The sequence below is a fragment of the Chiloscyllium punctatum genome, chromosome 9 (assembly GCF_047496795.1).
Source record: "Chiloscyllium punctatum isolate Juve2018m chromosome 9, sChiPun1.3, whole genome shotgun sequence".
Classification (NCBI taxonomy): domain Eukaryota; kingdom Metazoa; phylum Chordata; class Chondrichthyes; order Orectolobiformes; family Hemiscylliidae; genus Chiloscyllium; species Chiloscyllium punctatum.
In genome coordinates, this window is record NC_092747.1 from 47,532,783 (window position 1) to 47,676,961 (window position 144,179).

General features: G+C 40.6%; 1 protein-coding gene across 2 annotated transcripts; it reads left to right on the forward strand.

Moving 5' to 3' along the window:
* The first annotated feature begins 6,331 nt into the window (after positions 1-6,331).
* arhgap20 (Rho GTPase activating protein 20) lies at positions 6,332-111,543 on the forward strand. Of its 2 annotated transcripts, XM_072577445.1 has the most exons (15): positions 6,332-6,722; positions 15,264-15,349; positions 55,174-55,344; positions 63,758-63,907; positions 64,621-64,662; positions 65,951-66,035; positions 66,434-66,511; positions 67,565-67,631; positions 76,072-76,260; positions 82,738-82,916; positions 91,891-92,052; positions 95,676-95,785; positions 99,400-99,589; positions 102,741-102,858; positions 104,286-111,543. In XM_072577445.1, the coding sequence occupies exons 1-15, from the start codon at positions 6,627-6,629 to the stop codon at positions 106,088-106,090; spliced, it is 3,528 nt and encodes a 1,175-aa protein (XP_072433546.1). In that variant the 5' UTR covers positions 6,332-6,626; the 3' UTR covers positions 106,091-111,543. The 2 variants fall into 2 exon arrangements, with proteins under 2 accessions (XP_072433546.1, XP_072433547.1); XM_072577446.1 differs by lacking the exon at positions 15,264-15,349 and having other exon boundaries at positions 6,615-6,722.
* The last annotated feature ends 32,636 nt before the right edge of the window (positions 111,544-144,179 follow it).

Here is a 144,179-nt window from a genome sequence, read left to right on the forward strand (position 1 = left end):
TGAGAAGGGAGCATATCAGGCATGCCTCTGTCATCCATGCTGCTTAATGCAGCGAAAGAGAAAATAATAAGACCATAAGACCTTAAGACAATAAGACATAGGAGTGGATGCAAGGCCATTTAGCCCATTGAGTTCACTCTGTCATTTAATTATGGCTGATGGGTGTTTCAATTCCACTTACCCACACTCTCCCCATAGCCCTTAATTCCTTGCGAGATCAAGAATTTATCTGCCTTGAATTCACCCAATGTCCCAGCGTCCAATGTGCTCTGTGCTACTACACAGGCCCACCAATCTCTGGCTGAAGAAATATCTCCTCATTTCCATTCTAAATTGACCCCCTCTAATTTTAAGGCTGTGCCCATGGTCTCCCTGCCTAACAGAAACAACTACCCAGCTTCCACCCTTTCTAAGCCATGCATTATCCTGTAAGTTTCTATTAGATTTACCCTCAACCTTTTTTAGATTACATTACATTACAGTGTGGAAACAGGCCCTTCGGCCCAACAAGTCCACACCGATCCGCCGAAGCGCAACCCACCCATACCCCTACATTTACCCCTTACTTAACACTACGGGCAATTTAGCATGGCCAATTCACCTGACCTGCACATCTTCTAAACTCTAATGAATACAATCCCAGGATCCTCAGCCGATCATCATATGTTAGACCAACCATTCCAGGGATCAACCATGTGAATCTCCGCTGGACACGTTACAGTGCCAGTATGTTCTTTCTGAGGTGTGGGGCCCAATATTGGACACAGTATTCTAAAGGGGCCGAACTAGAGCTTTATAAAGTCTCAGAAGCACATGGCTGCTTTTATATTTGAATCCTCTTGAGATAAATGACAACATTACATTTGCTTTCTTAATCACGGACTCAACCTTTAGAGAATCCTGGACTAGCACTCCCAGATCTCTTTGTACTTTGGTTTTATGAATTTTCTCACCATTTTAAAAATAGTCCACGCCTTTATTCTTTTTCCCAAAGTGCAAGACCTCGCACTTGCTCATGTTGAATTTCATCAGTGATTTCTTGGACCACTCAGCTAAACTTTCTAAATCTTTCTGCAGCCTCCCCACCTCCTCAGTACTACCTGTCTGTCTGTCTAACTTCGTATCATCGGTGAATTTTGCCAGAATGCCCCAGTCCCTTCATCCAGGTCATTAATATATAAAGTGAACAGCTGTGGCCCAAACACTGAACCCTGCGGGACCCCACTTGTCACCAGCTGCCATTCCAAAAAAGAACCCTTTCTCCCAACTCTATGCCTTTTGTCAGACAGCCAATCCCCAATCCATGCCAGTAGCTCACCTCGAACACCATAGGCCCTCACTTTACTCAGCAGTCTCCTGTGAGGCACCTTATCAAAGGCCTTTTGGAAGTCTAGATAGATAACATCCACTGGGTTTCCCTGGTCTAACCTACTTGTTACCTCTTCAAAGAATTCTAACAGGTTTGTCAGGTGATGACCTCCCCTTACTAAATCCATGCTGACTTGTTCTAATCTGACCCTGCACTTCCAAGAATTTAGAAAACTCATCCTCAATGATGGATTCTAGAATTTTACCTACAACTGAGGTTAGGCTAATTAGCCTATAATTCCACCTTTTGGCTCTGCTTCACTAGGCTCTGCTTCCAGTTGACTTTCATCAGTTCCTCTCTCATGCCCCTGTAATTACCTTTATTTAACTGTAACACCATTATATCTGATTTTGCTTTCTCTCTTTCAAACTGCAGACTGAACTCCACCATATCATGATCACTGCCTCCTAAGTGTTCCCTTACTTTAAGATCTTTTATTAAGTCTGGCTCATTACATAGACCCAAGTCCAGAATTGCCTGCTCCCTTGTTGGCTCCATCGTAAGTTGTTCCAAAGCTTTTGTCTTGATCCTTTCTTGAACAAGGGAGTTACAACAGTGTTTTTCCAATCATCTAGGATTTTCCCTGATGCCAGTGATTTTTGAAAGATCACAGTCAGCACCTCGGCTATTTTCTCAGCCACCTCTCTCAGAACTCTAGGATGTTGTCCATCAGGGCCAGGAGATTTATCATTTATCAAAGTACTTAGTAAGTTCTTCAGCAATTTCCTTATCTCCCAGCACTAGCTTTCCATCATCAATGTGGAGAGGCCCAATCTCTACTTTTGCCTGTCGTTTGTTTCTTATGTATTGAAAGAAACTTTTACTATCATTTCTAATATTACTGGCTAGCTTACCTTCATATTTGACCCTCTCCTTCCGTATTTCTCTCTCTGCTTTCCTCTGTTTGTTTTTGTGGTCTTCCCAATCTTCTGATTTCCCAGTGCTCTTGGACACTTTATAGGCCCTCTTTTTCTTTGATACATTTCATGACTTCCTTTGTCAGCTATGACTGTCTAACCCCCTCCCAGATAATCTTTCTTTTCTTTGGGATGAACCTCTGTACTGCGTCCTCAATTGCACCCAGAAATTCCTGCCATTGTTGCTCTACTTTCTTCCCCACTAGGCTCTGCTTCCAGTCAACTTTCATCAGTTCCTCTCTCATGCCACTGTAATTACCTTTATTCTTAACTAACAAGGCAACCCCACCCCCTCTGCCCATCTCCCTGTCTTTTCAATAAGTTGTAAATCCTTGAATGTTTTACTGCCAGTCCTGAACCCCCTGCAACCACATCTCTGTGAAATCATGATGGTGCAGAGAAAGTTCCCAGATAGATGTGGCTGCATCAAAGGAGATCAGAGGAAATGGAATCTCAGGCAAGCAGATGACACCACACTCCATCCAGAACAAAGGAATAGCTAGAGACAATGGAAGGCTTGGTCAAAAGTCAGCCCTTTGAACTGAACATAAATGAGGCAAATATAAATGTTTATGCAGAAGCATGGAGATAGGGATTTTTATTGCAAAAATTTGAGTATCTTGTTTTAGTGATAAACATTAAAATGACACTGAATAAAACAATCCCAGCTACCTTATGAACAAGAGGAAGTGTGACCAGTTACTTAAGTAGCAGCTGGAAGTACAAAAGCATCAACATGAAACTGAAAAAAACTGTCTAGGACTAAGACGAGTGTAAATTTTTGCTTTTTATTTAAGTGTGAGTTGCACTTGAAGGCTGAGGGTGAGATTTGGAAATGTGGGTATGATGGAGGATGCTTAGAATCCACTAGATAGACAAATGAAAACTTTAGGCCAAAAGAAAAGTTCAGAAATCAGAAGGGTTGCTAGTCGCAGTTAGAAACAGTAAAGTAACCAAATACAGATATTGGAAACAGCTCTAATGAAGTGTCATCCAGGTTCGAAACGTTAGCTTGCTCTTTCTCCATGGATGCTGCATGACCCGCTGTGATCTTCAGCATTATATTTTTCAGTATTGGAAACAAAGACGTGACATCCTTGACCAGGCAACAATTTAAGAAAAAATTGAGGGTGTAGACAGGAGTGAGAAGGAATAAAATGGATAGGGAGATAATATTTAGCAGTGAAATGAGAGAGTTTGAAAAAAACCCAGAGAAGAAGCAAGATGATGTCAATGTCCCTCCAAGGTTATGGTGACAATAAATAAATGATTAAATAAATACAATTTGTAATGTGCACTTCACATCAAGTAATGCTTGCCTCCAAAAGGGCTGTGTTACAACTATGAAACGTAAAAGCAAGTTTTGTAGAATGGCAATTGCGTCATGCTTCTGTCTAACATGTGTTTTATTTTTGTGTTTTAGCAGTTTACAATTGGTATGAGTCGTTGCCATCTCCCACACCACTTCAATCAGTAAATCATGGTTTAGTCAAGGAAGAGGTCATAGCAAAATATAACATAAAACTGTGTAAATCAAATACCAGTTACACACAATTGTCTCAAATGGATAGACATTTTTCCTCCCAGCTTATGTCTATGCTGGCAGCTTGCTTATTTCTGATCCATTGGAAATCTTTCTCATACTGGGTCCTAAAGAACTCCCTAAATGAAACCGGACTGAAATTAGCCATAGTGCAGAAACTGACATTTGTTTTGAAAATTATAGTTATAAATATATCAAAAATTTATATGTGAATAAAGCTTAACACAGTTTTCCTGAAAATAAATTAAGTCAGGACCCTTACTGTGAATTGGGAAACAATATAAATAAAGATATTAAGTGACAACTTGAATATTTAAAGAACTCTGTCAAAATATTGAGAGATTAAAAATAAGTGGACATGCAGGGATATGATACAGGGCAATATCAATTCATTTTGAAGGAAGGTAAAAAGTAAATACTAAGGTGAACAGTTTTCGAGAGAACATTGTATGATATGGTGCAAGAGTGGATTGGACATAGGGAGGGCTACTGACAGGAATGTTGGCATTGCTACAAGCCAAGGTATAAGGAAAGTTGAGGAGTGAAGTGATAGAGATACTTATAAGTTAAAATAGTGTACTGGGAATGTGAGATGATGATAAGCAGACAGGTATCGTTGGGGATAGGAATTTAATGGGAGGATATGATGCAAGTGATAGTGTGTTAAAACATTGACAAAGATGGTACTCAGGAATTTGGAGAAAAAAAAAGATGAGTTAAGTTTGAAGGCAATGAAGTTGCAGCAGCAATGATAATGAGACCAGGGAAGTTGGAGGCGGAAATCAGTGGACTTTGGTGGTGGGTAAAATACAGGGTTTGAGAAATATCTCAGGATTAAATCAGAATATTGATATTGTATGCAGTTAGGTTTGCAAAGACTGGTTCCCAGAGCAAGGAGAGGTGATTAAAGGTAACGCACAGAGATTCTGGTAGCATTTGCGGACCTTCAGCTAAAGGGAGTTATTGCTCAATCCAGGACCAAGGTGTCAATGAGTTAGGATGGTGCACAGGGGAAAGATTTAGATGCTTGGCTATGTATAAAAGCTGGCCCTGTGGCTATGAATGATGTTTGCAAGGAACAGCATATCAATGAGGAGAGTGAGGGCAAGAATGTTACCTGTGGATACAACTGAGGGGCCCATGAAAGATGAGAGCAGAAGGTGTTGCAATAGGTTTGCTGATTCCATTGAGATGGTTAAGTGTGGAATCAGGCTAGGGCAGTCAAGGAAGTGGCTGATGGAAGAGAGAGTGCAGAATGCCTGAGTGGCTAACTGTATTGAATTCTGTAAAACATAAATACAAATAGGGATTAATAAAGTTCTGCTGTCACACCAATAATTGATGTCTTGGTTGCTTTGACCAGGGCAAGCTACGAATAGAGTTGAATGGGTGTCAAGAGGGATTTATGATATAAAGGTGCAGTGGGTGCATCCATGCATCTGAGTCAGAATCTTTATGTTCAATTTCCATTCCAGGACTTCATAACATGGCCAAACAGGCTGTTTGTCAATTTATTAATCCTTCAAATACATACCTATGGCAGGCAGTTAAGAGCATGAGAGATTCCTAGTCAGCCGTGAAATTGGAGTCACTACCATCACTACCCATAACAATCAGCGTCCACATGCATCCATTGTGAACTTCTTGAGGACCTGGAAGGCTGGTGTGGATCAGACTAGTGCCAACAACATGGAGTTTGATCAATGTTCCAACTGGGATGGATTCAGGACCCATTTCTTTGCCTTACCTATCATGGAGGTCACAGCTCTGTGGGTTGCACCTGTCTTTGAGCAGAGAACAGAGGGAGGAGTTATAAGATAGGTGGACAGGATACTGGGAGCAACTGAAATGTTTAAATATTTCACTGATGAATGAAAACTTGGGGATTTGACAGTATATGGAAAAGGTGGAAAGATTATTGTTGGACTTTTTCAGGAGGGGTTAATCACAGCAATTTTGAAGGCTGGAGGATGAAAATTAATCTGATTCTTCTTATTTTTAATGACTCGAGCACATTTGAAAACAAAAACAGACATTGCAGCAAAGACTCAACAGGTCTAGCAGTTTCTGTGGAGAGAAAACAGTTAATGTTTGGAGTCCAGTGACTCTTCTTTACAACTTCTATAAACCCATTTTTCCAAATTCTGCAACTTGATTCTCAGAATTTTATTTCAATCCTCACGACAATCCATTTATTAGTGAATTGATTTCTCGACACTGGAAATCAGGGAGGGAAAAGAATGCATTATGTGTAAAGCTATGTTCAGTTTTTAATCAGACAGGAGTTTATTCTGGCTGTCAATAAGATACAAAAAGGAAGCAGAGAGGAGTAACCGTGTTTGTGGTAGCCAGTTCATTTCTGTGCTCGGTTTACAGGAGAGCCGGGTTGCTGAATAAAGAGTTAGGACAGGCAGGACCTGTAGAGAGCGCCTACCCAGATTTATAATACGCGCAAATTTCCAACTGATGTTTGCATTCAGCAAAGTATGTAACCCGTAGGTCTTTAAGACCCAGAGCCTGACACAGGAGAAGAGTAGTATCCATGGTAAAGCAATGACGCTGGCTTTAACTAAGCTTATTTAATAACAAGATCGTCAGATAGCCAGCAATTCGGAGCTACTGCTGAGACCATTAGCTTCCTGTGTGTGTGTGTGGGTGAGAGAGAGAGACTCCTTTTCACTCGAATGAAGTCCCGTTAGCTACAACACCCAGAATCTCAGCTCCTAGTCTGGTGAATAGTTGTCTTGTCCCTGTAATGAATTCAGGCGGCAACTAAGGAATTATACACTGTCAAACGATGTCACCTCAACAGGATAACATTGGTCAGAGCCGTTCTTCTTCGTTGACGGGGGAATCTCGAATATCGGGCTGTGGAGGAACAGAAGAGAAGAAGGTAGTTAGGAATTTTAATCACTCAGTGGATCGGTCTGCTTTTTGCAAAGCAACCCATTGAGGATGGGAGGCACGGTGCAGATTACTTTAGTGGAGTACTTGTTGTTGGTATGCGATTGTTCCTGTGTAGGTTTTGTTTATACCAAACAAAATGAGACTTCTCCAGCTGTTTCTTTGCAGCAGTGTTCACGAGGTAAACATGTTCCACTCACACGATTTCGGTTGGAATTAGGAAAAGGGCGCAGCATGATGAAGACGATTCTAAAACAAAGCTGTTGTTTTGTCAGTCCTTGCTGTAAACAGCAATTACACAAACGCCAATTAACGTTTAGACGCGAAAGAAAATACTCATCATGTTGAACTTTTCTGGCATGTCAGTCAAGATCGTAAACACACAGTTTCAATGTGACGCGATGAAAAGGCAATATTTTGACAAATTCTGTGTCTCCTGTGTTAGGCGGCATGGCGACACACACAAAAAAGTCAACCAATTGAAGAGAAGAAACAGTCCAGCACCTGGATTGTATATTCTTGGGAGAATGGGTGAGAAAATGGATCATCGTAATCCAAAACACTTCTGTAAACAATGATAATTGGATTGTTCCAGCACTAATGGAGCCTATCTGGGTAATTTGGCCTCGGGTAGGGTGGGCCAAACCGTTCAGTTCAAAGACCAGTGTCCTATGGATCTGTTTGAATGTCAGCTATAAATGTGCGGGGAAACGCAGCTTTACAGTTTCTGAATGGCTGACTGCCTAAGGTGGTGATCAGAGACACCCTTTTTAATAACGACATTTGTTCTGATTCATCATGAGAGGATTTTGAAGGCTGTGGCTGAGACTGTCAAAGCGCGAGACTCCATGGTAACAAACTTGTTAAAAAAAGGTTCTTTTGTTTGAGGTTGGTTTTGACATTAGGTGCTGGAGGGAGAGAAAAGGCTTTGGAGTTTTGTATCTAATTTTATATAATTACAATAATTCATCGTTTTTGCCTCTTAGCTAAGGAACAGTATCTGAACTATCCAGTCAGCCAAAATGAAGTGATTAAGGATTTTATTTGACCCCTGAACTCATTATCTTTGCTCAGATATCCAGCAAATGAAATATGGGATGCAAAATTGTACACAGAATTGGTGATGCACAGCTTAAGAAAAATACGTGAGGAACCAAATATGTAGCAGTTTGTATTGCTGAGAGAAGTGTGTGTGTATGTGTGTCTGTGAATATATACCTGACTGTTTTGGATGTCAGGAATTCTCTCTGTATGCCTTCTAGAGGGTGGCTATTCACGTGATAAGTGTAACGTGTTATTATAAACATTGGGAAAATAGCCACAAAATATTGTAATCTTTCATTTAAAAGAAAATAATATCACGTAATGTAGTAAAACAATGAAAAGAGCTAGCTCAGGAGCACTGATCATGCCACCATGATTTAGAGAAGGGTAAATTGAAGGGTTGGAGGTTGATTGCAAACGGAGCTGGCAGAGACTGAAAAGTGTGAGCAATGCATTGCTGGGATGTTTAGCATTGTTTAACCTCCCTTTGGGCTAGTTTGTCAATATTTGCTCCTGAAACAGTTTCTAAAATAGCCATATTGAAAATAAAATATTTCTAAACATTTAAGGTTTTATATTCTTATGAACACAAATATTCTCCTTTATGGAATTATGTATAATTATACCATGGATAACTTTAGCCCAATAATTCTGTTTTGATGTATATCTGCAATATGACCAATAGTGCTAATTCCATGTATTTGCTTTGTTCACTATCTAACCGGTTATTAAATATTGACATGCTGTCTCCCTCAATCACTATCTCTGGTAGTACATTCCAAAGTCTAACAACCTTCTAGAAAATAAGATCGCTTCTATTATCTATTCTAAATTTAAATTTGTTCATCTTACCTCGGGCCCCTTGATTCTAAGTCAGTCAATTGTAGGAAAGAGCATATTTCAATCTGTTGTGTTCCATAATATCTCTATCAAATAACTTTTTAATTTGCTCTGTACTCTTTTTTTGTATTCACTCATGGGGTGTGAGTGCTGCTGGCTGGGCCAGCATCTGTTACCTATTCCTAGTTAGCCTTAAGAAGGTGGTGGTAAACTGTCTCCTTGAACTGTTGCAACCACATGTTGTACGTAAATCCACAATGGAGGAATTTTGACCGAACAATAATGAAGGAATCACGATATATTTCCGAATCAGGATGTTGAGTGGCTGGGAGGGAAACTTGCAGGTGAGGATGTTCCCATGTATTTGCTACTCTTCTCCTTCTAAACAGAGCCATAGAGTCATAGACTCATGAGTCATAGAAATGTACAGCACGGAAACAGACCCTTTGGTGCAACTCATCCATGCTGACCAGATATCCCAACCAATCTAGTCCCACCTGCCAGCACCTGGCCCCTATCCCTCCAAACCCTTCCTATTCATACACCCATCCAGATGCCTTTTAAGTGTCGCAATTGTACTAGCCTCCACCACTTCCTCTGGCAGCCTATTCCACACACACACCACCCTTTGCGTGAAAAAGTTGCCCGTTAGATCTCTTTTATATCTTTCCCCTCTCACCCTAAACCTGTGCCCTCTAGTTCTGGACTCCCCCACCTCAGGGAAAAGACCTTGTCTATTTAGCCTATCCATGCCCCTCATGATTTTATAAACCTCTATAAGGTCACCCCTCAGCTTCCGACGCTCCAGGGAAAACAGCCGCAGCCTATTCAACTAGGCGGAAGTGGGTATTGTAAATGCTGGAGATTAGAGTCAAAATTAGAGTGGTGCTGGAAAAGCCAAACAGGTCAGGCAGCATCTGAAGAGCAGGAATACTCATGAAGGGCTTTTGCCCAAAACGTTGATTTTCCTGACCTGCTGTGCTTTCCAGCACCACTCTAATCTTGACACTAGTCTATTCAACCTCTCCCTCTAGCTCAAATCCTCCAACCCTGTGGTCATGGTTGTGAATTTGGAAGGAGCTGTCTCAGGATCTTTGCCAAATTCACAATTATATTTCCTTATACCAGATACCATCCTGCTGTAATATTCCTCACACTAGATACCATTCTGTGTTGCGTTGTTTTTATAATCTCAACATGTGGAGATGAACTGTGGAGATGAAAACTACATGATATACTCCAATTGTACCTTAGTGTGATTTCGTATTTACTGTTATATCTTGCTTTTATAATTCAATTCAATTTGTCTGATCCCATTATTCCTTATTGATTACATCATACACTTGAGAGGTTGTTTTTACTCCCTTTTTAACCTGAAATTTAAATCCTGTTGGTCTTCCTCCTCCCCAACTTTTAACCATTTTACAGAAATGCAGCGTCTCACATGTATTAATATTAAATTCCATCTGCATTTCCTTTGTGCATCATACTATTTAGCAGTAACTCATTGCATTTTCAATTGAATTTTAGAATTATTTATATCAATAGTTCAGTATCATCTGGAAAACTAACCTTCAACCCACATTATTGATGTACACTGTGAACAGAAGCAATCCAAGAACAGAACTCTGTTGAATATGCTTACTCACTGGCAACCATTCTGAGAAACTCCCCTTAATTATACTCTTTTCTTCTCCCTTGCAAACCAGTTTTTAATCCAATTTGCTGCCCTTCTATTAATTTTATATTCCTTAATCTTCTCCAGTAGTTTCCTGAGTATTAATATAGATCAGAAGGTAAAACAAATCTTCTGAAGTGAGGGGACTGAAATGACCTGCTGGCTGTATGGCTGTTCAGTTTTTCTTTATGGTCCATAGAACACTTCCTACCAAATTTTAAATGAAATTTTCTGCAGAATAGTTATTTCTATATTAGTGTTCTTTTCTTTATTCCCTTCCCCACTCCCATTGGAGCCACAACCATACATACACAGACACACACGCCTGTGGCTTTTAGAGTGAACAAGCAGCTAACAACAGTAATATTGTTTTCATTATCAGATGACTCTCAAACAGTGCATACTTGACTTTCTCTTGCTGTCTCTTAAACAGTATCCCAGTGTAAGGGAAGGCAGATAAGATCAGGGTCTGAGTGAAATCATTCCAGATTTAGGGTAAAATACTAAGGTATAAGGAACTAAAGAGTGAGATTAACTAACAATGGAATATGGATCAGACATGATCTAATTGAATTGATGAGCAGGCTTCCAAAGCAAAAGCTCTTTTCCTTTGGTCTAATAGCAGGAAACACATTGTATGTACATGAAGGTAGTGCAGGATTGCTCAGTAAATAGAACCTTCTGTCAAACCATTACAACTAAAAATATGTTCTAGGCTCAAAGTAACTTGTACTTATTGGGCAAAGTCAATTTTTGCAGTTATTTCATGGATTTTTTTTCTTATTTCATTAATATATGGTGGTGGTGTTTCAAAGAAAGTGTTTTTCATAGGTAACAGCATCTGTTTTATATATTCACAGTAATATAAGGAAACAGCAAATAATAGAAAACTGTATAATTTTGAAAAGTAGAGAGAATGTCCAAGCATTCCTCACAGCAAGTGGAGCATGTTTCTGTGTAATAAACAACATGCAACATTTCAAGGAAAGCTGAAAAAATTTCCTTCAAAGAATGGAATATCTGAATGTTAAAAATATTCGATGATCAATTAGTATAAGGAGCAATCAGGATCAGGTGAAGCAAACTACTAAAAATCTACAGTGTTATTAATGGCTGCCAGCCAATATGGCACTTAAAAAGCATAGTGTTTTCAGGTATTTTTTTCCTGAGCAGAAGGAATGCAATTAGTTCAGGAATATTCTGTGCATTGACTGTGGATTGTTTAGAGGCTGATGTTTTCCTTCAGTGCTTTAAGAATGTAAACAGTGTCGAATCGAAAAGGAGGAATCCTTAGCTCCCACAATATGTGGGCGGCACGGTGGCACAGTGGTTAGCACTGCTGCCTCACAGCGCCTGAGACCCGGGTTCAATTCCCGCCTCAGGCGACTGACTGTGTGGAATTTGCACGTTCTCCCCGTGTCTGCGTGGGTTTCCTCCGGGTGCTCCGGTTTCCTCCCACAGTCCAAAGATGTGCAGGCCAGGTGAATTGGCCATGCTAAATTGCCCATAGTGTTAGGTAAGGGGTAAATGTAGATGTAGGGGTATGGGTGGGTTACGCTTCAGCGGGGCGGTGTGGACTTGTTGGGCCGAAGGGCCTGTTTCCACACTATAAGTAATCTAATCTAATCTAATATCCAAAATGAGTTTCACCTCTATGATGTGAAACAAGAAAGTCTATGGACTTGTGCAATTTAACAGCATATAATTAAAATTTATAAAATGTTTTGCTGTTAAAATAATCTAGTATGATCACACATTGTTTTGCCAAAATTATTTTCTAGTCTCTGCTGCTTTTCTCTAGAAAAATTAAACCTGTTATACATTGTGAACATTAGAATCAGAAGTAAATCATTTTGCTCCTCAAGTCTGCTCTACCATTCAATGAGATAGTGCCAGACTTGTTTCTGATTGAATTCCACATTTCCATCTAGCCCAACATCCTTTCATCCCCCTGCCTGAAAAGAAACTATCTACCTCTGTCTTAATGACTGCACCTCCACCGCCTTCTGAGGCAAAGAGTTCCAAAATTGCTCAACCATCTGAGAGGAAAACAAAATCCCTTCCTTTGTGGTACTTAAAGGATAACCCTAATTTGAAACAATGCTCCTAGTTCTGGAATGACCTACAAGAAGAAACATTAAGACCATTCGGCATCTTATATGCTTCAATTCAGTTATCCCTCACTCTTCTAAACTCTAGTGGAAACAACTTTAACTGTTAATTGTAATTATTACCTGCTTAAGTTGCAATAGGGCAATTTGCATCAACAAAAATCAGGACAAAATGAATATGTCACACAAAATATACTAGGAGTCCTAGGTACTGGCTGAAACTTTTGTGATCTGAGCATAGTGATCATGCCAGAAGCACTTCCTTACCATATCAAGTTTATTACATTAATGCACACAATAGAAGCAGAAATTTACATTACAGAAGAAGAACATTTATCTTACTGTTACTGTTAGCACATTGCATGATGGCAATAATAGTTTACGTCAATATTAAACTAAATCAATTTGAGAATATCAACATTTATTGTATATAATATTTTTTGAGTAAAGTTCTCTCTGAAGGTTTTCTCACCTGTGGATTGAAAGCAGCTATCAACGCAATTCAGCAATGCCCGTTATTCTGACTCTCGATGATACTGCAATTTCTGGTATTGGATTAGTAATTTTTCACTCTTTTTCTTTAAAAAGGTGGTTTAGTTAGAGATAAACATTTGCAGCTTTGTATCTGACTCATAACTGAGCAGTAGATATTCACTTATTTTAATTCCAATCTTTTAAAATGATAAATAGTCTAAACTTGTGTGTAGAAGTCGGTATGTTTCTTTAACTATTCTGTGGGTCCTTGTGTGGTTGATGAGCCTGATCCTGGAGCTGCATTTCTGACCACACTTTTGGCAGGTGTTTCTGGGAGTGGAAGTGGTCCTTGGCCTTTAGATTGTTGGCATTCCTTTCTCTGGTTCCTTTTCCGTACATCCTCTTGCCAACATGTGTATTATTGAATAATTGCATTCCTTCTCACTGGTGTTTCTTCAGAGTGATGATCTCCCATGCATTAACATTTACGTAACATTTCTTGAGGGAAGTTTCCAAGGAGTCTTTGAAAAGTACCCTTTGTTCTCCTCTCATTTGAGTGCCTTCCTTGAGCTAGTTGAAGAGGGTTTGCTTTGGTAGTTGGAACGCGGACATCCTAGCAGACTGAACTTTATTGCAGCAGCAATATTGAAAAGTCTTTCGACATACACTGGACTTATGAAGAAATGATGCCAGAGGACTTATGTTGGCTTGAGGATAGAATATTCCAACCATTTTTCAATGCAAGTATAAATTATTTGTAAAATGCTCCATGACCCACTTTAGTATGAAAGACTTTAATGTTAACTATTACCTTACTTTCGCATTTTTCTATTTTTCTATGAAGTACCGCTTAACCTTTTAACTCTCGTTTCTCTTACTGCTCTGTACCGATTTTTTTTGCTCCCTGGTACCTAAAATGGTGCCAATTGTGGTGATGTTATACACTTTTCACTGTACTTGAGTACACGTGACATTAAAATTTAGAATCTGAATTTAGTTAACAGTCTCCATAAGGTTAATTCTAACGTTTGAACTGAGATCAGTGTTGACAGCAATATGATAGAAACCTTGCTAAAATCAATTAACACATTTAAAGGAGGGATTTATACATTCTTAATTGAATTTCTTTTTAAGGTTATTCATTCAATAGTATGCTTCTGACAGATTCAGGTAGAAAATACAATTGAGCATCAAAGGATCACAAAAGGTTCAGAGGGGAGGTGTAAAACAATATTAGAGAAGTAAGCATATGAGAAAAGAGCTGTTAGTTGCTGGATTTGCTCAATATTTAGCCCAATCAGTATGGTGGCATTGCCACACAACATAATGGAAGGTATCCTCAATGTGAAGAGAGGACTTGGTCTCCATGAATACTGTATAGTGGTCACTGCTGCCAATGCTGTCATGCACAGATGCATCTGTTCAAGGTAGACTTGAGAGTATGTTTTTTCCATCTTGTTGGTCCCCTTCCCACCTGCCACAGACCCAGTCAAGCAGCTACATCCTTTAGGAATCGACCAATCAGTAGCAGTGCTAATGAGCCAGTCTTAGTGTTGGACAATGAAGACCCCACCCAGAGTATGTTCTTTACGCTTCCACCAATGCTTCCTCCAAATGCTGTTCAACATGGGAAAACTGATTGATCAGATGAAGTGAATGGTGGGTGTTAATCGGGAGGAGGTATTCTTGCTTGTGTTTGACCTGAAACTGAAGCTTTGTGGAGTCTGGATTCCTTCCCAAATGTAAAACATTGTTTTGCTGCCTTTCATGGCTATGCCCTGTCCCACTAACAGTATAGAGTTAGGGCTGGTTATTGTGGTGTCTGGGCCATATTCATTCTCTCAGGATGATGCTTTTTATCAGACTTTGTAATGATTAAATATAATTGAGTAGCAGAGGGTGGTTAATCACATTGGATCTAGAGTTGCATTGGGGCCAGACCAAGTGAGCTTGGCAGCTTTCCCTTTGCCAAAGGACATTAGTGAACCAAATATGTTTTTACAACAATCAACAATGTTTTCACTAGGTTTTAATTCCAGATGTATTAAGTTACTTCAAGTCTCTGAATCTGCCATCATGGAATTCAAACGCATGTCCCCAGCACTTTAGACTGAGTCTCTGGATTGCTAATCCAGTGACAATACCACCACCTCCCATCAATATTCTTCAGCTTGCATCAAACTTTCAGAACTTGCTACTCTGACTTTGTTACACTGAGTTACTGGTGTTTATAACAAAGCCCACGAACTGCTATCCTGCTATCGTTTGAATTGTTAATGCTGATTAGTTTATGAACTTTGAATTTCCTAGTACAAATATAACTAAGGATAAAAAAATTAAAGCAGATAACTGTATCTTTGTTTCTTTTTTCTCTTTAATGCAGATAATGAAAAATCTAGCCCAGAGACGACAGTCAGCACCTTCTTTGGTGATTAGCAAAGCCCTTAGCAAGTCCAGATCACTGTCCAGGTAAATCGAATCGCTTTCTGCACACATACCCTAGCATGTTATAAGTTTCTTATTCATCTCCCTGTATCATCTCCTGAGTGAGCCAATTAATTGAACTCTTGTTCCCAGGTAGGCTGATTATTTGATAATGGGTTATTTGAAAGTGAGAGTGAATTTCATTTTTCGATTGAACTTCCATAAAGGAACTTGGATAAGTAACTAAAGTAGAAAATGAGGGAATTGAGAACTAGCTGTATTGTTATTTGAAACAAATGGTACTGCCTTATTGGACAGAATGGTCTCCTTTGTAGTATTTTATGATTATTCGGCTTTTTCTCTTTAGCTTTTTTGATGAAACTGTGACCTTTCCAAGTAGGGAAGCACTTGACAGAATATACACTTTTAAGTATTGTGTCTGCATTAATATAATTCATTAAGCTGTTGGACTGCTAGCATAAGTCTGCATTGAAGTAATAACTCACTTAGATAAGCATATATTTTCACCTTTTGAGATGCAATATCTGACAACATGAAGGTGAGGCCACTGACAAAGTCTCAACAATCTATGCAGTAAGAAATTAAACCTCATTTAATCATCAGTACAATTTGAGTCTGTTTGATAAGAAAAATGTGGAGAGGAAAATATTATGTACAAACTTGGAATGTATGAAGTTATCATTACTAGAACACGTAAAACAATTAAGTATTTTATGGCTTTGTCCTGTCTGTGAAGCCATTGATTTTGATCTGATTCTTAACTTCTAAATAGAGAATAACCATGTCACCCTTCCAGTTCTATGAGGAGCTTGTCAGCCCTATTAGGGGAATTGCTCAGTCATAGAGTCATACAGCACAGGAACAGACCCTTCAGTCCAACACATCCAAACTAAACTAGCCCCACTTGCCTGCATTTGGCCTATATCCCTCTAAATCTTTCCTGTCTTTTAAATGTTGAAAATGTATCTACATCTACCACTTCCTTTGGCAATTCATTCCACATATGAACCACTCTCTGTGTGCAAAGGTGCCCCTCAGGGTCTCTTTTAAATCTTCTTCCTCTCATCTTTAAAATAGGTCTCCTAGTTTAAACTCCCCCACCCTAGGGAAAAGATCTTCACTATTCATATTATCTATAGCCCTCATGATTTTATAAACCTTTATAAGGTTACCTCTCAACCTCCTCTGCTCCAATGAAAAACGTCCCAGGTTATCCAGCCTAGCCTTATAACCCAGACTCTCTAAGCCCTCATTGATTTAAGCAAGGGATTTGACCACATGAGCAGAGCCTGTCTATTTAAGCTGCTGGAGAAAATTACCTAACTTCTAAAGCTGTTCAATGTGATCTCCCCTTTCGATGACAACATTATCCATAAGGTCAGCTATAACGGGACAACACTGAAAATCTTTGAGATCTGCAGTGAGCTCAACCAGGGCTGCGATCTGGCACTGACAATCTTTGTCACATTCTTCTTCTTGCTGCTGATGTATGTCTTTAGATCATTTTACAGAAGCTATCTACCTACATAACATAACTGAGGAAAGCTGCTCAGCCTTGCTTCTCCAAGATTAAGACAAAGATGCACCAAGTTCCCAACAAAGAGTTGCTCAAAATTGATACTGTACACTAACATTCCATTTTGAGGTACACCTGCCATCACAATTCTGGATCTAGACATTTGTTAGCCTGGAGCTTCAAAAATATACTACTTCTCTGGTGATTGTAATTTTCCAGAGTTCCTCCTCTGAGGGATTTATAGTTCAAAGTTTGGGAGAAGATTTGTAGCTCGGGTGCTAGTTGTTGTGGTTCTGTTCGCCGAGCTGGGAATTTGTCTTTCAGACATTTCGTCCCCTGTCTAGGTGACATCCTCAGTGCTTGGGAGCCTCCTGTGAAGCGCTTCTGTGCTGTTTCCTCCGGCATTTATAGTGGCCTGTCTCTGCCGCTTCCAGTTGTCAGTTCCAGCTGTCCGCTGTAGTGGCTGGTATATTGGGTCCAGGTCGATGTGTTTGTTGATAGAGTCTGTGGATGAGTCTGTGGACTCTATCACAGACTCATCCACAGACTCTGTCAACAAACACATCGACCTGGACCCAATATACCGGCCACTACAGCGGACAGCTCGAACTGACAACCGGAAGTGGCAGAGACAGGCCACTATAAATGCCGGAGGAAACAGCACAGAAGCGCTTCACAGGAGGCTCCCAAGCACTGAGGATGTCACCTAGACAGGGGACGAAACGTTTGCAAGACAAATTCCCAACTCGGCGAACAGAACCACAACAAGGATTTATAGCTGCTTCTGAGATTTATATCCTCCTACACTGTTGCAAAACACCAAGTTAATTAATCTATTTCCTTATTTTCCATTGTTGATTCACCATTTTCAGTTTTTACAAGATCAACACACACTTTGACTATTGTTTAAATATTTGTAGATACTCTTGCCATCTTTTTTTTTGTATTTTTGGCTAGCTTTTTCTTTTTTTTTAGTTGTTTCCTTTTTAATAATATTTTTGGCCATTCTTTGCTTTTTTTATACATTCTATCCAATCTTCTAGGAAGTCAGTTAGCTCAGCTTGTTAGACAGTTGGCTTGCAGTGTAGAATGACACCAACAGCATGTGTTGAATTTCTCCTCTGGCTGAGTTTACCATAAAGGACTCTCCCCAACCTCCCCACTAACCTGTGGCATGGTGACCTTTGGGTTAATCGACCAGCAGTCATCTCTCTCAAATGAGAGAACAGTCCTTTAGTCCAGTAGGACTATGGCAACTTTGCGTGTCCAATCTCCTTCTGACCTGGCACCTGTCTTTGGACAACCACATGATTTTTCTTTTCATTTGACAATATCTTTCTTGTTTCTAGTTAACCACATAATGTGTCCAATTTTATAATCATTGGAATGTATTGTTGTGTTTTATGAAATATCCCCTGATGTTGGCAGGATATTGAGTAGCTTAAAGGAACAGGGATGTTATGGTAATTATTCACAGATCCCTGAAGTTGGAACAGCATGTGAATAAGATAGTTGAGAAGGCATATGGGATGCTTGCTTCCATTTGTCATGGCATAGAGTATAAGAACAAAGAGGTAATGTTGGAACATTATTCAGAGCGTTGGTCTCGCCACAGATAGAGTACTGTGTGCAGTTCTGGTCACCTCACTATAGGAAAAACGTGATAAAACTAGAAGGGATGCAAAGGAGGTTCATCAAGATGTTACCTCGGATGTAGAAATTGAGTCCTATAAGAAGAGACTAGATAGGTTTGAATTGTTTTCTTTAGTGCAGAGAAGTCTTAGGATGAGGGTGGGAAGATGAGGGGAGACATGATTGAGGTGTATAAGATCATGATGGGTATGGACAGAGTGAATAGAAAGCAGTTGTTTCCCTTGGTTGAGGAGTCAATCACAAGAGGACGTAGCTTTAGGGTAAGGGGCAGGAAATTAAAGGGGATTTGGGAAAAAGCTTTTTAATTTAGCGGATGGTGGGAATCTGGAATGCACTGCCTTGGAATGTAGTGGAGGCTGGAAACCTTATAACATTTTAAAAATATTTGGATGGGCATTTCAAATATCAGAACATCCAAGGATATGGGACAAGTGCAGGAAGTCAGGATTACTGCATTTTTATTGGTAGTTATGTCAATAGGCTGAAGGGCCATTTCTGCACTGTGTGAATCTATATCTGCCATGGCATCTCTATTGATGTATCGTTGACCCTAATTTGATGATTCACTTTAGCCAGTTTTATCGGCGTCCTTAGTCCCATAATTAAATTTACGAAAATAGTCTTAGACCCATTCCTCTCCCTCAAAGTGAATGTAAAATTCAGTCATATGAGCACTGCTAAGATTACATTCACTGTAAGATCATTCATTAATTCAGTCACATTGCACAATACCAGGTTTAGTAGAGCCAGTTCTCTGGTCAGCTCCACAACATGCTGTTTTAAGAAATTATCTGAAAACATTCTACAAAATCCTCACCTAAACCATTTTTGCCCTTTTGACTTTCCATTCAATATATGTAAATTAAATCTCCTGCAATTATCACAATGCCTTTCTGAAATGTATCATTTTATCCTCCTTTATGCTCCTATATACCATGTGGTTACTGTTAGGGGGTCTGTGCACCACTGTCAAATAATTTCTGTCTTTATACCCCTTTATTCTACTCAAACTGTTTCTGAATCTTGGTTTCCTAACTGAGGTCATTGCTCTTATTACTAACTACCAAAGCCATGTCTTCACCTTTTCCTAGTTTCTGGTTATTCATGATGTACCGAAACCTTCAAGATTCATATCCCAATCCATATCATTCTGTAATTATATCTCTGTAATAGCTCCTAGATTGTACTTATTCAATTTTATTTGTGCTCTCAGTTCATCTATTTTGTTTTGCATGTTGTGTACCTAAAATACAGTGCTTTTAGATTTATCCTTTTACTTTTCTGTAAATTCTAATCTTACCTGTTGGTTAACTTTTAGATTTGTACCCACTGCCCCTTTCTATCACCGTTTATTATCTCCCAACTTCTCCTTTGGATTTGACACTACTATTTAGATTCCCAAAGAAGGAAGTTTTCCTACTGTTTTCCAAAATCCAATCACTTGTCTCCACTATTTAGTTTGAAATCTCCTCTACTTCTCTAGTTACATGGTTGGCTCTAATACCAACACAGTCAGGTGTAGATTGTATCATTGGAATAGAACTCACTGTCCCCAAAAGCGCTGCCAGTTCCCTATGCAACAGAGCTCTCTTCTCCTAAACCAGTCTTTGAGCCATGCATTTATCACTGTAATCCTACTTGCCTTTGCCAATTTGCGCAAGCAATAACACAGAAATTATGACCTTTTTGAAGTTCTGCTTCTTAATTTCGAGCCTAGCTTCTCATACTGACTATGCAGAGCCTGCTTCTTTGTCCCATTACACATTGTCAGGAGGTGGCTCAGGTTGTGGGACACAGGCTTCTGAGGGAGGTTCAAGACCCTGAGCCAAAGTGAAATTCCATCTGAGCAGGGCTACATGTAGATGGGATTCCACTGCACACCTGAGCACCCTCCACTGGACATCGGTTCTAAGCTATGCTGTTTTCAGGTAATGGATTAGTGGTGCTGGAAGAGCACAGCAGTTCAGGCAGCATCCAACAAGCAGCTCGTTGGATGCTGCCTGAACTGCTGTGCTCTTCCAGCACCACTAATCCAGTATTTGGTTTTCAGCATCTGCAGTCATTGTTTTTACCTTGTTTTCAGGTGATGGCTAATTTTATGTGGCTTATCTGGTTCATTTAATGAGGGTCCACTTTCAACTATTTCTTAATTAAGCCTAACTGCTCATTTGACCTAAGAGGCAACATTTTCATGCAGAGGATGATGCGCGTATGGAATAAACTGCCAGAGGAAGTGGTGGGGGCTGGTACAATTGCAGAATTTAAATGACATCTGGATGGATATATAAATAGGAAGGCTTTAGAGGGATATGGGCCAAGTGCTAGCAAATGGGACTAGATTGATTTAGGATATCTGGTCAGCATGGACAAGTTGGACCGAAGAGTCTGTTTCCGTGCTGTACATCTTTGACTCTATGACAACTGGAGGCCTTGCTAAAACATTGCTGAAAGCTGACAATTATTTAACTTAAACTGTCAATTACAAACCAAACGTATAAAAAATGTACAAAAAAAGTCGACCTTCCTACCCAACAACAGCTCAGTAAGAATGAGCAGAATATATTTATGAAGTAAACTATTTAAGCCAAGTACAGAATTGCATTTTATTTTATCCTTCCAATTTTGTTATTTTGTTGTCTCCTTTTAATAAAGAGGGACAAGATGACTTTGCGTTTATTAACTATTCTATAGTCAGTGGTTAGGACATAATTCTGGACAGCAAGACTGGCATTCGAATATGTAATTTAATTTCTGTGTAACCGCTTTCGATAACACATGCTTTTCAGTAATTCGATTCAAACGTGAGCTTGTTTTAGTTGGAATTCTTGAATGTGCGGTTGCAACACAAAAGCTTGTTAAGTCTGCTGTTGAACTTTAGGGTGAGGTTCTATCAATTTGATAGTTGGCTGGCTCAGATGTACTCACATTTCCAAGAAACAGTATTTGAGAACAGATTTTTGTCATGCCTTTCTTTGATAATTAGGCAGCACTTTCAGGGCCTGAAATGTGCTTTGATATGATATCATTTTGGTATGTATGTGGCGGAGATGTTGTTTATGTCACTCAAAGCTTGATTCTGAGTATTCACCAGAGGCCGATTGTAGATATAGAAACTAAAAATTGGGCAGAGCAATACTTTAAGGGATATAAAACAGCTCATGGCTATCTTTATTGATCACTACCATCTACATTTAACTTGGAAAAAGAGGTAGGATACATATAATTGTGCAGTTAGTCAGTGACTAACAGTACAGACTTGTGCTTATAACTGTTGTTGGGTTTCAGTAATTTATTTTATGCTGCATTAGACAGATTCTTGATCATTTGGAGAATGAAAGAGCTGTGTGAAAAATGCAGGAAAGTGGACATGAAGAATGTTGGATCAGCCATGACCCTATTGAATGGAAGAGCAGGCTATAGTGGTTGAGCGATCTACTCCTGTTCCTATTTCTTATAGTCTAATGGTGCTTGAATGTATAACTCTTAAGGGACCAGGGCGATGTAACTGACTATGATTCCTGAGCCCACTGTTAAATCAACTGTAGAGCAACATTGTGAGGTGTGTGGATTTACTGAGTTTAGGTGATATACCTATTAGCATTCTTCCATCAAGGTTTTATTTTTGCTGCTTTTGTCAATGCAGCAAAATGTCACAATCCAGATCCTGCAAACATGGCCAAAATTACAATTCGTTATATATTGCTCAACATCAGTCCCAAATAGATATAAGCAAGTAACAGGATGGACAATGTAGGCATTGTGTAACGATGTCAAAAGTTAACTCCCATGAAGAACCAGAAAAACATGACTGTTGAAGTACTCTATGGTATCTAAGATATTTTAAATATCTTGAACTTGCAAAAAGCCGCGATATAAATGAAAGTTCTTTCTTTAACTGGGGTAAATGCTAAAGAATGAGTTTTTAGATTAGATTCCCTACAGCGTGGAAACAGGGCGTTTGGCCCAAAAGGTCCACACCGACCCTCCAAAGAGTAACCCACCCAGACCCATTTCCCTCTGACTAATGCACCTAACACTATGGGCAATTCACCTGACCTGCACATGTTTGGCTGTGGGAAGAAACCAGCACACCTGGAGGAAACCCACGCAGACACGGGGAATATGTGCAAAATCCACAGAGCCAGCCATCCAAGGCTAGAATCAAACCTGAGACCTTGGTGCTGTGAGGCAGCAGTGCTAACCACTGAACCATCGTGTCACCCTTGCTTGAGCCCCAATAGTTTTTGGCATTTTCTTGCAGGACCATAATAAAATTGAGTTTCACGTCCATTATCGTGCACTACTGTAGTTAACTGAATGAAACAGCATTGATCCTAACTTCTACAGGGTTAAAGACAGGAATCTTGGCAATGTGGAGGAACAGTGAAATCTTGGGAACCAGGTACATTGATCCCTCAAAATTCTCACCCAAGTTGATAGGGTTGTTAAGAAGGCACATGGTGTTTTGGCTTTCATTAACATGGGGATTGAGTTTAAGAGCTGTGAGGTTTTGCTGCAGCTCTATAAAACCCTGGTTAAACAACACTTGGAATATCGCTTCCAGTTCTGGTCAGCTCATTATAGGAAGGATGTAGATGCTTTAGAGAGGGTGCAGAGGAAATTTACCAGGATACTGCCTGGATTGGAGAACTTGTCTAATCAAGAAAGGTTGAGTGAGCTAGGGTTTTCACACTGGACAGAAAAGGAAGAGAGGTGACTTGATAAAGGTATACAAGGTAATGAGAGGCATAGATGGAGTAGCCAGAGACTTCCCCAGGGCAGAAATGGCTGTCACGAGGGGTCATAATTGTAAGGTGATTGGAAGAAGGTGTAGGGGAGATGTCAGATGTAAGTTCTTTACACAGAGATGTGTGGAATGCACTGCTAGCGGTGGTAGTAGAGTCAGAGACATTAAGGACATTTAAGCGACTGCTGGACAAGCACATGTAAGGCAGTAAATTGTGTGTGTACATGTTCAGCACAACATCGTAGGCTGAAAGGCCTGTTCTGTGCTGTACTGGTCTATATTCTATGTTCTTTAGCTATGAAACAAATTACTATATTGTTATCATTCAATACAGCATCAGAGATCCAACATAGTTAATGGTATGTTGTGCAAGTATATTTAAAGTAGTTACCATTATTATATAGAGGTCCTGAACTTTGTGCAAAATAATCTGCAAGAATAAGATAAGAGCTGAGAGGAATATCTAGCCAGAAAGGATGAACTGGCTGAGTATCATTTTTTTATTGAGCAGTGGAGTGAGATAACCTAATATTGTCGAGGTCTTTAAAATTGCTAAAAGTTTTGATAACATCTACACAGAAATAACTAGCTAGGAGAAGCAAGCAGGTATATGAGAAAGAAAAGAACTGATGATTGATTTGATTTATTATCAAGTATACCCAACTGCAGTGAAAAGATTAGATTACATTACTTACAGTGTGGAAACAGGCCCTTCAGCCCATCAAGTCCACACTGACCCAGACCCATTCCCCTACATTTACCCCTTAACCTAACATTACAGGCAATTTAGCATGTCCAATTCACCTAATCTGCACATTTTTGGACTGTGGGGGGAAACCCACACGGACACGGGGAGAATGTCCAAACTCCACACAGTCAGTCACCTGAGGCGGGAATTGAAGCCAGGTCTCTGGCGCTGTGAGGCAGCAGTGCTGACCATTGTGCTGCCCACGGTTTGTTTGCGAGCAGTACAAGCAGATCATAGTAAGCAAGGATATACAAATCGTAGGGTGAAAAGAACTTGGTCAGAGTGAGGAATACAAATTACACTGCACAAGATGTACATGAAGCAAGATCAACATTAATAAGACCAACATTATTTGAAGTTAGAGAGTCACTCTAATCAAGGCAGGGAGGAAGCTGTTCTTGAACCTATTAGTGCGTATGCTTATGATTAGTAGTAAAGTTATGGGGAGAAACAAGAGGAGGTTCAAGTGAATCAAAAATGTTGGAATGGACCATACAAACTGAATGGGTGTTTCTGGGTTAATTCTATTAATTTTATGTGTTAGAAAAAAAAATCTCTTACTGATGCTTTCGTTTTGCCATAATGAGCTGGGTTTAATGGAAGCTATAAGGATCCTGCCAGCCAGTTTCAGAGCAGGAAAGAGCCCAATATTTTTTTTAAGAGAATCTATGGAATTAAGTGCTACTAGGGCACTTAAGGAGAGCAGTGGGTCTTTCCCAGGATCAAGGATCTGGGGTGGTTTGCAGAAGCCTTGCCCATTGAGAGCTGACTGTCAGTCTGAGGCCAGACATAGCTAAGTGTGATGGGAGAGAAGTTGCAGGGGAAGGATGAGGTTTGCAACAAAGATAGGTGAGCTTTTCAGCAGTCCTCCACTCTTCCAATGCCAGGTCATCCTCAGCACTTGCCTTCCCACCTATTTTTCTGTCATCTGGATGTAGGCTTGCTCGCTGAGCTGGAAGGTTCATTTCCAGCCGTTTTGTCACCCTACTAGGTAACATCTTCAGTGGGCCTCAGGCAAAGCAGTGTACATGATTCCTGCTTTCTATTTATATGTTTGGGTTTCTTTGGGTGGTGATGTCATTTCCTGTGGTGATGTCATTTCCTGTTCTTTTTCTCAGGGGGTGGTGGATGGGGTCTAACTCGATGTTTTTGTTGATAGAGTTCTGGTTGGAATGCCATGCTTCTAGGAATTCTCATGCATGTCTCTGTTTGGCTTGTCCTAAGATGGATGTGTTGTCCCAGTTGAAGTCGTGGCCTTCCTTACCTGTATGTAAGGATAGTAGTGAAAGAGGGTCATGTCATTTTGTGGCTAGTTGGAGTTTATGTATCCTGGTGGCTAATTTACTGCCTGTTTGTCCAATGTAGTGTTTGTTACAGTTCTTGCACAGTATTTGTAAATGACATTAGTTTTGCTTGTCTTTATAGGGTCTTTCAAGTTCATTAGCTGCTGTTTTAGTGTGTTGGTGGGTTTGTGGGCTACCATGATGCCAAAGGGTCTAAGTAGTCTGGCAGTCATTTCTGAGATGTCTTTGATGTAGGGGAGAGTGGCTAGGGTTTCTGGACGTGCTTTGTCAGCTTGTTTGGATTTGTTGCTGAGAAATCGGCAGATTGTGTTCATTAGGTACCCACTCTTTTTGAATACATGGTACAGATGATTTTCATCTGCTTTGTGCAGTTTCTCTGTGCTGCAGTGTGTATTGGCTCATTGAAATAATGTTCTGATGCAGCTTTGTTTGTGGATGTTGGGATGATTGCTTCTGTAGTTCAATATTTGGTCCGTATGTGTCGTTTTCCTGTAGACACTAGTTTGAAGTTGCCATTGGGCTGTTCGCTCTACAGTGACATCTAGGAACGGCAGTTTGTTATTGTTTTCTTCCTCTTTAGTGAATTTTCTGTCATCTGTCACTTGGCCATTGTGCATTCAGTTTCCTCATTGAAGTCATTAATATATATATTGTAAATAGTGCCCACAGCATTGATCCCTGTAGCGCTCCACGCTATACAGGTTCCCATCCTGAAAAAGGAAGCACTGTCTTCTATTAGTTAGTCAATCATTTATCCATGCTAATATATGAGCTCCAATACTATGGGCCCTTATTTTACTAAGTAGCGTAATGTATGGTACCTTGTCAAATGCCTTCTGAAAATCCAAATATATGAAATCCACCGCTTCCCCTTTATCTATCCTGCTTGTTACTTCCTCAAAGAATTTTAATAAGTTATTCAGGCATGATTTCCCCTTTGTGAGGTCAGGCTAAACCTGTTTGATCATATTATCATTTCTAAATGCTCTGCTGTTACATTCTTTAAAATAGATTCTAACATTTTAACAATTACATATGTCAGGTTAACTGGTCTACAGTTATGTGATAATTATTTCCTTTCCTCTTTATTACACTGGTGGTTTTCTGTGAATTTTCTAGAAATACGGATTCTTCAAAGATTACAACCAGTGGATACACTATCTCTGTAGCTCCCTATTTTAAGGAGGATTCTTCCCATCAGGTCCGGAGAACTTATCAGTCTTTGGCCTATTAGTTTCCCCGGTATGTTTTCTATAGTGATGCATATTGCATTTATTTCCTCTCTCCCTCTTATTGCTTGACTATCTGTGATATTTATCATTTCCAGAAATTATTAATCGGAAAACCAATTTTTAAATTATTGAGTCACACTTTTGGCAAGAATTATATACAGAATATCTTTGCTCAAGTTATAAAAATGAGAACTATCACCATCTAAATTCCAGAAACAATAGTTCCCCACCTAGTACTTTTAGGAATGTCCATGACCTTCAATAGGAATTAAGCATTATTTTTCTAATAGTTTTTGACAGGGATTAGGTTACAAGTTTTGGTTGGGAAATGCTATTTTTCCTTTTCCTCCCCCTTGTCATTACTGTCCCAGGCTTGTGATTTATCTGAGTTTATCCATTTCTGCTTCATCTGCACTGTTCCTCGGGATGGCTCATTTTGAATGCTTTCTTTGTTCAGAGAAAATGCATGACTTTGTTTGGGAAACAGCAGCAGAAGGTTTAGCTGGATCCACTCCCAGCTGTTTTGCTTAATACTAATAATAACAATAAACGTCTGTCAACTGAGGGTATCCATCGAAACCTGACAGCATAGTTTAAAACTCAGATTGCTGCTGAGGATTCTATAGCAGGCATGGGCACGGTGGCTCAGTTGTTAGCACTGCTGCCTCACAGCACCAGGGACCCGGGTTTGATTCCAGCCTCTGGCTACTGTCTGTGTGGAGTTTGCCCATTCTCCCTGTGTCTGTGTGCGTTTCCTCTGGGTTCCTCTCACAGTCCAAAGATGTGCAGATTAGATGAACTGGCCATACTAAATTGGCAATAGTGTTCAGGGATGTGTAGGTTAGGTGCATTGGTTGGGATAAATATAGGGTTAGGGAATGAGTCTGGGTGGGTTGCTCTTTGGAGGGTTGGTGTGGACTTGTTGGGCTGAAAGGACTGTTTCCACACTGTAGGGATTCTATGAACAACTTATTTTAAATCTAATTTTATTGGCTCTTAATGTTCTCTTTGAGTGACTACTTGGACTGTGATTATTTGCAGATTTTTACACATCTGCCAATATTGTATTAAGTGAAACAATAGAGACTGAATGAAGCACTTATAGAGTCATAGAGTCATACAGGATGGAAACAGACCCTTCAGCCCCGCTAATCCATATTGACCATAATCCCAAACTGAACTAGTCTCACTTTCCTGCTCCTGGCCTATATCCCTCCAAACCTTTCCTATTCACGTACTTATCCAAATGTCTTTTAAACATTGTAATTGTACCTGTATCCATTACTTCATTCCAAAAGTGAACCACCCTCTGTGTAAAATATTTGCCCCTCATGTCTTCTTAGAATCTCTCTCCTCTCACCTAAAAATGTGCGCCCTAGTCTTGAAATCCCCCATACTATGGAAAAGACAACTATCTTTAACTCTATCTATACTCCAGAGAAAAAAAATCCCTGCGTATCCAGCTCTTCTTTATAACTCAAATCTTCCATTCTCTGCAACATCCTGGTAAATTTCTTCTGAACCCTTTCTAGCTTAATGATATCCTTCTTATACTTTTTTTTACATTTTCCTTAACCTTTCACTGAAATGTTAAGTAACTTATTTGAAAGTTAGTGTTTTGTTAGTTTGAGGAAATTTATGTGAAAGTAACGTGCATAATTACCCTTTCACTCCTGCATTTATTGACTCTCAATATCACAGTCATACTGCTACTGTTGCCTTCCAATTATGTTTATCATGCTTGTGTCTAAACTGAGTGCTAATTGATCATTTATCCATAATGAGCTTGGTCTCGCACATGGCCACAATGTGCAGATCATAGTGTGGTTCATTCTAGGATTTTAAAAAGTTGCTATCGCATAACCAATAACATGTGATTTATCTTGTCTTCTCCACTGTTCTCTACAACCTTAAAGGTGCCCTGAAACTTTTTGCCATGATTCTTTCAGATAAGTTACTTAATTTAAAAATGATAAATTGCAGCATTTGTCGTCTTACTGACTTACATATGACAACAGGCATAAATAGTATTTCCAGTGATCACATATTTGTGCAGCAACCTAGATAGTTCATTCACAGAGGCTGAGCGCAAAATCACCCCTCGAAGGTACCATGTGTACACAGCTGTCCATTTTTAAAGAAAAATAAAAAGAGTGTGCATTTAAAATTGCTTGTACGCACCAAAAAAAAACTGATCATGTAGCTTGGTTATAAATCGCTCTGGCAAATAAGGCATATCATTACTCAGTGCCCTCTGAGTCTGAGCTCTGGATGAATTTATGACTGTAATACAGTTGAGAATTTCTCTGAAGAAAGCGATGTAAATGATGTCACAACATGCTTTTAAGATACTTGAGACATACATGCAAGAGCGCAGGTATGGAATTTTACTCAATGTAGACAACTACAATAGAAATATTAGCATCTTTATACCTCTAAAAGAACCATTGATGATTTACTTTTATACCTTTATAGAGGAAATATAAATTTTTTTTGAGGTATATTTTGGTTTGCTTGAATATTAGTTTTTACTTTTTAGAGTTTGGCATAACTGTTTCAACCTCTCCCAACAGAATAGTTTTTATGTATGAACCAACCTCCATGATTCACATTTGTCAAAGTTGCTTTAGTTCCATTATAACTTGCAAAACCAGAAATATTTATTTGTTTGCATTATGAGACAATTGCATAATATTTGTAAGAAAACAATGTGTCCCTTTCAGAACTTAGTGTCCAAATATTTCCCGAGTTAGATAAGCTAATCGCAGAGTCTACAAGCAATTTAATCAAAATGATATTTACTTTGGATACAAATGTACAATGTTGACAAAAAGATTTACTTTCAATTTGTGATATTTGAAGAGAATTTTAACTATTTTCCAACAACAAGAGTAGACTTGGGTTGTAAGTGGCTTAAGGTGATAAGAATCTTAATTTTGATCACAACCCACCTCCAATTCACCACTTCTGGTTTTGGAAACTAGACAGTGGTTGAGCAACCAACCCATTTCCAGGAGGCAGGCTGGCAGTGTAAATATGATGAGGCTGGCAGCCTCTGCCACTGCACAATTTTGGATTTATCCCTGACTGGGTTTCTGACCTCTGGAAACCTGGCAACTAAATGAAGGCGAGGGATTGTTAAATTCAGGAGTTGAATGCCTTTCCTATTACTTTATTGAATCAACACCGTTATCAAAATAAATAGCAAATTAACAAACAGGTCGCCACTTTGACCCTTCCATTTTCCCCATTGTTGTGAATTCTTTTGTTATCGGTAAGTAACACTACTTGAATAGCATGAATTCTGTTTGTTTGAAAAGCTCAAGTGGATTTATTAACAGTTTAGACTGCTACTTACGGTTGCAGATGAATACGTATAGAGTCTCCTGCATGTTGAGGTGCCCTGAGCTGATGGTCTTCTCCACCTTCATTATCCAAATGTATTTTAACTCTGTTTTGCACACAATGGCAATACTGTATTGTTCACCAAGTCGGCTTCTGTTTCTCGTCAGTGCTGCACCATTAGGTGTGTGACTTTTGTAGGATCTAGTCTCATTGCGCATTTGGATGTCTCTGTGGGTAACCGTGTTCCCTATGTGGAATGTATGATTCTGGCTTTTTGTCTGTGAACTGGTTATTCCACACCTGAATGTCGAGCATGCAGCATCTCCATTCTCCCTTGGCTTTTCAAGAAGTTTTGTCCTGTGCCTCTGAGAACCCATTTGGCATTGTTGTCACCTGGCATTTTTTGTTGTTGACAAGTCTACATGACAAACAGCTGTCATTAATGAATGGGGATTTCAGTCATGCTCTTCTCAGATTCTGCCTCCTACTGCAGTATCAGCAATGCAGACACTTTCAGGATATTTTTTGTCATCCTTTTCATATGTTGCTGAAACAGATCCTGAATGACAAAGAGAGAGAGAGATAGGAAGTAATATCTTAAATATTATTCTGCAATTAGTGATTGCTTATTTTTTTGCCAAATAAAGTGACTAGCTTTTGTGAAAACATCTCATCAGGTCTGGCAGCACCAGTAAAGAAAAATCAAAGTTAATGTGTTGAGTCCAATGATCCTTCCTCAGAACTCAGTACTGATTTATAGCATCTGCAGTTCTTTCAGTTTGACTAGTTTTTGCATCTGGCGTCCAATTGGAGAAGAATTTTACTTCTGTGAACTTGGGATTCAGTTTCTCTGATGTTGGAATTTTTCTTTGCACATCTCTTTTGGGAAAGGTTTAGGTGTTGTCGCTCCAAAAACATCCTGGTTTTGCCTCTTTTTTTTGTTTTCCTAAGCATGCACATTAATAAAATTGCACTGGTCTGTGTGATGGTGTAGATGATGGATTAAACCATTACTTTCCGCATCACCTACTTCGTTCTTATGTTTCACTGCATGTTGTGGGAGGGTTGCATTGATGGAATTGCAACTTATCTAAAACGTAATACAGCACTACCTATGGTGCTGAATCTATATGGATACAACTATTTTAAGTCCTGGACTAACTTGGTGCAAGTATCCTTGATCTTTTCTGCAGTTTGGTATCTTGGTGATCTTGTGAATGGTCACTGTAGAATCTATGCCAGCTAGTAATCATGCTATTGCTGGTCTACTTGTTTGCAGCATAGAAATATTTGTGGTTTCCATATAGCTTTGCCATAACTACAATTTATCATCAAGGTACCAGTGCAGGTGATGGATGTCCTATTGTACGCAATTAATCATCCAGTTACTTAGCTGTCAAGATTCTGATTGGTAGGATGCTTGCACTAGCCCCTGAGTAGATTATTTGGTCTTGATTATATCTTTGTCAATTTTCTTTGGGCATTTGGTCCTCATAGTAGCAAAAGATTCTAATATTTTGACTTTGTGAATATCATAGACTGTGTGGATCATGTAGAAAGACGATTCATCTTCCGGTTGAAGGTTTTTCCACTCTGAATCCTCTCTCTGGTCAGTCTTGCTGCAAACCTTGCCTGTATTTATACAGATCTCTGGCACACACGTGCTGCTGTCACTGCCAGCATACTACACAAGCTTTTGTTTTGTCTCAGGTTGTATCTTTGGAACTAGATTCCTTGCATAGCTGAAGCAGTATCAATGTTCCCTCTAAGCTGCACATGCTGTGAGGGTCTGTACACACCACATCAATAAATTCACTTCCAATTTCTCTCACTGCTGCCATACACAAACCTTAGAGGTTCAAGTAGTGGCAGGAGAAATGACTGGAGATGGAGCGCAGTATCTGGCTTATGCCCAAAACATCAAGTCTCTTACTCCTCGGATGCTGACCTACTGTGTTTTTCCAGCAGCTTACCTTTTGATTCTGATCTCCAGCATTTGCAGTCCTCACTTTCACTTATTTGTAGCATGTGACTTGCAAAGATCCTGGAGCATAGGACAACTTTGTAGAAGGTTTTATAGACTACACACAATGCAGTTTGCTTCTTGTATCCTGGCGAATACCAGCAACTGGACCAAATGCTTGCAGATGTTTTTATTTGGTGACATAGAATTATAGATCATCGAATCTCTGCAGTGTGGAAGCAGGCCACTCAGCCCATCAAGTCAAAACTGACCCTCCAAAGAGCATCCCACCCAGACCCACTCCCCTACCCTATCACTATAACTCTGCATTTCCCCTGGTTAACTCACCTAACATAAACATCCCTGGATACTATGGGGATTTTAGCATGGCCAATTCACCTAACCTGTACATTTTTGGACTGTGGGAGGAAACTGGAGCACCCGGAGGAAACCCACACAGATGCAGGGAGAATGTGCAAACTCCACACAGTCACCCGAGAGTGAAATTGAACCCAGGTCCCTGGCGCTGTGAGACAGCAGTGCTGACCCCTAAGCCACTGTGCCGCCCAACAATGGCTCCATATTTTCTACCATCTTTAAGTAATATGTCAATATAGTGACCTTATCCTCTAAGGTCTTTTTGTGTAGTCTTTTGATAAGTATTGAAGCTATAATGAGTTCCATTACTTACTCAGGGTTACACCCAAACGCCGACTTCTCCACCACCTGATGCTGTCTGGTTTGCAGTGTTGTTCCAGCCTCCTGCCTGTCTACCATTACCTACTCCGGTAGCTCAGCTTCTAATATATCACAGTCATCACCCTTATTTATTGATATCTACTGATCAGTTAATTCTGTAGGGGTTGCCTATAAGACATTAACTTTACTTGGTGAATTCTAATGTTTATTTTTATACAAAGCTGATTTTCCAGTGTATACCTTAGTTTAGCAGGATCTCTTTGTCCTCTTGAAACATACTATGAAGCATTGACTCTGTGCAACCCCTCATTTCCAATGGCTGTTTTTGTTTTTCACTACTTGCTTATCTGATTCTGCAACTGTTAGGTCTAAATAGCATTGCTCCATCCTTTGTTTAAAAGCTTAAGCTTGAATAAAATTTTGGTGACCTTCTTATTCATTCTCTGAAATTTGGTAGTCATCTTTTTGATGCTTCCTCTCTTTTGTGAATGTCCACGTTTTCAAAAAAAAACTTTGAGCTGTAGGTTGAGTTTTTTTAAAATACTGTTATAATTCAACCACCAACTGTTCCTGCAGTTTTTTTCCCCTGAGGTCCCAATGTAAATGTTATTTCTGCAGTGCTTTGAGTCTTGTCTGAGGCCTTCTGAGTTTTTCAAGTTTGCATCATGGCTTCTCTTTTCACAAAAAAAATTTACCAGTGCTGCATACCAGCACTGTTACCTTGTGTTACTGATAAATAATAGTGATGGAGTAGACTGGATCCACGTTACTGAAAAGCTCAAACAGGATTATTAACCGATTGATCTACAGCTTGTAGTTACATATGACCATTCATGCAGCATTGTGCTAGCATGCTTACTGATAGACTGCCCATAACAGCGGGTCATGTGGTTTACTTCCTGATCCTTAGCATATCAAGCTTTGCAAAAAACACCACCCTTAAAGCTGCAACACACGCTTAGTTACATATACCTGCGTGAACTACCATATGTGGCGTCTGATCTCGACCCTGAACCCCCAATCTCTAGCCCCATCCTTGTTTATAATTTATTTGTAGTTTCTCTCTGTCTTGTAGTGGACTGGTGTCAGAAAGCATACCACTGGAATTTCCAATCTGCAGTCTGGAGACGAAAAAGATAATAACAGTTACTCAGGCCCTGCCATTTAATTTCTGTAGGGCCTGAGGGAAGCCTATTCTTCCAAGCTGTGGATCAAGTTTCAATCCAGCTCTCTCTCTCTGCTGCTGCTTCCCCATCCTATCTCTAAGTAAAAATCTAATCTTAGAGTTTGACAATAGAAAATGCTAACTTCAGCAAAACTGTTATCAGTTTGTACTGTATTGATTACACAAGCCCCTCTTGTTGTTTGTGTCCTTAATTGAATTTGGAAAACAGTGAAGTAGGAACTAAAAACAGATGCAGACTGATCTCCTATTGTGATTGTGTTTCTCATATTTATCAAATTAAATCCCTTTGCAGCTTTTACCGTCCCACCAGTGGTCACACACTTGCTTGATTCTGTTGTTCTCAAAATACTCTGGATACTGGACTCTGCCCAGAGGAAAGAGCCCGATCTTCCAGTTGCTTTCTGTTTAAATAAACCACTTTGCTCCCGTGCTAACATTTCCAGCCTGAGCCTACTACAGTGTTATAATAAAGCTTAATGCAAGGAATCACACAGTGGCTCAGTGGTTAGCATTGCTGCCAGGGACCTGGATTCAATTCCACTCTCGAGTAGCTGTCTGTGTGAACGTAGGTTTCCTTCCACGTTCCAAAGATGTGTAGGTTAGGTGGATTGGCTATGCTAAATTACCTATAGTCCAAGTGTGGTGCCGGAAAAGCACAGCAGGTTAGGCAGCATCCATGGAGCAGGAGAATTGACATTTCGGGCATAAGAAATTCATCAGTAAATCATAAATTGCCCATTGTGTCAGCTGATGTGTAGATTGGTTGGATTAGCTCTGAGAAATGCAGGGTTACAGGGACAGAGTAGGGGTATCAGGCTGGGTGGGATGCTCTTGAGACGGTCAGTGTGGACTCAATGGGCTGAATGGCCTACTTCACACTCTAGGGATTCTTTGCAAGCTGGAGGAACAATATTTTCCACTGAGGCACTTTTACAATGTCCAGTACTCCTTACTGAATTACAAAACGTTTGATGACCTCCGTCCTCCAATTTTCTTGCATCCTTCCCCTACTCACCCCAGGCTGTGTCATGTTTGCTTTGCTCTCAGCAGCGCACACCCATTTTTTTCCTTTACCACCATTAACACTCCCTTTTGCTCTGCGCACCTTCATAATCTGTTCCACTCGCACCTCCTCACCTCTGCCTACAACATAAAAACTGCTATTCTCCAGCCCCTTTTAGTTATGAAGACAATTTTTGGTTGACTTGAAGCATTAACCCATTTACTGTCACCACAGATGCCTGACATGCTGCGTTTCTGTCTTTAGATGTATCTGGCTCTCTCTTCTGTCCCATTCCTTTAACTGTCTTTGCGTCCCTCTGTCATCCCCTACCTAATTTTGTTATTTTCCATCCTTTTGGGAAGGAGGCACTGGTTAAATTGGTATAATCTGGTAATAAAAAAGCCAACAAAGGCTGTAGGCTGTATTGGGAGGGGAGAAAGCAGACTGTCATTCTAAAGCTCACTGTAAAAATAAGTCAATGTTGTGACCGGTTGTGAGGCAGATTGCTTACAAAGAGACAGATGCTGTGAGTTTCTCTCATCCTCCTAATCGACTTGCTGCCAAGAAACAAACCAAAGTTCTGAATGAAACCTTGGCCGTGCCACTAGGCAGGTCAGGGATTGAGAGATTGTCTGAACATGGAGGTGTTCTTGGAAGCAAAGTATAACTTAAAATTCAAGATGATTGAGGCCAGATTTTGCTGAATGGATGGGGAAAACCCTTCAGGGGGTTACTAGGGTTGTGGTCTTGCCTTTTCTGCCAAAGTCCTTTATTAAATATGAAGGTTTTGGCTCCCATGGCCTCCCTCACTTAACAATGGGGCTACCTCCGTAAAGCTGATTACCTTCTCATGTGGCTTTCTGATGTTTCGTTGGTTTCTTTGGCTCTGATCACACTACCTAGACACCAGTAGATTTTAGTCCAATGTATCTCTGTTGTTCTTCTTACAAAATCCAAAGTTCTCTCCATCCTGTCACTCTCACACCATCCATTGCTCCTTCACCTTCCAATTCCTTTCTCCTTTCCTTTATCCCTCACTGCCATCATTATCCTCTGTGTCTTCCTTTCCTCTTTACTGCTTTGTCACTAAATCTTAACCTTCTATCCATTTGCCTAGCTCTCATGTTTTCTTCCCCCACTGGATAATGTGGCCCTATTACATTCAGATTGTCTAGCTGCACCATGTCTCCCTTTGACCTACTTTCCTATCTGTTTCTCTGAGGTTTTGTTGACTTCCATGAATTCATTTTTGTATTTTTTTTTAGAATGAGGAAAAATTAGAATAAGTTGTCTCCCTTTCTATTTTTGTTCTCTAAATATCCTTTTTTTTCAGTTCTTGGGATGTTTAGCATCTCACAAGATCAAGCAACAAATCTTTTGAACTGTCAATAAAACATGGATATGAAAACTTTCTTCTTCCTTGCACTTTGACTTTCATCTCTCAAGCTTCAACAGTGAAACATGAAACATTCTAAAGAAATCCTGACATTTGTTTTCTCTGTCATTCTGGCCGGATTTTACAAATGGTGGGGTTTCCAGCCTTGCTATCTGAAGAATCTGAAGGTAACACACATATCGTGGCAATCTATCAGTTATTTAATGATTGGAGGAGTGTTAATTGGCTGGATATAGCATATTGTCCCTCTCGCTTGGTTGGAAATTCCACCTCCATCTGATTTGGCTCGTAGTTCTGGAATTCCAGCAGGCACCGGTGTCACCAGTCATGAGGGGACCAGAAGTTGTTCCCAAATTTTACAAGCCAGAGTCCAGGGATAGGTGAGTGTGGGGATACGGGAATCAGGGATGGTATGTAAGGCCTGGAATTGAGAGCAGGGGGTCTTGATGAAGGATTTGTGGGGGGAGGCATGGGAGTGTTACTGAGCCCCCTTGTGGGGCAGATGTAGGCCTAGGGGATAGTGCTCAAATTGGAAAGGCGGCCATTGAGAGTCTCCCCCCCTAATCTTCAGGTTCATATGGGATAACCTGCTAGGCGTCCCCTCCGTCCCCGAACTACTACTCCCATGAGGTTCAAAGGTGAGTCGAGATGGAAAACCACTTCTTTAAGTGACCAATAAATGTCCACTTAAGTGCATCAACTTGGGCGAGGGCTGGCTGGCTTAGCAAGCCTGATGAAGACCTTATGCTCAAAATGTTGACTCTCCTGCTCCTCGGATGCTGCCTGACTGGCTGTGCTTTTCCAGTGCCACACTTTTTCTCTTTGCAAGCTTGCACACTGCACCTTAAACTGCGAGACATGTTCAGCAAGGGGGAGGGTGGCAGTGAGTATTATGGTGCCTTTGCAAACCCTGTGGTGGTGGACCATACAATTCCTTTCCTCTCCGACTCTACATGTTAGTGTTGAGGGCAAAAGCGAGGACTACAGATGCTGGAGATTAGAGTCAAGATTAGAGTGGTGCTGGAAAAGCACAGCAGGTCAGGCAACATCCGAGGAGCAGGAAAATCGACGTTTCGGGCAGGAGCCCTTCATCATGGCACTTTCCATAGTGGAAATTCCAGCAAAAGCTATTGTTGTATTTTGAAACTTTCTGGAATATGTTTCCACAAAACTACTATTGGAAAAATAAAAATCTATTTTAAAATTGACGTTATATGCTGAAAGGAAGGACTAGGCAAATGTATGTAGCTCCTTTTAACTGTGCACTTTAAAATGGAAACACTGGAAAATTTGTTGCATTCCATTAAAGGAAGTTTTTTTTCTCTTCTACTTCCCACCATCTCCCATAGCCATGCAATTATTTCATATCACTACAGATATCTGGTTAAAAATACATTCCTGTGGCTTCCTGTTCTTTTTTGTTGTGAAGTGATCCATATAAATTAGCAATTGCCCTATTTATTAGAAATTATTAATAGAAATACAAATCTCTCATAATCTTTCAAAATAGAGTACGATTAAATAAATAATTTAACTTCATATATTAATCATTTACCATAATTAAATAAGAGTAAAAAATGTATTGATTTACAATTTGATTGTGTTCACAACTTGGCCAGATAAATGATGAAAATTAGTGAAAATAGACATTCAGGGTCGAGAGGATAAAAAGATGTTGCAGAGTATTCGTTTCTGCAACTTCAGTTTATTTTCATTTGGCTGCTTTATGAATTCTTGAGTGACCTTGTGTAAAACAAATTCACCTCCTGTTTAAAATTGTGCTTTCTTGTGCATAAGCATTTTTAATCTGTTTGCTTGATCACTATTTCAGTTCTAATAAGCGATTAGTCTTGAATATTAAACCCAATCTATTACTTCTCATAAGCTTCTGTAACTGGAAAAGAAGAATGAATGTCATAAATCACAATGCTTAATAGGACTGTTCCTCCTTGCATGAATATTGTTACACAATTTTACTTGTATTTTCATCAATACAATGATCAGTGTGAATACTACGTACTGTGACATATATTAGTACAGAGTAATATATGGAGGTTACTCCACAAGGACAAAATATCAGTGGGTTGCTTTCTGGACTGGAGGCCTGTGACTAGCAGCGTTTCATAGGGATCGCTCTGGATCCTGTTTTGTTTGTCATTTATATAAATGATTTGGATGAGAATATAGAAGACCTGGTTAGTAAGTTTGGAGCTGACACCAACATTATTGGCATAGTAGACAGTGAAGAAAGTTTTCTAAGATAACAGAAGATCTTGATGAAGTGGGTCAATGAGCTGAAAAATGGCAGATGGAGTTCAATCTGGATAAATGTGAGGTATTGCATTTTAGTACAACAAACTAGGCTTACACAATTAATGACAAGGCCTTGGGTAGTGTTGTAGAATGGAGGGACCTAAGGGATGCAGGTACATAATTCTTTGAAGTTTGCATCACACGTAGACAGGGTGATTAAAAAGGCATTTGACGGGCTTGCCTTCATTGCTTTTAGTATTGGAATTGGGTAGTCACATTGAGGTTGTACAGGACATTGGTGAGGCCTGTTCTGAAATGTCATATCCAGTTCTGGTCATCTAGTCATAGGAAGGATATTATCAAGCTGGGGAGGGTTCAGAAGAGATTTGCCAGGTGTGGAAGGTTTGAGTTATAAAGGAAGGCTGGATAGGCTGGGACATTTTCATAAGCATAGGAGGTTGAGAGGTGACCTGATAGAAGTTTATAAAATAATGAAAGGCATAGATAGAGTTAATCGTCATTGTCTTTTCTCGTGGATGGGGGATTTCAAGATGAGGTGGTACATTTTTAAGGCAAGAGGAGAGAGATTTACAAAAGACATGAGAGGCAATTTTTTTACACAGAGGATGGTTTGCATGTGGAATGAATTTCCTGAGGAAGTGATGGATGCAGGTACAATTACAACATTTAAAAGACATTTGGATAGAATACATGAATAGGAAAGATATGGAGGCATACAGACTAAGAGCAGGAAGGTGGGACTTGTTTAGTTTGGAATTATGTTCGGCATGGGCTGGTTGGACCGAAGGGTCTGTTTCCATGCTGTATCATTCTATGACTCCAATTATATAGAAAAAGCTCATCACTAAGTTACAAGTATTTCTGAAAGCAGTGTTTAAGTGAGAAATGGAATGGCATCACTTTTAACATGTTCACTTTCCTTTTTAACCTGCAGGATTATGCAGGATGCTGGTTCACCAGCCTAGAGCAGGCTTCAGAAATATATTTAAGAACATCTTCAGTGAGGGCCGGGCCAGGGAAGGCAGGATCCCTGTCAGATAACTATAAAATGTTGGTTTAACAGAGGTAGGAGAAACTGATACATTCCTCTGACCTGAAAAAGAGTCACTGCCTTCCTTGCCAGCCCCAGACTGGATTGTTGATCTGCAATAATATCAAAGCTCTGGGACACTTGCTCCAAAGTCATCTGAGAGCGATCATGAAAATTTGACGGCAGAAGAACATCATAACCATTGAGGTCCCTCATTGTGCTGAACTCAACCACCCACTGGAAAATTCAACTTTGAGCCTTTGGAATTCTCTTCCTTTAAAATGAATGGATGCAGAATCTTTCAGTATTTTAAGGTAGGGGTGGATAGATTGTTGATTACCATGGGAATGAAAGATAATTGGGGATATGCAGGAATTGGGTTGAGGCTAAAATCAGCCATAATCTTCTTAATTGGGGGAGCAGGCTGGAAGACCTAAGTAGCCTGCTCCTGTTCTTTGTTCATAACCTAATTGGGAAAACCATCTCCACCACATGGGGATGATTAGAGAATCCCTGAGGAGATTTTCTAGAAAATTGTTGCAGGGCAAACAATATCAAGACAGTTAGCACAAATTATACAAGGGCACCTCCTGAAAAAACGTACAAATTCTGAATTGCAGGCAACCTCTTCCTATGTGGTGGCAAGCTAGAAATTTGGTTCAGCGTGTTTCAAGGACCATACGCACTAAACTTGCAACATCCAACATACACAGAGGAAGGGAAGAGGTGGCGGGCTACAAAGAATTCCCCAAGTCTAGCAATTTGAGATACAAATTCTACGGGCACTATACTAATCTGAAGTCATCAGATTTTTCAGGAATGAGAGAACCCAGGGAGGATGATGAAGTCACTTGCAACATGGGCCGTACAGTCGGCTCTGCTATAATACTTGTTTCTTCAACATGAATTGGATGTAATGCGATTGAAGAATTTAGACTATTATTTGTAGAATGTGAACTTTCTTTACCTGTATTGGCTATAATGCAATCCTGGTTCCATTAGTTTAAATAGTGCTGCTATTAGGAATTTTCTTAGCATGGGATCGCACAGGAATGGAACTGTCATGGTATATCAGAACCGACAGTACTCAAATAATGAAGAATCTACAATAACTAATTTAGCATTGAATTAGGATGATTTTGTACTGTGTGGGCCAAATACACCAACAGCTGGATTCAATGGCCCAAGTTATAGATTATTGATTACAGATATTAGAATTTGTAATCTTTGCAATATTTTTATCTTTTCCTTCAAGCAAATACAGCTATCTGAGATCATACAGTATTGAAGTGTCAAAATCTGTTTTGATTGACCTATTGTTGCCATATGTACCGAGATACAGTGAATAATGTTTTGCGTGCTACACAGGCAGATTGTACCATACAAAGTGCGTCAGCGTTGCAGAACAGAGTGCACAATACAGCATTACATCCGCAGAGAAGGTGCAGAGCGAGAAAGAGATCAGTATTAACATTTGAGAGGTCCTTTTGAATTTGTTTTCCAACTTTTTGGGCATAGATTTCTTTTAAACGTTTATAATCAATCGGTTCAGAGATTTTAGAGCAGGTAGGACTTCAACCCAGGTATCCACAGGAGCCCTAGCAGTACAGTTAATCATTTTTTTAAAAAAAATTCTTTTTAAGCTATTTTCTGATCAGCCTGTTCAAAGATGTCATTATTCACCTCTGGAATGGGTAGGACTTCAACTTGAGCCTCCTGGCTTAAAGGTAGGGATACTTCCACTGCAGTAAAAGAATCCTTTGTGTTATAGTTACATGTTATAAATAAGAGATAAAATAGGTAATTAATGCCAGACATTAAAACAGCCATCTAGTTTTACGATGCACTAAATTGAATGCAGATGCTAACTTAAAAGCCATATTCAATATGCTCTTTCTTAAAAAAATCTGGTAAAATTCTTATTTACAAACTGCTATATTTTCCTTCTTTTCAGTTCTATATTAATCTTTATACCTTAATTCTGCCATGGTCTCTCCTGTTTTTGTTCTCCTCTAATTGGAGAGCAGCTATAATGGATTTTCCATCTCCGTTTCTTGAAGAATGACATTGAAGGAAAGATCTGGTCAGACAAATAAAAAGTATTTGGCACCCATTTGCTGATAACATTATAGTAAAATATATGTACTAGTGCATTCTTATCTCTAGCTGGGTAGGAACTGCATTTATTAAATCTGTGCTTCATGAGAAAAGCATCAATAAATTATGTGACAGCCTGCCTTGTTGACTAACTCGCGATGGCTCAAATTGCATTCATTAGTCTATATTTGCTGTAAGCAATATCGCCACATAGACCAACAGGAATGGATTAAATGTACAGTTCACTTGCAACCAACAACAGCACATCATGTACTGCTGATTTCGATGGGAATTATTGTCTTCTGTTGTCTCTATTGTGTTCTCTCAGTTCCAGCAGTTTGAAAAAGGTTTCTTTTTATGGTTGAGAGATTGGGGAAGGCACCAGATATGGTCCTTCCTAAATTGCTGTTGTGGACTATTTTTCTGTTTAACAAATAATGGAAATATTTGGCTGAGTGCCATGACAAACTCTGGTTTAGCTGATGGTGGGTTCGTCCTACAGCACAGCTTAAAAGTTAAGTTTTTAGCACAGTACTTTTAGGGTGAAAGGGATTGTGATGCATCTTGGGCATTGATTATAAATAACTGACTCCATTACTAGGAGGGAGGATCCTCTTGTGGCAGAGTGGTAGTGTCTATACCCTTGGATAGGAAGGCCGGGTTTCAAGTCTTGCCTGCTTCAGAGGTGTGTAATAACATCTGTGAACAGATCGATCAGAAAAAAAGGTTAAAAACAGAGGGATTATTGTGGTTCTGTTCGCCGAGCTGGGAATTTGTCTTGCAAACGTTTCGTCCCCTGTCTAGGTGACATCCTCAGTGCTTGGGAGCCTCCTGTGAAGCGCTTCTGTGCTGTTTCCTCCGGCATTTATAGTGGCCTGTCACTGCCGCTTCCGGTTGTCAGTTCGAGCTGTCCGCTGTAGTGGCCGGTATATTGGGTCCAGGTCGATGTGTTTGTTGATAGAGTCTGTGGATGAGTGCCATGCCTCTAGGAATTCCCTGGCTGTTCTCTGTTTGGCTTGCATGGGACTGCACAAAACACTACATCGGACAAACAGGAAGACAGTTAACGATCCGTATACACGAACACCAACTAGCCACGAAACGACATGACCAGCTATCCTTAGTAGCCACACACACAGACGACAAGCAACATGAATTCGACTGGGACAACACTACCATTATAGGGCAAGCCAAACAGAGAACAGCCAGGGAATTCCTATGGCATGGCACTCATCCACAGACTCTATCAACAAACACATCGACCTGGACCCAATATACCGGCCACTACAGCGGACAGCTCGAACTGACAACCGGAAGCGGCAGAGACAGGCCACTATAAATGCCGGAGGAAACAGCACAGAAGCGCTTCACAGGAGGCTCCCAAGCACTGAGGATGTCACCTAGACAGGGGACGAAACGTTTGCAAGACAAATTCCCAGCTCGGCGAACAGAACCACAACAATGAGCACCCGAGCTACAAATCTTCTCCCAAAATTTGAACAGAGGGATTATGTTGGAGCTGTATAAGGTTATGAAGGGCATGGACAATATTGATTGAAAGCAGCTGTTATGGAAATCATTAGAAAAGATTCCAAGGACATGATCTGTATGCATTTAGAAGCAAATGGACTTATTAGTGATAACATGGTTTTGAGCAGGGGAGGTCTTACTTCACTAACTTGATCAAGTTTTTTGAGGAAGTGACAAAGGTGATTGAGGGAAAAGCAGTTGATGTTGTCAACATGAACTTGAATAAAGCCTTTGACAAGGTCCCTCATGACAGACTTGGCACAAAAGGTAAAGTCAAATGGTATTGGGGTGAGCTGGCAAGATGGATACAGAACTGGCTTAGTCACAGAAGACATACGGTAGTGGTGGAAGGATGCTTTTTATTTGGAGGACTGTGACTAGTGAAGTTCTGCAGGAATCAGTGCTGGGACCTCTGCTGTTTGTGGTCTACATAAATGATTTGGAGGAAATTGTAACTGGTCTAATTAATAAGTTTGAGGATGATACAAGGATTGGTGGAGTTGCAGATAGTGAGGAGGATTGTCAGAAGATACAGGCAGGATAGAGATCAGTTGGAGACATGGGCAGAAAAATGGCAGATGGAGTTTAATCTGGACAAATGTGAGGTGATGCATTTTGGAAGGTCAGGTACAGGTGGAAATTATACAGTGAATGGCAGAATCCTTAGGTTAAAAATCACACTACACCAAGTTATAGTCCAACATGTTTAATTGGAAGCACACTAGCTTTCGGAGCTCACTCCTTCATCAGGTGGTAGTGGAGGGCTCAATCCTAACACACAGAATTTATAGCAAAAATTTACAGTGTGATGTAACTGAAATTATACATTGAAAATTGATTGTCTGTTAAGCCTTTCATCTGTTAGAATACCATGATATTTTCACTTCTTTCATGTGTAAATCACAAAGCCTTTTTTAAAAAAAGTCGCATTCTCGGGTTAGCTGTTAACAATGGTGATAGCCAGACAACATGATTGAAGGTGTTGGCCCCCTGTGTTCTCTGTCTATGCCATGATGTTTAGATTGATCCTAATCTAAAAAGTGAGATAATGGTGTTTTACATTAATTCATGCAGTTTTTGAGCTCAGAGTTCTACATGAATGCATGCAGTTTTTGAGCAAAGCACAATGTAACCCTGCAAGTACAAATTCACCCCACAAAATATATGTGTGCATGTGGGTCTTTGTGTATCTGTGTGTGTCTGTCTGTCTGGGGTGGGGATTGTGAATGTGAGAAAGTATATGCCTTAAGTCTGTGAGGGGGTGCATGTGTGAGTGTGGGAGTGTGTGTGTCTGTAAGGGTGTGTGTGGGTGTCTGTGTGCGCGTCTGTGTATATGTGTCCATGTGTATAGGAGTGCCTGTGTGTGTGTGTGTGTAGTGCAATGGTGATCACCTGTAATGTGACATGAACCCAAGGTACCGGTTGAGGCCCTCCCTATGGGTACCGAATTTGGCTATCAGCCTCAAGATTCCTTAGGAGTATTGGTAAGTAGAGAGATCTGGGTGTGCAGGTCCACAGATCGTTGAAGGTGGCAGTGCAGGTAGATCAGGTAATTAAAAAGGCTAATGGCATGCTTTCCTTCATTGGAAGGGGCATTCAGTATAATAAAAGACAAGTTATGCTGCAGCTTTATAGAACTTTAGTTAGGCCACACTTGGAATATTGCATAGTATTCTGGTCACCACACTACCAGGGCGATACGGATGTTTTGGAGCGGGTACAGAAAAGGTTTACCATGTTATAGCTATGAAGAAAGGCTGGGTTTGTTTTCACTGGAATGCCGGAGGTTGAAGGGTGACCTGATAGAAGTTTATAAGATTGTGAATGGCATGGATAGAGTGGAAAGTATGAGGCTTTTTCCCAGGGTGGAGGGGTCACTTACTAGGGGTACAGGTTCAAGTTGCAAAGGGGGATGTTTAAAAGAGATGTGCGAGGCAAGTTTTTCACACAAAGGATGGTGAGTGTCTGGAACGCATTGTCAGAGGAGGGGGGTGGAAGTAGACACAATAACAGCATTCAAGAAGCAACTGGATCAGTACATGAATAGGAAGGGAATAGAGGGATACAGATCCTGTAAGTAAGACTGGCTTAATATGGAAGGATAAAATCTGGTGGCGCAGACTTGGACACCAAAGGCCCTATTCCTGTGCTGTATTGTTCTTTGTTCTTTGTAACAAAGGATGTGGGAGGTTATTGTCAGTGCCTGCTATGTTTTGTATAGAACATTGTTGAAGGTTGCAACAGCCTCCTTTTTATAATACTTCCTGATGAGCTATAAACTGTTGGTGTCAGCAAGGTGCTGCATATGTTCAGCTCATATACTTGCCGCTATTCATCGGTGTTTATTATTTATAACCTAACCAGTCTGTTTCTCTATTGCCTTACTTTGTTGCAAACCTTGACCATTACTTCATCAGTGAACTAGAAGACCGTCAGCCATCCTGTAGACCTGAAGGTGCTGTTATGATAAATGATCAGAAGTTATCCTACCACTGCATTTATTTGATACTGTATTCCCTTTCCAATTGCTGCAGTCCTGAAAACTGTCAACTGGAGCCAGAGTACAGTGCTTTCAGGAGCTTGCCTGCAATATTAAAATTAGCCTAAACCTCTGAAAGTTCTGAGTAATTGGTTGGTTTCCCACTCAGTTGTCAGGAATCTCATTTTTAACATTTTTGCTGCTTTGGTTTCTGTGCAATTGGAAGCATTACCCAATAATTCGTGTCATTGTTGCTGTTCTCAACTAAAATGGAATTATCACATAAGACAATCTCCTGGGACTTGCATGGGACTGCACAAAACACTACATCGGACAAACAGGAAGACAGTTAACGATCCGTATACACGAACACCAACTAGCCACGAAACGACATGACCAGCTATCCTTAGTAGCCACACACACAGACGACAAGCAACATGAATTCGACTGGGACAACACTACCATTATAGGGCAAGCCAAACAGAGAACAGCCAGGGAATTCCTATGGCATGGCACTCATCCACAGACTCTATCAACAAACACATCGACCTGGACCCAATATACCGGCCACTACAGCGGACAGCTCGAACTGACAACCGGAAGCGGCAGAGACAGGCCACTATAAATGCCGGAGGAAACAGCACAGAAGCGCTTCACAGGAGGCTCCCAAGCACTGAGGATGTCACCTAGACAGGGGACGAAACGTTTGCAAGACAAATTCCCAGCTCGGCGAACAGAACCACAACAATGAGCACCCGAGCTACAAATCTTCTCCCAAAATTTGAACAGAGGGATTATGTTGGAGCTGTATAAGGTTATGAAGGGCATGGACAATATTGATTGAAAGCAGCTGTTATGGAAATCATTAGAAAAGATTCCAAGGACATGATCTGTATGCATTTAGAAGCAAATGGACTTATTAGTGATAACATGGTTTTGAGCAGGGGAGGTCTTACTTCACTAACTTGATCAAGTTTTTTGAGGAAGTGACAAAGGTGATTGAGGGAAAAGCAGTTGATGTTGTCAACATGAACTTGAATAAAGCCTTTGACAAGGTCCCTCATGACAGACTTGGCACAAAAGGTAAAGTCAAATGGTATTGGGGTGAGCTGGCAAGATGGATACAGAACTGGCTTAGTCACAGAGACATACGGTAGTGGTGGAAGGATGCTTTTTATTTGGAGGACTGTGACTAGTGAAGTTCTGCAGGAATCAGTGCTGGGACCTCTGCTGTTTGTGGTCTACATAAATGATTTGGAGGAAATTGTAACTGGTCTAATTAATAAGTTTGAGGATGATACAAGGATTGGTGGAGTTGCAGATAGTGAGGAGGATTGTCAGAAGATACAGGCAGGATAGAGATCAGTTGGAGACATGGGCAGAAAAATGGCAGATGGAGTTTAATCTGGACAAATGTGAGGTGATGCATTTTGGAAGGTCAGGTACAGGTGGAAATTATACAGTGAATGGCAGAATCCTTAGGTTAAAAATCACACTACACCAAGTTATAGTCCAACATGTTTAATTGGAAGCACACTAGCTTTCGGAGCTCACTCCTTCATCAGGTGGTAGTGGAGGGCTCAATCCTAACACACAGAATTTATAGCAAAAATTTACAGTGTGATGTAACTGAAATTATACATTGAAAATTGATTGTCTGTTAAGCCTTTCATCTGTTAGAATACCATGATATTTTCACTTCTTTCATGTGTAAATCACAAAGCCTTTTTTAAAAAAAGTCGCATTCTCGGGTTAGCTGTTAACAATGGTGATAGCCAGACAACATGATTGAAGGTGTTGGCCCCCTGTGTTCTCTGTCTATGCCATGATGTTTAGATTGATCCTAATCTAAAAAGTGAGATAATGGTGTTTTACATTAATTCATGCAGTTTTTGAGCTCAGAGTTCTACATGAATGCATGCAGTTTTTGAGCAAAGCACAATGTAACCCTGCAAGTACAAATTCACCCCACAAAATATATGTGTGCATGTGGGTCTTTGTGTATCTGTGTGTGTCTGTCTGTCTGGGGTGGGGATTGTGAATGTGAGAAAGTATATGCCTTAAGTCTGTGAGGGGGTGCATGTGTGAGTGTGGGAGTGTGTGTGTCTGTAAGGGTGTGTGTGGGTGTCTGTGTGCGCGTCTGTGTATATGTGTCCATGTGTATAGGAGTGCCTGTGTGTGTGTGTGTGTGTGTGTGTGTGTGTGTAGTGCAATGGTGATCACCTGTAATGTGACATGAACCCAAGGTACCGGTTGAGGCCCTCCCTATGGGTACCGAATTTGGCTATCAGCCTCAAGATTCCTTAGGAGTATTGGTAAGTAGAGAGATCTGGGTGTGCAGGTCCACAGATCGTTGAAGGTGGCAGTGCAGGTAGATCAGGTAATTAAAAAGGCTAATGGCATGCTTTCCTTCATTGGAAGGGGCATTCAGTATAATAAAAGACAAGTTATGCTGCAGCTTTATAGAACTTTAGTTAGGCCACACTTGGAATATTGCATAGTATTCTGGTCACCACACTACCAGGGCGATACGGATGTTTTGGAGCGGGTACAGAAAAGGTTTACCATGTTATAGCTATGAAGAAAGGCTGGGTTTGTTTTCACTGGAATGCCGGAGGTTGAAGGGTGACCTGATAGAAGTTTATAAGATTGTGAATGGCATGGATAGAGTGGAAAGTATGAGGCTTTTTCCCAGGGTGGAGGGGTCACTTACTAGGGGTACAGGTTCAAGTTGCAAAGGGGGATGTTTAAAAGAGATGTGCGAGGCAAGTTTTTCACACAAAGGATGGTGAGTGTCTGGAACGCATTGTCAGAGGAGGGGGGGTGGAAGTAGACACAATAACAGCATTCAAGAAGCACCTGGATCAGTACATGAATAGGAAGGGAATAGAGGGATACGGATCCTGTAAGTAAGACTGGCTTAATATGGAAGGATAAAATCTGGTGGCGCAGACTTGGACACCAAAGGCCCTATTCCTGTGCTGTATTGTTCTTTGTTCTTTGTAACAAAGGATGTGGGAGGTTATTGTCAGTGCCTGCTATGTTTTGTATAGAACATTGTTGAAGGTTGCAACAGCCTCCTTTTTATAATACTTCCTGATGAGCTATAAACTGTTGGTGTCAGCAAGGTGCTGCATATGTTCAGCTCATATACTTGCCGCTATTCATCGGTGTTTATTATTTATAACCTAACCAGTCTGTTTCTCTATTGCCTTACTTTGTTGCAAACCTTGACCATTACTTCATCAGTGAACTAGAAGACCGTCAGCCATCCTGTAGACCTGAAGGTGCTGTTATGATAAATGATCAGAAGTTATCCTACCACTGCATTTATTTGATACTGTATTCCCTTTCCAATTGCTGCAGTCCTGAAAACTGTCAACTGGAGCCAGAGTACAGTGCTTTCAGGAGCTTGCCTGCAATATTAAAATTAGCCTAAACCTCTGAAAGTTCTGAGTAATTGGTTGGTTTCCCACTCAGTTGTCAGGAATCTCATTTTTAACATTTTTGCTGCTTTGGTTTCTGTGCAATTGGAAGCATTACCCAATAATTCGTGTCATTGTTGCTGTTCTCAACTAAAATGGAATTATCACATAAGACAATCTCCTGGCTGGATGAAGATCATCAATGTGAGACTTGTTACACAAGGTTATTTAAAGCAGTGATTTATTTTTAAACACTGAATCTAGCCTATCCATCAGCTTCTGACACTCTCAAACCCCGGGGGGGTGGGGGGGGTGGGGAAGCTGAAGAAATTATCTTTAGAAGTGAGAACACATAAGTAGACAGTAGAAAATATCCACAGACATTTGATTCATTTTAATGGTAGCTGTTCAACTAATGAGAAAATATGAAAAGAGCAAAGTGTACATTAACAACAAGTGATATTTTTACATATCTCATAGTCATTATGATAGTGAAAGATCTTTGAGTCCATGCTGCAGAACCGTCAATTCTGTTCCATTCTCCTACTTTATCCTGGTTGCTTGTAAATGAAATTACCTCAAGTGTTTATTCTATTTTGTTTAGAAATTTTTGAATTTGTTTTCGCCATTATTGTGGACAGAGAATTCCTGGTCAACCCCATTCTAGGTTAAAAGTTGTTCTCTCAACCGCTCTTGCTTAATACCTTAGAGCGGTCCTTGGAAACAGGACTAAACCTTATCAGCCTCCTTGAGTCTGCTCTGTCAATTAAATTGTAGCTAATCTGCTTATGGTCTGAAGTCCACATTCCTGCTATCCCTCATACTCCTTGGCCTCCTTATCTATCACAAATCTATCAAACTCTAGTTTGAATAAATTCAATGACCCAGTCACCACTTACTTTCCAGGTAAGAGAATTCCACATGCGAATGATTCCTTGTGCCCTCAGCCAAAGGGAACAACTTTAATTTGTCCAACTCATCCAAACTGTTGTAATCTTGGACACATCAATCAAACCTCCCTACAACTTCTGTTGATCCAACAAGAACAGCCTTACCTTCCCAACTTAACCCAGTAGCTAAAATTCCCCGTTCCTGAAACCATTCCAGTAAATTTCGCATGCATCCTCTCAAGGACCCTCACATCCATTGCAAAGTGTGGTGACAGATCTGAGCAACAACTAGGGTCAAACAAGAACTTTTGCATTCATTTTTTCTCTTAATGAACCATAACATAAAGGGTTTTTTTGCTAACTACTCTACATCCTGCCATCTTTAGTGGAAATAATCAACTAAGTGGATTCAGAAGAAGGGTCACTGGACTCAAAATGTTAACTCTGCTTTTTCTCCACAGATGCTGCCAGACCTGTTGAGTGTCTTCAGCAGTTTGTTTTAATTTTAGATTTTCCAGCATCCACAGTTCATTTTTTTTCTTTCCAATTTGATGTTTTTGTGCAGAAATGTGACTGCCAATTGGATTTGGATTGTTTAGTCTCAGTGCATGCAGTGTGTCAATTTTTTACATCAGGCATCAGGGCCATTCAGTCAGCTATAGTAATGGAAGCATTTTTATTAGCTGGCAGCACTAATGCAGCTCAACTGCAGTACTTAGGCTTTCTACAAATAATTTTGCAGAAGAACATTAGAAACCTCAAAGCAAAGTTGTTAACCTCATTTTGTTTATGCTGCGATTAACTTTACATCAATTATACTTTTTGACTTCAATTTTATAAACCTCTTGAGTGAATTCAGCTGCATTAAATGATAATATTAATTTAATTGCCAACGTGGAATACCAGTTAAATTTTGAAGCCTACTAAATCTCTACTTTTTGTTTTCTTGATCAATTATGTTTATGATTGTTAAGAATGAAGTCACATTATGAATAAGGTATTTGTGGCAATAAGTGTTTTTAATGTTGATTTTCTCATAAATTGACATCTTCATTTAGTGACTTTTCTGTTCAAACTTAATAATGGTTTAATCACAGATCACATTGAATATGGAAAAATTCACTTCTGGATTTTCCTTTTTTTTAGCAATTTTTAGAAATGTTAGCTTTAGTAAGGTGTGAATATAGTGTTAAATGAGAAATGTGTGAAATATTCACAATAACAAACACACCTTTATTGCAACTGAGCTACCGAAACTGAACTATCAGTGATAAAGGTGGTGATCAATAGGAATGTTTAAAACCCCTTCCTTTTAGCAAGAGGTAAAATGAAATGAAACCTTTTTGAGTTAATTTAGAATCCCTGCAGTGCAAAAACAGCCTGTTTGTCCCATTGAGTCTGTACCAACCCTCCAAAGAGGATACCACCCAAACTCAGTCCCCCTAGCCTATCCCTGCATTTACCATGGCTAATCTACATAGCCTGCACATCCCAGATAATTTAACATAACCAATCCACCCAAACTGCACATCTTTGGACTGTGTGAGGAAACCAGAGTACCCAGTGGAAACTCACACAGATAGCAACCCAAGGCTGGAATTGAATCCAGGTCCCTGGCACTCTGAGGCAGCAGTGCTAACCACTGAGCCACTGTGTTAGGTGAAATGTGAGGAGGATGTTAGGAGATTACAGGGTGACGTGGACAGGTTAGCTGAGTGGACAGATGCATAGCAGATGCAGTTTAATGTGGATAAATGTATGGTTATCCACTTTGGTGGCAAGAACAGGAAGGCAGATTACTACCTAAAAGGAGTTAAGTTAGGTACAGTACAAAGAGAGCTGGGTGTTCTTGTACACCAGTCAATGAAGGCAAGCATGCAGGTACAGCAGGTAGAGAAGAAAGCTAATAGCATGCTGGCCTTCATAACAAGAGGGATTGAGTATAGAAGCAAAGAGGTTCCTCTGCAGCTGTACAGGGCCCTGGTGAGATCTCACCTGGAGTATTGTGTGCAGTTCTGGTCTCCAAATTTGAGGAAAGACATTCTGGCTATTGAGGGAGTGCAGCCTAGGTTCACAAGGTCAATTCCTGGAATGGCGGGACTATTTTATGTTGAAAGATTGGAGCGACTGGGCTTGTATACCCTTGAGTTTAGAAGACTGAGAGGGGATTTGATTGAGGCGTATAAGATTATTAAAGGATTGGACACTCTGGAGGCAGGAAACATGTTTCCGCTGATGGGTGAGTCCCAAACCAGAGGACACAGCTTAAAAATAAGGGGTAGGCCATTTAGGACAAAGATGAGGAGAAACTTCTTCACCCAGAGAGTGGTGGGTGTGTGGAATGCTCTGCCCCAGAAGGCAGTGGAGGCCCAGTCTCTGGATTTGTTTAAGAAAGAGTTGGATAGATCTCTCAAGGATAGTGGAATCAAGGGTTATGGAGATAAGCAGGAACAGGATACTGATTGAGGATGATCAGCCATGATCATATTGAATGGTGGTGCAGGCTCGAAGGGCAGAATGGCCTACTCCTGCACCTATTGTCTGTTGTCTATTGTGTTTTCCATGAACTTGTACCGCTTCAAAATTTTATTCAAAGTGTGATTGAAATAAAAATTTCTCGGAAATATAGTGCTAAATTTTTATAAATTGCACATACTTTCACTATGGAGTTATGGTTTTAAGACTTGCATTCATGTAGAGGAACTGTGAAACATTGCCCTGCCCAAACTTGAGAATAAGTATTAGAAAGTTATAAAATATCTAGTTTGGAGTTTCTGGGGGCAGAAAGTTGCTAAGGCATGCTGAGGTGAATGAGAAGTAATCTTATTCAAATATAGTCAATTCTGCGGGTTCCGGAGGACAGTTTTTTTTGCTGTGCCCCCTTACTTGTAGGGGAATGGGAGTACAAGGGAATAGGTTGAGGATAAGGAGAAGTCTTTGACCTGATGTGAGGGATGTTGATGGATGATTAAGGAACTTGAGTGACAATGGAGGTAATGATATGATGTTCTATTGGCTAGTCCAAAGTAGAAAGGATCGAGGTAATGATAGGATATAAAAAGAAGATGAGGTGATGAGGACATGAAGGAGTAGCTCATGCAATGAGCAATTAGGTGAGAGAAGGTATGAGCGATTTGAGTGGGAGATGGGGTGGCAGCCCATGAGGACTAGACTTTTCCTGGATCTTCTCTTCAAATTTAAGGTCATTACTGAATCCTATAGTGCCACCCTTTGTTCATTTTCCAAACTTGTTAAGGTAATGTAATGCTTCTGTTGCTGTATACATAACAGCAAATCTAAAGAGGTGAATTCAGAGTCTATTTTGGCAATGCAATACGTTTTTAAAAATCCTTGATTAAAGAAAATGTTAGTCAAAGTGACTATGTAATTCATCAACTATTACTTAAAAATTATTTGGTTCAACAGGGTCCTTATGCTTCCAGGCCTGTACAAAACTGCAATCCCGTGCCCTCAAGTTGTTCCTTCACTATCCTTAGAATTAGTATAGTAAGTATACCACCCAATTGTACCAGATTACTTTAGATTTACGTTAAGTACTGATCTTCCAAGTAACATCCTCGGGGTGAGAATGAACAATGCAGTGAGGAGAAAGACAGAGGAAGAATCAAAAAGAATAATAGGATGAGAAATGGGAAAGAGGTGAATGGAGAAACATGAAGAATCAAACACACGTTACAGAGTAACCATATTTTCAGACTTATCACTGGTTATTGATGTAAGAGATCAATTAATGTGTAATGGGAGCAAAGCAGATGTTTAGTAGAGAAATTGCTACAATGGTTCATGGGATATGGGCACCAGTAGCATGGTCAGCATTTAGTGCTCCTCCCTCAATGCTCTTCAGAAGGTATGGGTGAGTGAATGAGAGGTATTATTGGGGCATTTCAGCTTTGCACGTTTCAAACACAAATCTTGATACAAAGCACATAAAATGATTTTTTTCAAAAAATTATTTATATCCCCTAAAATGTAATCTTTATGCTCAAGCAGTTTAATGGGCCTTAATATATTTTCCAAGTACTGATTTGTTATTTAGAAGTCTGAACAGTAAATATTGGTAGGTATATATGGTGGCATCACAAATGGGCCTATTGTGTTCACCAGCTATTGACCTGTTACTTTCAGGGGGCACTTGATTGCAACATTGAACAACAACTCTGGAGTCTCAATACCAATCCCGCTGAGAACAGAACATTAACTAATCATTGAACCAAGAATCCTCTTGGTTTAAAAATGGAAAGAACTGTGGATGCTGGAAATCAGAAATAAAAGCAAATAGTTGGAACAGCTGAGCAGGTCTTGGAGCATCTGTGGAGAGAAATCACAGAGTTAACCTTTCAGGTTGAATGAACCTTTCTTTGAACTTCTTCACAAACTCAGATCTGAGGAAGTGTCACTCGTTTCAAAACATTAACACTGATTTCTTTCCACAGATGTTGCCCGACCCCCTGCTGAGCTTTTCTAGCAGTTTTTGTTTTTGTGTCCTCTTGCTTTAAATGATTCAATACCATTATGCATTTCGTCATTGACAATCCTTATGCTACACTCGGGCCATGCAAACAAACAGCGTATCTGCCCTACCCATTTGAATTATTGTGGAGTGAGAAGGTGGTGCTGAACCATTGTAAATGGCATTGCATTCCTGGCCAATGATGGGACTACTGCTTTGAATATTAGGAATGAAATTCCAGGATGTTGATGTAATAATGATGAAGTAAAGTTTGTCCACATCCAAATTAATATGGTGTGTGATCAGGAAAGGAGCTTGCCGTTCATGGTGTTACCATATCATTCTAGCACTTGTTCTTTTTTGGTGGTGGAGGTCAATGGCAGAGAGTTACTGCTGCATCAAACTTGGACAGTCAGTGCAGTACATCCAGTATATAGTGTATAACAAATTATAATGTGCTAATGATTAAATGGTGGATATCAAGACTGTTGCAATGCTATCTCTCTCAAGTTGTTAACCGAGTTCATGGATTAGCAGTTTGCAGGAAAACAATATGTAAAATCTACCCCAATCTGACTAATACTTATTAGCTTAGGTTGCAGTGGTACCGCTGCTCAAAGGGTGACTTGCCTTGAGTGAGAAATTTTCAAATTAGCTTTATACCTGACAAAACAGGGATAAGTTACTCTAAAACTCTGCTATTGTGCTTAAATTCAGTAACATTTTAAAACATTATTTCAGCACATTACATGTACATAGGCCTAATAACTTACCTAATTGATACAAATATGTTTCATTTATTGAATTTGAATGTTCAATGATTTGATCTTTGTTTATTTTCACTTTATTTTATTTTACAGAGAATCCTGCCTGTCTCCTGTCAGTCCAGAGTTTTGCCCTCTTGTACAGTCAATTATAAGTCCGTCCAGAACATTACTAATGGAAGGACACGCCCAGCTCAAGACTGGTCTCCAAACCCAAGACCGACATCTCTTCCTGTTCAATGATGTTTTCGTAATTGCAAAATCAAAGTAAGAAAAGAGAGGATTCGTGCTTTGAGACACTATCAGGGTGGCTTCAGAAAATGCATGAGAACATAGGAAGTTAACAAAGCTCAAGTGATTCCTATTTCCTATGAAGTAAAAGTAGTTAGTAACACACTTCACCATTCAAATGAGCAAGGTCCAATGCCAAAGTAACCAATTGCATTTGAGTCAGTACCACAATTGGCTTCTAGCTAAGGAGAAGAGAAGTAAACCAATGTTCTTGCTTCAGATTGCTATCATTTTAAACCCACTGGAAAATGCAAATATGTTGTGATCAGCAATAAATCTGTAAATGGTTGAACAAACTTATCATCTGGGTTGGACTTGATGTTGAGCATTCCCAAGACAAATCCACCTCACTACTGCCAACTCTGGTCTGTTTATCCTGCCAATGGAACAGGAAATAGTCCAGGGAGGTGATGATGCTTGGGACATTTTCTATAAGGTGAGATTCCATGAGTATAAATATATCAGGCTATTACTTGACTAGTCTGTGGGAGAGCTCTCCAAACTTTTGGCACAAAACCCCAGATGGTGGTAAGGATGGCTTTGCAGGCTTGGGCTCACCAATGTCATTCTGGTGCCTAGCTCAATGTCCGATGGTATATCCAGTTTCATTCTTTAATTTCTAGTTTAAAATTTGTAAAGCTTCTATTGGTTTGGTGCAACTGATTTGGCTTGCTTCGTCGTTTCAGTTAAAAATCAACCACAAAACTGTACATCTGGGGTCACATGTAGGTCCTTGGATGACTAATCCAGTATGTCACTGATATCCTATTTGGGGGCTAGGAAACTCAGATGGCTGGATGGTTGGTTTGCTAAGCCAATGAGGTGGATTCAATTCCCAGTGGCTGAGGTAATCATAAAGGACTCTCCTCCTCAATGTTTCTCCCCAAGTCCAAGGCATGGTGATCTTCAGATTGGGGTTGGTTTAATTATCTTTCATTTAATCATGGAAGAGCAACCCAATGGTCCGCTAGGACTATGGCGCCTTCACCTTTGCTATACTGCTACAGCATGGCCTACCCTTAATCCCTCTTGACACCTTTTACTACATTTAATTTCCTCTGTTCAAAATCCATGATTAGATGAACAGAAATTTATTTCATGTAAATGTTGGAACTAACAAAAACTATGTCTTAGGACCTTGCCAAAATATCCATTCCCTAGACACTGACACATTTGTTATTTGCTCAAATGGTGTTAATATCTGACCACACATTCTTTGAATCACTAAAATCACTTACTTGCATCCTTGTAATATTGCTTGTCTCCAGTCCAACCTCAGCTCACCTGCTGCTGGAACTCTCATTCATTTGTCCTTGTGTATTCCTTATACTATTGTATTTGTTCTGCCTCTTCTGGATAGAACAGACCTGGGCAATTGTCCACATTGTCAATTGGAAACCAATTTATAGCTTTACTCCAATAGCTTGCTTACTAATTCTGGAGCACAAACTTACAGCACCACAACTGGAATGCTATTCACATCCTTAGGTATTGCTGTACCCAGTGAACTCAGCCTAATCATATAATATGATTAAATGAAGTTGAGGCCTGTGATAGAGGGCTCTGTAGGAGGTTGGAGTGCATCACCCATAGCTACTTCTAATATTTCCTTTTTTGGCTTGGTAATCCTTCTGTGATGCACCTTGGATAATTCTACGACATTGCAAGATCCTGTGTAAATATAAATTGTTCTTTTTTGTGAACGAAAAGCTTAAGATGTGCATATCAATATTTCAAGCGAAGGGACATTTGATGATCTGTTCTGGTAGTGCATGGTTAAGGAAGGAATGAATCCTGAGAAATCTGTTATTCAACAGCAACAAGGGATGCAGGAACCACTCACCTGATCAGTTAATATCTATGGAGGGAAAAAGCACATTAATGTTTCTGATACAAATGTTAATTAGAATGCGACTGACTGTGTGGAGTTTGCACGTTCTCCCCGTGTCTGCGTGGGTTTCCTCCGGGTGCTCCGGTTTCCTCCCACAGTCCAAAGATGTGCAGGTTAGGTGAATTGGCCATGCTAAATTGTCCGTAGTGTAGGTAAGGGGTATGGGTGGGTTGCGCTTCGGCGGGGCGGTGTGGACTTGTTGGGCCGAAGGGCCTGTTTCCACACTGTAAGTAATCTAATCTAATCTAATCTAAAGAATGGACGGCTAACATTTTAAGGTGAATATTATTTTAAAAACAAGTGATAGAATGACTTAGAAGGTAGATTGTGCACACATAAACACACACACTGCCACAAAAGAATTAGAACTCATTGTAAAGAACTACAAGGAAAATAGGGGATGGCTAAAGTGATAGCATGAATTAATTTGAAGTTGAATGACAAAAGTAAAAGTAAAACTTTTAAAGGATATGAAGCATATGATAAGCTGAAGCAATGGGGGATAAGACCAATTTGGAATGGAAACAAGAGAAATTGGAAAACAAGCTGAGAGAAACTGAGAAAGCTTGATTACAGACTACCACACCAGAATGGTGTTTCAAAGCACATACCAAATACTCATAGGCAATGTTGCAGCAAGTCATACCAGACATGCTACGTGATGGAATATTGAAGAAAAGTTATGATGTTGGTTTACACAATAAGTTAAGTGCAATTGCACAATAACAACAGTATTGCTTTCTCTCCGATTTCTTTCCTCAACTCATGAAACTGGGTAATCAGCATAATTATTCTGCAGGTCAGCCATTGGGCTTGAATTGTTAAACCTACAAGTTTCTCCACAGGCGCTGCCAGACCTGCTGAGTTTTTCCAGTACTTTCTGTTTTCTTTTCAGATTTATAGCCTCTGAAGTATTTTGTTTTATTATAATTTTATGGTTGCTGGGAATTTGAAATAGAAAATGCCAGAATCGGTCAACAAATCTGGCAACAGCTGTGGAGAGAGGCACAGAGGAAACATTTTATGTCAATAACTTTTGATTAGCCATCTCGAAAGTGTTGCTTTTTGACTGGTTAACCTTGATGGGCCACGATCCTGTTTGTAGTAGCAAACCTTTGTTATTATACTTGAGTGATAGTCTTTACATGACCAGACACTGGATGCCAGCTCACCTTTCAACCACCAACACAATGGAACATGGTCCTGACATGCAATTCTCTTATAGCAGGGTCATTGAATTAACCAATGCGAGAATCCCGATGAGTTTGGCAGATTCCAAAATTGCCCTGACAAATAGCAGCTTGCTTAACACAAAATTGAGATCAAACTTGCAGTCTGAGAGGATTACAAACCATCAGAGTTATAGGGAGTGTTTCTAGAGACTTCACAAAAGCAATGAGGACTGTAAAAGGAAATGACTATCGAAAGGATATAAATGGCACATATACCTGAAATGTATTAAAATGTGTCTGTCTTTAAGTAGCAATATTTCTCAAGCAAATAAACACCAAGAACTGCAGATGCTGGAAATCCGAAACAAAAACGGAAATAGCTGGAGAAATGTAGCAGGTCTGGCAGCATCTTTTGAGAGAAAAACAGTTCACGTTTTGAGTTCAGTGACCCTCCATCAGATTCGAGTGCTAGTTTGAGTGTTTTAGGTAAGACCATAAGGTATAGGAGCAGAATTAGGTCATTTAGTCCATCAAGTCTACTCAACCAAACATGGCTGATATGTTTCTCAACCCCATTCTATCTATCTCTGTCTAAAATATACTCAATGGCTTGGCCTCCACATACTTCTGCAGCAAAGAGTTCCACAAATTAACCACCCTGTGGCTAAAGAAACTCTACTCGTCTCAGGTCTAAAGGGTCATCTCTTCACTCTGAGACTATGCCCTCAGGTCCTAGTCTTCCCTGCTAGTGGAAACATCTTTTCCATGTCCACACTATCCAGGCATCTTGATATTCTGAAAATCTTAATTAGTTCCTCTCTCATCCTTCTAAACTCCATCTGATTCCAGCTTCTCCCTCTCCAACTGCATGTTGAATTATGTCATATTACGGCCACTACCCCCTAGAGTTCCTTCAACTTAAGTTCCTGAATCAAGTCTGCCTGATTACACATCACCAAATCCAGAATTGCCTGCTCCCAAATGCGTTGTACCACAAGCTGCTCAAAAACAAACTCGTGGAATTTGTGTTATGTCTTTTTCTTGAGATCTGCTACCAATCTGATATTCCTTGCATATTGTCAACCTCCATGATTATTGTAATAGTGCCTTTCTTCCATGTCTTTCCTTTCTCTTGATTTATTTTCTTCCCCATATCCTGACTACTGTAGGGAGGTTTACACATAACTCCCATCAGGGTCTTTTTTCCTTTGTGGTTCCTCAACTCTACCCACAAAGATTCTATGCTTTCTGCTTCTATATCATCTCTTGCTATTGATTCCATTTTATTTCTTACTAACATGGCAACTTGCCCCTCTGTCTGTCCTTTTGTTAGGATGTGTATTCTTAGAAATTTAGTTCACAGCCCTGATCCCTCTCCAGCCACTTCTCTGAGATACCCACAACATTGTACCTGCCAAGTTCCAATCCGCGCTATAAGCTCATTTATCTTGTTTCGTTTACTGCATGCATTTAAGTACAACACCCTTGGTCGTGCATTAACTGACCCCTTTTCATAGTTGTCCCCTTATCTCCTGTGCCTGAATTTAGATTCCTGACCCCTTCCAATCTCTCTGTCTGGAAACTTTAATAACCTTTGCTGAACTCTCCCCTCTCCCTTAACTCTTCCCATAATTTTTCCATGCAAAAGCCATATCCACAGCCCTAATCATGCAATTCACAAAGACTCTGGTCTTGGTATGATTCAAGTGTAGCCCATCCCATCTGACAGCTCCATTCTCTCCAGTACTGGTGCCAAAGTCCCAAGAATACAGGCTACTAGACTCGACAGGATTGAGGTTCACAAGGAGGAGTGGTTAGCAATTCTGGGAAGTGTGAAAATAGATAAGTCCCTAGGCCAGATGGGATTTATCCTAGGATTCTCTGAGAAGCCAGGAGGAGATTGCAGAGCCTTTGGCTTTGACCTTTATGTTGTCTTTGTCTACAGTAATAGTGCCAGAAGACTGGAGGATAGCAAATGTTGTCCCCTTGTTCAAGAAGGGGAGTAGAGACAACCCTGGTAATTCTAGACCAGTGAGCCTTACTTCGATTGTGGGTAAACTGTTGGAAAAGGGTTTAAGAGATAGGATTTGTAATCATCTAGAAAGGAAGACGTTGATTAGGGATAGTCAACATGGTTTAGTGAAGTGTAGGTCATGCCTCACAAAAATTATTGAGTTCTTTGACATGGTGACCAAACAGTTGGATGAGGGTAAAGCAGTTGATGTGGTATATATGGATTTCAGTAAGGCGTTTGATAAGATTCCCCATGGTTGGCTATTGTACAAAATACGGAGGCATGGGATTAAGGGTGATTTAGCAGTTTGGATCAGAAATTAGCTAGCTGAAAGAAGACAGAGGGTGGTGGTTGATGGGAAATGTTCCTTCTGGAGTTCAGTTACTAGTTTGTATTGCAAGGCTCTGTTCTGGGGCCACTGCTGTTTGTCATTTTCATAAATGACCTTGATGAGGGCATAGAAATTTGCGGATGAGACTAAGGTCGGTGGAGTTGTGGACAGTGCTGAAAGATGTTGCAGGTTACAGAGGGACAAAGATAAGCTGCAGAGCTGGGCTGATAAATGGCAAATGGAGTTTAATGCGGAAAAGTGTGAGGTGATTCACTTTGGAAGAAGCAACATGAATAAGGAGAAGTGAGTCAGTGGTAAGATACTTGGTAGTGTATATGAGCAGAGAGCTCTTGGTGTCCAGGTACATAGATCCCTGGTTGCCACCCAGATTCATAGGGTTGTTAAGAAGACATACGGTGTGTTAGCTTTTATTGGTAGCAGGATTGAGTTTCAGAGCCACAAAACTCTGGTGCAGCAACACTTGGAGTATTGTATATAGTTCTGGTCACCGCATTATAGGATGTGGAAGCTTTGGAAAGAGTTCAGAGGCAATTTACTCGGATGTTGCCTAGTATGGAAGTAAGATCTTATGAGGAAAGGCTGAGGGGCTTGAGGCTGTTTTTGTTAGCGAGAAGAAGGTTGAGAGGTGACTTAATTGAGACATATAAGATAATCAGAGGGTTAAGTAGGGTAGACAGTGAGAGCCTTTTTCTTCAGATGGTAGTGGCTAGCTCGAGGGGACATAGCTTTAAATTGAGGCTTGATAGATATAGGACAGATGTCAGAGGTATTTTCTTTACTCAGAGAGTAGTAGGGGCATGGAACACCCTGCCTGTGCAGTAGTAGACTCGCCAACATTAAGAGCATTTAAATGGTCATTGGATAAACAATTGGATGAAAATGGAATAGTGTGGGTTAGATGGGCTTCAGGTTGGTTCCACAGGTCGGCGCAACATCGAGAGCTGAAGGGCTTGTACTGCGCTATAATTTTCTATGTTCTTTAATTCAAACCCATTTCTTTCACACCAAACTTCGAGCCATGCAATTACCTCATTAATCTTGTTGGTCCTGTGTGACTTGTGCTCAGGTAAGTTATCCAGAGGTTATTACCTTTTTGGTTCTGCATTTTAATTTAGCCTCAGATGCTCATGTTCCTTCAGCAGAATCTCTTTTCTCTTTCTATGTATTTGTTGGTATCTACATGGATATTTCCACTCCCACACCAAATTCCTGTGTAGCCCAGATGAGATATCCTGAACCCAGGCACCAGGCAGGCAACACAGCCTTTGAGACTCTCAATCCTGGTCAGAGAACAGTATCTTTTCCCATGACTATACTATCACCGATTACAGCATTTCTCTCTTCTCCCCCACTCGAATGGCTCCTTGTACCAGGTGCTATGGTCAATTTGCTTATCCTCCATTCAGCCCTCACTCTCAACCACACAGGGAGCAAGAACCTCCAATCTATTAGACAAGCTCAAGGGCTGAGGCTTCTTGAACAACACCTCCTGGATCCCTCTACCTGCCTCAGTCATAGTCACACCGTTCTGTCTCTGACCAGTGACCGAATATGAGTTACTTAATCTAAGGGCTGTGACTCTGCAGAGAAATCTGCTACAAGGGATTAGGTAGTCTTTTTAAAAAAATTATACACAGATGGGTAACTGAAAGAATAGTCCAGAATTTTACCACCTCCTGGGGATCAACGTGAGGGAGGGAAGGCAGTCAATGGAGGATGAAGGTGGGAGGGCAGGTGGATGGACAAGGGGAGGAGGCTGTTGGTGTCCTGCATTGGGCTGCCATTTTGACAGATGGAGGGAATGGGGAACACACTAGGCCTGCCATTGGGAGTGCCAGAGCTGATTAATGGCCACCTAGGAGAAGGGGGCACCCTATTAGGCTGAATTTAGTGAGTAGCTCTTCCTCCAGCATCCACACTCACATCATCACAGATCTTTAGCAACACCTACCTAAACTGGCCTCCCCAAGCCTGACTCTACAACCCCACTTCCCCCCCAGCAGCCATGGAAACAGTCACCTCAGTGACACAGAAAATTAACTTTTACCCCCACAGCACACACAAATAATGGTCAGCCCAGTAATGCACACAAATAATTGTCACCCCAATAAAACACATAAATTACTGTCACCCCAGTAATGTGCACGCACATGTACAGATAACTGTCATCATAGATAACTGTCACCCCAGTAATGTATGCACACACGCACACACACACACAAATAACTTACCCCAGTAACATGTGTGCACGCAAATAACTGTCACCCTAGTAATGCACAAATAACTGTCACCTACAGTAAGTTATAAATAAGGGAAAGGCCAATATTGTATAGTAAGATAAAAAAAGATGAAAATTTAATTCAGAAACATTATTAAAAAAATTCTGATTAAGATCTTGTCAGCGACCTGACAACAGGCTGTACACACTCACCTGATGCTCCATTTTTATTAAAGAAGATGGAAAAGTGAATGTGATTCTGAGAAAATAAACTCAGCAAATTGCAAAAAGGACAGTCATATCTCATATTTAACGTAAAGGATGGGTGGATTTACTGTTGCCTGCTATACATACAATGATGGTCCTGATGAAGGGCTTTTGCCCGAAAAGTTGCTCCTCAGGTGCTGCATGACCTGCTGTGCTTTTCCAGTGCCACACTCTTGGATACACACAATGATGTTATAAGGATGAATCAAAAACAAGAATTGTCGGGAAAACTCAGCAATTGTGGCAGCATCTGTGCAGAGAAAACGGAATTATCATTTTGGGTCCAGTGACCCTTCTTCAGAACAGACCTAAAACCTTAATTCTGTTTTCTCTGCACAAATGTGCCCACACCTGCTGAGCTTTTCCAGCAATTTCTGCTTTTGCTTCTGATTTCCAGCATCCACAGTTCTTTGGCATTCTTTTTTCTATAAGAATGAACATTTGAAATAATTCCTACCATTATTTTCATTTCCAGGTCTGCATCCCATTTCAAGCTGAAAAAACAGGTCAAAGTTTGTGAGGTCTGGATGGCATCCTGCATGGATGAAGTGTGTGAAGGGACCACAAATCCTGAACTTTCCTTTGTGATGGGTTGGCCCACAACTAATTGCGTGGCTACTTTCAGGTAGTTATATAGTTCTAGGATCTAAAGTGACTGATCAAAACAACGGCAATAATTTCAGCAACAATCCTCAGTAGTAGTTTTATTTTGTGTCGGTCACTTTTTATTAATATGTCTACAAGTGCCAAGGATTTGTCTATCCTACTTGTGATCATAGTACCATCCCACAGATGTAAACTAGGCCACCAGCAGACAGTATTTTAGTTGAAGCTATTAAGTATCATCTAAATGTGAAATCAATCAACATATCAATCCACCAACATCAAATCAATAATCAGCTGAGTAGATTTAGAAGTGGAAAACGTACAGGTCAGTTAAGGATGGTATTTTTCAAAGTGTATAAACAATAGTGTATGTGTGCTCAGAGATGTGCAGCATAACTTAAAATTTACATCATACTTATATACATAGGACAGAACAGAGAGATCAATTTAGGCAGTTACTTGAAAAATGTTTTAGTTTAAATTGGTAATCTGAGATATGCAAACTTAAAATGTTCTAAAGGGAGTAAAAATATAAAATTCCTTTTGTCCATATTTGATTCAGCCAAATAGACTATTGCAAGAAATGTTTGCAGAGTAATATCCCAAATTCAAAATGCACTAATCTGATAATTGAATCATGTAGTCTAGTTGGGGAGAGTCTTTGTGAAACATTTTCTACACCAGCATGGCCTAGTCTCTCTTTGAAGTTTAATGGATTTTTTTTTGTTACAGCTCACCAGAACAGAAAGAGAAATGGCTATCTTGTCTGTACAGGTAGAACCACAGAATTTTAAAAATTATTTACGGTTTTAGCACTGTGATAGAATTGTAAGACTTTAAGGGCAAACAAATAAAATTGTGAAATAAAGAAATGGGTTTTGATCTAAGTAAAGGCAAGCTAGTAAATTAATTTAAAACTACAATTATTCCCAGGGTTGCATGGTTATAGTCAACTCTGGAAGGTGATATAGGATCCTGAACGAACCATATTAAATCAGTTTAATCAATCCACCTTCCAACTGGCTCAGAGTTCAAAATGCCTCACAGAAAAATTAATGCATGGAGGGAGAGGAAATGTGAGAATAAATTGAAATACATATGTTACAAACCATTGTGTCTGTTCTAAAGTTGCTTTACTGGTTGGTCTAGTTAACTTATTGTGACATTACTGGGAAAGGGTGGAGGATTTGAGTAGAAAGATCAGGGACATAGAGATTCTGCTGATCTTGAAAACAGGGCCTTGTTTAAATAATCTGATACAGGGTTTCCACCTGAAGCTGGTCAAATGGACAGCCCAGTTGGGGAACATGAACATAACCAAGTGGCAGGAACCCACAGCTGGGCACTGAGTGTGTAGTCACCAGCATGAGTGGTCAGAAAGCTCCGAATGATGATTGGGAAGGAATACAGCATTTTGAAAAATTGGGAGGGAGGGCAGGCTCAGAGTTAGGGTGTTCATGCTGTTTATAGCAGTCCCCAACTCAGTCCTTTTGCACAATTGGAACTTGTGTTTTCACAAACACACGCTTTGGCTTCAAATTGCATCTTGACCTTGAATGAGGACACATGTTCATGAGTGGGAATGGAAGATTTGGTGAAAAGGTGAGTCAAGGGAGTGACAGAGGCTGCAAATAGAATGTTGACAGCAGGAGAGTAGGTCATGGAGCAGCAGTCATTGCAAGCTGTAGGGTGGAACAAATTACTGCAGATGCTGGAAGCAACAAATGCTGGAGATCACAGCTGGTCTAGCAGTTTCCATGGAGAGAGAACAAGCTAATGTTTCCAGTCTAGATGACTCTTCATCAGAGCTGGTAGGTTAGAGAACAGGGGATATACTCCATTATTGCACCAATCAAATCTCACAGCTTTATATCAGACCAGCAAGAAAGGACTTTAAAATGAAACTGATAATGCTAAGTGAGAATAGAGGCCCATTAATGAGTTAATGTTTGAGAAAATTAATGTGACACAGTGTAATGTTAAACAGCAGCACACTGTGTCTCAAATGCAGAATTCTTGAGTATGACTTGTCTCCCTCCTTCCCTCACCCTGTTATTTTCAGCTGCATTAAAGAAGAGAAAGAAAAAGAACATCCTAAAAGTATTCCTTTGAAGATCGTTACCAGAAATGTTGGGAGCTGTATATATGTAAGTAACATGTTCCCATAATTGAATTTGTCAATAGCCAACATTATTAATATCTCAGTTTTAATCTTATCAAATAAGTTTACATCATGTCTGAACGAGAGTTACTCTATCTGCCTGGGAGTAAAAAATCATCCCTGTATATCTGAAAAAGTTGATTTTAAGGAAGTTTCTTGATATGAGTCACAGCCTGTAGAGCTAACTGAGAAGCCGTCCTGTCAGAACGTTTCCAAGTTCATATTCAGGACCAACTACCCTCATAAGTTTAACTGGGGCCATAAACACAATTTGAGATATGTACAAAAATCACTTGGCAAGAGTAAAGAGTTCACTGCCCTTTTATTGGAGGAATCAATGTAGATTCAAATTGCATTTTTAATAAGTTTTTGCCTATCTTTTAGTCAAAGGTCTTGACTGTGAACAATACAGATACAGCATATGATGTTGTTGCCATGACACTTCAGCAGTTTGGCATTACAGTAAGTCAATAACAAATTGCACCTATTTTTAGACTAAGTTTGCGACATTTTAATATTTTCAACTTTATGGCCTAATTAATTCTTCAAGCTATTTGTAGTTACCTTGCTCTTTGGAACATTTGAAATCTGTTAGAAGTTCTCCAAAATCACATCAGGATTCAATTATTTTAGATTAACCATATGAATATATATGACCATTGTATAAATGATGCTCTTAAATTTCAAAACTTCATTAACAAAAGAATTGTAAATCAAAATATATCCTAAATTTAATTTGAGATTTCAGACGGTCAAATAGTTTTCCAAGCAGGACAAATTCTCGTGTTATAAATTTATGACAAGATGAAAAGTGTCACTGTAGACCCAGAATTGAATAATTGTATTACTGAAGCTTTAAGAACTTTTAAGAGCAGAGTAACATCAATATTATGCTTACACGTGGTGCTTTTGGGTGACTGTTAATTTTAGCTTGATAAGACCATAACATCGATACTTCTTCAACATCCTTTACAGTTCAATAGTTGAGCACTGAAAATGACTTAACTTGGAATGTGCCACCTCTGACACCTGATGGGTATAACTCACATCTATGCTTAGACTAAATTTACTAACCCTAATATTTTCAATTGTAAGAACCAGTTAACTGATTTTTGGAACTATTAGTAGGGGCCTCCATTTTTCCATCGATTTCCAGAAATCTTATCAATACAGCATGGGCTTAATTTTCACTTGGGTGCAAACACAGCCAATATTGGATGACTTTCTCTTTAAAAATCTCACCCCATTTTCATTCCCATTGACTTCAATCAAAATAAAAATGAGAAGAGATGCAATTTGAGTATCAATTCAATATTCTCCAATTTACTCTATTGTCTAAATTCAAAATTACACCAAATATTCTCAGTCAACTTGTTTTTGTCAATTGTTGTTTTTACAAAATTATATTGTGATGAATGGGAATATTAATGTTTTATCGGTTTTATCTTTCACTGATCTCCATTGCTGCCATCTTTCCCGAAGTAATCTCATTATGGCTTTCACTTTGTTTTGTAGGGTAATCCTAAAGATTTTCAACTTTGGGTCATCTCTGGCAAAGAAGATGCCCCTTATCCTCTTATTGGTAAGTTTCAGAAAGCTCAATTGATTGTTTAATTGATTTATTGCTGTCCAACAGAACACAGCATTGGAGGAAGGATGTTATGCTGAACTTGGATAAAGTACATTAGATCTCAACTGGAGTATCGTGTAGAATTCTGAGTGTCCACTTTAGCACGGATGTGATTGCATAAGAGAGAGTGCTCTTTTATGAAGTCTCTGCCGCTATCTGGCTCTCTATCTAAACAAACTGGATAATAATACCTGGTACAATAATATTACATGGAAGAAATAAATATTATGATAACTTAAAAGTAAAATTAGCCTGGAACTATGAAACAATTTCCATAAGGATGTATATTTCTAAGAAAGCAGTTCATTACCAAATAATTCTCAATATACCAGACAGTTATTAATTTTAATTGATCTTTAACTTGCCTCTGTTTAAATTCATAAAAGATACACAAAATTCCAATCAGTAACACCATTTTAAGGACCAAAATGGAATCTAATGCATATGAAGCCTAGGTGATGTTGCATTTCTTGTTGTCTTATTTTGTACTTGGAAATCAGAAGCCAATTTGCATTGGTCTGCTGTCCTCCGCTGCTTATATGGTAAGTCTGGGAGAAAAGCCATGGAAACAATTTCTGTGCTTACTCTACCAGGTAGCTGTGCCTATGTTTTTTCCTATAGTAGAACAGTGACTCTGCAGTGTATGACTTAGTCCCTCACTAGGTAGGGTACCTCCCTTTGGAAGCTGTTGAGCAGGAAGAAGGACTTTTGTCTGTGAATTACATTTTTGGATTTAATTTAGGGTAGCTTTATATGCACTCATTCATTTGCGTCAGCGAGATTTATGACCTGGGGAAAACATTTGAAGTATTCTTTAAAGTGGACCTGAGTAAATTGTTTATAACGATAAAGTCCTAATTTGCAAAGCCAAAAGGTTAAGGATAAATTCAATGATTACAACAGTTGCAGCCTTGAGTATCAAAGAACATTGGAAGATAGCAAATTTAACTCTTCTATTCAAAAAAGGAGGGATGCAGAAAGGACATGTTTTATCATCTATCACAGGGAAAATGTTTGTAGCTATTATTAAAGACATTAAAGCAAGGCACTTGGATGAGTTCAAGATAATCAGGCACAGTCAACATGGTTTTGTGAAAGGACAGTCATGTTTGACCAATCTGCTGGAGTTCATTTGAGAAGGTAGCACATGCTATGGATAAAGGGGAATCGGTAGATGTATTATACATAGATTTGTAAAAGGCATTTGATGAAACGCCACATCAAAGGTTATTGTGGAAAATGAAAGCTCATAGTATAGGGATTTGCATATTGTCATGGATAGAAGATTAGCAGGTTAACAGAAAGGAGTTAGTAGGTGTAAATGGGTCTTCTTCAGGTTGGCAAGATGCAGTAAGTGGTGTGACACATGTTGGTATTGTTTATAATTTTCATAAATGATTTGGATGGAAGGGAGATATTTTTAATCAACCTGTTCAAAAATGTTATGACACCTATGGAGCAGGTGAGACTTAAAGCTGAACCCCTCTGTTCAGAAGTAGGAACACTACCACAAGAGTCCAAGTGGCCACAAGTGGCCAAGAGTCTGGGGAAGGAGGTATAATTGCCAAATTTGCTGATAAGACAAAGATAGGTAAGCAACTAAACTGTGAAGAGGACACAAGGGGGTTACTAAAAGATATTAATAGGTTACGTGAATGGGCAAAGATGTGGGAAAATGTAAATTTATCCATTTTGGCAGTAAGAATACAAAGTAAGTGTATTATCTAAACGGTGAGATTACAGACCTCTGAAGTGCAAGGAATCTGGGTGTTCTCATGAATCACAAAGTCTGCAGGTACAACAAGTAATTGGGAAAACTAATAGAATGTTACTAATTACCTTGAAGGGGATTGGATTCAAAAGTAGTGAGGTTATGCTTCAAATATGCAGGGTGTTTGGAGATCACATCAGAGATTGCACAGTATCGGTCAACTTATTTGAGAAAGGATGTAAATGAATTGGGGGCAGTTCAGAAATGGTTTATTAGATTCCGTTCTAAAGAAGGGTCACTACACTCAACATGAACTCTGCTTTGTCTCCACAGATGCTGCTAGACCTGCTGCATTTCTCCAGCAGTTATTGCTTTTGTACTAGACTAATATCTAGAATGAGCAGGTTGGCTTATGAGAAAAGGTGGACAGACTACTCTGGTATCCGCTGGAGTTTAGAAGAGCAGGAAGCAACTTGACAGAAACATATATAATCCTGAGGGGTCTGCACAGGATAGGTTAGAGAGGAAACTGGAACCAGTGATCACACTTTAAAAATCGGGGGATGAGGTAAACTTTTCTTAGGGGTCTTTGCAACTCCTGAAAAGATGGTGGAATCAGAATGCTGGAATATTTTTAAGGCAGAAATAGATAGATTCTTGTTAAGCAAGGGGATGAAAGGTGAACTGGTGTAGGTAGGCATGTGGATTTAAAATTATAATCAGATTAGCCATGATCTTATTGAACAGTGGAGCAGGCACAAGGGCTTAATGATGTATTGAGAGTGTGTTGCTGGAAAAGCACAGCAGGTCAGGCGGCATCCAAGGAGCTTAATGATGTATTCCGGCTCTGCTTTATCCATTCCTAAGTGTCAGCAAGTTCAGCAGATTTTCTCTGTTCTGTAATATTTTTGTTTGCTGAAAATGTTAAGAGAGAACCATCAACACTATAAACACAATGAAGCACATTTGAAAATAAATGTCATTCATTGTGTCTAATTTTCTCACAGCATAATGAATGTGTTTGATACAGTTGGCCAGCAGATTTACAGTAGCTTTGGCCACAGTGAAATACACGTGCATCCTTGTATTTAATATTGTATGTTTTTATTCCATAAATTATCACATTTATTCCATAGATCTAAATAGATAAGTAATTACACCGAAGGAAGGTTGTTTTTGCAAAGGTGCCAAAAAATTGGAAACTACTTGTATCGTTATTCCTTTATTACATTTCAGGATTTTTAATGATATTACTGGGGAGGGGAGTGTCAGGAAAGTTGAGAATTTGTGGTAGTGATTGTGAGTTGTTATTGACTGAACATAGTCCTCAAGGAGCTAAATTCATGAGATAGCAGGCTTGTACTAATGAATTATAACTCAGAGAGGGTGTCTAAACCTATATGCTTTGGACATAGCAATTTCATTTAAACAGTATTGTGATTGTTCACACTTACTCTAGTTAAGATGGTGCAATCCATTTGAGCTCAGCAGGACCAGTTACAACTGTGTGTTGTGGAACCAACCACTACTAGCCGATGGTCAAGGTAGAGTGCTGTCATCAAGCCTCCTTTCTTGAAAATAAGCTTTTACAGGCTGACAGCCCCCAGTGAGGCAAATCCTCCTTTCTACTTTTAAAATGTCAAACTTTAGCAGGTTAGACAGCCCCTCGTGGGCCTCTGACAAAAACAAAATCAAGTGGTTAACAGACTCACAGAAATAGAATCGAAACTTATCAAATCAAAAATAACATTAATCCAACCAATCCTCCTTTCTCCTCTTCCTTCTTAAAATAAACTTTGACAGCTTAAACAGCCCATGGAGGAGCAAGTACTTGTTTCAGGGTATTTTCTAATCACCCTGTTCAGAGATGTTACTCCACACTTCTAGAGCAAGTGGAGCTTGAACCTAGGCCTCCTGTCTCAGAGGTGGAGACACAATCACTGCACTACAAGAGCCCTTATTGTTAGAGAGAGACAAGTGGTGGTAAGGTTTTAACCTGAGGATCATCATGCCTCAGGAGAGGGACAAGGATGAGAAGACATGGGACCTTCTGGGAAATTCAAACTGGTTTAGGAATTGGACCTACACTCCACTGTTGGTATTACTCTGCATCGTGTACAGAGGGATCTTGAGATTCAAGTCCATAGCTCCCTGAAAGTGGCCACAAAAGTCAATAGGTGGCAAAGAAGGCATTTGACATGCTTGCCTCTATTGGGCAGGGAATTGAGTACAAGAGTCAGGATGTCATGTTGCAGCTTTACAAGACTTTGGTTAGGCCACACTTGGAGTATTGTGTTCAGTTCTGGTCACTCCATTATAAGAAGAATGTGGAGACTGTGGAGATGGTGCAGAAGAGACTTACCATGATGCTGTCTGAATTAGAAGTTGTGAACGATAAGGACAGTCTAGAAATTCTCAGATTGTTTTCTCTGGAGCGACAGAGGCTGAGGGGAGATTTGATAAAAGTCTTTACAACTATGAGATGCACACATAGGGCTGATGGTCAGAATCTTTTTCGCAGAGTTGAAATGTCTAAAACTATGGAACGTGCATTTTAGGCGACGGGGGGTAAGTTCAAAGGAGATGTGATGGGCAAGTTTTATACACAGAGATAGGAGTATGGAGCACAGTGCCGGGGTGGTGGTGGAGGCAGATATGATAGGGGGTTTAAGAGACTTTTAGATAAACACATGAATATGCCAGGAATGGAGGGATATGAAACAAGGACAGGCAGAAGGGATTAGTTTAATCTGGCATCATGTTCAGCACAAGCTGAAAGGCCCATTCCTCTGCTGTATTGTTCAATGTTCTATGTTCTATTAATCAACCAACTGAACTAACTGACCTTTCATAAATGCAGGGAATATATGATTATTATAGATATTTTAAATCCATCTGTTCAGAGATGTTATGACACATTTCTGGAGCAGGTATGACTTAAAACCAGGCCTTCAGGCTCAGAGGAGACCTCCTTTCTATATTGCATCTAAGGTCCTATTTGGTGGTAGAGAATGTTCCAGTTCTGAGTCGTAACAACAAGAGACATTTGTCTTAAGACTAAGGTATACTTAAATGCCTGATGGTAATAGGTGCAAGTTACATTAGCTAGTTAGTCTTATTAATTATGTCTGTCAGGAGTCAGGGATGACATGTCTGATCCCATCAAGATTTTGAGAACTGCATGATGTCATCAAATTGAGGTAGCCTCATGCAGCCTGCATCATTAAACCCTTCAGAACCTTATACAACAGTTGTCAGAATTGACTAATGCGATTCCATTTCTTAGGGATCAATATTAAAAGCCCTGGCTGACCTGGAAAATAAAGAAGAGAATGGCTGAACTTTGTCCAAGATGGGAATTTAGGTCCGGTAGGTCAGTTTTCCCAGCTAGATACTGAGCTGACTGGAAGTCAAACAAGAAGAGAATACATCCAGGATATCATAATAGATCTTTGTTATTTCATGTCATGAAAAATACTTGTAGAATCCCTCCAGTCAGGAAGCAGGCCATTCAACCCATTGAGACCACACTGAGCCTCTGAAGAGCCTCTCACCCAAACACCACCCCCCCGCCCCCCTCACCATCCTATCTCTGTAAACTGCATTTCCCAGCAATAGAGTCCTTTCTTAATTAATAGAAGCCATTTACAGGATTGGGAAGGTTACCTACCACAGTTTCAGGCTGCAATTGCTTTGTTAACATCAGTGATCTAAGTTAACTTCAAACCCTTCATGTAAACAGGTTGAGTCTACATTCTCCATTGCTGCCTGTTTGCTGGTGTTTGGAATAACGTTCTCCAGTTTTTCTTTTAACTTCTTGCTCAATGGGAGCAATTTATCTAGATTGACTTGGCCAATCTTTCTTAAAATCTGAAATCTCAAATTACGTCAGCTTGAAATCTTTTGGAATAAGAACTGAATACTTGGACCAAGAATTAAAATAGGTTGGATGCTAGTCTTTGGAAAATTCCTCATAGCACCATGAATGACTGAAGTAAAAGAATGAGCTAAATATTTGTAGTTAACTGCTTCAGCACCAAAAAATATATTTAATGGCTAAGGTAAAAGTAATTTTGGGCTCTCTGTGTTGGACATCACACTGATTCTATCATAAACTTTGACTAAGTAAACTCCTTTATCTCTTTTTATCTGTGAAGTTGGGTATAACAAAACTGACTGTACCTGGAAAAGTTTTAAATCTCAACAAGAAAAACAGACACTAGAAATTGAAACTTGACTTTCTGACATTTGTATAAGGCAAGGTTGGAGCTGCTATAGTTGACAACCAGTTCATGAAGAAATCTTCTAAAGAGGTTATTGTGTTCAAAGGTATTAGCAAATGACTCATGAATCTTGGGGGAGTTTTTGGATCTTAATAAAAAAATTACATCTCAAAGGAAACCAGCAAAGTGCCATCAAAAACTGAAATTAAATCACAATGAGATGATGTGCAAGATACAGGAGGAAATGATTGAATGTTGGAAAGGTTAACTTAATATGCAATGCCAAAACTGAAAGCAATAAGACTAAATTCATACTCCAGAAGATCAAACTGATAACATGGAAAATATTTTGTACAGCGCAGTAAAGCGTAATAAAACACAGAGAAGGCAAATTCCTCACAGTTGGATCTGATGTTCTTGAATGATAGAGTATTGTATCAAGCTACACTTCCTAAAGTTATATATCAGTCAAGTTAATTAAGAATCATCAATGACCTGGATCAGGTGAGACTCTGCAATAGAAACTTTGAATGTCTTGTGGTATTGATTATATAAGGAGATTATTCAGTATAGCTGGCTGGGGCTGAAATGCTAAGCGTGTCCATATGTTCTTGTGAAACTTATTGCTTTTTGAACTAAATTTAGTAACTATGACATAATTTAAGAAAGTGATTAGTATAAATGCAACAAGTATTGTATTCTTTGTAATTAGTTTAACAAGCAAGAAAATGGTGGAGGTTCCCAAAAAAATCATTCCCTTGAGGGAAAAATAATTTTCTGAAAAGCAAGGATTTAAGCAAATGTATGCAGAGCAGATTCTTAAATTCTATTTGACTGTATAAAAAGCATTTGACTTTTTGTTACCCATTCAATATATTTGAACGGCACTGTCTTGAATAATTTGCTAAAATAAACTGATTGCGCTGTCACTGCTTAAAATGTGACTGGATAATTTGCTGACATCAGTAGCAAAGGCTGAAAGGTAGATGCAAGAGGAAAGGCTCCGCAATCTTTTGACAATTAACATTAGCAAAGGGTTATTTCTAGTGAAGGAGAGGGCAAGACTAAGTTGAAGAGAGACAGTGTTCTGCAGAAATAATGACTAGGGCATCAATTTGAGGCTGAGATGAGAAAGCATTTCTTTTCTCAGAAGATTCAGAGTCTTTGGAACTCCTTGCCACAGAGAGTTGTGGGGGGCAGAGTCATTGTGTATATTTAAGGTTGTGTTTCTTGATTGGGAGGGCAGTTGAGGCTAATGTGGAAAAGTAAGAAAGTGGATTCGAGGACTGTAGGATCAGCTGTAATCCTACTGAATGGTGGAGCAGGCTCAAGGGGCCAAATGGCCAACTCCTCTTGCTACTTGTTAAGATCTTATGATTAGGGCAATTAGGGACAGAGAACAAATGCTGGCCTTGCCTGCAAAGCTCACACTCCATGAGAGAATTTTAAAAATCCTGTACAAGGAGTAACAACAACTGGCAACCATTTTGTTTTAAAGGAAAAATAAATTGAACTCCAACCAAAAAATAATTGTGCATCAAATACCCAGATTTCTCCAAGAATCAATAGCAACTCTCTGAATTTTTTTTTGACAAAAACCCATGAAGGTATAAAATATTTATTGCAGAATCTCCCAATCTGCAAACATCTTCAACTGAAGCATTTTAATGAAGTATTCATAGGATAGAGTTTTTTTTACACCATTGGATACAGGCATGTTATCGTGGCTTGTAAATAGTATTAGCAATAAATAATGAAGTTAATTTAAGTTAAAAATCACACAGCACCAGGTTATAGTCCAACAGGTTTATTTGGAAACACGAGCTTTTGGAGTGCTGCTCCATCAGGTAATAAAGGAGCAGCGCTCAGAAAGCTAGTGCTTCCAAATAAACCTATTGGACTATAACTTGACATTGTGTAACTTTTTAACTTTGTACACCCCCAGTCCAATACTGGCACCTCCAAATCATCATTATATTCAAAACATTGTACTGAGACAGGCATGCTATTATGCAATGTTTGGGTAGGTAAAGTACCCCATATTTATTGTACACAGTAAAATAAATCTGAATAAGTAAAAGGCGATAATAACTAACTTGTGGTCCTTAGATTGGTCTCGTTTAACTCTGAGAACTAATTTCCCTATTTTCTGCTAACATGATATTTTACTTAAGGACATCACTCTTGGTCCTATCAAAACCATTTAAACTAATTTGAATATGGAAGGAAAAATTCAATGCAAGCTAAAGTGGGGATAAGTAACAATGTAGTTTTAAGAATTACACAAGATGTAGTACAGATATTTCAAACAATTTCAAGACTGGTATTTGGCAATAACTGAAACATGACAGAAATCTATAAAAGTAAGTGGCTACCAAATTATGTAGGGATGAATTAATTTACTGGAGCATTACTATGGATTTAAACCTTGAAAGTGGCTTTTGATTTTCCTCAACAGGGCATGAATATCCTTTCAGCATTAAAATGAGTCACATTCAAAATGCAGCTGCACAGACACAATCATCCAAAGACTCACTCTACCCTCTAGATTTCCAGGGGCCCTTCATCATTGAGCAGTTGCCTGTGGAGATGCAGTGTCAGTTCATCTTAAAGCCAAGTCGCTTGGCATCATGCCAGCAGATGGCCGGTGAGTATTTCTCCCAGACGATGAAAATAAGCACAGATTTTTAAATTATTTATATTGGTTTGTAAAACTGAGTTTCAAATTCCAGGTAGATGATGTGAATGTTATAGAGGGAATGTGTTGATTTTGTACGGGCGTGGTTTTTAATAGAATTGCAAACACTCAGAATTTTCTTTTCTGTAATCAGGAAAAACTATTGAGATTTTTCACCCTGGGATTACAGGAAAAAATATTACAGTTCTGAAACTGTAAAATAAGAACTTGCCTTAGAAATTCCGGCCAATTTTTGGTTTGTGGAAAATTCAGCTGAAAAACTTGTAGCGTTCTGCCAAGCAGGAAGTGACCTTCACTGAAAGGCAGTTTTCTATATCCAGAAAATAAAATTATATCTTCTGAAAATCCCTTGAATTTTTAAATCATAGTGACAAGTCATGATAAATGAGTTTTAAAGCAAAAGCAGGATTAGTTTCAGCATGGCCATATCCTCCTTTTGCAATTATTTAAAATGTGCGGTGAACTCAGCGTCTCAGCTTACCTCTCCAACACAAGAATATTCAGTCATGAAAGGCAGTCACTGTGGTACTGTGGTGTCAACCACAGTATGTCCGGAGACCAGAAACTGTACAAATGCACAGAAGAAATCGGGGTGAGGGAGCATGCGGGAAGCCAGCACTTTGAATTTAATAAGCCATTTAACTTCAAAATGAACTTGCAGAAGTGGAGTCAAATGAATGTTCAGACTAAAGCAGAGGCTTTCCTTGTCACAATTCACCATCACTATGGTGGACTCTGTGTAGAGTTGAGAGTAACTTGTTATTAAACATGTTAAATACTTACCTTGACCTTTCAATTCAAATCATTGTGAAGGGTATACATAAAACTAACCACTTATTACATCATTACACTAGAGCTCATTAAATTATTTACTCATGGATTCAGTCAAGTTAGAATAAAAGAAAATGTTTTAATCAAAATATGCTTATTGTAATATTATATAATGGCAAATCAATGTAAAATTTAGAGTAAAAGCAGAGTGTTGGTGAAACTCAGCAGATCTGACTGATTTCAGATTTCCAGTATCTAGTTATTTAGTTATTATTGATGTAAAATATAGACTTAGACTAACAGCATTTAGAAGATAGCTTTCTAAATTTGATACCTACAAGAAAGTTAGCCTCCCTTTCTTCCTCAAACTGATTCATTACTTGTAGATAACCCTAAATACAATGATAGAGTCGTAGAGTCATAGAGATGTACAGCACGGAAACAGACCCTTCGGTCCAACATGTCCATGCCAACCAGATATTCCAACCTAGTCTAGTCCCATTTGCCAACACTTGGCCCATATCCCTCCAAACCCTTCCTAGTCATATACCCATCCAAATGCCTTTTAAATGTTGCAATTGTACCAGCCTCCACCACATCCTCTGGCAGCTCATTCCATACATGCACCACCCTCTGCATGAAAAAGTTGCCCCTTAGGTCTCTTTTATATCTTTCCCCTCTCATCCTAAACCTGTGCCCTCTAGTTCTGGACTCCCCCACCCCCGGGAAAATATTTTATTTATTTATCCTATCCATGCCCCTCATGATTTTACAAACCTCCATAAGGTCACCCCCAAGTCTCCGATGCTCCAGGGAAAACAGCCCAGCCTATTCAACCTCTCACTATAAATCAAATTCTCCAACCCTGGCAACATCATTGTAAATCTTTTCTGAACCCTTTCAAGTTTCACAACATCCTTCTGATAGGAAGGAGACCAGAATTGCGAGCAATATTCCAACAGTGGCCTAACCAAAGTCCTGTACAGTCACAACATGGCATCCCAACTCCTATACTCAATGGTCTGACCAATAAAGGAAAGCATACCAAACACCTTCTTCACTATTTTATCTACTTGCAACTCTACTTTCAAGGAGCTATGAACCTGCACTCCAAGGACTCTTTGTTCAGCAACACTCCCCAGTACATTTCCATTAAGTGTATAAATCCTGCTAAGATTTGCTTTCCCAAAATGGAGCACTTCATCTTTCACTCCTCAGCCCATTGGCCCATCTGGTCAAGATCCCGTTATAATCTGAGGCAACCTTCTTCGCTGTCCAATACAGCTCCAATTTTGGTGTCATCTGCAAACTTACTAACGACATCTCCTATGTTCATATTCAAGTCAGTTATATAAATGACAAAAAGCAATGGACCCAGCACTGTTCCTTGTGGCAATCTATTGGTCACAAGTTCAGGTTTCTTTTGTTTTCTCATCCTCCACCATCTTTGTAAACTCTCTCCCCAATTTCTCCACACTTCTCTCAATTACCAAGTTCATCCATGAATCTGCCTCTGTCCCATCTACTTGCCCACTAGGTTCAGGCATTCTGCCCACCTTTTCTAGCCCGGGACTTGCACCCTTATATAGTTTCTTCCCATAAGTCTTCCCAAATAAATTTAATCACAGGACCTACTTGCGATAACTTAAAATACCTACTTACCTAACCACTCCTGGTTCTACACCCACTGACATTATTGGCTCAAGTTTTTCCAGATATTACTCTTCTTTCTGTTATCTTCTTACAGCAAACAACCTGCTCTCTCCAATTCAGCCAACCTCTCAGCCATTTCCTCCTCTCAGTTAGTTCAATGTATCAATGTTGCATTGATTGTCCCTCTTTCTTAAAATCACTTATTCAACAGCCATATTCATTAGCCTTCATATCCATGCTCCACCTGACATTCCCACACCATTTGTTTATGGCTGACCTCACCATCATCCATCCAGCTCTAAAGAATTGATTTTTTAAAATTCACTCGTGGGATGCGGACATTGCTGGCCAGCAGCATTTATTGCACATCCCTAGTTGCCCTTGAGATGGTGGAGGTGAGATGCCTTCTTGAACTGTGGCAGTCCGTGTGTTGTAGGCCAACTCATAGTACAGTTAATGAAGAAATTCCAGGTTTTGACCCAGTGATACTGAAGGAACAGTGATATATTTCCAATTCAGGATAGTCAGTAGCTTGGAGGGAAACTAGCAGGTAGTGGTGTTGCTCTGCATCTGCTGCCTTGTCCTTCTGGATGGGAGTGGTCATGGTTTGAAAGGTTCTGTCTCAGGATCTTTGGTGAATTTCTATATTGTGTGGAGAGTACAAACTGCAGCTACTGAGCATCAGTGCTGGAAGGAGCTGATACTTGTGGATTTGATGTCAATCAAGCCAATTGCTTTGTCCTGGATCTAATCAAGCTTCTTGAGTGTTGTTGGAGCTGCACCATCCAGGCAATTGGGGAGTATTCCATCACACTCCTGACTTGTGCCTTGTTGATGGTGGACAGGTTTTGGAAGTCAGGAGGCAAGTTACTCACCATTGTTTTTACTGTAGCCTCTGATTGGCTTTTGTAGCCATTATATTTATATGGTGAGTTTGGTTTAGTCTCTGGTCAATGGTGACCTCCAGGATGTTGATAGTTGCAGATTCCGTGATGGTGACATCATTGAATATCTCAGAGTTGTGGTTATATTTTCTGTTACTGGAGATGGTCATTGCCTGGCATTTGTATGGCATGAATGTTACTTGCCACTTGACAGTCCAAGCCTGAATATTGTCTGGATCTTGTTGCATTCCAACCTGGACAGTTTCAGTATCTGATGAATCACAAATGGTGGTGAATCTTGTGCAATCATAGTCGAACATGAGGGTCATTGATGAACAGGTGAAGATACTTGGGCCTGGGACACTACCCTAAGTAACTCCTGCAGAGATGTCCTGAAGCTGAGATGACTGACCTCCAACAATCACAATCACCTTGCTATCTGCCAAGTATGACCCAAACTAGCAGAGTGTTTGCCCCTAATTTCCATTTTTGCGAGTACTTCTTGATGGCTACATTTATGGCCTTGATGTCAAAGGCTGTCACTCTCACCTCATCTCTGGAATTCAGTTCTTTTGTCCATGTTTGAACCAAAGCTGTAATGAGGTCAGGAGCTGATTGGCCCTGGCAGAACCCAAACTGGGCATCACTGAGCAGGTTATTGCTGAGCAGGTGCTGCTTGATAGCACTGTTGATAACATCTCCCATAACTGTACTGATGATTGAGAGTAGATTGATGGAGCGATAATTGGGCAGTTTGGATTTAACTTTTTGTGTCCAGGACACTTTAGGCAATTTTTTGACATTGTTGGGTAAATGCCAGTATTGGAATTATACTGGAGCAGCTTGGCTAGATGAGTGGCAAGTTCTGAAGTACAAGTCCTCAGTACTATTTCCAGAATGTTTTCAGGACCTTTAGCCTTTGTAGTATCCAGTGCCTTCAACTGCATTTTGATATTGCATAGAGTGAATTGAACTAGCTGAAGACTAGCATCTGTGATTCTAGGGATTACTGGTGAAGATCAAGGTGGATCAGCTAATTGGCCATTCTGGATGAAGATTATTGCAAATGCTTCAATTTTATCTTTGGCACTAATGGGATGCTGGCTCTTCCAATCATTGAGGATATTTGTGAAGCTGCCTCTTCCAGTGAATTGTTAAATTATCCACCACCATTGACCAGAATTTAGCTGGTTGTGGGATCGCCTAGTTCTGTCCTATCACTTTCTGCCTTTACTGGTTGGCATGCACGTAGCCCTGTTTAGTATCTTCACTAGGTTGACACCTTATTTTTAGCGATGCCTGGTGCTGCTCCTGGCATCTCTTCTGCACTCTTTATTGAACCAGGATTGATCCCCTGGCTTGCTGGTAATGGTTGAGTGGGGGATATGCCAGATCATGAAATCATAGGTTGTTCTGCTAATCCACAGAGCCTCATGGGTGCCCAGTCTTGAATTGTCAGTTTCTTTGAAGTCTGTCCCATTTAGAACAGTCATAGTACCACATAGCAAAATGTAAGGTATTTTCAATGAAAGATGGGACTTCACTCCACAAGGCCAGTGCAGTGGCTACTCTCACTGATAGTGTCATGGACAGATGCATCTGCAGCCAGCAGATTGATAACTCTGAGCTTTGACCTCAATGTCAGTTACATAGAAACATAGAAGATCAAAGTAGGCCATTTGAGTCCTCGAGTCTATTCCACCATATAGTATAAGTAAAGCTGATCATCAAGCTCAATACCGAAATCCTGCCCTCCCCACCCCATATTTCTTGATCATTTTATGTCACAAGAACTCCAGCTACCTGCTTCTTGAGAAAACATCATGTTTTAGCCTCAACCACCTTCTGCAATTGTGAATTCCACAGGCTCACCATTCTCTGGTTGAAGATATTTCTCCTCATCTCAGTATTCTGTTCTCCCCACTGATGAAAGCATCTTTTCTACATATGTCTAGTCTTGTTAGAATTTTATAGGTTTCTGAGACTTCCACAGTCACTCACACCATCCCCCTCCTTCTGTACTCCAGTGATTACAATCCTAACAGACTGAATGTGCCATCATATATCACTCCTGCTGTCCCAGGAATCAATTTTGTAAACTTCTGCTGTGTTCCCTCTATAGCATCCTACCTCTCAAAAGGAGATCAAAACAGCATGCAGTACTCCTAGTGTGGTCTCACTGATTCCCTGTATTACAGCAAGACATCCTTGTTCCTCTCATTGAATTCTCCTACAATGAAAGCCAAGATACATTTTGCATTTGTTACTGCCTACTGCATCTGCACATTTACTTTCAGCAACCTGTGCAAATGATACCCAGGCCTCTGACTGTAAATTGAGGGAGGGTAAATTTCATTCAAATAATAATCTGCCTTCCTATTTTTGCTCCCAAAATGGATAACCTCACATTTAACCACATTATACTGTATCTGCCATACATTTGCCCATTCACTCAGCCTGTCCAAATCTCACTGCAACATCTCTGTATCCTTCCAACCTTCCAACCAGTTTTGTGTCATCTGAATATTTTGAGATATTACATTTAGTTACCTTATCTAAATTATCCTGAAAACATTCTATGTACTCCTATGCTCCCTTGTCCATCTGATTTTTCCAATCTATATGCAGATCAAAATCCCTCATGATAAACTCTGTACACTCAGTGAAGCTCCATTATTTTCTCTGTGTTACACTGTCCTGTTTACGGTTATTAATTGATGGTCTATATGCCTGTCTCAAAAGAGAGTTTTTGCCTTTATCATTTCTCATTTCTATCCAAAATGTTTCTAAGTCCTGGTTTCCTGAATTTAGTTATCCTCTCTGTTGGGCTCTCAGTATCTTTAATCAACAGAGCCACACTTCCACCTTTTTCTAACTTGCTGTCCTGCCTAAATATCTTAAACCTTTCAAAATTCAAGTCCCACGTCCATGTCATCCTGCAGTAACAAAAGTGTTCTTCATAGAAAATCTATCAAAGCTTAATGCTTAGTTGCTGAGATGTTAACATGCATTGAGTATTATATAATCATTGCAACTTTGAAAGCAAATGCTAGAAAAATGGTTTTGCAGATTATTATTCAAATGCTATCTCTTGGCGTTTTTTTTCTTCTTTTCCTAGAAACAAGTCAAAAGCAATGCAAAAGAAAAAGGTCAATCATGAACTGGACCTTTTGGCGTGGTTTGGGTACTCAGTTGGATAACATGCCTCTATCCCCAACCTCCATTACACCAGGCAGACTCTTTGGCCTACCACTGTCAGCCATTTGTGAAGATGATCACTTCCCAAAGCCAATCATGGTATGTGACAAAATGGCTAGAGAGGGAGAGAGAGGGAAATTAGCTGTAACCAAGTTTGACCATATGCTTGAGAGAGGGATGATTTTAAAACTCCTTCACATTTTGTATTGGTAGAACACACACTTTATTCATTGTAATGGCATAGAAAAGAGGTTTATCATAGGAAGGGTAGGGGCTGACATGGAAACAAAGTATCTTTATAGTGACATCACATTATCCACAATCCTTGACAAAAAAATACTGAAAACATTCTATGTACTCCTATGCTCCCTTGTCCATCTGATTTTTCCAATTTATATGCAGATCAAAATCCCTCATGATAAACTCTGTACCCTCAGTGAAGCTCCATTATTTCCTCTGTGTTACACTGTCCTGTTTATGGTTATTAATTGATGGTCTAAAACCTATTTAGAAAGATTTCATAATCAAGCAGTGGTACCTTGAATTTCCATGATTGTGCTCCAGTTGCAAGTACAGTATTTAAATCGAAGATGAAATGGGAAAGATTAAAAATGATATTAGCGCAACAGAGTGGATGACCTAAATTCAGGAAACCAGGGTTTGGAAGCACTTTAGCTAGGGTTGAAATGATAAAGGCAAAATAGTATAATATGGGAAGCAATGACCTAGTGATGTAATCACTACACTGTTAATCCAGAAATTTAGCTAATATTCTGGGGACCTGGATTCAAATCCCACCATGGCAGATGGTGGGATTTGAATTCAATAAAACAAAACCTGGAATTAAGAATCTCCTGATGAGCATGAAACAATTGTCAGTTGTTGGGAAAATCCATGATGGGTGGCACAGTGGTTAGCACTGCTGCCTCACAGCGCCAGAGACCCGGGTTCAATTCCTGCCTTAGGCAACTGTCTGTGTGGAGTTTGCACATTCTCCCCGTGTCTGCGTGGGTTTCCTCCGGGTGCTCCGGTTTCCTCCCACAGTCCAAAAATGTGCAGGGTAGGTGACTTGGCCATGCTAAATTGCCCGTAGTGTTAGGTGAAGGGGTAAGTGTAGGGGAATGGGTCTGGGTGGGTTGCTCTTCGGAGGGTCATTGTGGACTTGTTGGGCCGAAGGGCCTGTTTCCACACTGTAAGTAATCTAATAAATCTAATCCATCTGGCTCACTAATGACCTTCAGGCAAGGAAATCTGCCACCCATACCTGGTCTGGCTTACATTTGACTCCAGACCTACAGCATGGAATCAAACCTTACAGACAATGTCTCAGAGACCATTATTCACCATCCCCGGATATGCCCTGTCCCACTAGTAAGACAGGCCCAGCAAAGGTGGTAGCACAGTGATATACAGTCAGGAGGGAATTGCACTGGACATTGACTCTGTCCCCATGAAGTTTTTTGGCTTTGAGTTAAGCATGATCAAGGAAACCTCCTGCTGATTTCCCTGTACCATTCTCCCTTGGCTGATGAATCAGTCCTCTTCCAAGTTGAGGAATACTTGGAGGAAGCACTGAGGATGGCAAGGACACAAAATATACTCTGGGAAGGGCATTTCAACGTCCACAACCAAGAATGACTTGGCAGCAGCACTACTGATCAAACTAGTTGGGTCGTAAAGGACATAGCTGTTAGATTTGGGACTGCAGCAGGTGATGAGGGAACCAACAAGAGGGAAAAACATGCTTGACCTCATCTTTACCATTTTGCCAGCTACAGATGTATCAGTCCATGATGGTATCAGTGAGTCACCACTGCAAAGTCCTTGTAGAGACAATGTCGCGCCTTTATATTGAGAATCCGTCCATCATGCTGTGTGGCACTATCGCTGTGCTAAATGAGACAGACACCAAACAGATCTAGCAACACAAGATAGGGCATCCATGAGGGTCTTTGGGCCATCAACAACAACACAATCTGTAACCTCATTGCCCAGCACATTCCTCACTGAACCATTGTCATCAAACCAGTGGATCAACACTGCTTAAGTAGGAAGTGCAGGAGGGCATGCAGGAGCAGTACCAGGCGTAGCTGAAAATGCGTGTCAACCTGTTGAAGATACCAAACAGGACTACACAAAGCAGGATTAGCAGCAAGTGGCAGACAGAGCTAAGTAATACCACAACCATCAGAATTGATCTAAGCTCTGCAGTCCAGTCACATCCAGTTGTGTTTGGTGGCACTACAAATGTCCCCATTCTCAATGATGGAAGAGCCCAGCACCAGATCAGTGAAAAAGATGAGGCTGAAGCATTTGCAGCAATCTTCATTGAGAAGTGCCAAACAGATGATCCATCTCTGCCTCCTCCAGTGGTCCCCAGCATCACACATGCCCATCGTCAGCCAATTTCATTTACTGCACATGATATCACATGGATGCAGATGGATATAGGAATAGGAAGAGTTTGGAATGATATTGGCCAAATGCTGGCAAATGAGACTAGATTATTTTAGGGTAAGTGGTCAGCATAGATGGCTGTACTCACTGGATAGTGCAGAGACTACGGGTCCTGACAACATTCTGACAATACTGTACTCCAAAACTTGTGCTTCAAAACTTCCCACTCCCCTAGCCAAGCTGCTCCAATACAACACCGGCATCTGCCTGATAATGTGGAAAATTGTCGTCAAATAGTGTGGTGCTGGAAAAGCACAGCAGGTCAGGCAGCACCTGGGGAGCTGTGCTTTTCCAGCGCCACATGTTTTGACTCTGATCTCCAGCATCTGGATTCCTCACTTTCTCCAATGTGAAAAATTGCTCAGAAATGTCCTGTACACAAGAAGCAGGACAAATCCAACCTGGTCAATTTTAAACAGCCTGCCAGGCCAATTTGCTGCCCTGCAGCTACTTCCAACCTAGGTCCGGGGTGGTAGATCCCACTCCAATTCACAGTGACCCCAGAGTGAAAATCATGCCATTTGGGACACCTTTCTCTCAAGTGGTGAAAACCCAGTCCCTTGTAATTGTATCCAAAAATAAATGCAAATGGTTGGTAGTTAAAGTGTCTGAGACGTGTCCAACTGAATGAGTATTTGCTTTATGCAGTGTTGTTAGACACGTAGGGCTGAAGCCCTACAAACTACTAATGGTAAGAACTTGGGCATTTATAAAACTTGCTTTAATTTAAAGAATATCCCCAAGGTGGTTCATAGACATATGAAAAGCAAACACGGAGACAAGGAAGGGGTGCTCAGGGTGGTGGGGAGAGGGGTAGACGTACCAAAAGATTGCTCAAAAATATGGATTTTAAGGAGGACTTTATAAGAATTGGGGCAGTTTGAGGAGTGATTTCCATTATCTAAGTCAAAAATGCTCAAAATCCCCATCAATTATGGCCTGTAAGGCGTGGTCACATGCAAGAAACTGGATTCAGGGAGACACACTGTTTGGAAGAGTAAGGGCCTCATTCCTGATGAAGGGCTTACGCCCGAAAAGTCGATCCTCCTGCTCCTCGGATGCTGCCTGACCTGCTGTGCTTTTCCAGCACCAAGCTCTTCTACTCTGATCTACAGCATCTGCAGTCCTCACTTTCTCCTAGGCACACTGTTTGATCAGGAGTAGGTTATGTTGATATTTTATGGCTGTGGCTTCAGAGCCTGGTAAGGTGAAGCCGTTAATTAGCGATATGGGGAAGGAATTTAAATTTGATGCATATAGATCATGTATCAATGGAGATTAGTGAGGACTGAGTGATTGGTGGACAGGGTAGGTTATGTATGAAGGGGTTCTGGACAAATGGAAATGTATGGACGAGGCTGAGAGACCTGTTATGGGAGATGTCAGTGAAAGTGCTAGAACAACTTAGCAAGTGAAGAGAGAAATTGAGGGCTGAATGAAATGTATCCCAGCTGTTGGGAGAGGCAAGGGAGGAAATAGAAAGGATGCTTGCAAAAACTTTCAGTTTCTTTCAGGCATAAGAGAGGTGCCGGAGGACTGCAGGGCTGCCAATTTAGTACCATTATTCAAGAGGAACACGAGATAAACCAGAAAACTGCAGGCCAGTCCGTCTAAGCTAAATGGTGGGGAAATTATTGGAAGCAATGCTGAGGGACAGGATTTTCTGCATTTGAAGAGACTGGGATTAATCAAGAACAGTCAGATGGTTTCCTTAAGGGGATATCCTGTTTGACCAACTTGATTTGAATTTTTTGAAGAGGTGACCGGGTGTGTAGATGAAGGAAATGCTTTTGCTGCAGTCTACTTGGACTTCAACAAGACTTTTGATAAGGTCCTGAATGGGAGACTGATAGCAAAGGTAAGAGTCCATGGGATCCAAGGAATTTTGGCAAATTGCATTGACTGTTGACTGAGTGGTGGGAAGCAAAGGGTGATTGTGGAGGGATGTTTTCTCCACTGGATGCCTTTGCCCATTGGGGTCCCATAGTGTTGGAGTCCTTGCTGTTTGTGGATTATATAAATGATTTAGACTTGAATGTAGGAGGGTTGATCATTAAGTTTGTAGATAATAGAAAAGTTTGTGAGGTGGTAAATAGTGAGAAGGATGGCCTTAGATTACAGGGGAGTATAGATGAATTGGTCAGATGGGCTGATCAGATGCAGATGGAATTCAGTCGGATAAATGTGAGGTGATGCACTTGGGACAAGGCAGAGAAGGCAAGAGAATACATGATGAAGAGAAGGACCCTGGGAAGCACCGAGGATCAGAGGAGCCTTGGTGTGCATTTATACTTGTAGCAGCACAGATGGATAAATTGGTTAAGAAGACATATGGTATATTTGCCTTTATTAGCAAAGGTATAGAGTTTAAGAGCAGGGAAGTTATCTTGGAGTTGTATAAAATGTTGGTTAGGCCGCAGCTAGAGTGTTGTGTGCAGTTCTGGTCCTCACTTATAGAAGGGATATAATAGTGCTGGTGAAGATGCAGAAGAGATTTACCAGGATGTTGCCTGGGGTGGAGAGTTTAGGTAAGAACAATGACTGCAGATGCTGGAAGGCAGATTCTTTATTAGTGGCGCTGGAAGAGCACAGCAGTTCAGGCAGCATCCGAGGAGCAGTAAAATTGACGTTTCGGGCAAAAGTCCTTCATCAGGAATACAGGCAGAGAGCCTGAAGGGTGGAGAGATAGGTGAGAGGAGAGTGGGGGTGTGGAGAAAGTAGCATAGAGTACAGTAGGTGAGTGGGGGAGAGGATGAAGGTGATAGGTCAGGGAGGAGGGTGGAGTGGATAGGTGGAAAAGATGATAGGCAGGTAGGACAAGTCAGGGGGACAATGTTAAGCTGGAAGTTTGGAACTAGGGTGAGGTGGGAGAAGGGGAAATGAGGAAACTGTTGAAATCCACACTGATACCCTGGGGTTGAAGTGTTCCAAGGCGGAAGATGAGGCATTCGTCTTCCAGGCATCTGGTGGTGAGGGAGCGGCGGTGAAGGAGGCCCAGGACCTCCATGTCCTCAGCAGAGTGGGAGGGGGAGTTGAAATGTTGGGCCACAGGGCTGTGTGGTTGATTGGCGCTGGTGTCCCGAAGATGTTCCCTAAAGCGCTCTGCTAGGAGGAGTCCAGTCTCCCCAATGTAGAGGAGACCGCATCGGGAGCAACGGATACAATAAATTATATTTGCGGAAGGCCAAAAGGGGTGGGGATGGAAATATATCCCTGGTGGTGGGGTCTGTTTGGAGGTGGCAGAAATGTCGGCGGATGATTTGGTTTATGCGAAGGTTGGTAGGGTGGAAGGTGAGCACCGGGGCGTTCTGTCCTTGTTACGGTTGGAGGGGTGGGGTCTGAGGGCAGAGGTGCGGGATATGGACGAGATGCGTTGGAGGGCATCTTTAACCAAATGGGAAGGGTAATTGTGGTCTCTGAAAAAGGAGGCCATCTGGTGTGTTCTGTGGTGGAACAGGTCCTCCTGGGAGCAGATACAGCGGAGGCAGAGGAATTGGGAATACAGGATGGCATTTTTGCAAGAGGTAGGGTGGGAAGAGGTGTAATCCAGGTAGCTGTGGGAGTCGGTGCGTTTGTAAAAGATGTCGGTGTCAACTTGGTCATCATTAATGGAGATATAGAGGTCCAGGGAGGGGAAGGAGGTTTCAGAGATGGTCCAGGTAAATTTAAGGTCAGAGTGGAATGTGTTGGTGAAGTTGATGAATTGCTCAACTTCCTCGCGGGAGCACGAGGTGGCGCCAATGCAGTCATCAATGTAGCGGAGGAAGAGGTGGGGAGTGGTGCCAGTGTAATTACGGAAGATCAACTGTTCTACATAGCCAACAAAGAGACAGGCATAGCTGGGGCCCATACGTGTGCCCATGGCTACCCCTTTGGTCTGGAGGAAGTGGGAGGATTTGAAGGAGAAATTGTTAAGGGTGAGGATCAGTTCGGCCAAACGAATGAGAGTGTCGGTGGAAGGGTACTGTTGGGGATGTCAGGAGAGGAAAAAATAGAGGGCTTGGAGGCCCTGGTCATGGCGGAAGGAGGTGTAGAGGGATTGGATATCTATGGTGAAGATGAGGCGTTGGGGGCTGGGGAAACAGAAGTCTTGGAGGAGGTGGAGGGCGTGGGTGGTGTCTCGAACATATGTGGGGAGTTCCTGGACTAGGAGGGATAGGACAGTGTCGAGGTTGGTAGAAATGAGTTCAGTGGGGCAGGAGCATGCTGAGACAATGGGTCGGCCAGGGTGGTTAGGCTTGTGGATCTTGGGAAGGAGGTAGAACTGGGCACTGCGGGGTTCCTGGACTGTGAGCTTGGAAGCTATGGGTGGGAGATCTTCTGAGGTGATGAGGTTCTGTATGGTCTGGGAGATGATGGTTTGGTGATGGGGGGTGGGGTCATGGTCGAGGGGGTAGTAGGAAGAGGTGTCCTCGAGTTGGCGTTTGGCTTCAGCGGTATAGAGGTCAGTGCGCCAGACTACCACTGCGCCCCCTTTATCCGCTGGCTTGATGGTGAGGTTGGGATTGGAGCAGGGGGATTGGAGGGCTGCGCGTTGTGAGGATGAGAGGTTGGAGTGGGGGTAGACTGGTTGAGGTGGTTAATGTCCCGGCGGCAGTTGGAAATGAAGAGGTCGAGGGCAGGTAATACGCCAGCGCAGGGTGTCCAGGTGGATGGAGTGTGTTGGAGGTGGGCGAAGGGGTCCTCGGAAGTTGGGCGGGAATCCTGATTGTGAAAGTAAGCTCGGAGGCGGAGGCAGTGGAAGAGGTTTTCGACATCACGGCGTGTATTAAATTCATTGTTGCGTGGATGGAGGGGGATGAAGGTGAGTCCTTTGCTGAGGACCGATTGTTCGTCCTCAGTGAGGGGGAGGTCTGGAGGGATGGTGAAAACTCGGCAGGGCTGGGAGCTGAGACCTGGTGTGGATGTGGAGCTGGGAGTGGGGGTCGAGCCTGTAACTGGAGTGGGTGTGGTGGTGGGGGGAATGGGGGTGGAGTCATGAGCAGGGGTGGTGTTCCCCTCAGGGTTCTGGGGGTATGGGGATGGTGACAGTGGGATCTGTGGGAGCATGTCAGCAGAATGCAGGTGAGTGGCATTGGTGGGGGCGGAAGTGGTGGAAAACGTGGCAGTGGGTGGGTGGAAGTCACTGAGTACGTGACATCAGCGATGATGTGAGGGGCAGAAGTGATGTCACGTGTGGTGCATGAGGAATTGTGAGGGGCAGAAGTGGCTGTGGGCGTGGCCATGATGGGGCAGAAGTGACATCATCAATCAACGTGGGGATGGTAACTGCACCAGCCGCATGGCTAATGGCGTCCGAGCAGTTCCAGAGGCCGGGGGAATCTTCTGGAATATTTGAGGAGCGCTGGTTATGGAGGTGAGTAGATAAAAGTTTGTTGTACTTACAGTTTTTGATGTTTGAGATGGAGTTGAAAGTTTGTTGAGAGTATGAATTCTCCTGATGATGTAGTACAAAGTGGGTCCTTTGCAATTCTGAGAGAGTGTGGCCCTCAGCTGAGGCAGGGCTGACTGTAGAGAGGTTAGGCGCCGGCGCATTGCTGCAAGCGTGGAGCAGAGGATCTTGAAGGAGAACCGTTGCTGGTGTTTTTGAATCTGTAGTCTGTACTGTTTGTCCTGTTCGGGTCTGAACTCTGCTGGTTTAAAGGTGGTCCGGAGTCCGTGTGGGATGAGTTGGTTATGGAGACAGGCACTGAGGAAGCAAATGTGGCTGTGGTAGCGAGTTTGTTTCAGGACATGGTTGAAGAGCTTCAGGGCAGAGGAAATGACCTGGGAGTTGCAGTGGGAGAGGGACTCCCTGAGAATCTTATAGAGAGAGGAGGAAAACTTCTTCAAGGCAGGCATCCTTGCAAGAGGATTCGCAGTAGGGTTAAAATCAACTAGGTATGACTGCAGATGCTGGAAACCAGATTCTGGATTAGTGGTGCTGGAAGAGCACAGCAGTTCAGGCAGCATCTGAGGAGCAATAAAATCGACGTTTCGAGCAAAAGCCCTTCATCGGGAATACAGGCAGAGAGTTTCACTTATGAAGAGAGATTGGACAGACAGGGGATTGTTTTCCTTGCAGCTGAGGAGATTGGGAGGGGACATTATTACAGAGTATAAAATTATGCGGGGCATAGGTTAGATTTGAAGTAATTTTCCCCCTCTTTAGAGGGATAATGGACCAGATGATTTAAGGTAAGGGACAAAAGGTTTAGAGGCAATGTCTAGAAAAATGTTTTCACCCAGAGAGTGATGGGAATCTGGAAATCACTACCTGTAGGGTAGTAGAAGCAGAAACCCTCATGACATTTAAGAAATACTTAGATGTGCACTTGCAATGTCATACAAGGCACTGGGCCAAGTGCTGGAAAATGGAATTAATATAGTTAAGTGGTTGTTTTTGACTGGAACAGACGTGATGAGCCAAAGGGCCTTTTTTGGTGCTGTATATCTGTATGACTCTATTGTCAGTGACATTTTCAACAGTAAAATAAAGCTTTGCTTTGTTAACTCTGATAGACAAGTCTTAGTTGTGTTGTCCCAAGGGTCAAAGCAGAAGTTGAGTATGCATTCTTCAGTTAATTTGGTTTCATAACACACTTATGATGCTTTTTTTTTGCCCTCTGTATTATAGGACATGCTTTCCTTTCTGTTTCGTGAAGGCCCATTCACCAGAGGCATTTTCAGACGTTCTGCGAATGCTAAAGCCTGCAAAGAGCTGAAAGAAAAGCTGAATACTGGAGCTGAAGTGTACTTAGCCCGTGAATCTGTGTTTGTGACAGCTGCTGTGTTCAAAGTATGTTAAGAGTGTGCCCTTAGAATCTGAATTACATTTTATTCCATCCCAGATTGAAGATTACATTGTGCTGCTACATTTTAATCAAATTAAGGATGAGGTGCCTGGTAGTTTAATGTGTCCGTACACTAATCATCAGGGTGATACTTAGGACTTACCAATTCTTTCCTCCCAAACTTAAGTACTCAATGGAAGTCAGAAAGCTAAGGCCAAGTGATTTTCCAGTAGGAGGAATAGAATATCAGTGAATGAGTTCCAAATCCAATTGTTAGTCACAGTTATTCTATTGTCTAAAATCATTTAACTCTGGAGAGACCGGGATTAAGTTATTAAAACCTGGTCTAAGTCCTTTACCTGAGTAAAATGAAGATAGCAATCATTATGTGAAGAGGCTGTCTTGTCCTCAAGATATGTTAGTAAACTTGCTGAGCAAGAAATGGTATTCTATTAAAATCAAAACACTGCAAATGCCTGGAAATCTGAAATAAAAACTGAAAATGCCATAGAAACTCAACAAGTTTGGCAGTATCTGTGAAGTCAGGAACAGAATTAATATTTCAAGTCCAGTCTGGATCGTCTTTAGAATTGAGAGGACTGGAAAATGGTGTTTTTTTATGCTGTTCACGGAGAGGGTGGAGGACAGAGTGAAACAGATGGTGAGGGTGCCCAGAGCAAAAGACAAAGGGAGTACTAGAAAATGGATAAAATATCAAAAATTAATATCCAAAGGTAAGTTTGCACCTGTATTGTTTCCACTTTCTCTCCAACTCTGCTGTAATTGATAACTGATACTGCAGGTTGATTTCCCAATTGTCAGAAACAGCTTGTGTTTCACCATGTTTGATTGTAAACTATGGAATTCAGAATTTCCTCATGGTCTGTTACCCAGTAAAGAGGACAGAAAAGCCCTGTGGGAGACAGGATATCAGGCTGTATCTATAAACAGTGGATGCTGAGCTAGGAGACACTAGAGAAGGTTTTTTTTCCAGATGGGAGAGCTAGGTATGATGTTAGAAAATGGCAGGGTCTCCAGTAGGAGCCTGGTGGAATTCCTGTGACTCCATTTTGTAAGTACTTAATAATCTAGATGCCGGTATTATGGTGAATGAAGGTCTGTGTCTGAAACATCCCAAAAGACTTCCAGCAGCATTGGGTGAATCAACAATCTTCCAAAATACTCGCTTAACTTAATCTTGTATAAATTGCTCCACTTGTGGTTTGACAGTGCTATGCATTCTCTCGGTCTCCCATGGTCCCAGTCCTAGTGGGGACCCTGAAGCAATTGCTACGTTGGTACTGTACCTCCTGAAAATATTTTAAACAACTGTCGCGAACTGACCTTTGAACTCCAGTGAGGTTGGGTGTAAGGGTCACAATGCTGTGAAAGTACTGAATTTTAACTGTTGCCATATGGGTGTCTGAGTTGAAAAGTTGGTAGCACAATAACGATCAGTAAGTGGAAGCTGACTCCCATTGCTTGTCTCATCAGTGGATATTTTCTTGACTGTTTTGTGTGTAATCATTAGTTTATTTCTCCTCCTCCACTAGATTCAGGAAAGGCCCATGACAGGAACTAACCATATAGGGACATGGAAGTAAATGGGGGAAAAAAAAGTGGCAGTTTAAACAAATATAATGAATGTGAATGACTTTCTTTTGTAATTTCCTTTCTGCCCACTAAGTGAAAAATATGTATTAAAGAGTCAAACTGTTCAGTTATTTCAGAGAAATCAATAAGACTCAATTCCCATGTTAAAATTATAGATGCAGTTAATCAGTATGCATGTTAGGAAAAATAGTTTAATTTAGGAGGAGAGCAGACTATTCATTGAAACTAGTTTGGATTTCTTGGCACAGTACCATTATAAGCAATCCATTAGCACAAGCCGCTTGGAAAATAATGTCTAGGAGAAAATGAATAATTAGTGTTGCTCATGATGCAGAGGTAAAATAATTTTAAATATAGCAATAATTTTGAAAATATATAAACCGAATCCCTACAATTTTCTGACTTAGTTACATGTAAGTTATAATATTTCATTAACTGTGAGAAAATTCAATAAAAGCTTTTAAAAAATGGGAAATTCCAATGTTGATCAAAGTAATTGAGAAGATAATATTAGCTTTTCCTTCAAATGGTTTCTCTAAGTGTGAAACTGCAAACTGTGACTCATATATTGAAACAGAACAAGTTTAAAAAAACAAGAAGAAATTTTGTGAAGAGGGAAAGGCCATTTCTGTCGAGCAGGAGTTTTGTGTCTTCTGACTGTCCCAAAACGTTTCTCAGTCTGTTAAGTATTTTTGAAGTATGCTCACTATTACTTTGTAGGCAAATATAGCAGCTAATTAATGTGCCCACAAGATCCCATAAACACCAGTGCGATAATATACCAATTTGATTTGTTTGAGAAGTAGATGTTACCTAGAGCATGTTTGACTGTTTGTTGAATAACATAGAATGAACAACATAGAATACATAGGCAAAGCCTTTGTTTAACACCTCACCTGAAAGTGAACACATCCAACAATGCACATTCCTTCCTGAAATGCCAAGTTACATCTTTAAATTTATTATGGACTTGAACCTTTTACCTTATGACTTACCAGCAAGGGTGTTATAATTGAGACCATTCTTTTTTAACGAGGTTACCCTCATCAATTTACTATGTCTCTAAAGCAATCACTCTCTCGCCACCTAAATTGTTGTGAGCCCATGTCATTCATTTTAATGAACTTCTTACAATAATCTGTGAAGCATATTTGCTCATTTAGTTTACAAAAGGTGATGAACTCTGAAATGTTGCCCATAACCAAATATCCTGCGTTGGTGTCTGGTAGAGGATTGTATTTTTCTCATGAAATGAGAAACTATGTCTAAACCCTAGATTTTTCAATTTTCTCACCTTGCTGTTGAACTTTATATTTGCCTCTGGAATTCAATCATATTGGCAGCAATCCGCCAATACCTTAAGTAAGTAACTGAACTCCAAGAGCGAATCCAGAGACTTGACAGGCTGTTGCACTGTAGATGTTTGACAGCGGTATCTGATTGCAAATGAATAGGAAGTGAAAGTACGCACACTCTTCAGTAGGATTCTCTTTGTACTGATGGGAAGCAGGTACCATGCTTGACTTTCTCTTCCCTGGACCAACAATACTTTACTCAATGCAAAACCATTGTTACGTACTCTGCCAGAGTATACGATGTATACAGCCATTTCCATTTGGGAGGGACCAGGTTCCATGACCAAGTCTATATGACAAATACTAAAATATTTCCAGATTTACCAGATGAAGCACATTTTAATTGAGCTCGGGAAATCGATGTCTGACTGCCCATCCATCATCCAGGAAAGAATAAGCTGCTTCAGACCTCACTAAACAACCTAGCAAAAATAATTCAAAGTTCAGACACAGGCAGTTCTGAACTGGAGAGTATCAACAACGGGCACCCCATCTACTGGTGAGAACTGTAGTATTGAGCTTTTCATTTGTCAGCGTTACTTGCTTTAGACATTGTTCAATGCTTTGAAAATCTGCATAACATAAAACTTTTAGGGCTGTTTTATTTAATTTTCAATTCATTTGCTTCATGGACACATGTCTGTCTATTGCAAATTCAGGACTTCCTTCGGAATATTCCTGGAAGCATCTTTACTTCAGACCTCTATGATGATTGGCTGGCAGCAATAGAAAAGAGAAGTCATGAGGAGAAGATAAAGGAAATTCAAAGGTTGGTTAAAGCATTTAATGGAGTATCGTCTCGGTAATGTACAGTTGCAGAGAAAGCCAGTTGATCTTGAGAGTGGTGAGGCAGACACAAGGAGGCCAGGGGACTATAAAATATCAGAAGCTGCGTGGGGTTGGGCCACAGACAAAGCTGTATTACAGCTAAAATAACCCTTTCTTCTCACAAGACACAGAAAACAGTCAATTATTCACTTAAAGCACAGCCCAGTAAATCTCTTTAATTACTCATTCATGGGAAGAGCTGGCATTTGTTTCCCATCCTTAATTTCTTCAAAACTGGAGTGGTGAGCTATTGTCTTGCAGTTCATGTCATGTAGGCGCTCCCACATTGCTAACAGGGAGTTCCAACATTTTGATCGAGCGATGTTGAAGATAAGCTATATATTTCCAAGACTACCACTGTCTGATTTGCAGAAAACAAACATGGTTGTGATGGTGTACACTTATGCCTGCTGCTCTTCTCCTTCGAGGTGGTAGAATTTGTGGGTTTGGGAAAAACTGCAGTGTATCTTGGAGACAGCTCACACTGCAGCCATGGTGTGCTGGTGGTGGATGGGATGCCAGTCAAATGGTACAGCAAGTTTCTTGAATGTTGTTGGAACTACCCTTAATACAAGTGAATGTTCCTTCACACTTTTGTGTTCTGCCTTGTAAATGACAGGCAAGTTTTGATGAGTCAGGAGGAAAGTAATTTTCCATATTATACCAAACCTATGACCCAGTCCTGTAGCCACAGTATTAATTGGCTCTTCCAGTTAAACATCTGGTATCCTGAAGGATATTTATGATAAAGACCTCATTTACGGTAATGCCATTCATTGTCAAGGCTAGATGATGAGATTCTTTGTTATTAGGGATGACCAATACCTGGTATTTGCATGTTGTGAATGTTATTGTCCATCTATCAGCCCATGCCTGAATGTCATCCAGGTTTTGCTACATGTGGGCACGGACTGCTCCATTTCTGAGCACTTCAGAATGGAAAAGCAAGCTGAGCAATCATCAGTGAGTGTCCTGACTTTATTGACCTTTCAAGTGGAGAGAAGATCATTGAAGCAGCTGAAGTTGTTTGGGCCTGGTACATTACTCCGATGAACTCCTGCAGTGATGGACTTTGCAGGGGTTATTGGGCAGGGTGTGCCTTTGTTGTGTTTAATTCTGATGCCTAGATTGATGCCAGGTAGTCAGTTCTGTTTTCTTTTCTTATTTTGTTGTGCTTGTTTCGTGCAGCTGGACAGCTTGCTAGGTCATTTTAAAGAATATTTAACAGTCCACAGATTTGATCTGAATCAGGAATCTCATAAAGGTCAGACAGGCAGGATTCCTTCTTCAAAATCACCAGTAAACCTAATGTTACCAACATTCTAATAGTTACATTCTCGCCATGGCTGATATCAGCTTTTTATTGAAGAGTTATTTAGATGAACTGAACAAAAGTTGCCTAAGTGTTGATAGAACTTAAACTCAATTCTCTGGGTTATTTGTCCAGGCATCTGAATTAGTAGCATATAAGTAATCAAAGAGAAGATTGAAGTTTGAAATATTAAAGATTTTAATGTTATTAAGACCATTTAGTTAAGACAGGTTGTAAACTGAATGGCAAACGACAGTATGTAAACAAAGGCCTGAGGATGGAGAATGCAGAGTCAGGGGAAATCCCACAAATCTTCAGGATGCAGAGTTCCAGCTCTGAAGCTGAAGTAGGACCTCGTTATTGTGTTTTTTTCATTTCCTTCCCAGTTGTTGGTCAAATGGAAAGTATCATCAGTTGCCAGGCAGAAGATTACAGTGACTTGTGGGGACAATCCTGGCTTTTTGGGAAAGGGTGAATTTGAGGTTGCTGGAAGGGTAAGCTGGCTAATTTCTGCGGTGAGGAGAAACTGCAGTTGGCAGCAGGGAAGTCAGAAGTTTCTCCAATTGCTTCTATCTCCATTTAACTTGTGGGTTTTCTGAGCTTCGGGAAATTTGGCAAACAATTGCTGAATTTAGATTAGATTCCCTACAGTGTGGAAACGGACCATTTGGCCCAACAAGTCCACACTGACCTTCCAAAGAGTAGCCCACCCAGACTCATTTCCCTCTGACTAACACAATTTAGCATGGCCAGTTCATCTGACCTGCACATCTTTGGATTGTTGGAGGAAACCGGAGTATCCAGAGGAAACTCATGCAGAGACGGGGAGAATGTGCAAACTCCACACAGGCAGTCGCCCGAGGCTGGAATTGAAAATCAGCCTTCCAACTGAACTATGTATGCATGGGAAAAAGAATTGGGTTGTTTCGATGAAGAGGCAGGAGAGGAATCAAGGTTCAGTTGGAGCAAATGATTGAGTTGTCAGCTACTAAAATTGAACAATGAAAGGGAATGATTGGAATCCCTAAGATTGCGAAGAGAAGATAGTTACTGCAGGGAAATGGGAGTTAGTGCAGAAAAGAATGAAGTATTTGCAAATTGTTCAGCTATCACTTTTACACTTTAAAAACAACAACTTGTCTTAAACTGGGTAAAAACATCTCGAGGTGATTCATACTGAGTGTTATGAAACAATGATTGACACCAGCCACATACTGTGATATTAGTTATTGTGACTAAAAGGAGCATCTTCAGGAAGAGAGGGAAAGAAGTGCTGAGATTAGGGAAAGATACAGCTGACAATAATGCAGTGATGAAACTTGAAGATGCCTATGTTAAAGGAGCACCGAGATCTTAGATACACTTTATTAGTAACTACATGACAACAGGCTACTGTAACAGGCTACTTCCCAATGACACCCGATTCCCTGAAATTGAGAGGAGATGCAGCTAGCTTTTTTTCTGATATTAATTCTCAATATACAATGTTGCAACTATTTTAGCGTTAAAGGTTAGACAAGATTTAACATATTTTAAAAGAAATTTTAACGTATTTTGACCAAGTACTGCAATTAGATCATAGTACTTTTAGTATGAATTTTTCCACTGATGAACAGTTTACCTGTGTTTTGAGAAGACCCTCCCAGCAATTTTAATACCTAATAGATTTTGGGTTATGTCGAACTTTTAAGTGGAGCGATAATGATTCAATGTGTAAAAATATTAACCAACAACAATAAACTCCAATGGTACTAATAGGAGAAGTTCTTGAATATTTTAATTTTAATTTTTATCTTTTCAGCAAATTGACAATTACTTTTGTAATAATGAGATGCAATTGTACAATTCTGACTTCAGTTGGAAAGAGACCTGTGTGATTCCAAAATTCATACTGGCGAGAAGTATCCATCCATAACATGTCTGAGGAAAGAATTGTGGGCCATAATTTTGCCTGATTTGCGCATTTAGTTTTGCTATCCCCACTATGAACATTTGATTGCAGAGTTACATCTCTGTAAGATGGGGAATCAGTATTCCTAAGCCAAATAAAGTAATCAAGTACAGGAGTAATTTCTCGATTCATTCATCCTCTGATGAAGGAACTCCATATCGCACCTAGAAGGTGCGGACGACGGGAAAGAATCACTGATCAAAAGAAAAGTTAGCACTTCTTGCCTTCCCTAAAGTGGCAGTGTCATCACAGGGTTTTTCAATGTTCTGTTTTAACTTCTTATTTTCTCCAGATTGTTGGAGCAACTTCCAAAACTCAATTCCCTCCTCTTACGTCATGTGTTTAGAGTGCTTCACAACATTAAGCAGCAGGCTGAGGAAAACCAGATGAATGCATTTAACTTGGCAGTCTGCATAGCACCCAGCATCTTGTGGCCTCCCACACCCTGCAGTCCTGAAATAGAGAGTGAGTCAACAAAAAAGGTGAGAGGTGGTTACTGCCAACAGTCAGGTGATTACAGGAATGTGTGACGCACAAACATCACAGTGAAAACATTGTGTAAAATGTTCCAAACTATGCTGTGCTTGGAGTGTACAAGATTGTTTAACCATTTTACCAAATCCTCAATGTCTACATTTACTTAAGTTGATCTTCGAATGCATATAAAGTGGAGCCCTGTTTTATTTAATACTGAGATCAGTTGATACTTTTTTTGTATGTAACTTGAGCCACATTGCATGTGAAAGGTTGAGTCAATGTTACTATTAAGAACATAGAGGGAAGAGAAAATTGTTTACACCATTAAAAAGAGATGGCTGTCACTATACGCTGTACTTCTGAATAAGTACATTTAATTTTGTACCTGATTTAATTTTGCCGAATATATAAACATAAGATAGACCTGTTTCAGTTCGTTCATTTTGTTGGTCAAGCCTCTCTTCAATATGTTTCAATATATTATTTCTTTTAACATAATGTGGCAAAGGACTGGCCGTGGATATGTTTCCACCAGGGGTAAAACATTGCCTAGTTTTAAGTCTTGTCCCTAATTCAGTGTGCTCATTTGATATCAACACATTAATGATGCTAAAGCACTACATCCTCTCTGGGTGGTAGCTGAAGGAGCTGATATTTAACTCTGCTTTTATAGAACTTCCCAGACATATGGATAATCAGCACCCTCTATTGACTGCTCTGGAACAGCGAGAATAACTTAAAGGGGATGTGCTTTTTATGGTTAAAATGTCAGAAATTATTGTTGCTGACTGCTTGAATAATATTGCCCTGTAAAGAAGCCTTCCCTTTCAGGCAAAAGCCCGTTTTTATTCCAGATGAAGGGCTTTTGCCCGAAACGTCGATTTCGAAGCTACTTGGATGCTGCCTGAACTGCTGTGCTCTTCCAGCACCACTAATCCAGAATCTGGTTTCCAGCATCTGCAGTCATTGTTTTTATCCAGCCAGGAAATTCTAAGCTGTAAGGCACAAGTCATGGAAGTCCTTAAATCACGACTAATCTGCTCATGTCTGATATATTTGCCAAATAAAGCTTTGGCTTTATTGGCCCCAACAAAAATCAACACATCAAAAATCATGAATACTGCACCATTTTACCCCAATTACCTTCACGTACCTTGATATCAAGATTTAGGCCAATAAGTGACAAGTAACATTTGTGCCACTCAAGAACGAAGCAATTACCATCTCCAAAAATATAGAGTCCAACCATCAATTTTTGACATTCAGGGGCGTTACCCACAATTGCAGAAACCCCACCTATCAATCCTTGGGAGTAAGGATTGACCAGCAATTGAACTGGACTAGCCAGATAAATACAGTAGCAGCAAGAGCAGGTCAGAGGCTTGGATCCCTGGAGTAACTCATCACCTGCCACCCTAAAGGCTACTCACCGTCTAAAAGGCATATGTCAGGGGGTTAATGGAAAATTCTCTACTTACCTGCATGAATGACACTATTCAGGACAAAGCAGCCTGGTTGATTGGCACTAGGACTACAAACATCCAGTTCCTCCATCACCAGTGCTCAGAAGCAGCAGTGTGTACCATCTACAAGGTGCAGTGCAGAAATTCACCAAGTCTCCTCTGACAGCACTTTCCAAACCTAAGACCACATCCATCTAGAAGGACAAGGGAAGCAGATACAAGGGAATATCCCCACCTGCAAGTTCCCTCTGAACCACTCATTATTGGACTTGGACATATATCACTGATCCTACAGGAACTCCCTTGCTAACAGCATCATGGGGTTACCTACACCATGTTTACTGCAGTGGTTCAAGAAAGCAGCTTATCACCAACTTCTCACAGGCAGCTAGGAATGCGCAATAGGCTGGCCCAGCCAGTGGTGCCCATTTCCTATAAATGAATTTTAAAAATGTACAATACTCTATTGGTACATGTGCACTGCTCACTCTAGCTGTACAGGAACTCTGCTCTGCTCCATTAGTATTAGGCATCTTAAATAATGTAGGGCCCCTTTGTTAGTGTAGGTGTACTCATTCAGTATAGAATCACTCAAGTCACACATGACTGACTCAGGAGTGCACATTTGTGTTTCCAGCATTTGAAACTCTATAGTTCTACAGTTGTAAACTCATGCAGGTCTGCCTCTCCAGAAAAAGAAAATGCCAAGATGCTGATTATCTCACTACTAAGAGATTAAATAAATCAAGTGTTATAATTTAAAATTGTATTTGGGGAACTAAACAGGAGTTCACTTCAACTATGGTAAGGGAAAAAAACAGAAGCTTGTTGGTCACCACTGCTTATGCATCTGACACAGTTTCCCTTTTCATTGCAGTTGATGGACTATTAAAGTTTCAGAGTGACTGTGTACTACTGGGCAATCTTACATGAGTGCAGCATGTTCTTAAAACACACTCACAGTCCTACAACCTAGAAAGCTAGAGAGGCCCTACGCACCTTTGAAGTAGTGTGATTGCCGTACAATATGTGGCCAATCTGTTATTATCAATCCTAAATCCTTGCCAAAGTTGGATTTTACTTCCATTACCTTTCTTCTTTCGAGCCAAAAGGTGTGATGCTGGAAAAGCACAGCAGGTCAGGCAGCATCTGAGGAGCAGGAGAGTCAACATTTCGGGCAAAAGTTCTTCATCTTTAGGTCAGGTGAATTTGAAAGAAATACGTTGATTGTAGGACATTGTTCACCAACTTGTATATCATAAAAGATTCCCTTTTTCATCTCTTCACACATTTATGCAGATTCAAAACTGTGAGAAGGAAGTTTTATTTTGCATGGTTAGCCCTAAGTCGCTTTGGGATTTCAAGTATCTATATTTTGAAGTAAGCCAACTAAAATATTTTTTCCAGGAGTTCTCTCCTTGTTTTTGTACAGTTCTGCTAGGGGTGAATGTGTGGGTTAACAACATTTGGCTTGTTTTTGCTCCAAGTATCATGTTGTGGCTTGAAGAAACGTGCCACATCTGCTACACCACCTTCTTACTTTTGCAAAAGGCACTTTTGACTCCATGCAAGTGCTCTGTGTCCTGTTGTTGTCTGATTGCTGACAATGTAAAGCATGTGATGCCAGCATGAGTTCTTGGAACAGAATTTTAACAACAATGAACTCACACTTCTGGCCTTTTTCTTTCTGCAGGTTGCACTGTTTGTGCAGTTTCTAATTGAAAACTGCTGCAGGATCTTTGGAGATGGTTTCATGACCTCTTTTGGAGTGTTATCATCAAGGAAATGTGCAAACAGAGACAATGGATCAGGTAAAGAAGTTGTTATCTTGCTAACAATATTTAAGCTATAAAATGAATGTCCATTTTGACCAAGGATCACAATCAAACTGCAAATATTCACTTTTTTTCGTTCCCTCTGCATGAGTCTGTACAATGATGAAGAATATTTTTCCTAAACTAGCTTATGCCATAAATGTAGAAAAAGCAAACCAGCAATTGCATTAGTTACAAGTTATTCTAACGTTATGTCGTAGAAAATATGAGTCTGTTTATAAGTCACACATCTGAATGTGTTTAATAGGATTACTCAGAGTGTACTAACAAGTGCATCCCCAAAATTAACTAGTGACCAGTTGAAAAATAGGATTAGAATAATGGGAAAATACTTAAATGATGGTGTTTGTTGCTAAAACTCAAGCTTAATCCTGAATTAGAGGAAGCTTGCATAATTTGACTGCTGATTCTATAGTTAGGGTCCTGCTGTTCTTGTGATTTGTTGTTTGTTTCTTCTCTACCTTGGGAATCTAGAGAGCTAGAATTATTAACTTTGGTAGGTAAAACAAAAGCCTATATATAGAAAGCCTCTTGTAACAAACGTCTGTTCCTTAAAGCAGCCTTAAGTGGTGGCTGTAAGTAAACCGATCATAGATGTTGATAAATGTGAACTTGTACTGCCTAGATAAGAAAATAATTATGGATTCTTGTTTACATACCTTTGATAAGACTCATACCTCTTCAGTCAGAGGGCCATTGGGTTTAACTTCCATTTCAGTGAATCAAGTGCATAACGTAAACTTACACTGCACTTCTGAAGGATCTGTTTATCAGATATATCAAACTGAAACCATAACTGTCCAGTAAGATGGATGCAAAAGATTCCATGACATTATGTGAATCTTATGTAAATCCTCAGTAAATGTAAGTAAAACAGATTATTTGTTCAGTTATTTCACCAACTTACAATGTAAATACTGGCTGCTGCATTTCCCTACATTACAACAGTGGCTGCACTTTTAAAAAAGCTCAATTCGCACTAAAGCATTTTAGGACACCTGAGAATATGGAAAGCGATTTATAATTGTACGTTCTTTATTTGCCGGAAAAAAAATCATTGTTATTTGAGAGTTTCAAAATCATAAGGACTGCTGACAAAATTGATCTATTACTGTGGACGGTTCCAATACTCAGGGCCATGTTTAGAAATAAGAATTTGGAAGGAATCTGTTCACCAAACAACAATAGGCTTGTTTAAGTAAACTAACAAGAGGCTCCACTGACTGAAGTTAACAAGTTATTTTAGGAAGGAATTAAGATGGATGGGAAGATGTGTGAATTTGAATTTTTGAACTAGTCAATTAAAAAAGATTGGCCTTTTAGAGCCAAATAATCTTATCCTGTTTTAATTGTTCTTAAACAACATGGTCAGTCAAAAGTTTTTATTCTGCTTCCTCTTGCAGATCTCTCCTCATTTCAACTGCATGACTCTTCGTATGACAGTCTGGAAAATGAGCTCAATCATGCCTCTGATTCCCCATTATCTAACCTAATGTCAAAGAGAAACCAAGACAATCAAAGCAGGGACTCTGTTCTGACCTGGAGTGACTGTGATCTTGATCATCCTGAGGATGAAGGAAGTCATTTATATGTTCCAGCCTCCCAAAGAAGTGTGAGCTGTCCATTTTCTGAAAATGACCTCCTGGACTCCAACATTTTTGGCTTTGCTACTGACAGAAGGCTTTCAGGGTCCAGAAGACACAGACGGTGTTCAGAGCCCAATATATTTCCTCCTGCCTCACAATTTGCTCAACATTGTCAGAATCATGAGACTGTGATTCGTAAAGCCAGCTATGATGCTGTCATGACTCAGTCAGATGAGAACTACCTTATGCAATTGCAGATGCTACAGATTGAGGGCCAGAAACTTATAAACTACAGTTTGCATAAGGATATTGACCAGGAAACATCTAGCAATGGAAGCCATAAAGTTGTTCAGAAGGTGTCGCACAGCAGTAGCCAACTTCAGCCACCTCCACCACTCAAACTTAATGTTACTTCAAAGATTAGCAGCTCCAGTTTGTCCTCTCCTGGCACTTCACCATCAGGCTCCTCGATGAGTTCAATTGATAGTGCTTTCACACATAATGCAGAACCTTGTGTGTTAGATGAAAGCTTCTCAACATCCACTTCTGCCGTGCAAGGTCATAAAGGCCATCCAGCTGTCGTAGCTAGCCCCAGTATATTGAAACACTGTTATGGTGTCTTGTCTCCTATACAGGGTGCTGGTACAGCTGTCACTTCCTCCTCCGCCGCACCAGAAAAACATAAGGGAAGCTGCAACTTGACTGAGGAAACCTCTAAATGCATCATTGAGAAAGGCCCGGTCACACTGCACCCCAACAGCTGGCTGAAGAAAGGTGGATGCTGGACACTAAGAAGAAAGGAGAAGGGATATAAGCTTAAAAGCAAGCATGGTCCATTCTTTATAGATAAAGAACTCACCAATGGCAAGTTAACTGTTTCTCCAGTGGCTGCAGAAGACGTGCAAAAGTTGAACAGAAGCCGATTGGTCAACTCACTGTCCTATCAGAGACCAATCCAATCACCACTGCAAAGTACAGATGCCAAAAAGAAAGGAGTGATGGTTAAGTCTTCAAAGCTTTTACTCAAACATGGACATTCTGATTCACAAGAACTCATCGATAGCTCTGTTGCTTGCAGATCACATCTGTTGAGTACAGCAAATCAAGCTCTTCCAGAACTTGACCAAATACCACAGACTATCTTTTACGGGCAAAATTCAAAATTATGTCTTCAGTCGAAGCCACATCAACAATCGCGCTCATTTACACTGGGAGAGAAATGTTCCCAAAGAGTAGTTAATTCACATTTGTCTGGATTGGTAACTTCTGCTCACACAGACACTCAGAGTCCTGGGACCATCAGTGACAGTGTGACTAATACAGATCTTTCTGAAATAAAGGGTGGGATCCTCCAGGAGAAGAAACCATTTCCATCGACAAGTGGACCATGTGCAACTGAGCAACAATTTCACAGCACAAGTTCCAGTGCTCTTTCCCATAGTGCAGCTAAAGCAGTTAAGGATTATTTTTTTCAGGTTGATGCTGAGAACTATTTCATGAAAACACAAGAAGTGACTGATGCTGTGCCCCAGAGCAAGAAGAAATGGCAAAATAAGTGCTGCAGTGACCCAAAATTTGAAGACTTTGAACAAGTGTTTTTTTCAGAGGAATCTTATGTGTAAAGACTTGTTTAGATATGGTGTTATTATTTCTTCAAAAAGCTATATGAAAATCTGTTAACTCTGGTTCAATTCAAACTGCCATGTAACATTATTACAACATAGCTCTTAATATGTAGTCCACACAGCTGCAAGTACATTTTTGACCATGTCAAATTTAATCTTTTATGTGTACGCTTTGATATTTGCAGGTCTGTATGATGAAATCTTGTCCTCAGCAAGAGAAAAGTGTATATATTTGTAATTTTAAAAAGTAAGTTGCTTAAGAGTAACTATTGTATTTTAAAACCAATGGCTGCTAAGTAGGATATGCAAAGCCCTACTCTGACACTCTTTGCCTGCCATGAAATTGATATTCAAGTTGGAATAAGTGAAAATCTTCTCTCCTTCCCACACTCTGGAACAACATCCATCATCCAGGCTATAGAAGAATGAATAAATTGAAAGGTAACAATGTTGTGTGGCAGCTTTTTAACCTCTTGAGACAATGGTTTGTGCCATTATGGTCAACGTTGTTAGCCATTGCCTGGTGTGGTATAGGCCTCTGCTCTGTCCTGATAGTCTCTATCACATTTGCTGCAGAGAAAGAGCGTGACTGAAAAGATACAAGATTCACTGACCTGTGTCCTCTGCGTTTCTTTGGACCCTGTTCCTGACAAGCTGAGCTTTTTGTAATTGTCTTTTATAATTCCAATGACTTTCCAAGAAGGTTCAGTTCCCTTCCCCTTCCAGAGAAACCACCAGTCAGCAACTACCTTCCAGATGTTGATATCAATATTTGTCATCTTATTTGCAGATGTCCTTAGTAACAGAAATACAAATGCCTATGAAATCATGGGCCCAATGAATGTGACCAAGACAGTGCAGGTGTAGTTACTTTAGCAATTAATGTGTGCTGATGAAATTAGCACATACAAGGCCTCAAGGTTAGTGACCTTGTTTTGCCAAGTGATGCCAAATATGTATCTGAGACAGTGAAGATGGAAACTTTAGCATTTCTTCCTATATAGCATATGCTGTCCAGCTCTCACCACTAGAGGAGTGCATCGAAGACTCAGACTTAATTGACTTTTGTAGTGCAGTAGATATTCTGAGATTCAGTGCACCAGGCCTAGACGTTTGGGCATGGGTTTCTGCTTTACATTTTCACACAATTGTTAAGTTTGTAGTCTGAGTTATAGCAGTAGAGAAGTTGCTAGGAGAATGTAGGTAAGATAGTTTTCCTGGTAGGTAAGAGTAGCAACCAAATAGCATTATCCTTGAATTCTGTTGTGCAATGTTTGGCACAATTTTCAGAGTCTGGGAGCTGGCTGCCTTCTGTCTTACCCATGAATCAAAGAGCAGTGCTTGAAGAGGAGAAAACTGAAGAAAAAATACTAAACCAATCTTTACTTAACCAATCATACGTAATCGGCTTAAAATCTGGCAATTATATTGATTGGCATGTAGGTATGGAGAAAAAACATAATTAGAAAAATAATTAATGTAAACGATTATCAGTCTGGGTTGTGTTATATTCTATATGTTTGCTGGGTTAGTTATCATTACTTTTGTGATTTGAATTCATGATAATATCATAATGAGTTCATTTCTTAGTATATCCTTACTGCCCAAGGTTTAAATATGTTGTACAATGAGGTTACTTGGATGACAGGCTTACGTTGTTTTTACCTGAACACTCCTGACTGAAATTTTGCATTATACCTGGCTATTTATTACAGATTTTGAGCACTTTCTACTTTTCTTCTTGTATTGAAGCACTTTTTGTAGCAAGAAACCAATATTTGGCTGCACTGTTTCTTTTCCCAGAGAATTCCACAATTCTGTTTGATGTAGATTTGTTCAACTTTTCTTGTCATCTGTCCCTCTCAATCAGAGTCCCTGCATCACTGCGCCAGTGTGCTGGGAGTATTTTAGAAGAAATAGTCCTTGGTCACTGACTTGCTACAACACCTTGTAGGTACTTTCAAATTAAGTAGAAAAAAGTGATAAAATATTTTTTTTTAAATTGCCAGTGAGTCTCTTCTGTTTATTAAAAGTTGAATATTGTAGCTTTAAAGTGCACAACTTGTGGTCCATAAATTGTAATATTTATTTCCTTTTTAAAAGGCTTACTGATGATATGAGAGTAAAGTTCATTAATATTGAGAGTTGTTACATTATTTTATCTGTGTAAGATGGACTTGAGCATCACGACAATGGAAATAACTTTTTAAAATTTTCTCTTTAATTGGATACTTGTTTCACTGTATATTGAAGATAAATTTTAGTTTGAAAAGCTCTTTCCTGATTTTGAGCTCACTTGACAGGTGTTGATGCTCAGAATTTGTGGCAGTCATGATTTTTTCAGTCAAGTGCCTTGACCTTATCAATTCTCGAGTGTGTGCTCTCATTGAAGGAAGCTCCAAATTAACAATATCCTGAAAATGAAGCCCATTATTCCCATTCTATATGATTTCAACTGAGGTGTCAGTATGAGTGCTAGTATTGGCTCCTGTATCTCTGGGTCACAAAAGGAATAAATCAATCTGTTCCTTAGTTTTATACATGCAAGGACAGAACTGGTTATGGTATTTTATAAGGTTAAGTAGCTTATGAAAAATCACTACCAAGACTTCCCCATGAATAATAGTTATTTTAGAAAGTACTCACATTCACAGCAATCTTCAATATGAATACCATGTCTCGGCCTGCTCTAGTAGTACACAAAATCACAGATTCAAGTATTGAGCCAATTTGATTTACTCCATTTGATATCAAGAAACAGTTGGAGGCACTGGATATTGCAAGGACTAAGGTCCTGATAACATTCCAATAATAGTACTGAAGACTAGTACTCCAGAAGTTGCCACTCCACTAGCCAAACTCTTCCAGTACAGTTACAACATTGGCATTTACCTGACAATGTGGAAAAATTGCCCAGGTTTGTCCTGTATGCTAAAAGTAGGTCAAATCCAATCTGGCTAATTACCATCCCATTAACCTACTCTCAATCATCAGTAAAGTGATGGAAGGTGTGATCAACAGCGTTATGAAGCAGCACCTGCTCAGCAATAACCTGCTCAGTAATGCCCAATTTGGGTTCCACCAGAGCCACAGCTCCTGACCTCATTACAGCCTTGGGTCAAACATGGACGAAAGAACTGAATTCCAGAGGTGAGGTGAGAGTGACAGCCCTTGACTTCAAGATAGCATTTGACCACATGTGACATCAAGAAGCCCTAACAAAACTGGAGTCAATGGGGATTAGGGGATAAACTCTCTCTGCTGTTTGAAGTCATACCTGGGACATAGGAAGTTGGTTGTGGTTTTTTGAAGTCAGTCATCTCAGTTCCAGAACATTTCTACAGCAGTTCTTCAGAGTAGTGTCCTAGGCCCAATCATCTTCATCTGCTTCATCAGTGACCTTCCTTATGTCATAAATCAGAAGTGGAGATGATTGCTGATGACTGCACAATGTTCAGCAACATTTGCAGCTCCTCATAGTGAAGCAGTTCGGGTTCAAATGCAACAAGATCTAGACAATTCAGGTTTGGGTTAACAATGGTAAGTAACATTCACATCGCACATGACATGCAATGGACCATCTCCAATAAGAGGCAATCTAACCACTACCCCTTGATACTCAATGGCATTATCATCACTGAATCCCTCATTATCAACATCCTGGGCCTACCATTGACCAGAAACTCAACTGGACTGGCCATATAGATATAGTGGCTACAACAGCAGGTTAGTGGGTAGGAATACTGCAGCAACAGTCACCACCTGACTCCCTAAAGCCTGTCTACTGTCTACAAATCACAAGTCAGGAGTGGGACGGAATACTCCCCATAGGAGAGAAACATTTACTCATTGGTGTAATATGGTATTCCATGAAAAAAAGTCTGATTATTCTCAGTTTGTTTTATTGTGCTCCCACTAATAAGAAAACAAATAATTTTTACATTTAGTACGCTGTAACTACTCCAGTCTGTAATGCTTTGGACCAAATCATTTCTGTAATTTGAAATTTTATGGATTATAAAATGACATTAGAGTGCCTAATGTGTGTGGGCCAGAAAATGCCATAGATATAAATATTCACTGGAAACACTAAAAAGTGTTAAAACATTATAAGGCAATATTACAAATCTGCAAAACTGTATTTTCCATGTCTCCACTCCCAAAGTACTGTACTAAAATGATACCAATGGCATTGAGAGAACAACTGATTCTGCTCAAAATGTTTTGGGCAACTGGTGTTTCTGAGCAATAAATGTCCCGATTGGAGAGGTTAGTGTAAATAGTTTTATCAAGGTAGCTCTTAGTTTGTGGCTTAATATTGAGTTATACATTCTGCAGTTATTCTGTCTTGAAATCATTCTGCAGCTCAGCTACAAAAAGAATTGGCAGCTTCAATGTTTAGAGGAGACCTAATATGAAGGGGTGGGCAATATGAACGACTCTTGGAACATATCTACATCAATCTTACTGTTTTTTGGAGTCTCTGATCTTAACATGCCTATCTGAGCACTGAGACAGACGTATGCTGGAAACCAGGAGGAGTTTAGGTTTCATGGTTTGGGTTTCCACCCTCCCCCTACTGGCTTTCTCATACTTTCTCCCATATCTGCTCTCAACCACTTGCCTGACTTCCAAGCATCATTCCTTTGAATCCTCGGTAGCGACATCTTACTAATGTCTGGATCATATCCATCACATGTTATGTTCAACCAGGAGACTGGAGTTGTAATTTTTTGGCTATCATGCCATCAGCCTCAACCACCAAAAGAATGAACGGACATATTATAATCATTGGAATCCCTGTTCACCATCTGTTCTCCCATGTCACAGGAGCATGGCATTCACCTGCAATGACTTCTACATCTGTTTTATTTTGGTTGTGGTGTCAACAGTGCATAGTCTGTATGGACAACGCTCCCTTTCAGTTTATACATTTCTTCCAACTGGCTTCCAAAAGGCTCTGTTATAAAACAGAAAATATGCCAGACAAATGCCTTTGCTGCCAGATCTATTATTCTTTTGCATCTGGTAGTGTTCCAGTAAAGTATGGAATTGTTACATTAGTCAAATCTAAACTAATTTGTAGCTGGCTTCCAAAATTGCAAAAAAAATGCAATATTGAGGTTTTGATTTGCGATGTTTCAAATGAGCCTAGTTTATTTGTTTATTTTTGTTTGACAAAAGGTCACTTCCATTTTCAGTACTATTTTTAAATGGCTGTGTGGCTAATGAATAAATGTAAGGTGACACATTATTCGCTTTTACTATTGCATTGTAAGCAACAGAGTAGGAATAGTGTGCCTTTATGTCATTACTATAATGTATGTAATCCATAGATACAGAAGCCAGTAAATAGAAAAGGCACATTTCCCTGATTTGAAATGCTTACTGACAAGTATACTCTTGAAGTGTATGTGTATGGTTTTATTTATACAATAAAGTGAGCCTAAACTTTCTGTAAACATGTTGAATTTGTTAGTTGTTGAAGGAAGTTGCGATAATAATCTATAACAATGCACGTCCAATTTTGGGTGTATTACAGCTGTAAAATTTGGCTTATTATTTTCAGTTTTCATTATTTTTGTCATGTTGTAGATCAAGGACAAAGGGTTAAGTCTTGCATCTCAAAAACTGATGAGTTGGGATTTGGATCAGACATGGCACTGAATTTTATAGGGCTCTAGACAAAGTAGGTGAAGATGAGATATGTGGCAGAATCGGGTGACATTTGGTGAGGCCTATCTTGACTGAAATTGTCCTGCTCCATTTTATTTGCTTTTCACAAACAGTGTGGCAATCTTCTGAATAGGCAGCAGTGAGATGCCAATTGACAGTCATCATTGATTGTTAATGCCATAACTTGCTCTATTCCATCTTAACAAACTCACCAAATAAGCTAGATGCGGGGAAAATTTGGTAAGGGAGCCAGAGCAAGCATCTAATGGATTCAGCTGACTGATTGTTCCAAATGATGTCCATGTTGGAAATTTAACAACATCTCAAACATGTTTGGGTGTGCTGTATGGATACTGGCCACATGCATGTATCCATGGACATTAGCACCTGATGTGCCAGCCTTTAAGATCCCTCATGGCACATCCCTGATCCTACAGTTATCATTATAATGCTTAGAGTAACCTACCTATCTAACCGATAGACTGGACCAGGCTGCATCTCCAGGCACTTAACTTGTGATCAGCTCTCACTCACTCTAAGCCTACCTGGATGCTCACAGCATCATGGCCTTGCCTTACCTTGCCTTGTTGTACTTTTTCCCCTCAGCCAGAGATAAAGGCTCATATTATGGCTGTCTTGCAGTGCTATTTGGTGCAGACACAAAGCCAGGAAGTTTGTCATAGTTGCCCTAGTCAGATTAAGGGGGATAGTCTTCATTTAGGGAGTTCTAAACTGTTCCTTCAAGGACAGCTTCCAATACTAGTCCATGCCCTGCTCAGGATAGTCAAGATCAGGATTGACTCTTCAGAAGGGGTGAGGAGCCAAATGATGGGCAGCATAGCACTCATCTTGACTATTTCTGATTTATCGTGGACTGTTTCCTTCATGGGATGAGAGAGGCAGTATTACAGGAGATGAAAGTGGGTGACATAGGTATTACAGTTGGTATGTGGGGAGGTGTCTTGATCAAATGAGTCAGCAGCCCAAAGGGTACCCAGGTTTTGCAGTGTCGGGGGTTGAGACAGGCAAATGGGGAAGATATAACAGGCAATAGCGAGTGTGGTAGCATATGAGCCTTGGTGGGAGGTGGCCGCAGAAGTAGAGACAGTGAGTGTTGGTGAAATTGTGGTAGAATCTAACCTGGCAGAGTAGAGAAGGCCATTGGCATTCTTCCTACAGTGCTGGGCAATCCTCCAGACAACTGAGACTACTTTAACGCGGGTGGTAACCTCACACCAGGCTGGAATGGTCTGGTGGCCTCTACAGCTGGTCTTTTGAGGACCTTTCCCATAAAGCAGGTACTGATTTTGCTCCTGTCTGCAACAGATGTCAGCAATCAAGCAGGAGAGCTCCAGATGAAAGTGCTCATTTGGGTGCACAATAGACTTTTAAAAGTTTTGTGGCCACAAGGGAAGAGATGAATTCTGGGACATTTGTTGAGTGGTAAATTGTTGTGAGGACAGCATGTGGTAAGATGAAGCAAAAATCGGATGTAACAGACACCACAGGTCATTAGTGAAGTGAGTTTAGTTAGATAGAGTAGAAAACCTGTGAGGCCTTAATGCCAAACTCGCCAAAAAGATTTGATGTGACTCGGATTTCACCAAGAAGAACTCAACCCATGCTGTGCACCAGAATGGGAAGAAAGGCCAGCATGGAAACCCTGAAGAAGGGTTACACCCGAAGCGTTGACTTCTCCATCTCCTGATGCTGCCTGGGTTGCTGTGTTCTCTCAGCCTCCTGTTTGTCTACCTTGGAATTCAGTTTCTGCAGTTTTTTTGACTCCAGGGAAACCTAATTGGCAAGAGGTCAGAATTCAACATGATGATGGTGGGGCAAACCTTTGCAGTTGTTTTCTGAACTTTAAAGTGGGTTGAGCTTTCGATTGGCAGGTATCTGCTGCTGGTGGCTACTTTCAATGTTGTCTAGTAATATGGATGGGGTTTGTTGCAAAGTGTCCATCAGGTCATCCAGAACAGTTAAAGGGTTACTGAACAGTCAGTTAGGTGGGTGCCAGGGGAAGCAATAGGGTGCTACCTTCTGGCTGTTAGTCAGTCAGTGGTTCTCAAGATAAAGAAGAAGGTCTTCACCCTAAAGAGGGTGCTGCTGTAGCAGAGCTCAGCAGTTAGGACTCAGAAATCTTCAGAGCAAGTAGGTGTGGCTAAACTTTGGTGTTAAGGCTCAGGAATAGCCCTGGGAGCTGTGGGGATTTGGAATAAGTGTATGATCCATTTATGTGCAACTAAATCTGGGGGTGAAGGAAGCTCAAGAGCAATATTTGCTTGGTGTATCTAAGAATGACAGAAGTTTGCAGAAAACCAGGGGAAGAACCAGTTTGGTGAAGCTAGTTGTTTACAGACAAGCATCAGGAGGTGGAGAAGTCACTGGTTCGGGTGTAACCCTTCTTCACGGTTTCCGGTTGGCCTCTCTTCCCACTTTGGTGCACAGCATGGGCGGAGCTCTTTTCCATGAGTATGCACTGGAGTAAAGTGTCCAGAATCTAGAGAGTACAGTCTCTGGGCAACAGTCATTGAGACAGTTCTAAAGTCAGATCTTTGGAAATGATGAAGTGGAATTCAAAACAAAGCTTCAGCGAGATTTGTTGACCCACAATGTCACCCCTGAAATCTGTCTTGACTGCATTAGCTATTTGATCTGTTTTTTGGGATGTTGAGCCATAGCTGTCTGCCACCCATACTTATTATCTTAATGTTCAGGATTAACATGAAGTATCTGTTTTATAGGTTGTTTTGCTTTCTAACTTCAGTGACATTTATTTTGTTCAAAACAGTCTTGGAATCATGTGATTTTATTCTTTTAGTAAGTGCCAAGGATTTCAAACTGTGCCCCTTTTTAAAAAAAGGTCACTGGTCCTTAGCCAGACTGTAACTTGTAATTGGTCATCTGATTTGGGATCATAAACTGACTGTTGCTGAACATATACCTTTGTAAAACCAAGCCTCGGTTGATGATGTAGTTCACATGTATGTCAGTGAGCAACAACATTTAATAAAAATAAACTACATGCAGGAGATGGTAAGAAAAGATATCTCTGAAACCCCATGGTTCCTTACAATGTGATGCCATCATGACTTGGCTCCTTGCATGAATGCCCAATAGCTATTATTAAAAGTAAAGTTAACCCTTTTTAGTGCATCTCTCTCCAAGTTCACTCTTCCCATAAATGTCATCGACTACTTAGATTCCATTCAACTCCTATGTCTCTTCCCCACTGCCCCAAGTCTCTCATATCTGCAATGTACATCTCCAGCAGTTTTTTTGGTTCCCTTGAGAGACTGTGTAAGATGAATGTGCTTCCTTATGCACCAGCTGATAACTGACATCCCAGCTTCCATTACAGCACAAGCAGGAACCACTAAATATCTGGGTGTAGCAGTGGGAACTCAGATTGAGCTCAGTTACTTGTCATGCAAGCTCTTACTTTATCCTGTACAATATTGCCATGGATAATTGCAGCAGCATCAACATAAATGCTGCTGCAATTAAAGTAGCAGAAACCACTGCCTAAAGGGGCTTGTAGGGTATCACATCAGTTCAGCCAGCTGTCCTTCAACACATTTTACATCCATTTGAAAGGGTTCATAGGACCTGAGATTAAAGTTCCGTAAGAAAGATCGAACCTTCAACACTCCATCCTTCACTCATCAGTGTAGCAAAGTATCAGGCTAGCTCCATGTGCTCAGCACTGTGGGGTAAGACTTAGAAATCACTACCTTCTGACTCAGAAGACAGAGATCCAAGACAAGTGGAGATGCATCAATGCGTTGGGAGAGCCAATAGGCCTATTTTACTCTGAGACATCCACCCAGATTTTCTGACAATGGATGCTGAAAGATGTGCTACAGGATCACTTGGAAATCCCTATGCACTGATTGCTGGGGAAGTTTAAACTTCTAATTGGCAATTACCTGCATCTGAAACCCTCCAATGAAGTCTACAGCTTTGGATTAGAATTAGAGAATTCTGAGGGTTCTAAATTACTTACTGAAATAGTCACCCAACAATACTTAGAGGAATTAAACTGTGCTGTAAATCCTGGGGAGCTATAAAACTACTTTGCTTTAATTCACCACTCACCTCCACCCCTGCTGACAACCTTAGCAAACCCTGTAAGCTGACCTGACTTGATATCCAACACCATCCCCCCAAAATACACTCCAACTCAATCTGATCTGATATCTCCAGATCTGAACATTCTCAACCCAAGCCCTCACTTCTACCCCACTACAGACCCCCAAGCCCTTTACCTAACCACCAGCCATCATAGACCCTCTCATGCAACTGTATCCCCATAACTATTAAACAGCTACACTGAACCTTAATGTGCTTGACACTGTACACACCTCTCCATCGATCCGCCACCTCTCACCCACTTACCTGCCACCCTATGACTTTGCACACTTGACTTCTTTCTGCCTAGTTTGTCAAAATGCCCTTGGGATCTTTCAACCTCAGAATAGGGCAGTTACTGCTGTTAAAATGGGACAATGTTTAGCCTCCAGTGCTGATCCTGTGCTGCACTGGACGACTCCCACATCAGATATGCTTCACTTTTATGAAAAGGCAGAATTGGGAGTTCAGGTCAGAACGATAGAGCTCCAGAGTAGAGTAAGTAAAAAGGGGCAGGGGTCAATCTGACATGATTTGTCACTCCTTTAAAGATTTAGCCCTCTGGTAATTGTTTCAGAGATTTTAAAAATGGTTTCACCTCTGCAGGGAACAACATCTCAGTTATTAATCCATGCCATTTTGCATATCTATATTAAAGGATCTTCAGTAAGTAATTCCAGCTGCTCTATCTGGAAAGTGGCAGTCAAGGTATGGAGCTGGAAAAGCACAGCAGGTCAGGCAGCATCTGAGGAGCAGGAGAATCGACGTTTCGGGCGTAAGCCCTAAATCAGGAATGGAATTGCCCGAAATGTCGGTTCTCTTGCTCCTCGGATGCTGCCTGACCTGCTGTGATTTCCCAGTCCCACATTCTCGACTCTAATCTCCAGCATTCGCAGTCCTCACTTTCTCCACAGGAAAGTGGCAGCAACTGTAAATTTCCTTGTTATGCAATTGTTTATTCAGGAGATGACATTGCTTTGGATTGCTGCAGGAGTTATGTAACTTTTCCAGGAATTTCTAAATGATGGTTGTTGAGGAACAAAAGGTTATATTTTGCTGGCTCTCCTGCAGTCTTGGTGCGGTTTATTGTATGCAGATGGCGGTAGAGATGTAGTCAGTCAGTCCAATGGTATTCATTAAATAGACGTGTTTCTATTCCTCAGTGCATAGGTAATTGTAATGCACCTACCGAGAATGAATAACAAATTCCTGAGGTCAATAAATGATCTCTTCATCCTCAGACTTGTTAGTTATTTCAGCAGATTGATTGATTAACTGAAAAGCTGGCGTTTGAAAGGATCAGGAATGTTGTCAGTCATATATACAACATGTTTTACAATTTAATTTCACTTAAATGTCTGGGTAACTGGAGTTAATGGACTATGCAATGTGAAGCAAATAAGTGAACCACAGTAAATTCGCTGCGGTGTTTTGCACAATGCACATCTGGAGGAGTCTTCAACTGGTTTATCACGGAGGAATGCGTGCTTTCAATGATAAATAGAGAATATTAGTATATTGCAGGCAAGATGATCCTTTCCGGTGGGATTATTGTTATGCGTTGTCGGGCAGATCTGCTGCCCACCTGACTGACCCAGCACTGAACCCAACAATTCCTGTGGCTTTGGTTTCACTTAAGTAACGCAGCTGGGCTCCATGCTGCTTTCTTCTGTCTGATGGGAAATTCAGAACTGGAAACAAAACACATGATAGAAATAAATAAATTGCATGATTCGGATGCCTCCATTAGTCTGAAGAGATGGGTGAGTACCCTTTTATTTTGATAACAGGACTGAAAATCTGAGAGATTGGCTGCAAAGTACACAGTCCTCAATTTTCGAAGCAATTAATGGAGAGAGATTTCAGTGGATTCAAGTTCCTCCTCAAAGATGCCACATGTGACTGACATGTCAGTGCTGCAAAATTTTTAATGGTCTTAACTGACCAACTAAGAACCTAGGCAGTTCAGCTGCTCTAGCCTGCTCCACCATTTGATACGATCACGACAGATCTCATCTCAGCCTCGACTCCACTTTTCTGCCTGCTCTCCATAACCCTTTGGACATTAAGCATTAAGCATCTGTCTATCTCCTCCTTACATTTTTTTTGAGTTCTGGTGTCCACAAACTCACAACCTTCTGAGAGAGAAGTAATTTCTCCACAGCTCTGTTTTAAATCTGCCACCCCTTATCATAAAACTGTGACCTCTTGTTCTGGAATGCCCCACTGGTTTAACATCAATTCTACATCTATTTTGTTTTCTTTAAAAATCCTCCACACTACTGCCAAACAGCAGTAGAACCTATTTCTCCCCAGCATCGATGTTGTGTGCGTGTAGGTGCAGGACACAGTGAAGAAACAGCGAGTGCAGAAAACTTTATTCTTATTCCTCTGCCAGGAAGGAAAAAACACCTGAGTGGCCAGTGACAAACAGTGCCCTTCTCATCAAGGGCAATGCCATCAGCTCTACATCTACTTTGTCAATCCCCTTTAGCATCAATTAGATCTCCTGTCATCCTCTAAGCTCGAGTGAGTATTGGCCTACACTTCTCAATCTCTTCTGATAAGGCAAACATTTCAGGTCTGGAATTAATCTAGTGAACATTCTCTCAACTGCCTCCATTCTTCCTCAAGTAAGAGGACCAAAACTGTATGTTGGTGTCCAGATACTGTCTCACCAAAGTAATTAATGCCAGAATTCCATGCGTCTGCCTTTTTACCTACTGAATCTGTGAAGAAGATCAGCTACACTTACTGAATATGCATTTTGTTAAGCATGTCAGCTGCTTGTCTGTTTACTCTCTGTTAAATCAAGTGCATTGTCAGCTGTCAATGCTGTCAGCATAGTTCCTTTAATATTCTCAACCTGGAGTACTGCACTAATTGTTTTACTGTAATTACCTCAGTAAAGATCTCATGTGAAGAAGAAAAAACAAAAAGGGGGAAAAAAAGTGACTGTGAGTCCTCTGCATACTCCATTTGCATTTCGCTCACTCTACCTCATTGGAAATATATAGGATTCCTAAAGGTTTTAACAGGATAAATGTTGAGTGGATGATTGCTCTCATGGAAGAGTCTAGGCTTGGAGAGCATATTCTCAGAATAAAGGGGGACCAATTTCAGACAGAAATGAGGAATTTCTTTTCTCAGAGACTTGAGTCTTTTGAACTCTTTGCCACAGGGAGTTGTGGGGCAGAGTCCTTGTGTATATTTAAGGCTGAGACGTATATTCTTGATCAGTATAGGAATCAAGGATTGTGGGGAAAACACAGGAAGGTGGTCGTAAGCAATGTCGGATTAGCCAATGATCCCATTGAATGGCAGAGCAGGCTCAGAGGGCTGAATGGCCTACTCCTGATCCTATTTCTGATGGTCTTATGGTCTTATAACATGAACTCCATCTTTGGAACCAGAAAAGGCCTGGCCAGAATGGACAGACCCACTGTGGAGCCAATCCATGCGACTCTAAGGATGGGTATGTCAGTTGCTTTGGTAGTTAGGTAGCTTGTCAACCTTCAGGACTAAGGAATGCTCTAGGGTTAAGGATGTTCTCTCTGTATCCTGAATAGATACAGAAATAAAAGCAAAATACTGTGGATGCTGGAAATCAAAATAAGAAGAGAAAATGATGGAGAAACTCAGCAGGTTTGGCAGTATTCATGTTGTACTTAATGTTAACTCTGTTTTTCTCTCCACTAATGCTGCCTGACCTGCTGAGTTTCTCCAGCATTTATATTAAGGATTTTCCCTTGCATAGGTAACTGTAAGATGGTTAGACATGCTACCTCTGGAATGGAAATGTACAAGAATGGATCTGTAGGGATGACTAGCTGTTCAAGAGGTGGCGTAAGGGCTACCACAACTCTTGAGCCTGAGGCTGTACCTCAAAAGAGGACAAATCATCTGCTCTGTAAAAGGGAGAAGACTATAGATGATCATTTCCCCTGGGAGTAGTACTTGAAGTGGACTCTTGTGCAATACTCCAAGTTATAGTCTGAGACTGAAACATTGAAAATACAGAAGGTTCAATATGCAGCACTTCAGAAGGGTCTTAAATGTCTTGCTTGAAGTCATAGGGGATTTAGGTAAATTGGGATGGAGGATGTTGGATGGCTGGTCAAAGAACTCCAAAGACTCAACACAAAATTTCTCTACAGTTTGACTTGTCAAATTAAAGAATTCAGTGGTATCTCACTGAAGAAACACTGGGCTATACTGCTTTGCAGATACAATGATAGACTGAGATGACTCTGCTCTGTACTCAGGTACCTGATAGGTAGGACAATCGGAAGGGAGCTGTCATTGCGTTATGTTATCAGAAAGGATTGCTTCCATGTAAGCTGCTCTGGCTTCAGGAGGATATCTGAAGGATGTCTCTTGAGATGAAAGGAATATGGCATGCAGGTGTGGTTCCTGTTGGACCACATTGGAGTGTTCCCTTGGACCATGAGACAAAAGTACAGCAGGATCAGTTGATGCAGGTCAATAGACACTGTGTGACAAATGTCAGTTTCTGTGCTATGCTGAAAGAGCATGGCAAGATCCAGGACTGCCACCTCCATTAGGTTATCAGTTAGAGTGGCACCTTCCTTCTCAAGCACTCTGCCACCAAAGAACCAGTGATCAACCAGGTCTAACATAGCATCATGTGGATGACATGTAGATTATAAAAAAGGTAAATATGTTGCTGAATAGAAGGTCTGTAAATACTCAGTAAATAATACAGTTGATTAGAAACATAGACTTTATATGTAAGCTCTTATCCATTACAGCAAAATGTGGCTTATAGCTGCCTCTTGAATTTCATTGAAATATCTTCTGTACCTTATAGACTGACATTTAAAAGGTGAAGAAGGTAAGGCTTAAGCTAGAATATAGTATTGAAAGAATTATTAAGGTGTTCCCAGTGTTTAATTTAAAATGAGTCTTCTTAGCATTCACAAAAATATCTGTGTACCAGCTATCACATGGGATTTATAACGTATCCCATAACAGAGGGCATCTTAGTCTTCATTAGTATCTATTGCTTGGACAGACAGATTTTTGGAATTTATTTTTGCTATTTTGATTTGCTGCAGGTACTGTTCTTTTGCTTCTGCAGACAAATTTGAAATTATCCTTTTTACTACAGGCATGACACACTACCTTATTGACTGGGCATTTTTCCTGCCTATGGAGTTGTTTCCCACCACACAACAAACAAATAACAATGATGGCGACAGTTCACTCTTCCCATTGCTTTTGATTTATAAGGAGCCTAGCTGGTTTCTGGTTAACAAACTGAACAGACTCAACTTTGGGTTCATAGTATGCAGAGGTAGACTGTTTAAAAGGTCAAGAATGCATATTGGGGTTTGGCAGAGAGCCCAGGCATCTGTTAGGGTGCTAAAGTACCTGAGCACCAGGTAATATTGCTTTATTTACAACTCTGTCTCTCTGACCGTGTTTGTCAATTTCACAAGAATACAGACAAAATTGAGAAGTTTCAAGTGCTTATAGTTTCTGGATGTAGGTTTGCTCGCTGAGCTGGAAGGTTCATTTCTAGATGTTTCGTCACCCTACTAGGTAACATCTTCAGTGGGCCTCAAGCGAAGTAATGCTGAAAATTCCTGCTTTCTATTTATATGTTTGAGTTTCTTTGGGTTGGTGATGTCATTTCCTGTGGTGATTTTATATCTTGTGGTGAAGTCACTTCCTGTTCCTTTTCTCAGGGGGTGGTAGATGGGGTCTAACTCGATGTGTTTGTTGATAGAGTTCAGGTTGAAATGCCATGCTTCTAGGAATTCTCATGTGTGTCTTTGTTTGGCTTGTCCTAGGATGGATGTGTTGTCCCAGTCAAAGTGGTGTCCTTCCTCATCCATATGTGAGGATACTAGTGAGAGAGGGTCATGTGTTTTTGTGGCTAGTTGGTGTTCATGTATCCTGGTGGCTAGTTTACTGCCTGTTTGTCCAGTGTAGTGTTTGTTATAGTCCTTGCACGGTATTTTGTAAATGACATTAGTTTTGCTCGTTGTCTGTACAGGGTCTTTAATGTTCATTAGCTGCTGTTTTAGTGTGTTGGTGGGTTTGTGAGCTACCATGATGCCAAAGGGTCTAAGTAGTCTGGCAGTCATTTCTGAGATGTCTTTGAGGTAGGGGAAAGTGGCTAAGGTTTTTGGACGTGTTTTGTCTGCTCGTTTGGGTTTGTTGATGAGAAATCAGCGGACTGTGTTCACTGGGTACCCATTCTTTTTGAATACACGGTATAGGTGATTTTCCTCTGCTCTGTGCAGCAGTGTGTGTTGGCTCATTGAAATAATGTTCTGATGCAGCTTCGTTTGTGGATGTTGGGATGCTTGCTTCTGTAGTTCAATATTTGGTCCGTATGTGTTGAGTTCCTGTAGACGCTGGTTTGAAGTTCCCCATTGGCTGTTCGCTCTAGATGTCCAGCTCAGTGAGCAAACCTACATCCAAAACTTCAACCGAGCTACAAATATTCTCAAAACTCGCTTATAGTTTCTGCTATTAAAGGGTTTGAATAAATGACACTTATTGGATTGTTGCTAAAGGAGTTTTCTTTAAAACTGTAAAGTACTGAATAAATATTTTTAAAGCTCTTTATACACAACATTATGGTGTTCATTGCTTCAACACAGTCTACAATATGTGATGGGGAAAGCAAGTACCGGAGGAAACCCACACAGCCACTGTACAAATTCCACACAGACAGTTGCCCAAGGCTGGAATCAAACCTGGGACCCTGGTGCTGTGAGGCAGCAGTGCTAACCACTGAGCCACTGTGCTGCTAAATGCCATAGCTGCTAAATGCCTCAGTGGCTCCTGTTCTGATTGGCCCCTTCCTCTTGTATTTTTGTTATTTAGAGATACGGCATTTCTAATAAGAAATCCATTGTTGGATCCTGTGAGTTGAGGGAATTGTTTAAAAAATGGAGTGACAACATAGAAAGCATAAAGATAGGTTGGAAAGCAATAGTTCAGAATGAGAAGAATGAAAACTTCTGGCAATCAGCAGAATTTCTTCTCCCCTAGTTCTGAATGCCTGTGGCTGCTAGAAAATGAACTTACAGTTTGATTATTTGCAATGGCTGAAGGCTGATTTTATGTCTTGTTTCAGTGATCTCAGCCACTCTTCAACAATAGAATAGAATCTTTTATCATATGACCCAACAAATCCACACTGACTCTCTGAAGAGCATCCCACCCAAACCCATTCCCCTACCCTAATACTCTACATTTACCCCCGACTAGTGTACCTAACCTGCAATTTGCCTGAACAATATGGGCAATTTAGCATGGCCAATTCACCAAACCTACATATCTTTGGACTGTGGGAGGAAACCGGAGCACCTGGAGAAAACTCACACAGACACAGAGAGAATGTGCAAACTCCACACAGATGGTCACCCAATGCTGGAATTAAACCCAGGTCTCTGGTGCTGTGTGGCAGCAGTGCTAACCACCGACCTTCTTAAGAGTATCCCACCCAGACCCATTCCTATATTAATCAACATTTCCCCTGACTGATGCACCTAGCCTACACATCCCTGAACAACATGGGCAATTCAGCATGGCCAACTACCTAACCTGCATACCTTTGGACTGTGAGAGGAAACTGGGGCACCTGGAGGAAACCCACACAGACAGAGGGAAAACATGCACACGCCACACAGACAGGCCGGAATCAAACCCAGGTTCCTGGCACTGTGAAGTAGCAGTGCTAACCACTGAGTCACTGTGCCGCTCTAAATGCAATAGTGGAAGGTTGAATTTATGACTTGTTTCAGTGATCTCAGTGTAATGATCAGTCAGCTTACCTGAATGCAAAACAGTATAGCAGATTCAATTGCATGTGTGAACTCAGTTTGCACTGCATCCTCCAGCATTTACAATTTCTCGGGCTGCTAATGTAATTGGTGCACTCCTATCAGTTGGAGCACGTTGCTGTCATGTGAGATGATATGCTTGCTCAGTTTCTTTTTCCAAATATACCTGTCATCCCCTCCTCTGCCTCTCACTGCCTGGTGCTCAGGGAGCAACTCTGTTCACTACTGCCATTCTCCCTGCAACACTTCTTGGCTGCCCTTCTACTACACTCTGTGCTGTACAGTGCTCCGGTTTCCAGCTGTTATCATTTACAGTCTATTGGCTCCTCTCACACTTTGGCTAGGACTTCGCACCTCATTCTCTAATCTAATTCAGGACTAAAATCTGGTTTTTGGATTGGAAATCTCATTTCATATAACTATCCTGGAGACTCTTGTATTCAGCATTTATAATACCAAGACATAGTACAACACAGTAATTATCATTCAAGTGATCAAGGGCAGGAATTATCCAATTAATGGTAGGGCCTTGATTGTGTTGTCAAATTATAACTAGAAGTTACATTTCCAGTTTCTGAAAACTCATGCAGCATCGTTTGCAGTTTCCAGTTCAAGGTTTAATTTTATTCACTCCTGTGGCCCAGTCACTGCATTGCAAAATGGACCACTCAATACAAAGGAAACTATAATCAGTGTTTTGTACTCATTTCCAAATAAGAGCTGTATCCAGCCACTGCACGCTGCCTGGGAGCCAGCACAGAGCTAGCTCCCTCCTTTTGTCCATCTTTGATGTTGGTGCTGAAGGTCCTGAGTACTCCTGCAAGAAGTGTGCCTTTTGTACCATCGTGACATCCAGTCTTGAAAATATATACAGTTTGTGGATCAATCAGCTTTCTGGCTTGGTGGGTTCAATCTGATAACTGTTCTGATTTCAACTGATGTTAGTTCAAACAAGTTAGATCTCAGAATAGAATCTGGCTAATGGATCTTTCCTCTAATTTAACATGACAGCGTTTCACTGAAGCATCAACATACCTGACTGCAGATTTGCTTTTAACAAAAAAACAAAAATTTACTACACAAGAGAAATTGAAAAAAAAACAAGCTATCTACATATACCATAGTTTAAAAGACTTGCAATTGTGTATTTATTGAAAAAGAATCATAAACTGTGCAAAAGAAATAAAGGATACTTTTTTGCTCTCTGTCAGTTATTTGGAATATATGTAATAATGAGCTATAAAGCATTCTGAGTTTCTGCTTCATTTTTTACTGTGGACTAAGAAGTGGAAGCTAGGGAACTCAGGAAAATAAATGCTGTTGTATTGAACACAGTCCACATTACAGAAGTGGAAAAGCTGGCGGTCTCATAAACATAAAGATGGATAAATCTTCGGACCTGATCAATTGTACCTCACAACATTGTGGGACATTGGGGATAAAATTGCAGGGCCCCTAGCAGAGATATTTGTATCATCTATAGCCACAGATGAGATGCCAGAGGACTGGAGGGTAGCTAATGGTATATTTTTATTTTAAAAAGGCTGTAAGGAGAACCTGGGAACTATAGACCTGACATCAGTTGCGGGTAAGTTGTTAGAGGGGATTCAGAGAGATAGCATTTACATACATTTGGAGAGGCAAGAGCTGATTGGGGATAGTCAGCATGGCTTTGTGCATGGGAAATTGTGAGTCATAAAATTGATTGGGTTTTTTGGGACCATAACCAAAAACATTTGATGAGGGCAAAGCATTAAACATTGTCTACATGGACTTTAGTAAAGCCATTGACAAGGTTCTGCATGAAAGAATAGTTAGTAAAGTTAGATAACATGGGATTCAAGGAGGGGTTGCCAATTGGATACAAAATGGGCTGGATAGTAGGATACAGAGGGTGGTGGTGGTGGATTGTTTTTCGGTCTGGAGGCCTGTGACCAGCAGGTTCTGCAGGGATCAGTGCTGGGCCCAGTGCTGGAATCAGTGTTGTTTGTCATTTATATAAATGATTTCCATGAGAATTTATGAGGTATGGTTAGTAAGTTTGTGACTGACATCAGAATTGATAGTATAGTCAACAGTGAAGAAGGCTATGTAAGATTACCAAGGACAAGGGATCTTGATCAATTGGGCCAATGTACTGAAGAGTGGCAGATGGAATTAATTTGGATAAATGCAAGTTATTGCATTTTGGTAAAGCAAACATTTAATTGTAGGGCCCTGGTAGTGTTGTCAAACAGAAAGACCTACAGGTTCAGGTACATAATCCTTTGAATGTTGACAGGGTGGTGAGGAAGACATTTAGCATACATGCTTTCATTGCTCAGAGTATATGAGTATTGGATTTGGGATTTCATATTGAGGTTGTACAGAACATTGATGCCTTTGAAGTACTGTATAGTTCTGGTCACCCAACTGTAGGAAGGATATTATTAAACTGCAGATGGTTCAGGAAAGATTTACCAGGATGTTGCCTGGACTGGAGGGTAGGTTGTAAGGAGAGGCAGGATAGGCTGGGACTTGTTTCACTGGAGCATAGGCGGTTGAGGGTTCACATTATAGAGGTTTATACAATCAGGAGGGGCATAGATAAGGTGAATAGCAAAGGTCTTTTCCCTTGAGTGGGTAAGTTCAAAACTCTTAAAGTGAGAGGCAATGTTTTCACACAGAGGATGGTTCGTATGTGGAATAAACTACCAGAAGAAGTGGTAGGTGCAGGTACAGTTACAACATTTAAAAAAGCATTAGTAAATGAATAGGAAATGTTTAAAGGGATATGGTTCAAACATAGGCAAGTGGGACTAGTTCAGTTTGAGAAACTTGGTCATCATGGATGAAGTGAACCGAAGAGTCTGATTCAGTGCTGTATGATGCTATGAAGACCCAACAAAATAAAATCCCATCTACTCCTCAAAAACATCATTTTACAGTCTAAAAGTGTGAAGCTGGAAAAGCACAGCCAGTCAGGCAGCATCTGAGGAGCAGGAGAGTCATCGTTTCAGGCATAAGCTCTTCATCAGGATGAATAGCTTTTGCTTGAAACATCGACTGTCTTGCTCCTCAGATGTGCCTGACTGGCTGTGCTTTTCTTCTGCCATACTCTTAGACTCTGATCTCCAGCATTTGCAGTCTTCATTCTCTCCTACCATCACTTTACGGTTAACCAAATTTGTAGGTTGACTTAATTGCTCCTTTTCAGTTCTGACCTGTGAGCTTTTGATTAGATTAGATTACATACAGTGTGGAAGCAGGCCCTTCGGCCCAACAAGTCCACACCGACCCGCTGAAGCGCAACCCGCCCCCCTAGATTCCGCCCCTTCACCTAGCACTACGGGCAATTTAGCACGGCCAATTCACCTAACCTGCACATTTTTGGACTGTGAGAGGAAACCGGAGCACCCGGAGGAAATCAATGCAGACACGGGGAGAACGTGCAAACTCCACACAGTCAGTCGCCTGAGGCGGGAATTGAACCCAGGTCTCTGGTGCTGTGAGGCAGCAGTGCTAACCACAGTGCCACCGTGCCGCCCTCATGGCAGCATGACTTTTTTCTTAGACTCAAACAGCTAAGATGTTCAACTTTCTCAGCTTTGAATAACCAATGAAGATTTCTAGCCAAGCATTTTCACAAACTGAAACCTTTACACTGAAGTAACTTAGTCCTTTAGCTGTTTTGAACTAACTCCTTTTTCTATAATAAACTACTGATATGTTTGACATCAGTCATATCTCCTTCAAACTAAATCCAGAAGCCTTTAACTATATATTTTTAAAAACTGCTTATTTGATCTTGTGTTAATCTAATGACTTAATATATTTTTACTTCTCCTGCAATAAACCCATAATATAAACAAATCTCCACTGGTCCTCCAGGGTCCTTCAGTCGTTTGCGCTCTGACACATACTTGTTTAAAATCATGGTCCTGAAAAGACTGACCTAATAAACAATTGAATCTCATTAGAATAAGACCAACATTATGTCATTAGCATCCAAATTTTAAAAAAAGGTAATCCACATACGTTTCGTCACAGAATAAACACTGAAAGATAAGTATTTAAATGGGATTAACTCCTCTAAATGTCTGCAAACTACAAATCTGCTGTGATGTGCACTGTCCTATAGTTGTTTAGCACATGGGGAAATTCACTTTTCTTTAATGTACAAAATTGATGTACAGTTGTGCAAGCATGGTAACTTACCTTGTTTGAGTATAATGCCTAGTGAACTGAATTGTGTTTTTTTTTGTTTATTTGTTTCTTGCAAAGTTCTGCTTCTAATTAAGTTTTAAGTTTTCTGGGGACAATTATTTTAACTGAAATGGTATGTATTTCATCCAATTCATTAACAATTTGAGTTCAGGAAAAGTAGAGGTGGAAAATCGGAAAGCCTAAATGGTACACGGAACTGATAGCCACAACACTATCTGACACGTCTTATTTTTCTGAAAAACCTATGTGATGCTTTATTTCTGCACTTTGATGATTCCAAAGGAAAACTTAACTTTCTTAAGGCTCCTTTATATTATCCCTGAATGAGATGTACATCATCTATGGAAACTATTCAAAATGCCAACCAAGCTGACAGAATGAAAAAGGTGTGATAAACTACATTTTCTGAGAGTTGTTCACAATGTCTGACTAGACCAAGGTCTGCAACAGAGGTTTATGGTTGTTTTGACATGCCTGTGGGCAAAATATAATGGAATATATAGGTACAGATACAATTTCTTATTTGTAAGAAAACAGAAAAGCAAAGGTCATCTCGTGAACAATTATTATATAATTTAAATGCATTTCAAATCAAAACTGAATATTTTTCATTCTTTTTACAGAAAAAAGAGGATACAGAAATAAGGTTGGCATGTATCCACTTTGATGCTCCCTAAATCTCTAAATATAGTTAATATGTTCACAACTAGGCTACAGCTTAAATTACTGCAGGCCACAGCTCGGCTCCAGCAGTGCAGATGCTAGTGTTACAGTCTGAATTGAAATCAATGTGCAGCCAGGCAAACAATGCCTATTTGCCATTGCCCAGGGCAAACTACAGGCTCTGGACCACAAACTATCTGCAAGACACAAATGGCCTATTTCTTCCAGGAAGATCTATTATTTCCAATAGTGCAGGTTGTTTTATATAATATTTTATTTTACGTTATTTCTTGTTCAAACTCTGAAGCCAGATATCATATTGTGAAGGAAGTAAACATTGCAACTGAACAGGATGGAAGCAACTGAAATCACTGCAGCTCAAATATTCACGCATATGACATAATTTCATTCCATTGTCGAATCATTTATCATCTGTTTTCACATATTTTAGCAGAAAACCCTGGAAAATGTCAAAATATTCAAAATCAACCGTAGAACACAGAACAGTGACTAAATAAATGCTGTCAGAATAAGGGAGTAATTAAAACATTCTGAACCAGTTACACTGCCTGAATGTGAATTTGTGGAGTATTGTAAATAAGATTGGTGAGTTTGTGTTACAGATTGTCATGCCGAATAATGATATTAAAGCAATAACAGAGACCTAACTCAACGAAGAGCAGCACTAGTTGTTAAATATTCCTGGATAGAAGGGGTTCAGGAAAGAAGAAAAGGAGGAGTGACAATGGTGGTTAAAGAGTACATTGCTGGTCTGGAGAATTTCCCAGAAAACCTAAAGAGAATATTAATTTGATTAGAGCTAAGGAATAAAAAAATGTGCTATTACATTGCCTAGTTGGAAGGATGTAAAGAAACAAATTTCAGGAAATTAGACATGACGCAGTAGTTAAAATGGGAGACTTTAATTATCTGATGGTAAACTGGGATAATTGTAATATGAAGAGCAGAGTGTGCAAGAATTCTCAACTCGTGATCAGGAGAATTTTCTACAGCAGTAAGTGCCCAGACTAATAAGAAAGGAGGCATTGCTGGACATTGTTCTTAGGAATGAGATAGGCCAAGTACATAAAGTGTTAGTGGGATGCATTTAGAGCACAGTGATCATTGCTTTCTAAGGTTAGGACTATGGTGGAAGAGAACATTTGACAATCCAGAGTAAGGCGAATTAACTGGATGAGAGCTAACTTCAGTGAGACAAAAATTGAGCTAGAACCAATGGTTGGAGGAAAGAACTGTACCTGAAGAATGGTTTACCGTTAAAGAAGGTATGATTCAGCTTACTCACTTGCTTGGAACACTCACCGTTTTTTGCCCATCTGCACCAGTACCAACAGCCATGCTACCCCCAACCCTATCCCACCCAATTCTGTCTTTCTCTCCTTATGGGTGAAAACTGCATGTCACAGGGCAGAGACAGCTTGTATGGTTGGAGGGGTGCCCATCACTGGGGTTCTCACTTTCTTTGAGGAAAGAATCCTGGCCCTCACTGGAGAAGACAAGGACTGTTCCTGCAGGCAGACTGACACATCGTTGTCCCACTGCATTCGTATCACTCTTCATCCCACTGCAACTCTCATAGTAGCCCCCATAACAGACTCTGATTGCACACCACTCTAACTGTTGGCCGCTATGCATTCTCTCTCATTTGTCTTTCAGATACTAACTGCATCTCTTTTTTATAGATATTTTTATTGGAAATTTAACATTTTTACAAGTTTACAATAATAAACAAAACTCTCAAGTACAAACATTGATATACAATTAAATCTTAAGTAAATAATAACCAAAATTTAACAAAAGAAAATACCGAGAGAAAAACAAACAAAACTCAACTAACTACTAATCTAACCTACAACTAACCGAGTGTATAATTAAGTCTCTTACATTATTCAAATAAGAGAAAGAGAAAAAAAAATAACGGATAACACAGAAATTGGGTTGTGAGATACATGCTCAGAATGTGTTAACATCAAATATAACAAAACTTGTATTCGTGCGGGATTCCTCTCCCAAGGGGCCCCGGACCAGCCAGGTTCGTAATCTCAATTAAATAAAAACCCTTGTTAGGATAGCCGAAATATCTGTATTTATATAATTCAAGAAGGGCTGCCATATTTTATGAAATAAGTCGGTCTTTCGGTGCACCATATTTGTAAGGAAGTCAAGGGGAATACATTCCATAATTAATCTGTGCCAATTTGAAAGTCCAGGGGGGCCCTCAGCCACCCAGTTTACCAAAATATTTTTCCTTGCACGGAAAGAGAGAATAGAAAATAGTCTCTTCCCGTACATGTCCAGGGAGGGAAAGTTCGAAAAGCCCAAAAGGACAGATACAGGGTCCACTTTAATTTCCGTTCCTAAAATTTCTGTCAGGGTACTTGCTACTTTAGTCCAGTATCTACGGATCTTATGACAGGTCCATAGGCAATGTACAAGAGTGCCCACCTCTATTTTACATTTGGGACAGATTGGAGATGCTCCTGCCTTAAATTTTGCCAATCGATCCGGTGCTATATGGGCCCTATGAAGTATCTTCGGCTGGACAGCCTGAGTTCTGTTACAGATGGTGATTCTTCTGGCGTTTTCCCAAATGTCATTCCATGTTTCTATAGAGATTTCTAGTCCCAAATCCTGATCCCATGTTTTAAGCAGATTGTCCATATTTCCCGATACTTCATCATGTAGTAAATGATAAATAGTACTGATGGAAGATACCCCCATTGGTCATAGTACTCTACATTCTCTATCTGATTTATAAAGACTATCTAATAACGTAGTCTTCTTCTGTATATAATCTTGAATTTGGAAGTATTGAAAGAGGTCTCCATTAGGTAATCCGAATTTCTGACGCAGCTGTTCAAAAGACATCAGGACCCCATCCTTAAATAGGTCCCCTAGACATGAGATACCCCTGGATCTCCAGAGTTTAAAAGTGGCATCTGTAAACCCCGGTTGGAATCCCCATGCTCCCAGTATCGGCGCATAGGGGGATGTTTTATGTGAGTTGCCCTCATTTGCCGCATTATATTCCAAGCTTTAATTGTGTTTAGTATTATAGGGTTTTTACAGTGATCCGTAATGATTTTCCTCTTGTCTGAAAATAAAAGGTTAATAAGTGGGCATTTTACTTGAGAAGTCTCGATGTCCAGCCAGATTGATTGCGGGTCAGACAAGACCCAATCAGCTATGTAACTTAATAGGGAACTTAACTGATATTTCCTAAAATCTGGGAAGTCCAATCCTCTCCTTGCCTGTGGAAGCTGTAGCTTCTTCAGCTTAATGAGAGCCATCTATGATTCCAGATAAAGGAACCCAACCAGCCATATAATTTACGTAGTGCCAGCCTCGGCAGCATCACCGGAAGCATTCTCATAGGGTATAGGAGACGGGGCAGGACGTTCATTTTAATTAGTGCTATTCTACCCAGCCAAAGAATTGGAAGGTCTCCCCATCACTGGAGATCCTGCCTTATCCTTTCCAGTAAATGCACAAAGTTAGCCTTGTATAACTGACCAAATACTGGGGTAATAAAAATGCCTAAATATAAGAAACCCTCCAGGGACCACCGAAAGGGAAAGTGGGATCCGTCCACTAAATGGGGTATCATAGCAAAGCCATCCATTGGCATAGCCTCTGATTTTGAGAAATTAATTTTATAGCCTGAGAATGCACTAAATGTATTAATAACTTGGATTAAGCGAGGTACGGACATCAGAGGATTACCGAGGAATAGAAGAACATCATCTGCATAAAGGGTAATTTTATGTTTACCTGTACCAATCCTCGGGGCCGTTATATTAGGATCAGCCCGTATACCTTCTGCTAGTGGTTCAATTATTAGCGTAAATAACAATGGCGAGAGAGGACATCCCTGACGGCAGCCCCTACCCACACTGAAGCTATCCGAACCTAATCCATTGGTAACCACAACTGCTTTGGGATCACTATACATTGTTGAGACCCATTTGGTAAACCCCTTTCCAACGCCAAACCTTTCCAATGTGTAAAACAAATATGACCATTCAACCCTATCGAATGCCTTTTCCGCGTCTAATGAGACTACTACTCCTGGTATCTTTCCCTGATGGTAGGCTTGAATCATATTCAAAACCCTTCTAATATTATTGGATGACCTACGGCCCTTAATAAACCCTGTCTGATCCTCCTTTATGATATGTGGCAATACCCTTTCTAGTCTCAATGCTAACGTTTTAGAAAGGATTTTAAAATCTACATTTAGCAAGGATTTTGGTCTGTATGACGCACAATCTTCTGGATCCTTTCCTTTTTTAAGGATAAGAGAGATATTTGCCTCTTTCAGCGAAGGCGGGAGACAGCCCTGATTGTATGCGTAGTTATACATGTCCATAAGTGGACCAGCCAATATTCCTACAAATTCTTTATAGAATTCAGCTTGAAAACCATCTGGGCCCGGTGCCTTACCGCTCTGAAGTTGCCTGATTGTGTCAAGTATTTCTTGGACTGCTAGGGGAGCATTTAAGACTGACACCTGTTCTGGAGTTAGGTCCGGAAAGGTCAAATTTTTTTTAAAAATGATTGCATCCTCCTAGTCCTGTCTTCACAATCCTGCAATTTATATAAATCAGAATAAAATTTTCTAAAGATTGCATTAATCTTTTTATGATCATGAGTCAAAATACCCGTACTTTCCTTGATAGACGTGATAGTTTGAGGGGCCTTTTTTTTCTTTGCAAGAAATGCTAAGTATCTACCCGGTTTGTCGCCAAATTCGTATAACCTTTGTTTTGCAAATAATATTTCCCTCTTAGCCGTTTGGGTAAGCGTGGTGTTTAGAGCTGTAAAGGGCCGTAATCCTTTGCAATTTAATAATAGAAGGTCTATCAGCGTATGCTGTTTCAGCTGCTTTTAAGCGAGCTTCGAGCAGACGCTGTTGTTCTCCCTTTAATTTTTTCTGGGTTGCTGAGTAGGAGATTATCAAACCTCGTGCGTAAGCTTTGATGGTCTCCCACATCATTGATGGGTTGCTAGCTGTACCTAAATTAATTTCTAAAAAAGTTTTAAATTCTTGAGAGAAGTACATTACAAATTTACTATCTTTCATCAGGAAGGGGTCCATATGCCAATGCTGATGGGATGTCCCATTGTTCCTCGCCTTGATTTCCATATATACAGCAGCGTGGTCGGAAATTGCTGTACTACCTATTTTACAGGATGATATGGAATTTTAAAAAATCGAGGGGCAAAAAACATATCAATTCTGGTATGACATTTATGTGGATTGGAGTAAAAAGAAAAATCTCTGCCCTGTGGATGAAGATATCTCCATATATCTACTAATCCTAATTCTTTGTTCAGATCCACTAATTGTCTAGATCTGGGAGATACTCCTGCAGTACTCTTGGGAATCCTATCTATATCCGGATCCATAATACAATTAAAATCTCCCCCTATAATTGTATGACGGACACCAAGAGCCATCAATTTTGAGAAGGCTTCTGTTATAAATCTAAAAGGATGTGCTGGAGGGCAATACAAATTTAAAATCCCATTTTCCTCTCCATTTATAAGGGCTTTAATCAGAATATATTGTCCAGATTCGTCTTTTATCTGATTTAGGATTTTGAAAGGGAAATTCTTACAAGTAAGAATAACAACTCCCCTACTTTTTGAGCTAAAAGAAGAAAAAAAGGCCTGATCAAATCCACCCTGTCGTAATTTCAAGTGTTCTTTATCCAACAGGTGTGTCTCCTGTAGGAGAGCTATATCAACTCCTTCTTTCTTGAGATTTGATAATATTTTCTTCCTTTTGACTAGCGAATTATTCCCCCTGATATTCCAGGTGCACCACTTAACCGACTGATCAACCATAATCGTCCGGGCAAATCCGAGACCCCTCGGGAGGGGAAACCCTACCCAGAACATCCCGAGCATACAGCATATAAAATTCACAAAAATAAAGGCTCTCTAATACACTCACAACAGTATAATAAAAACTATTTCTAAATAATTAAAAAAACATATTTAAATGGAGATTTTCCCCCTTGTTCCCAGGGGGTGTCACTTCCTTTCCAAAGGTCCATCGTATCCTCTCCCAACCAGTGCCCCACCCTTGACCCAGGCGCTCCTCAATAGGATGAGGAATATTCAAATATACTACAGAGCTAGAGTTAACAGTGAGCACCCTACCCCCACCCCCCCCCACCCACACCAACACCTGGATATATTTGGTAATGTTAATACCATGTACAAACATATATAACTATAAAATTACAACCTCAACAAGTAATAATTAAATATAATAATACAAAATAACAAAGGAAAACAACCCCGCTTCTCGAGACAGAGGTAAAATAGAATAAGGTAACCACCTCCCCCCACCAACATTAACTAAACTCCCCGGCCTATATATATATATAGAATAATTAAAAAAAAACAAGGGGTGGAGAAAATCGTTAAATAGAGAACAAATAAATAAATCCCTCTCCCCACCCCCCCAAGATAATATTAAACAGTAAGGTAAAATAAAAAGGGGGGGGATATAAACCGGAGTGGGAGGAAGGCAAGCCAACATCCATTACCTCTTACAATTTATCTAAGAGAGTCCAAAAATTCCTTAGCCTATTCCGGTGATCCGAAGTTATACACGGATCCTTCATGGTTAAAGCGTAGCGTCGCTGGGTAGCGTAAGGAGTACTGAATATTTAAGTCCCTTAAACACTTCTTTGCCTCATCGAATGCCTTCCTATTTTGGACCAGAGCTGGGAAAACGTCCTGGAATAACATGATCTTGGATCCTTTATAGATCATGGCTTGGGGATCTTTTCCAAGATTTCTAGAGGCTTCTAAGAGTATCTGCCTCACCTGCAGCCGGAACAGGACTGGGGCGAGGGCACTGATTCGAGCTGGGCCCGCGTATTGCAACCCGGTAGGCCCATTCTACCCTTACCTGGCCTGATCCAGCCTCCAGATTTAACAGCTGTGGAAACCACTGTTCGAGAAACACTGTAAGCTGGCCTTCCTCTTCCCGTTCGGGAAGGCCCAGCAAACGAATATTTTTTCGACGACCTTGATCATCAGTGTGGTTCTCTAAGGTCTGGACTCGTTGTTCGTGAGTCCGGACCCAATCCATGGCCGATTGCGCTGTAGTTTTGGAAGTCGCGGCCTTTAGCTCCGCCCAGCCGACTCGGCGCTCGATTTCCTTAATGTCTCGGTCGTGCTTTTGCAGCGTGGCCGAGAGTGAGTCCCATCGATTTCAGGATTCTTCAATAAAAGCGTCGATCTTCACATCCAGTTTGGAGATGATTTCCACGAGGCTCGCCACCACAGGTAAGTCCCCCGGGGCGGCTGCGGACGCCACTTCTGCAGCTGGAGGGGGGACGGGGAGGGGTTCCTGCTTGCTGAGAGCTGTGGGCTCCTTTCCCTTTAGTCATTTTTACTAAAGATTAGATTGTTTGAATTCAATACTAAACAACTAATTAAATTAAACAGCTATTTTAAATGATTTGGTGAGTGTGGTGGGGGTGGGTGACCCACTTTGCCCAAGTCTTGGGAGGAGCACTGTTGACTCAGACTTGCTAGGTCGCCACCATCTTGGATCCCCCCACTAACTGCATGTCTAACCCCATCATGATGGAACAGCCAGCTCACCCAAAAGCAACCAAATGCACCTCTGAGGACAAAAGTACTGAGGCCTCAACGATGCATCTTCAAGGTCTGCTGGAGAGACACACATAGCCAGACTTCATGGCCCCAGTTATTAGTCCTTAGGATGATGGGGTGGTGACTGGGATCGTGATGCCCACTCCAGGTGCCTTCTTCACAGTGACAGAGGGCAGTGCCAGGAGGCACCCAGCCACAGGAAAAACCACACATAGCCCTCTCAGAAGTCCTTACTCAGGACACAAGGTAGTAGCGAGGCTTTTGACCTCAACTTTCCTGTCCATCTGCAAATCTTGGATGTTCATACAATGGTGGGTTAACTTGTGACCCTCGGTATGTCTGGCCCATCCAAACACAAAAACCTCTGTGGTCAACTGAACAAAGTTCCACAGGAAAGAAGCCTCACTCTATCCACTTATGGAACCAAGCACTACACTAAGACATTGTGGGAGAGAGAGGAAGAGAGTACCATGAAGGCACTTTGGTGGCACAGGTGACAACATACATGTTATTTGGAATTTTCTTTATAAATGGCAATACTCTAACCTTGCATCCAGTTGTATGAAAACTATTCAAATGGAGAGACTTTGTGACACAGAGGGATCTGGTACATGAGCCACAGAAAGTTAGTATACAGATACTGCAAGTGGTTAGTAAGGCAAATGGAATCTTCCTGTTTATTGTAAGGGGAATGGAATACAAGAATAGAGAGGTCTTTGTGCATTGTTAGGACCACATCTGTGTTTAGTTTTGGATGCCTTATTTGGAAAAAGATATAATTGCTTGATTCATCTTGTGGGGGAGTCTCAAACTAGGGGACAAATTTTAAGAATATGAAGTCTCTCTTTAAAGAAAGAGATGAAATGAATTTCTTCTTCCCAGATGGTTGCTAGAATGTGGAATTCTCTTCTCCAGTCTGTAGTGAATGCTGGGTCTTGAAATTTATTCACGTTAAATGTTTTTGGACTAGAAAGTCAAGAATTATGAGATGCACACAGGAAAATAGTTAAGGTCACAACCTGATCAACCATGATTTTATTCAGTATTGGAACAGAGACAAAATACTGCACAAATTTGAGGATTATCAGATCAGCTATTATCTCATTGAATAGTGGTGTCGATTTGAACTGCATGGCCTATTCCTTTTCCTATCAGGAGTTCACCCAACATCTAGTTAGTAATGACAGTGTGACTAGAACTTGTAAAAATGAACCATTTGCCACATTAACTTATCATTTAAAGTTTACCTCTCCTCAGGTAAATCTTTCTGATCATTGAAAGGAGACTAGTAACATTTTAACAATACAAAGCCAGGTATAAGTCGTTAAAATGCTTTCTTTTATAGTAAGTGAACAAGAGAATTGTTTACAGCAAATTTTACTTACTCTAAGTTGCTATCTTCCTTGGAAATGGGGCAAATCAAACTATGTCACATTGTCTTAATTAATGAATTATGTAACTCTTTTTGTCTTGTTCAGCCCTGATCACACTTAGCCTTAGGGTTGTTCTAGAGCTGTAGCCTTTTTGGTAGAATATAGGATACACTCTTTCTTGCTTCCTCAACAGAGCTTATAGCCGACTTAAAGTATTTGTTTCTCTGTTCTTCTATTACATCTCCAGACAGGAAATTAAGATTTTGACTTCTAGCCCCCTTCCCTGCCCATGATTTGGCCGTACAAAGCTTCAGTTAAACTAATAACTAACTCACTGAGGAAAGGCCTCTGGCAATTTCAGCATCTGCTGTCTGTAAAATGAGTATAGACAATCACGGTAGTACAGTGTGCTACTACCCTCTTGTGAATAAATGGCTAAGTGGTCAGCACTGCTGCCTCACAGCACCAGGGAATTGGGTTTAATTCCACCGTCCAGGGTACTGTCTGTGTGGAGATTGCAGGTTCTTCCCATATCTCTGTGGGTTTCTTCCAGGTGCTCTGGTTTTCTTTCACACAGTACAAAGATGTGCAGGTTAGATGGCTTGACCATGGTAAATGTAGGAGAAAGTGAGGACTGCAGATCAGAGTCAAAAAGTGTGGCACTGGAAAAGCACAGCAGGTCAGGCAGGATCCAAAGAGCAGGACAATCAACGTTTCGGGCATCAAATTTAGGGTTACGGGGATAGGGTAGGGGGAATGATCTGAGTGGGATACTCTTCGGAGTGTTGGTGTGAACCCAATGGGCCAAATGGCCTGCTTCCACACTGTAGGGATTCAATGAATAAAGTGGCTAGAATGCACTCACATTTTAAAGTGCTCAGAATAATGAGACCATTTGGCAACTACATGAAAGATTGTCACATCTGTACAAGACATTGGTGAGGCTACGTTTGGGGTAATACGTACAATTCTGGTCACCCTACTAGAGAAAGTATGTTATTAAACTGGAAAGGATGGTCAATAGATTTAATAGGATGTTACTGAGACTGGAGAGCTTGAGTTATAAGGCTGGGACTTTTTATCCCGGAGTATAGGAGGCTAGGGGTTGTTATTGTAAAGGTTTATAAAATCATGAGGGACAAAAATAAGATGAATAGCCAAGAATTTTCCCCCAAGATAGGGGAGTCCAAAACTGGAGGGCATAGTTTATTTAAATATATTTTTAATAAAACCTTCTTTAAATCTTTGACAAAGCAACTTTCTTCAAATCTTTGACAAAAGCAACTAGTAATACAACAGTGTCATATCACAACATTATTAACAATAAGCTACCTACTATTCTACCAGAACAAACATATCAACTTAAATTAAACTACAATCAAATTAAATAAAAGTTAAATTAAGTTGAATTCAAAGTAACTTAAATTAAATTACATCACACTACTTCTTTCTATTTCACTCACTACACCTCCATTGAAGCTCTCACTTCTGGGAGCACTAGTCATCATACCCGTATTTTCCCAGCTTCCCCCTCCCAGGGCCCCATGGGTGCCTAATCTGACTCCCACAGCTATAGAATGGCCCTGGTTAATATTGCCGAAAAGTCTGTGTCAATACAATTTAGAAAGGGCCGCCACATCTTATAAAACTGCTCCATTTTGTGGTGCACCATGTTTGTGAGGTAGTCTTGGGGAGATGCTCCATCACCAGTCTGCACCATCCCATTAGAGCTGAGGGTTTTTCCGATGTCTAATTCATTAAAATGTTCTTCCTTGCACAGTGGGTAAGAATGTTACACAGTCTCTTCCCATGTTCCCTCAGACAGGGCAAGTTTGGCAATCCCAGAAGAAGAAATACCGAATCCACTCTGACTTCAATTCCCAGGATTTCCTTCAGCTCCCTTACTATGGCACTGCAGTATCCCCGGATCTTGTAGCATGACCAAAAGTAGTGTGTGAAAGTGCCTATACTAATTTTACATTTGGGTTACCCTGGAGACGCTCCTCTCTTGAACTTAGCTAGCCTCTCTGGCGCCATATGAGCCCTGTGTAAAATCTTCAATTGCATGGCCTGCGCTTTGTTACATATTGAGAATTTTATTTACATTTTCCCATATATCTTCCTATGTTTCCAACAAAATATCTTCTCCTAGTTCCTGATTCTAAGTCCCACAGAGTCTCTCCACATTTCCTAAGGCATGCCCTTTCTGTACAAAGTACTAACTGAAAGAGCGCCCATGCACTGGAGCACTGTTTTCTCCATGTCTGCCTCTGTATATAATCCATTATCTGAAAGTAGCGGAAAAGGTCCCGGTTACACAATCCATATTTCTGACTTAGTTGACTAAACGACATCAAGACCACCCCCTCAAATAAATCTCCCAAACAAGAGATTCCCTTATTCACCCATAGAGTCATGGAGTATAGAGATGTACAGCATGGAAACAGACCCTTCGGTCCAACCCGTCCATGCCGACCAGATATCCCAACCCAATCTATTCCCACCTGCCAGCACCCGGCCCACATCCCTCCAAACCCTTCCTATTCACATACCCATCCAAATGCCTTTTAAATGTTGCAATTGTACCAACCTCCACCATATCCTCTGGCAGCTCATTCCATACACGTACTACCCTCTGCGTGAAAAAGTTGCCCCTGAGGTCTCTTTTATATCTTTCCCCTCTCACCCAAACCTATGCCCTCTAGTGCTGGACTCCCCCACCCCAAGGAAAAGACTTTGTCTATTTATCCTATCCATGCCCCTCATAATTTTGTAAACTTCTATAAGGTCACCCCTCAGCCTCTAACGCTCCAGGGACAACAGCCCCAGCCAGTTCAACCTCCCCTTATAGCTCAAATCCTCCAACCCTGGCAACATCCTTGTAAATCTTTTCTGAACCCTTTCAAGTTTCACAACATCTTTCTGATAGGAAGAAGACCAGAATTGCATGCAATATTCCAACAGTGGCCTAACCAATGTCCTGTACAGCCACAACATGACCTCCCAACTCAATACTCAATACTCAATAAAGGAAAGCATAACAAACGCCTTCTTCACGATCCTATCTACATGCGACTCCGCCTTTAAGGAGCTATGAACCTGCATTCCAAGATTCAGTAACATCCCCTAGGACCTTACCATTAAGTGTATAAGTCCTGCTAAGATTTGCTTTCCCAAAATGCAGCACTGCGCATTTATCTGAATTAAACTCCATCTGCCACTTCTCAGTCCATTGGCCCATCTGGTCCAGATCCTGTTGTAATCTGAGGTAACCCTCTTCGCTGTCCACTACACCTCCAATTTTGGTGTCATCTGCCAACTTACTAACCATACCTCTTATGCTCACATCCAAATCATTTATGTAAATGACAAAAAGTAGAGGGCCCAGCACCGATCTTTGTGGCACTCCACTGGTCACAGGCCTTCAGTCTGAAAAACAACCCTCCACCACCACCCTCTATCTTCTACTTTTGAGCCAGTTCTGTATCCAAATGGCTAGTTCTCCCTGTATTCCATGAGATCTAACCTTGCTAATCAGTCTCCCATGGGGAACCTTGTCGAATGCCTTACTGAAGTCCATATAGATCACATCTACCACTCTGCCTTCAATCATTTTTGTTACTTCTTCAAAAAACTCAATCAAGTTTGTGAGACATGATTTCCCACGCACAAAGCCATGTTGACTATCCCAGATCAGTCTTTGCCTGTCCAAATACATGTACATCCTGTCCCTCAGGATTCCCTCCAACAACTTGCCCACCACCGAGGTCAGGCTCACCGGTCTATACTTCCCTGGCTTGTCTTTACCACCCTTCTTAAACAGTGGCACCACGTTAGCCAACCTCCAGTCTTCCGGCACCTCACCTGTGACTATCGATGATACAAATATCTCAGCAAGAGGCCCAGCAATCACTTCTCTAGCTTCCCACAGAGTTCTCGGGTTTTACCTGATCAGGTCCTGGGGATGTATCCACTTTTAACCGTTTCAAGGCATCCAGCACTTCCTCCCCTGTAATCTGGACATTTTGCAAGATGTCACCATCTATTTCTCTACAGTTTATATCTTCCATATCATTTTCCACAGTAAATACTGATGCAAAATATTCATTTAATAACTCCCCCATTTTCTGTGGCTCCACACAAAGGCCGCCTTGCTGATCTTTGAGGGGCCCTATTCTTTCCCTAGTTACCCTTTTGTCCTTAGCATATTTGTAAAAACCCTTTGGATTCTCCTTAATTCTATTTGCCAAAGCTATCTCATGTCCCCGTTTTGCCCTCCTGATTTCCCTCTTTAATATACTCCTACTTTCTTTAAACTCTTCTAAGGACTCACTTGATCTATCCTGTCTATACCTGACATATGCTTCCTTCTTTTTCTGAACCAAACCCTCAAATTTCTTCAGTCATCCAACATCCCCAATACCTACCAGCCTTCCCTTTCACCCTGACAGGAATATACTTTCTCTGGATTCTTGTTATCTCATTTTTGAAGGCTTCCCATTTTCCATCCGTCCCTTTACCTGCGAACATCTGCCTCCAATCAGCTTTCGAAAGTTCTTGCCTAATACTGTCAAAATTGGCCTTTCTCCAATTTAGAACTTCAATTTTTAGATCTGGTCTATCCTATTCCATCGCTATTTTAAAACGAATAGAATTATGGTCGCTGGCCCCAAAGTGCTCCCCCACTGCCACCTCAGTCACCTGCCCTGCTTTATTTCCCAAGAGTAGGTCAAGTTTTGCACCTTCTCTAGCTTAAAGCCGGAGCCCACTGCCCCAGGTTTAAATCCTGGAGCTCCCACTAACAGGGTAAACGGTGAAGTCTCAATCCAATTGTCAGGCTTTCACCGTATTTAAAATGATTGGGTTCTTACACTGCTTGGTCACGGCCCTTTCGTCTTATACATGAATAATAGATTAACTAGGGGACATCTCGACTGCAAGGCTTCAATGTCAAGCCAAATCGACCCCGAACCCCCTTGTGCCCAGTATAACCCACATACACTAACAGGGAGCTTATTTGATATCTTTTCAAGTCCGGAAGGTCCACCCACCCACCCCCACCACCCCCCAACCCTGTGAGAGCTGCAATTTAGTAAATTTAATTAGGGGGCACCTGCAACACCAAATAAAGGACTCTAGCCAACTATTGAGCCTCCGTAACACTCGTCTGGGTAGCAACAGCGGGAGTATTCTCATGGGACACAACAGGTGAGCAAGAACATTCATTTTAATGAGGGCTATTCTGCCCAACCATAATAACAGTAATCCCTCCCACCGCTGCAAATCCTGTCTTATCCTCTCCAGTAAATGTGCATGATTAGCTTTATACAGCTGATGGAAGGCAGGGGTAATAAAAATTCCCAAATACAAAAAATCTTTTGACAACCATCTGAATGGAACTGCTTTCTATCCTTAAGTTCAGGCACCTCCACTAATCGCCTCACCTGCATAGTTTAAGATTTTGTGAAGTTGACCCCGTATCCTGAAAAACTGCCAAATAAATTAATTTTTTGTATCAATCGGGGTTACAGATTTTTCTGGATTGGCCAAGAACAAAAGGACATTGTCAGTGTAGAAAGTGATTTTATGCTCCCCCATTCCCACCCTTGGCGCCACTATTTCATGGTCCCTCCATTAGCCTCAGCTAATGGCTCAATTGCCAAGGTAAATAACCGCAGCAAGAGAGAGGACATCCCTGTCGGCGACCTCTCCCAATAATGAAGTTATCCGACTTAGTGCCGTTTGTGATGACTGAGGATCATTATACAACACCGCCACCCACTTAGCAAAGGCTCCTCCAGACCAAAGCGTTCAAGGACCCAAACAGATACGGCCATTCTGTCTGATCAACTGCCTTTTCCGCTTCCATGGAGACCACCAAACCCGGGATCAATCTTTGCTGGCATACATGCACTATGTTCAGTACTCTCCTGATATTGTTGGAAGAGCCACGGCCCTTAATAAAACTTGTCTGATCTTCTTTTATTATATCAGGCAATATATTTTCCAACCTCAGGGCCAGCACCTTTGACAGAATTTTAAAGTCTTCATTCAACAACAAAACTGGTCTGTATCAAGCACGTTCTTCAGGGTCTTTCCCCTTCTTTAAAATGAGGGGGACATTAGCCTCCCTAAGAGAGGGTGGAAGACAATCCTGTGTATATGAACAGCTCTACATCCCCAAAAGTGGTTCCTCCAACACATTTATGAATTCCTTAATACAGAACTGGCTCAAAGGTAGAAGACAGAGGGTGATGGTGGAGGGTTGTTTTTCAGACTGGAGACCTGTGACCAGTGGAGTGCCACAGGGATCGGTGCTGGGCCTTTTATTTTTGTCATTTACATAAATAATTTGGATGTGAGCATAAGAGGTACAGTTAGTAAGTTTGCAGATGACACCAAAATTGGAGGTGTAGTGGACAGCGAAGAGGGTTACCTCAGATTACAACATAATCTTGACCAGATGGGCCAATGGGCTGAGAAGTGGCAGATGGAGTTTAATTCAGATAAATGCAAAGTGCTGCATTTTTGGGAAAGCAAATCTTAGCAGGA

Bases quoted from the DNA above. Each gene is read 5' to 3' on its own strand.
- arhgap20 (XM_072577445.1), top strand. From the start codon at position 6,627: ATGTCACCTCAACAGGATAACATTGGTCAGAGCCGTTCTTCTTCGTTG. The intron at 55,345-63,757 runs GTAAGAAAAGAG...TTTCATTTCCAG, and splicing joins TTCGTAATTGCAAAATCAAA to GTCTGCATCCCATTTCAAGC. The intron at 66,512-67,564 runs GTAAGTCAATAA...TTTGTTTTGTAG, and splicing joins TTCAGCAGTTTGGCATTACA to GGTAATCCTAAAGATTTTCA.